Here is a 144,179-nt window from a genome sequence, read left to right as displayed (position 1 = left end):
ATCATTCACTGATGAAGTTAGGACTCTGCACATGGACTGTATTGCAGAATTGAGATCTAAGAAGTTTTAGTAAATCCTTAGTTTCCACTAATGTCATCGAAGGCATGTCATTTAGTGGGGAAGGATTTGTTGGGTCCTGTATAAACCCTGTCTACCAGACATTGTTCTGAGATTTTCAGAAGACTTTTTTTCATCTGTCCATCTCCTCCAGCAGCTTGGAATCATCCACAAAATTTATTTTAAAAGTTATTCTAATGGTTGTTCTTTGGATGTAGATTCGATGCACATTCTTGCTTAGCTCGTAAGAATTCATTTTTTTTAGAGGAAAATGCTTATTTCATTCAGAAGTTTGTGTCTGAAAATTGCACTAAGGCTCACATCTTTGACTGGAAAAACCTCATAGCACTTTGTCTCTCTGATCACATTCTTTTTTTCCTTTTATTGAATCAGAAGGTCTTGGAAATGCTGTTTTCCAAAAATACCCAGAATTTTGGGATGCTGAGTGGTTTTTAAATCATTGTATTTAATTGCTTTGTGTGAGGTCCTTATTAAACAATGCTTCTCTGAACTGGTCTCATCATTTGGACATTAAAATCGTTCAAGGAGACCCTTTAGGATTGATGAGCCTCCCTTCACTAACAGTTCCAAAACATGAGAAGTTAATAGCTATTATAATAAAATCAGTTATCTAGTTCTCTTTGGTGTCAGATCTTTGACATATCCTTTTTTTTTTCTTCATGTTCGAAATTTTTTAGAGATATAGATATTACTTGAGCAGAAATAAATAATTGATACATATTTTTGCACTTTAAGGTTGCTTTTCTCAAAAATTATTGACCACACAGTAGAATCCATTACATCTTAAGGCAATAATTCATATATCCACACTTAAAGCTCTGGGCCTGCGTAAAACCCATGTGGCCTTACTGGACTGCATTTTATTCTTAATTATACCCATGCTAAATTAGAGCAAGTCTGTTTAAGTGAGCTGAGAATAGAATCTGAATTTCTGTCGTCTATATTTGGGAAGTTTCCTCATTAATTTTTTTCCTTTTCCTTAATGTCAGGGTTCCTTCCCCCTCCCCCCCAACACATTTAAGAAATGATTGCTTATTTGTTTTTCAGGATTGTTCATTGGAACAATGATTGTCAAAGTGTCACTTTGCAACTTGGATTACTATTAATCTGTTGGCAATTCTGGTTTTTTGTTTGTTTGTTCTTGTTGTTGGGTGTGACATTGCCTAATAATGAAGGATAATGCTGCTGCCAGCCAGAAACATAAGGACACTTCTTTGGCCAAAATAGATCTTTTCCCTTTCCATTCAGAAAAGTGATGCAAAGATTATTTTTCCAGGTCACTAGTAAGGTCATCTCTTCATTTTCCTGCCTTCATGGCTTCCTGGTTTATACAGCAGCAAAAATAAAATAATTTGTCTGTGCTTTAAAGAGCACACATGACCTAGCTCCACCCACCTTGCTGCTTCTGTCTCCTTCACTACTGTGAGATCATCTACCCCTGCTAATCAGCCAAGTTTGCTAGACTTCATCATTTGACTGTTCTCTTTTTCTAAAATACCTTATGAAAAACCTCTGTGTTTAAACTGCTATCATGTTAGGAAGGTGATTGTCAAAACTGCCTAGATTTGTTTCTTTGGTTCCTTAAAATCCCTTTGTATGTTATTATTTTCTCTCATCTATGCTTAGAAGATAAGGGGATGTTGCTGAAGCAAAGTCTGGTCCCTGGCTAGATCAATTAGTAAGTAATAACAACTCCAGCAGAAGCAAGGAGTTGAATAACATAATACAGAGAAAATGTAGTAAAACCTACTCATTTTATTTAAAAATAGGTCCTTTTCCAGTGTATTCTTTGATTTCTCTATTAACAATTGTAGAGGAAAATAACTGAAGTCTCCATTTTCTTAAGCCGTTTTCTCATACTGGCTGGTTACCACTGTATTCCATGCTGACTGTTTATATAATGTATCCTCAAGAACAGTTGCTCACATCATTACATCACTTGTAATTGCTTAGCCTTCCGTTTAGTTTTAGCAAAGCTTCCAAGAGACTGCAGAGAAGCAATGCCAAGGAATTTCAGAAGAGGCAAGCTGAAATGCATCAGGTTCTGATCTGGCTAATCTGAGCACCAAACTGAATGGACAAATAATTTAACAAGGGATGAAGGATGTCTAGCTCAAGGTGGAATCAGTCCAGTAAGAAATGAAGTCCAGCAGATCCAAACAAAAGATGAAAGACTTCCTAAAGGTAACAAAGCTCAAATGGATCAAGCCAAAAAAAATATGCAGGTCCTCAAATAAGAGATGATGGAGCTACCTCACAAAGTCTGGCAAGAAGGGAACTGTGTGATTCTTTTGAAGAAGTGAAAGGTGCCCCTGATAAGTAGAGCAGAAGGGAAGAGAGTCAGCAGAGGTCCTGCGTTCATAATGAACTACTGTAGCAGGCAGCTGTACTTGAAACTGTGTGGGGACTCATCAACAATGATATTGGGATGAGAAATGTTAATTACAACTGAACAGCCTCCTGGTTTGGCAGAAATCCCAGGACAAAGTGGTGGCACTTGGGCTACAGATGCAATATTTTATACAATCCCTGCTGTTAAAAACGCTAGAGTTTCCTCATTTTCATATATTGGTTACAGAGGAAGTGAAAACAGATTTTGTTTCTTTCAGATAGTGTTCAGATGTTTTTATAGTGATTACAGTAGCAGGCTGATGGTCAAAAGTGTGGTTTTTTTCCTCTCTGGAGCTTAGAAAATTTAGCTGCTCTTTAATTGTACTACCAAGGTTAAAGTCAATTCAGTGATTATCATACTGGGACCATGGTAGATAAAAATTACTTCTGTAATTTATTGGAGAAAATTCGTTACTGTACAGAATTTGTACGTAGCTTGTAAAGGAAATTATGCTCTGAGCAAGCAAGTTACACGCCAGTAGTCCTGAGATACAGAGCCACATCTAGCCTGAGGAGTATGCTCAGAGTTCCCATGGAGACTTGATGACTTGCGAGGGGGACAGGCTGCCACCATGGTTTCAGTGGCTCCATGAATTGCATCACATTTTGTACAGGACATGCTACAACATTTCCCTTGTTGAATTTGAAGGTACTTGGCAAAGTGCTTGTAGAAACATGAGGAGGGTAGGAAGTACCTGTCCTCTGTGAAGTTCATCAAGACTTAAAAAACTTCCAGGTTCCCCACTGGGATATAACAAGACTTTGAGAACTGGGGAGACATATTTTCTAAAATTGCCAGAATCCCTGGGAACTGCACATGCAGAATGGTGACTTTGGTGAATTTAAACCACAGATGTTTTGCTTCATTGTTTTGTGGCTGGGTTTTTATTTATTTATTTATTTATTTATTTATTTATTTTTAAATTTATACCTGTGTTCCCTCTCTTATCAAGGGGCATACCCTAACTCATTCTCAACCTCTACCTCATTTTCTCAGTATGTTCTGTTTCTAAAGATAAAAATTCCTGATTGTCGTGGTTTAAGACTAACCAGCTGGCTCCAAAAGCACCACACAGCTGCTTGCTCACCCCTACCCCATCCACCCTGAGGGATGAGGAGGAGGAAAGGCAACCAAAAAGGCTCCAGGGTCGAGACAAAGGACAGGGAGGGCTCACTCACTGGTTATGATCACAGGCAAAAGACAGACTCACCTTAGGGATAACAACATACATTTAATACAAACAATCACCACCATCAAGGATAATGAGAAATACATCCAGGTCTTAAACAAAACACACCTTCCCCCCACCCTTCCCATTTTCCCGGGCTCAGCTCTGCTCACTCTTCCCCCCAGCAGCTCAGGGGGCAGGGAATGGGGGTCACAGTCTGTCCAGCACAAGATGTCTCTGCTGCTCCTTCCTCCTCAGGGAGAGGGGCCCTCGCAGCCCTCCCTTGTCCCACCGCGGGGTCCCTCTCACACAAACAGCCCTTCACCTACTGCTCCAACGGGAGTCCTTCCCGCGGGGCCGCAGCTCCACAGAACCGCCCCAGCGTGGGTCCCTCCCGGGGCTGCCGCCCTCCCACCGACGGGCGGCTCCAGCGCGGGCTGCCTCGGAGTCACGGCTGCTTCGGGCCCGGTCCCTGCTCCTCCGGCCTGGGGCCCTCCGCGGGCTGCAGGCCAACCTCTGGGCCACCGCTGATCTCCAGGGGCTGCAGGGGCTCAGCCGCCACCCCACCATGGGCCGCAGGGGAACCTCTGCTCCGGCACACCTCCCCCTCTCCTTCCTCACTGACCTGGGTGTCTCTCTCCCATCCTTCTTCACTCACCAACACAAACAGAACAAAACCACAGCAATCAACCACTTCTTTCACTCTTAACTAGTTATTTGCAGAGGTGCCATTGGTCTTGCCTGGCCCAGAGGCAGGTCCGAAATTGGAGCTGAGGGAGCTTCTCAAAGCCTCTTCCAGGAGCCACCTCCGTAGCCCCTTCCCCCACTATCAAAACTATGCCAAAACCCAGCCAGACGCCAAACCACCACAGTGTTTAAAATCAAGAACTTGCTTGAGTATGGTGATATGGAGCTATGCAGTTAATAATTAGCACTAGCAGTCTGGGTCAGGCATGTGTTTCTCTTTCCTCATCCCTCAGGAAGGCTTTCCTTCAAGTATTACATTAACCTACCTGCTTTTTCATTAAAAACTCATTGTACTTAAAAGCTTGTCTTCAAATTTCTCTTAAATAATCAAGGAATGCAACACCATTTGAGCTATTCCACTCTATATAGAATAAAATTAAACATTTATTAAAGCAGAAGAGAGACTGATGACCTTAACTGAATGGCTGGGCAATTAGCTTGTTGGGGGAGACCAGGTTCAAATGACTTCATAATTTATTAATGTGGGCATCACTCAGTGTATTGGAACAATATAAATTGAAGCACTGAGTTAACTAAAACTCTAAGAACATCATTTTTATGTCACTAGAGCTCTATGCCAACAGATCTGATGGGAGACAAATACTTCCAGGATTGGAAAAAGACACTTCAGTTGAACAAAGTTGCCCCATAACTTCATCTTTTCCTAAACCTGTACGAGGATAAATGTAGCAGAATAGAAACATAGCAGAAAAGTAAGACAATAGAGGTTTTAAGACAAACAGTGGGAGATAGCAAAAGCGAAGAATATATGTATAGTAAAACAAAATACTCAATAGGACAAAGACTTGAGTTAGCAATTTATTTACAATGAGGTTAATTTAAATGTAATGTCATCAGTATCACATCAGCTATGGAAATTAGTGTGGTATTTTAACTGTCCACATTTATTCTGAATTTTATATTTTGCAGAATTCTTCATTCACTTTTAGGAAATACTTCCCTGCTCTCCAAGTCCAGTTTCCAAACTGGTTCCCTTATAATTCTCTTTCCTGTCTTCCATATTAACTTTTCTATGCCAACAACCATGATCAGCAAACAACGCCATAGCAAAGGAAAAAAACATCCCTAAGGCAAATACTGCAGAGTCTCTTTTTGGTCTGTGAAACAGCATTACAGCCAGTTCTCAGATCATTCCCAGCTTACCAGCTGGCTGACTGGCACAGAGCAACTGGGTTGGGCTCAGCTGTTGCAGAGCTTGCCAGTAAATTTGTTGCTGTATTAGTGGAGTTGTTGGCTAGGGTTTAAAAGGTGGAGGACAATAAAAGGGCAAGAATGAGGTGGAGAACAATGAGTATCAGCCAGGTGGTTGTAATGGTGCTAGCCAGGAGTAACAGTTCATGAACACTGGTTGATACTAGTTATTACATTGCTGTTGCTCCTATAAATCATTTTATGGTGGAAACCTCTCAGCCATGGGCCTTGCTTTACAGTGTAAGTGCCTTACATTGCAAACGATGAATAGCTGTCTTTGTCAATAAGAACCATTAGAGAATCTAAGCAGAAAAGTTTATCATATTAGGAGCCACGGATGAAAGATTGCTGTGAGGATTTGCGTGTACATAATTTTTGTCCTATGTAAACTCTATAGTTTCTATGGTACTTTTCTACTCAAACATTATGGAGTTACACAAGTCAGCTTATAAAAGCCAAGAAAGTTCTATATAAACATAAGAACTACATTTAAATGATGTGATCAGAATAATCATGATGATGCCATTCGCAGCTGGAGCAATTAAGTATTATTTTTAGAGGGCTTAAGAGGGAGTGTGGTGGAAGATATTAAAATATTTTTCATATTGTGCTTATTTGAGCATAACTTTCATACTTGACTTGGCTAAAAAAACCTGTCAGTCCCCTTTTGTAGCAAATTAACTGACCTCTGTCAGGATGACCCTTAAACATGCTGATCAGGACAGTTTATTTTTTGTCCCATTCCAGGCCATGAGGAGGGCACACATAGCCACAGGATCAAATCCAATTTCACATTATGCCTAATTTTAGGCATTAGTCCCAAGGCCTTCAAAAGCACCAGTCTCTCTTCATGGTTTCACACAGAGGCTGTAGGCACTCACTTAAGGACATCTTATTCACTAAGTCGCTCTAAAACTGGATGAAAATTAGCTACCAAAGTTAGATGCAACGTGACCTGTGCTGTTCCATACGAGCTATCACATCTACTACAGATACTTTTCAAATTATATAAAAGCACAACTAAGTGGGAATTTAGATCATGAAGATTATATTTTGATTGTTTCCTCAGGTTAAAATGTCAAGCAGATTGGAACTACTTAATTTTAAATGAGATTGAGATTATAAAATAAATGTGATAGAAGTTAGATGAAACTTTGTGGATGCTGGACAAGCCTATAATTCACAACAGGTTTAAGATGAGGCTTAAACAGTGTATTGCCTTTTATCTGAAATAACAGGATCCCCTAACCAAAAACACTGACCAAGTGGAAGACTAAAGTAGAAATGGGTACTAGAAATTTACTGGGTGTCTCTTGATGGAAGTGTGTCCTAGGAACATACAAAAAACCTTCAAAAACAGAGAAAAAGAAGCAGCCATAAGACAACAAGCAGAGGTAAGAAACATACTTTTAAGATGTGGGAGAATTCTATGCAGAATGAAACTTGAAACTTTGGGTAAAGAAATAGCCTTTTATGTTTAACTGTAATGGTGTCTAAGAAAACAGAATTTTGAGTGCATTCTTTGTAAATAAAGAGGACTGTATCAAAGATGTATCAGACTACATCACCAAATTACTCCTTGGTGTTGAAAAGTTTTGAAAGACTCATGTACTGGCTAACTGCCAATGTCAAAAGAAGCTAAAGTGTCATGATTGTTCCATCCCACTTATTAAACAGCTCATATTAAAAAACAAAACAAAAACCACCAAAGCAGAAAAACATTAAGACACCTTGACAAGGCTTTACGTGTACTTCAGAGCTTGAGTTCAGTTTCTCAGCCTGCCTTGTATTCCTAAGAAAATACCTAGAATTTGTTTCTATTTTGATATCCAATTAAGATTCAATTGAAAAAATATATATCTCTCTAACCCCAGCTTTGAACTAAGCCAGAATTCTGCTTTAAAACTCTTAGCCTTTATTTTATTTCAGGCACTTTGGGTAAGAGAATGTGCTTTGTGACAAGATGTGCTAAAACATGGACTGTTTCTGGGATAGACATGATAACTTCGAAACAGAAGAAGAGTAACTGGGATGAATGCTACTGAGGCCCTTTTGAAAACTTCATGGATAAATTCAGAGAAAAGATGGATAAATTCTATTATTTGTATTCTAAATTTTGAACAAAGTGATTCTATGAATGTCTACACAGATGTCCATATTTAGAAACACAAAGAGTGACTTTGTAATTAAAACCAAACCAGTTATACTGTCTCTGGGGATGCTCTGGAGCTGTGATAAAACTGATTCATATGAGTGACAAACCCACACATATGATAGGCAATTTCTTCTGACACCTCTATCAGCACCAGAGCAGCCACTGAATAAAGAAACGAAGCTGTCAGAGATGGACAGATTGCAGGAACGTGTGGTGTTCCAATTTCACCCACCAAGCCACATATGCAATGTTTTCAGGAAAAAAAAAAAAAAAAAAAAAAAGAGTCACATATATTATATAAAGTGTAGTGTTAAATCTTTTTAACAAAAACGAGGACTAGAGTCATCCAGACTAAAAGTCAGGGAAAAGAGACCATTTAGCTTATAAATAGGGTGTTAGTAAAGTTTTGTATTGCTAGGATAAGAAGTTCAGCTACGATCTCAACCATCTCCTAAAGATCTCTGTTTCTACATGGAATAGAGAGGGAACGTAAAATGACTAGGTTACTAAAATGTTAAAAATGTATAGTTAAATTAGCTAATTAAGGCCTGGGTGCCAGAAGAAAGTAGACAGGTGTATCCATCTGAAAGGGGAGACAGTCTATCTATAAACCGGGGAGGTAGGGGGAGAGGTGGAGGAAGGGGAATCACAACTATTCATTTTCTACCCTTGCAGAATACAAAGGAAAAGGGTGCATACTTAGATAATTCAGTGAGAACTGGTGAAAAAGTCTCCCTGGCCCAAAACAGAGGGCAAATGAAAAGGATACAGCATCATTCTAGACAAGAGAGGGAAAGCTGCAGTGCAGAAGAGAGTTTGGGAGTACTGTGAAAAGCCTGTTTCACAAAATATAGGAAATAATTCTGAAAGTATCCAAAGTATCACAAGGATACATTCAAACTATTCTTAGGTGAAAATTGCTTTACCCTGTTTTCAGCATCAGAATACAGGCAGACTTGGCTGTAATTACACTGTAGCCATGCTTTTACTGTTTTTAAAAATAATTTTAATACAAAGTTATATGATTTCAATCAAGTTCTAGGATCCGTTGAGTGGTACTTCAAACCAAGCCATCTTTCTTTCCCAAGATACAAATATGTTCTTCACAGGGACAAGATAGCACAGGACTACATTTCCCTGGACTCAGGGCTGTAAGGAACATACACTTCATTGCAACATCTGAACAGCATAAGTGCCAGACGCTGTCAGCCATTCACCAAGGGTGAAGAGATGGTTAGCGGGGAAATAACAGAACAAGTTATTTTTCAAAACCTGTTCTAGTAATCTGACACAGATCATTGTAAGAGTTCTCAATTATTAACGGCCAGAATTCCTGGAAGAAAGTTTCATTTAGTGCTTTTCTCCTCTGTGCTGTGGTTGTTTCTTCTTCTCTCAGAAACTGACAATAGAATCTCTCCACTCCAACCAGAAACATTGAGAAAGGGATTTTAATACAAAATTACTGTACATAAAAGAGCTGTACTAATTGCATAATTCTATAGGCTGAAACAAGATGTCATATGCATAAAACTAATGGTCAGAGATATTCTGTAACTTCCCTAGTCTAACATAATTTTAATATTTCTTGGGGAAAATATTTTTTATGAATATATATATTGTTAATATGATAGGCACAGTAGTTTTCTTCTGCAGCAATATGTGTAAAACAGGATTTCTACAGGGAAAGGTCTGTCTGCAATTTAAAGCCAGTGCAGTACAATCTTTGTGCATAGCATTGCTGTTCAGAAAACTGATATTGTATTCCCAGAGCTGGTGTCTAATCACTGGTTGATCTTTGAATACAAATTTGTACAAAGAAAATTATCACCACGCAGTAGTTACGTATTAATATATATGCACTTGATTTTACTATCAACGTTTATGTTTTGAATCATGTTAATCCAAACTGTGTGATTCCAATCAAATACTATAACCCTTCATTCTGTAGTTAAACAACGTTTGAGATTAAACCATAGGTTTTTTTACAACATGTAGAATATTTTCTTATTAGTGACTGCAGTACCCTCATCTGTTAAATGGGGAAGATGCTGGTACATAAATTTGTAAAGTGCTCCGAGTTCTACGTAGAGATCACTACTAATGATTACTATAAATCCAGCTCTGATAAGTATAGCATTAGGAAAGTATCTTCCTCTGTTCACTGTGACTTCACACTATGATAACTATGGATGCATGTACTAGGCACAGAATGATATGTATGATAACTGAGATACTTTTTATTTTTTGTCCTCTGTATAAACATAGAAAATCTTAGAATACTGCATTATCATCACATCTATTGCAAACTCGGTATTTAGTGTACCACGAGGAACAAAGGAGAAATGCAGTGACTTACACTGGCTTAAAATTCATCTTTATAATGTACTTTATTAGCACATAGCTTTAAAATATACAGCCTTAATATTTTATGCTGTGTTAGTGCTTAGCATTATTTTCAAGCTACAGCCTCTCCCTATCCCTTTACATAAAACTTGACAAGTGTTGTAGTTGGTAAAGTTGGAATGTTTCTTAAATTACTTAATTTTAGTTAATTTCTGCATGACACTTAGATATAAAATGCTAAAAAATTATACAATTAATGACTAGGTGTTTTATTAACTTGCTTAACAACCAAGCCCTGAATTGAGAAACCGTTAAAAAAACCTCTTGTCTTTGATTCAATGCAATGCCAAGTCTCTCCATTTACAGCTTTGTTCATATTCTACTATGGCGTGGCAATAATGACGTCTGAACTTGATCATTGTGTTTCCCATGCAAGTTAAATGAATAGCTGTTTCAGCTATTCTCTTGAGACCAGAATCCCTCACCTGGGACACTTGATCATGAAATGCCTGACAAAAGTACACCTTACAGGGATACTTCTGCTTTGAAGCCAGAGTGCTTAGCTTAATTCAGAGTCCTATTACTCTAGCCACTCTAAGCATTGTGTAACTAGGCACATGGGAGACTCACTGATAATTTGGCACAGCAAATGGAAAAATGACAGTATTTCAATGGCAAGCTGAAAATAAGCTGGAAGATCAGAGTTTTCTAAAAAATACCCCTTTAGAAATGTTGTTTGAAGTGCGATCCAGTTTAATCACTTTATATCACTAACGTGTTATGTAAATCAAATTACTCCCTTATAAAGCCATTTCTCTAAAAAAAGTTAATGTCTTTTATGATGAAGAACATCATAAAACTTGCAGGTCCTTGTCCAGAGCCAACACATTTTCAGTCACATGGATTTCAGGCCCCTTTAACTTACTCAGAATATATTTATGCTGCATAATAGTCACTGGCTTGAATAAGGTTTTGAGAACATGGTAGATGTCTGTACTTAATGAATGCTGTTTAGGAAAACTTTTTAGATACTATTAAAAAAGGCAAGGTTATTTTAGTCTACCAGGTTGCACGTCTAGAAAAGTATACTCTGCAGATGCATAAAGGCACATAAATCCAAACATACAATCTCCAAAGCAACTACTTTAGCAGTCATTGAGTCCCGGACACTTCCCCGCCTGGCCCAAAAGTTTCTCATGCCAATAGGCCTGGAAAGCTGAACTCTCTCTTCCACCTAACCTGCAAAGGAACCAGAAAAAGAGGTAGAAATCTTTCCATGGTGACATGTTCAGATACAAATTCAAACATTCCTACCAGAGAGGTTTCATGCCTTAGAACAGTATAGTTGGAGGTGCTTTTTCCCTGTAAAAAGGAATGAGAATAATTCCCTGTAAAAGGAATTCACCACTTGTTTGTACAGCATCTTTATGCAGAGCTTTTGCCCTGAATGTGTGAGACCCCTCAGTTCAAAGGCATCCAAACTCAACTCTAGAAAGCAACATAATTGCAAGGCTGAAGGGTATTTGACAGAGAATCATAGAATATCTCAAGTTGGAAGAGATCCATAACAATCAGAGTCCAACTCCCTGCTCCTCACAGCACTAACACTAAACCATATGGCTAAATGCATCATCCAGATGCACCTTGAACTCTGATAGGCTTGGTGCCATGACCACTTCCCTGGCATGCCTGTTCCAGTGACCAACCACCATCAATGACCTCTCTCCTATTGCTTAGGCTGGGTCTCTGTACACTAGACTGTTTCCTGGGATCAGGAGGAGAGCTAGAAGGAAAGAGAGAGGTGCTCTTAGACATTTAGCCTGTACCCAGGGCTAAACTGTAACAGTTGCTCCGTCACTTGATGAACCTTCACCAGCCAGGAATGGGAATCAGGAAAAAAGAGAGCAGACCCATGGGTAGAAGTGCAACAGATTTATTGAAAACACCACCAATACCAACAGAGATATACTTAGCCAAATGAACATCCAGTCGTCACAATTGATTGGAGAGCAGTCCTCAGGAGAAGCCAGAGGAGGAGCCACAGGAGGAACCCCACAGTAACTCCCTCTCCTCAGTAAACCTTTCCCCTTTATATTGAGCATGAGCTAACTCAGGTCAGCTGCCCTGGCTGACTTGAACCTGCCTAGCATGCCTGGCCTATGATTGTATCCCAGCCAAAATAGGACAGTACTATAACTTGGTAGTGAGAACTCTCACTGGAGCTGGCTATGACAAAACACTAAACCAGATTATGGATCTGTGCCATGGTTTGAGCCTACCCAGCCAGCAACAAAAGCACTCCGCAGCCGCTCACTCACCCTTAGCCTGTCCCCTGAGGGATGGGGAGGAGATAATAAAACCAAGAGGCTTGAGGGTTGAGACAAAGGACAGGGAGGGCGCACTCACCAGTTACGGTCAGGGCAGAAGACAGACTTGACTTGGGGATAGCAACATCAATCTAATGAACAACCATCATCATCAAGGATAATGAGAGATACAACAAAACTTTCCCCCAACACCCCTCCCATCTTCCCAGGCTCAGCTCTGCTCCCTTTTCCCCCCCAGCAGCGCAGGGGGCAGGGAATGGGAGTTACAGTCCATCCGACACAAGGTGTCTCCGCTGCTCCTTCCCTCTCAAGGAGAGGGGCCCTCGCAGCCCTCCCCTGCCCCACGGCGGGGTCCCTCTCCCGGCAGACAGCCCTCCACCCACTGCCCCAACAGGAGTCCTTCCCGCGGGGCCGCAGCTCCCCAGAACCGCCCCAGCGCGGGTCCCTCCCGGGGCTGCCGCCCTCCCACCGACGGGCGGCTCCAGCGCGGGCTGCCTCGGAGTCGCGGCTGCTTCGGGCCCGGTCCCTGCTCCTCCGGCCCGGGGCCCTCCGCGGGCTGCAGGCCAACCTCTGGGCCACCGCTGATCTCCAGAGGCTGCAGGGGCTCAGCCGCCACCCCACTGTGGGCCGCAGGGGAACCTCTGCTCCGGCACACCTCCCCCTCTCCTTCCTCACTGACCTGGGTGTCTCTCTCCCATCCTTCTTCACTCACCAACACAAACAAAACAAAACCACAGCTATCAACCACTTCTTTCACTCTTAACTAGTTATTTGCAGAGGTGCCATTGGTCTTGCCTGGCCCAGAGGTGGGTCCGAAATTGGAGCTGAGGGAGCTTCTCAAAGCCTCTTCCAGGAGCCACCTCCGTAGCCCCTTCCCCCACTATGAAAACTGTGCCAAAACCCTGCCAGACACCAAACCACCACAATCTGATATTTATCAAAGCTGGTTGAGACTGGTCACCATTGGTGGAGTCTAGTGACAAACATAAAGATCATATATCTCTTGCTTCTCTAGAAACCAAGCTAAATCCTACAAAATAAGTTGTACATATAATCAATTTGGGATGTATTTCTTTAAGCTAGCTTTGTAGGTTCAATTAGACATTTTCACTAGATGCTATCTGAGAAGCAAGACTGAAAAAAATCTATCCTGCACTGGAGTGCCAAATTTGAGTAGTTCATCATATGTTAATGTACTCTACACTTTGTTTACAATCCTTTTATCAACATTTAATCTGCTATTAGATTCTTTCCTTAGAAGTTATCTTTTTTATGTTGTTTGCTCAATTCTAGGCTACCTAGATGATACAAAATTCCTTCTATTGTTAGCATTAATGGGTTTTGTTCTTACAGGTGTCAACTTGTTTATTTCTTCAGTTTTGATAACTTATTCCAATAGATATCTTAAATTATTTATGCTTGTTCCTTGTCATGCAAAGCAGTTTTCCATTAAAAACCTAACGTTTACTTGTATCTCCAACATATGAGTGAACAGATATTAATACATCGAAAACTCATGAAAAAAATTACAGACCAATATATTATTATTATTATATTGTTTGCCAAACCTGGATTTTAAAAGGCATATGTTTCTGTTTGCTTTGCAGCTAAGTTAAGAAAAGGATCAACAGATTACACAAAGCTGATGGTAAAGGGAATGTAATGCCCGTTGTTATCATGAGTCCCAGTGGAAAGAAAATTCTCTTGGTATATAATGGACAACAGAAAGGGACTACAGTTGTAAAGCCATATGCTGCATAAAGAACATGAATATCTTGGAAGCATACTTTCAAAGATGTCAAGTTTTTTACCAAAAGTCTGTAAGACATTGGCTATGAAATAAAAATATCTACAACTGAATATCTCAATAATCTTGATTTATAGATTAATAATGGAGAAACACCCTCAAAGAAATGATTTATTGCCATACCAACTGCATTATAAAAAAAAAGGAACTGATTTTTCTAGACTTTATCTGAAAGAAGACCAACCTTCAGCCATAAACATGCATGATCAGCCTCATAACCTTCTATGTACAATGAAATTATTTGCTTTGTAGATGAGGAAAGAGCAGTGGATATTGCATAACTAGACTTCACTGAGACCTTTGACACTGTCTCCCATAAGGTTCTCATAGAGAAGCTGATAAAGTATGGGCTGGTTGAGGTGGATGGAAAACTGGCTCAACCTCTGGGCCTAGAGGGTGGTGACCAGCAGTGCAAAGTCTAGTTGGAGGCCACAAACTAGCAGTGTATGCCAGCAGTCAATACCACACCCAATACTGTTTTACATCTTCATTAATGATCTGGATGATGAAGCGGAGCGTACCCTTAGCATGTTTGCTGATGACACAAAAACTGGGAGGAGTGGCTGATATGCCAGAAATTTGTGCTGCCATTCAGAGAGACCTTGACAGGCTGGAGAAATGGCCTGACAGGAACCTCATCAAGTTCAACAAGAGGAAGTACAAAGTCCTGCACCTGGGAAGAAATAACCCTGTGCATCAGTATATGTCAGGGGCTGACCAGCTGGAAAGCAGCTTTGCAGAATAGGACCTCGGGGTCCTAGTGGACACCAAGCTGAACATAAGCCAGCACCTGTGCCCTTGCTGCAAAGAAAGCTATTGTATCCTGGGCTGCATCAGGCAAAGTGTCGCCAGCAGGTCAAGTGAGGTGATCCTTCCGCTCTACTCAGCACTGGTGAGGCCACACCTGGAGTACTGTGTCTGGTTCTGTGCACTTCAGTACAAGAGAGACATGGACATACTGGAGAGACTCCAACAAAGGGCACATGGATGATTAAGAGATCGGATAATCTCTCCTACAAGGAAAGGCTCAGAGACCTGGAACTGTTCAGCCTGGAGAGGAGAAGGGTCAGGAAGGATCTCATCAATGTATATAAATGCCTGAAGGGAAGGTGCAAAGATGATAGAGCCAGGCTCTTTCCAGTGCTGTCCAGTGACCAGACAAGAGGCACAAACTGAAACACAGGAAGTTCCATTTGAAGGAAAAACTTTTTCACTGTGAGAGTGATGGAGCACTGGAACAGGCTGCCCAGAGAGGTTGTGGAGTCTCCTTCTCTGGAGACATTCAAAATTCACCTGGACGTGTTCTTGTGTGACCTACTCTAGGTGGTCCTGCTCTGGCAGGGGGGTTGGACTAGATGATCTTTCGAGGTCCCTTCCAACCCCTAACATTCTGTGATTCTGTGATTCTGTGAACACTTGAAACTATTTTTCACTGTGAGAGTGATCGAGCACTGGCACAGATTGCCCAGAGAGGTGCCCAGATATTTTTTAAATCGAAATAGAGTATCAGGAGGGTCAGTTCCTATAGGAAAAAGGAAAGAGGGCAAATGATGGTTTAAAATCGACTGTATGCATGGTCTTAGCCCACTAATCCAGAAAGGTTTAAAACTTAGTGTATAGGTTCTTTGTAGTCTCATCTATAAGCTGAGTGGTATAATATCAGAGAGAATAAAAAGCCTTTTGGCTTAATTGTATAAATCAATTAATAGACACTGTTCACAGTCTTTGGCTAGTAATTCAGTGTGTACTTAACTAGAAATCACAATATGCTTTTCAGGAAAATTGCCTTGAAAAATACAGCAGCCCTTCTGATGATCTCAAGTAACAGCAAAAGTATTCCTCCCACCTGAACCTGGTATATTCATAGGAGATTGTAAAGATGCAAAATCTCCAGCTGACTGGTCGTTGCTTATTTGTAAGCCTGATTTGGTTTAGATGGGTCAGAGCCCTGGCCAGCCCTAAGAATAGACAAAGTGGGCAGCTGCACAGAGTGGGTGGAAAGCCAGGTATCAAGTGCTCTCCTTCTCTTTCCATTGCTTCTCTTTCTGATGTTACCACACAGAGAGGCTGGGATGTGCATCCATCCCTAGATGTGTACCATGTGTACCCACCTACCACTGCAGAGGTGGGTTTTTAGTCCAGTCTGGTGGGAACAGAAAGTCTAGCACTACAGGGGACTTTTTTGTCACCCCATCCATTTTCTTACTCAGCCCTGGCTCTAGGCTTAGTATCTGCACCAGGTTCCTCTCCTTTATTTTCTCAGCATCCTGGTAGGCAAGGAGGTTACACTAGGGCACTAAATGAGAACCAAATACTTACCTAAAGGGGGTGTTTGGAGATAACTATCCATGAGGAAATGAAAAGGGCTGAAAGTCCTGATACCTAGGTGAATGTGGGGAAAGGAAGGAATGACAGGTAATGGGCTATATGAGAGGAACGAAATCACAAATCCTTCACTAAGCTTAGCCATTCTTCTCCTGCTCCACTATTCCCATTGCTGGAACTTTCTCACTCCTTTTCTTTTGTCAAGTCACCTCTGGATGCCACCCTGCCATCACCACCAAACTTCTTTATGATATGAAGAAGACTTCTAATGCCTACATTTTCCCATTCTCCTGAGAAATCTAAATTTGCCTGTGATCATTTTTGGCATAGAGAAGTTTAATTTGCTAATGATGGCTTTGGCGAGATCTAACCATACTTTTCCTAAAGGAATCAAATTGCACTAGGCAGAATAAATGCTGAAAATCCCATATGCGTTATACATACAGCTGATGAGATTCACAATATTGGCAATCTAGAAGGTGTCTAGTTTTCTAGGCTCACTTTATCAACTGGAGAAAGATATACCTCCAGAGTTTGATTCAGCCCATTGGTGTGACAAGTAGCTGAAAGATCCGCACACCGTGCTGCTCATCCCTTCTCTCAAGGCCAAACTGTGCTCATTTGGTCATTGTAGGTTTGCCCTGAGAATAGGAAGGGTCTTCTGGCCCAGTTCCCCGTTGCCTGTTGTCTTAGGTGATTGTCCTTAATCTGATTCAGATTTTTTGTGTGGATCACTGAAGCTGTAAATCGTTGCACAAAAGTAAAAAAAAAAAACAAACAAAACAGGCAAGGGAGTCCTAGGAATGAGTGAAGGACCAATTATTTGTTAGTTAACATCAGTGGAGAATAACTGGCAAATATGGTTTGGTTTGTTTGCATTTTCCACCCTTTTGTGCTGAAAGGACCAAAGTCTGCAAATACCTATTCATGTGTTCAGCTTTAAGAGTACAAACAGTATGGTGAGGCATCTCATACTATGTTTACTGCTTTCTTACTACACTTTGGTGTATTTGGGAGGAAAAAACCAAAATTACCAAACATAGATACAAGTTGATATACTGAATCACAATTCAGGCAGCGATTTTTAAGCAATTATTAGAATATACAAATAAAAAAGCTGTTGTACCGTAGCTTATTGTGCACCCACTCCAGTGATTTCAGATGTAAAGCAGAGCAAAATTTTACTCAGTGTTGCCCAGTAGCATTTTTACCCTTGTTAAAGAACTTCCTTATTATTCTCCCAGTAACAGATTAAAATAGCTCGTTTTGGCACACCCAGAAAGAATACAGGTTTCAGCTAGTGTGTGTTACGTGTCTTTGCATTTAAAAGCACAGAAAGGGGATTTTTCAGACCTCACAACTGACTGGCCTCATTTGCTTTCACTGTCATATGTATGAAAGAGGACTGAGTCTGCTGGGAGCAATCAAGTTGTGTCAGTGAGAGCCCTGCTCAAACCCACAATTCAGAAGAACATAAAACAATACCTTAAGGTGGCTGCATTAGTCAGTGTGGCTTGTAGTGTCTGCTTGTCCATTTTCAATGTTCTTCATTGAAATGGCATTTACTGTATTCGGTTGTGAAGGAAGACCAATAACGTTGTGCTTCTCTTGAGTTTTAGAGCGGACCCTCATTCTTACTAGCATAGTCAACAGTCACACTGTTGTAACTGTAACCAGCCCTTTTTATTACTCCCTGACACTAAACTCATGTTTAACTTACTATGCAGGGATGTAAAATATGTCTCCACAAGTCAATGGTGGTATCATAAATACTCTATTATGGGACATTAATGAAAGGGACTGCCAAGGTACCCATCATACTAGCAGAGGGCCCATAAAAAGCTAATACATCAAATAATCTTAACAGCCCATCTACAATAAGCAATGTATAAAAATGTGGTCTTTGTCAGATATATTGCTCTGGGTTCTCTTAGTCCTGGAGTTTGCTGACACATATAACAAAAATAGCCAGTATAATGACCTTATCAAGTGTTACCAACCTCTGTTTATATACTACAAGCCCCTGCATGCACAGTACAAATTGTAGGCATCATAAAGGCACATCTGTTAGCTGAGTAATGCCACCTACCATATGCTCCATTAAAAGATATATAGAGGGAGAAGTTAGCAGTGGGTGTTGCTAAAACAGACCGGAGAGACTGTGAGTCCCTGGAAACCTGGGGAAACATGCTGCAGAAACACCAGCCTCCAGCAGTTCAAGGACGGCTTACATATATTTCCAAGCATGAGCCATGGTTTCTAAACATAGTAGCCACTTTTAATGTCTTCTATAAAAAAGAGGATTTTCTGGGGCCATTATTTATTTTTCTACATGCAGGTCTAAACAGTGGATGTTTACCATACGCATACCAAGAACAGAGAATCTGTACCTCATAATGCGAAAGTTCTTATTCTATGAGAAGCAGGTTTCTCCAGACCACGAAAAACTCTTTGAGAGTGTGTAACTTCAGGAAAGTTGAATATGGCTTTTAACATGGCACAATTTTACAGTGCAGCTGTAACAACTGGGTGAATTGTAGAGGATAATTGCATTGCACAATGTGAAACCACATTGATAACATGATGTAATCTTTTCGAGAACATGAGGGATCTTCTTGATTAATTTAATTTCAAAATCTAGAACACATTATTTTAAATAGAAATCCATATCTATCCAGAATCTAATGATGTGAATTTTCCTACTAATTGTATACAGAGACTACAGAATCACAGAATGTTAGGGGTTGGAAGGGACCTTGAAAGATCATCTAGTCCAATCCCCCTGCCAGAGCAGGACCACCTAGAGTAGGTCACACAGGAATGCATCCAGGCGAGTTTTGAATGTCTCCAGAGAAGGAGACTCCACAAACTCCCCGGGCAGCCTGTTCCAGTGCTCTGTCACCCTCACAGTGAAAAAGTTTTTCCTTATGTTAATGTAGAACCTCCTATGCTCCAGCTTGCACCTGTTGCCCCTTGTCCTATAACTGGCCATCACTGAGAAGAGCCCAGCTCCATCCTCCCGACACTCGCCCTTTATGTATTTATAAACATTAATGAGGTCACCCCTCAGTCTCCTCTTCTCCAAGCTAAAGAGACCCAGCTCCCTCAGCCTTTCATCATAAGGGAGATGTTTCACCCCCTTGATCATCTTTGTGGCTCTGCGCTGGACTCTTTCAAGCAGTTCCCTGTCCTTCTTGAACTCAGGGGCCCGGACCTGGACACATCATTCCAGATGCAGTCTCACCAGGGCAGAGTAGAGGGGGAGGAGAACCTCTCTCGACATACTGACCACACCCCTTCTAATACACCTCAGGATGCCATTGGCCTTCTTGACCATGAAGGCACATTGCTGGCTCATGGTCATCCTGCTGTCCACCGGGACCCCCAGGTCCCTTTCCCCTACGCTACTCTCTAACAGCTCAGTCCCCAACCTGGACTGGTACATGGGGTTGTTCTTTCACAGATGCAAGACTCTACACTTGCCCTTGTTGTATTTCTGTAAATTTCTCCCCGCCTAGCTCTCCAGCCTGTCCAGGTCCCTCTGAATGGCAGCACAGCCTTCTGGTGTGTCAGCCACTCCTCCCTGTTTTGAGTCATCAGCAAAGCTGCTGACAGGGCACTCTGTTCCTTCATCTAGGTCATTGATGAATATATTGGATAGTCCTGGTCCCAGTGCTGACCCCTGAGGGATTCCACTAGATACAGGCCTCTCCAAGATTCCTTAGCTGTAACACGTTCCTCCTGTCTGAGACTTGACTAAGATGTTCTGCTATGTAGAAAAAGACCTCTCTCATTTTTTCTTAATCCTGAGTGAAGCACTATATCCTTTACAGCAGAAGAATCTATTTTGCCTTTCATCACAATTGTTCACTGGTCTCAAAATGAAAAGAGGAGCAGTACTGACTAATATGTTAAAATATTGCCAGGCTGAACAATATACATTTTCTAATTCATCAAGATGCAGACTAGAATAAGCATTCACATTTAGGAGGTGGGAACAGACTTCTTCTTTCAGGAAAAAGACAGTCTTTGGAAAGTAAGCCTACAACTTTCTAGAAAGAGCATAAGCTGAAATACTGCTTTTGTGTTTCTCTATATTCAGTAAAAACACAGTTTAAGAAATGTACTGTGTTGCTCAAACTTTTAAGCTGGTTCTGTTACCATTGAAAATGACCCAACTTTCACAAAACACAAGCCATGCTGTTTCTAATGTTTAAAAAAGATGCTAGGGAACTTTTATACTTATTCTAGTTGCTCTACTTTCAAGATTTCAGATTTTTAATGTCTATTTTACATTTTTTCTTGAATTTAAAATGTTTCCTGATTTCAAGGAGTGGAAACAGCTATAAACTTACACTTTTTGTGCTTTCTGCATTTTTTAGTCATAATGATGAAAAAACACCAATCCCTTTAAGCTATCATGATTCCCCCCTATCTAATTTTTTGATTAAGACACCAAATATATCAGTTAATAAAAGAGTAAGCCGTGGATGTATTCTAACTGAAGTTCATTCCATAAATTGAGAATGTTGGGAAAGATTGTGCTTACATACGTGTGATGTGGCATGTAACTCCAACTTGTGGCAAAGACTGGGGGCTAACATAGCATCATTGCCAAGGACACAAGAGAAATAAATTTGCCAGATAGTTATTCCAAAGCACAAAGTGGTTTTCAACCAGTATTTATGATGTGCTCATATCTGACGCACGTACCTATAAGAAGAAAGCAAACTAATGAGTGAATCATCAACTTGCTCAACCTCCATAAAGACAAAAACTTCAGACCAAGTAACAGTCCAGTTTTGAGGATTAAGGATAATTTCTTTTTTTTCTTGTATTTACTGTACCTATCTTTGCCATAGACACTAAGATCCTGCTTCTGCTCTCATTTACATATTGGGCTGACTAAAAGATATTAGTATCTGAAGCTGATCAAAACAATATAGGTAATATCAAATTTAGGGTTTTAAGGTCAGTTATGCTCTTATGACTAGTTGGTATATTGTCAAAACCAATTCTTATCAACATTAGCATTCGCATTAATTTCATGTGGACATTTGAAGAGTTTCACAGTTATCCAAAAGTCATGTGAAGAATTGCCTTGTTTTGTTTGCCTTGAATTTGCTACCTTCTATCTTCAATTAATACTCCTACAGTTGGCAGAAAACAATAGCAAACAGTCAAGATTTAGTCACCTTTTCTGTTACGTATGATAAAGAAAAGGTGTACTACTTCCTCCCTTAGTTATTTTTTTCCCATGATGAAGTCTCCTAGCTACATAGACTCTTTTGGCTCTTCCTTTCTTAGTAATTAAATGCTTTTTGAAAACATCAAGGACTGTTTGAGCAAGAACTGGTGGGTTTTCTGCCTTTTTTGACCACTGCTGAGCACTGAATGGAGGTTTTCGTTGAATAATTATTACAATTCCAGGGTCTCAGTCCTGAATACCAAAGAGTCTGTTACTATATATGTAAAGTTCAGGTAAGTTTTTTTTTTTCCCCTACATATGTTGTTTTACATTTATGTACATTGATTTTCATCCTTTTAACACTCATTTGCTAAGTGTCATGCAACATGCTTCTGCAAGTTTTCAGTGTAATTGTTCTGTCTTTATTTCTTTAAATAATTTAGCACCGTCAGCAAACTTGTCTCCTGACTATTCACCCTAGCTTCAAGACACTTCAATGCCTATGAACGTGTCGAATGAGATGGTCCCAGCGCAGATCTCTGAGAAACTCTTCTGTTGATTTTCCTCTACTGTGAAAACTGTTATTTACTCCTGTCCTCTGTTTTCTACCCTCCCAATAGTTTTGAGTCATGATTTAGCTTCACAAGACCCATGTTGATTCTTCCTCTATCTCTTGTATGTACCCACTACCCTGGCAACACAGGACCTTTCACATTGTTAAAGCTTTTCAGGTGCTGTCTCCAGGGGGGACTCTGACTTTGCAATGTGCAGGCCAAAACAGGATAAAGTGACTCTCCTTGGTTGTCATGCTTTATTAACCAAATCATGTCTTCCCTTTGGCTGTCCTTGAGCTACCTGTGGAAGAACAGCCCTTTCATGTTCAGTCTTATGAAGAAGGCATGCAAGCCCAGTCAGAAGCCAAACGGATAGCTTTATGCTGCTATTGGGGGATTCTTTCTTCAGAAGCTATCATCGGTTTTTGCCTTGACAGTGCTTTTAAGGAAAGGAGGAGGAAGGAGGAGGGAAGTGATTGTGCCCCTGTACTCGGCACTGGTGAGCCCACACCTTGAATACCATGTGCAGTTTTGGGCCCTTCATTACAAGGACATTGAGGTGCTGGAGCGTGTCCAGAGAAGGGCAATGAAGATGGTGAAGGGCCTGGAGAACAGGTCTTATGAGGAGTGGCTGAGGGAACTGGGGTTGTTTAGCCTGGAGAGGAGGAGGCTGAGGGGAGACATTATGGCTCTCTACAACTACCTGAAAGGAGGTCTCTTCTCCCAAGTAGCAAACAATAGGACAAGAGGAAACGTCACCAAGTTGCGCTGGGGGGTGGGGTGGTGGTGGTGGTGGTGTTAGATTGGACATTAGGAAAAAGTTCTTCACTGAAAGAGTGGTCAAACATTGGAACAGGCAGCCCAGGGAAGTGGTAGAGTCACCATCCCTGGAGATGTTCAAAAACTGTGTAGATGTGGCACTTCGGGACATGTTTTAGTGGGCATGGCGGTGTTAGGTTGACAGTTGGACTTGATGGTCTTAGAGGTCTCTTTCAACCTAATGATTCTATGATTCTATAGTGTAAAACAAACATGAAGATCCAGAAATGTGTGACATTAAGTAAAGGTATTTTGTTCTTTTTCAGCTACATTTAATTGTGTTGTAATATTTATATAGGCCGTACACTAGAATTAACTAGTAATTATTCATGCTCTGTATAATGATATTAAGCATGTTCAACTTAAGGTGATCACTTCTCCTCTTACCTTCCTTTCAGCCATGGAAAATAGTAAAGAATGAGCAAAATTAGTTGAGACACCTCTGAATGTCAAGAAAACCCCATATGTTACTACTTTACTCTGCAAGCAGAATTTTTCAGCCTCAGAAATATGTCAAGTGCAGGCCTTTGGTGCACAGGTTGAACATCAATGTGTAAAACACCCTCAAAGGATGTTAACTGTTTTAACTATTGTTCTCACTAGCTGGGGTCTCCTGAACTCACTAACTTTGCTAGGTAACTTCTGTGACTAAATAAATTGTCCTTAAAGAAGGCAGTTAGGTCTTCTCTGCATATGCCTGGAAAAGAAACAGGGATGAAAGAGGATAATCTAAGCATGCTTACAGTCCATTTAAAGATTATAGGATTACATCCTCCAGGCTGTATATTTTATCACAGTTCTGCTATATGTCTCCACAGTTTAGCTACTAATAACAAAAAAAAATAGTAAGCATTGTAACTTTTTTACTGTGAGATTTATTTGATACTTGGTATTTGGTGTTCTTGGTCTCCTAAATCTTAGAAGTTTGAGAACAGCACTATTATTTATGAAAGTACTGGTGTTTAGTGCATCTTTGGTTCTTTAAATTCAAGTTCTGGTGGATTTTTTTTCTGGTCACCTGAAAAAAAACCCCAACAGACCAAAACATCAAAACACTACCACAAAAAACAAAACCAAAACATTACCACTAAATCTTGAAAAATTCAGAAAGGTAGTAATGCAAGTTGTATGAGACCTTTCACCCCATCCTTCCACACACATTTCTGCATCTCTGTTTCTAGCATAGGTTAGTACTACAAAAAGTTCAATATCCTCTGCTGGCTGTTCAGCCTTTTAGAGTGACCAAGCAGGTTATAACATATGATACAGTTGATAACTGTTGCTTATATGAAGTTCATGACATCATCCACAATCATTATTTGAAGCACCTATGCAGAGGCATGCCGGCAGATACACAGCACGTTTTTATTCCAAAAGGGGACATGTATATGCAGCAATGTTACCTGCTCTTAGACATGCAGGAAAAATAGCTAATGAATCAAGTTTGCCACGGCAGGTGACCATCTGGTTCCAACTTTTGCATTACTAAAATAATACTCAAGAATCACAGTGGAATCATGAGAAAAGGAAGCCATAGCTAGCAAGATTTCTTAAATTTCAAATAAAAAGATGTATTAAGGAGGACAGAACTAGCAATCAAATAAAAATACTCTTTCCCCAGAAAGAAAAGGACTGGAAAGAGGATAATGGCACAATTTGCTTATAGAATGATTTGAACAAGAAAGCTTACACTGCAGCCATGGGTAGACTAAAGGTGAAACAGCTGACACCTGAGCTCCTGTACCCTGAGAGCAAGTTTTTGTTTAAGCAGGACCTGACAAATCATAGGTAACAAGTGTATTGCCAGAGTGATCTGTATAGAAATCTTGTTTGCTAACAATAGAACTGTTATGACCCGAAACAAAAATTACCCCTGCAGCATGTGCTTCATGTTACAAGGGAAGTTAGATTTAGTAAAGTAAAAATATTCAAAAATATTCCTTTTGCTCCCTCCTGCCCAGCAAGGTGCAGTTGGGGCAAGTACAGAGCAGGAAGGGGCCATGGCATTCCCTTTGCTGATGGCAGTTGTCCTAACAGTCATTACCAGTTTCCCACAACTGATTTCCTAGCTCATTTCTGCTATGATTTAAGCCTGTAAGCTACGTCAAGGCCAAGACACCCTGGCCTAAAGCCTGACAGAAGACCTAGTTACAAGAGCTCGCAATATTTTTGAGAGCAAGTCTGTGCTAGGCCTGCAGTGCTGCAAGATCATGTATGAGTTTCTCACAGCTCCAGAATTGTTCTTTTATGATGACAGGGTTTATCAGAAGCAAAATTTCCACTTTTGCTTCTAGTGATGCGTTTGTGAGAGTCGAGCACTTGTTCCCTCCTCCTCCTCATCCTGTGAGCAGGCCACCACATCAGCCAGCCTCCCTGCAATTTTCCCCTCCAGCTTTCCAGGTACATGGTAGGGGAGGCAGTCGGTGCTGCAGCAGGATGAGGGGGTTCACAGTGCCCCAAACAAGGAGGCACTACTGCAGCTCTGTTCTTGGCGAGGTCTGTCCTGGCAGTGGGGAGGTGGGGAGGTTGAGGAGGTTGAGGAGGAGGAGAGGCTGGCTGCCCAACCGCATGGCCCTGTGGTGACCAGCAGCACATAGCAACTGGCAGAGTGCCATCTGCAAAGTTCATGGCAGGGTGAGAGGCCTGGATGGGGAGCCTGAGGCGCAGGGACAAAGCCCCCTTGTTTGGCCGGTGGGTGGGTTTCTGGGAGCCGCTGCCTGTGTGTGGGTGCAGGGGCTGCTGGGCAGCTGCCTTCTCCCACTGGCCGGTGCAGGGCTGCGGAGGGGGGATGCATTGGGGTGTTTCTGGGGGTGCTGCTGCACCCCGGCTTGCCCTGCTGCAGCTATCAGCAATTCTGTTAGGGGAAACAGCACTCGCCTGGCCGGGAGCTCTCCTGGGAATGGACATGGCTCTCTGCACAGCGCTGGACCCACTTTTTAGCCCTACCCCCCAAATCTAATGGCAACAGTTCAGGAGGTGGTCCAGGCCAGCAGCCATTCCCCGTCAAGAACTTTTAGGCCACTGGAGGGTGAAAGAGTTCAGTAATACAGATGCGCATCTCTCTGAAGCCTTTGCCAGGGACAGGGCATGTTTGTATTGGTGAAGAGGTAGCTTTTCTCTCAGTGGGACTGGTGAAGGTGCTGTGCTGCCCTCTGGCCTTTGCTGATGTCTTCAGTAGCTGTCTGAGTGATGATGAAAGGAAATGCTTGTTTCTCACCTTCAGCTACAACTCCAGGAAGATGCTGGTCTCCTGCAGATGCTGTACTGAATTTTCCAGCTCTGTGTGGCTATCCCAGAAACTGTGAAGCATCTCATGGTGCACTAGACACCTTTACTTAAGCAGCAGAATCCAACTCTTAAGGGCAAGCCTAAGAATTGTTTTAAAATGGTCTGCCCATCTGAACAGTCATATGGGAAATGGTAATGACCAGTGTGTGCTCATTCAGTAACAGCAGCAAAATCTAATTAAGTAGCTCTTTTGTTTTAGTTTGGCTTAACTAAAACAAGCAAATAAGCTTTCTATCACACAAACCCAGCAGTTTGCTGTCATGCTCATAATCCTTTTAGTCCAGAAGAGACAAAACAAATAACAGATATCAGATTCCTTTTCAGAAAATCAATTTAAATTCTTAAGCATGCCTTTTATCAGTAAGCTCTTTAATTTATATCTGTATTCATAAACTGTACTCATCAATTATATATGTTTCATCATACTAGGTATACTAGTGCATGGTTCAGTTACATCACTCACATCACTAGCTGTGTTCTAGTACTACCAGATATGCAATATTTTCCTACATTAACTCCACAAATGTGTAAAATACAGTTGGACTTATTAATATCTAAAGTTGGTTGGTGGAAAACTGTCCTTAATTGCTTCGACTGGAAACATTTAAGTAGAACATAAAATTCACTACAGGCTAATTTCTCTTATTTCTCCTTTTATGGAACCATGTAACCTTTTCACATTGAGGTAGGCTATTTTATACTTATTTTACTTTTCTGTCCAATGTCCAAACACAATTACGTCTATTAAAGACTCTAACAAACATCTAGTGTTTTTCCAAAGCCCTAATTGATTTTTATTTCCATTATTGCTGCAAATACAACACATAGCTTTGTGCAGTCAACATTTCTTTTTATTCCAATGGGCTACTGGTACTTTAATGTATTTCTTATTACGTCCTAATGGCTATAAACACACCTAACTTGGACACAAGGGTACCGGGAGACACCTTGTGCTGGCAAGGGGAGAATTCCTGGAGATGGGTATGGACATCCATATGTCAGAAGATGATCAGCCCCTCCTCTTCCTCTGTATGCTGCAAAATACTGATTATGTTTCTCTCCAGTAAAGTCACAAAAGATCTGCCATAGGGTGAACTCAAACAATCAAGGACATTTCTAGAATCCAGAAATCTATAGGCAATTTAATAAAGGCTAGTCATTTCAAAAGGCCCTGAGAGAAGAAAATTTCATAGTCTTATTCTCACAAACTTTGCACTAAGCTGATACACTACTTCTAATATACTCGGGCTAGGGCTATGTCTCATCTCATTAATGCTAGTTCAGGTGTTTCTATGATACACAGTGTTACGCTGTGTAGATGAGCTGCTACCACCTTCTGCATTCCAAAGCAATCAGAAGTTACATTTACAGAACCTGTACATGGGTAGTAGTAGCATTACCTCTTTCGTTTAGATGGGGAAACAGAGGGGAAGAATGATTCAAAGTACACAGCAAGTAAGAAGTCGTGTCTGGGTACAGCTGCCCCTCTCTACCATTTTCTTTTCAATCTTCTTTAATCAGGCAAAGAAACAATAACAGTGTAATCATGATAGTCAGATTGAACATATCCATGTTGAATTTATATGGACAAGTTATTCAGTTTTTAAAAATCCTCTCCTTTTGAAATCATACGAGAAGTCCCAACATGGATAGCAATGTCTTTCCCACCAGCATTCTTATCCTTTAAATCTTTTCTAATTATTTTAAGAGCAGGCATTGTGAAACAGATGAAGAACTAGAATATAACATTCAGTCTACCTTTAATGATTCTGTGCCAGCTAACCTCTAATTAAAAGTGAATTGCACCTTTAATAAAGATCATGTTAAAAGGATAGGAAAAAAGGCTGTGTGAGAAAGAATAGTACAGTGAGAGTTAAGTCACTGAAGTCTGTGGGAATTTCCCTACTGTCTGCTTGCCTGCCTTTTTTTTGATCTGCAGCTTTGCCTAGCCATTACTTAGGAATTTTCACCTCATCTCTAACCACAAGTACATTTCATCTAATGTCTGTCATTGGTACCAATATTTCAGACAAGAATGCAAGAAACGCATCTGCAGGCACACATGGGATAATCTGTGTCTCTAATAGTTAGAGATGGGTGTAGGCTCTGCAGCAACAAATGAATATCCTTTCCATAATTTTTGTCATCATTAGATAAGATTACTCTGAAAATCATTGACAGCAGAGAAACAACAAATCCTTTTTGCATCATTTTCATTCCAGAAACTTAAGGTGACCACATTTTCTACATTTCAAAACAAACTTTGTGGGGGAAAAAAACTTATCATCTTTGTTTCTCTCCTTCTTAATCTTGTTGAATGGTCTTTGTTCTTGTTTTTTGTTAAAGACTGAACATGTTATTGTTTTGTACACTTTTATTTTTTTTCTTACTCATCTCTTTTCTAAGCCACAAAAGGAACTTAACATATATCCATTTTATTAACAAAACAATTTCTACTTTCAGTTACTTGTAAGTAAAAAAGAAGTATAAAAATATTTAAATGCAGATTTTGATTCTATTGATGATTGGTTTTAGATTTTATCTGTTCCAGAATACTCCTTTTACCTGAGAAAAGTCTTACATTAGATTCTAATAATATTGGTACATGTGGGAAGATAATCCTCACTAAAGATGATTGTGGTGTTAAGGAAGCATATGGTGTGCAATATGTTAGAAACGTCTTGATGATGGAAGAACATAAATTGTGAAAGATACAAGAAACTGTAAAATACCGACGTTCTGTTTTCAGTAAATATCTGTTATCTTCAAGATTTGGAATCTGAGGTAGCCTTTTAAAAAAGTAATCAGCTAAATAAGAATGTTTAGACCTGTGGCCACTGGAAACACAGTCAGCTCCACGTTTCCCTTCAGGCAGGTCCTTGAGCTGCAGATTACCTACTGCACTAGAACAGAGGAACCTGTGCTAAACACATGCAAGTCCAAGAGAGCCTATTAACTGAGACTTTGTAACACAGGAACACTATATTTACTGCTTGCAGTACAAAACAAGCTGGAAGCTGTTCAGCTGCTTGGTGTTTTGGTTTGGGTTTTTTTTGGGGGGGGTTGTTTGTTTTCCTGTGGTACAGACCAAGCATATGGCCTCTGCTGCACAAGCCCTGTGTCTCCTTACAACATTCCCGGAACAGGACCACTTGGCTGCATAGCGCTGAAAGGTGAGAACTATTCACAGCCCCTTTGGGCCTAATACACCTCTGCCAGAAAAGAGGAGTTTCCACAAATGAAGAACCAGGTGTCTCTATATATTACACAGGTTCTAGGAAGCCTTACGGAGTCATGGATGCACAAACACTTGAAACCGGTGCAACAACAGTTCTGACACTCAAATGGCTCCTTATGCATTTAGCTTGAGTCTGATAGGACCTGCAGTAAGCTATTGCTAATAAACTTCACTGGATTGAAGACAATTGTGGGTACAGATGCTATAGACTACAACATTGCCCAATTTATAACTAATCTGTTTCAGGCACGTTTCTCTGTTAGTCAGTTTGACTGTATTGTGACGTGGCTTTCACAACATCCCATTGGAGTATAAACAAAGGACTGTCAAAGTAAGGAAGCATGGCTATATAGAGAGGAAGCCATGAGAAGGAAGAAAAACTCTGGATTATTTTTAGGACTCTAGCCTTTTTGGTTTAAAATCAGTAAGCAAACTGATTATGATAAATAAAAAGGTCTTGGCTTTATAGCCTGTAACAACATGTGTAATAATTCCTAGTCTTGTGTATGAAAAAGTGAACTGTAAGCCCATAAGCCAAGGTGGAAGTCATGTAATGAACGTGCTTAAGATCATGGGTCTGCTTCTATCACCAGCTCTTGTCTCCTTGCTGAGCTGAGCATTGGATTGGAGACTTCCAATGCTGAACATGAACTGAAAGGCTGGAAGTCCTCATCCCTGTTTTTCAGGCAGTTGTCCCTTCTACCTGGTCTTTATGTAAGCTTGGACTACTCTCTGTGCTTGAGTGGTAGAAGCAATCTTGGCTAGGGAATGGGCCCATGCTCAAGTTTAGGACCAAGATGCTTGGTCACAGTGCTCAATATGTTAGTCAAAGCGGAGCACACCCTTCCAGTCATGCCCTGGTGATCCTGCACCCTGAAGGTGGAATCCAGAAGCCACTAGAGTTTTTCTCTTTTCAAGGTGTGACAGGCCTTGGTTTAGACTGGGAAGAGACTTTGCACACAGTAGGAAGAAACCACACATCTTCTGTGGAGAGTAAGTACCGAAAAGGTGCTTCATATTGCTGGGTTAACCCCTAAACAGACATAGCAGGACAGCTAGGATGTGAATGAAGAAGTAATAGAAAAATTGCCTAGGTCAGAAAATGTGCCAGGAAATGGGTCAGAAAGATGCAGTTGAGAACTGAGAGGGCAACCATATTGCTGGAATATGGTGGGATACACCTGTGCTCTGCCACCTCCTTGGGCCTGGTGCTTCTCCCTCACTCTGTGACAGAATGACAATGAATGAGCAAGCTCTGTCTGCAACACTGTACGCAGTTCGGGTTTTGTTCAGCTCAACACCCTTTTCACAAAAGCAATGTTAGCCTAAGACCATGTTCTCAATCAAAATGCAATAGACTTTTAAGAATCAAATACAAAGATTCTGTGTCCCTACTCTTTGCAAATGGGTGACATGCCTCAGTACTTTGCTAAAATCTGTCAAACTTACTTTTTTTTTTTTTTTTTTTTTTAACAGCATTGCAGCATTATGACTAGATAGTGTATGGTTTTGAGATTCAGGAAAATACTCAATGACACACCTCCCAGAGTCTTCCTGTGAAAAATAATTGAAACTGGCTTGGCTATAAACATTTTAAATTGAAAAAAAGTCTGGGTGATGGTGGACAAAGGACAATGGTGGACAAAGCACAATGGCAAACAGAAATTCATTACACAGAAGGAGCTGTCCAGTGAGATCTCTGGGGATTAGTGTTTCATCTGGCTCCTACTAGCATCTCCATTAGTAGTGCAAAAGAGAGAATAATGAAGATGTTAATGATGTTTGCATATGGTAATTCCTATATAGATAAAGATATTTGAAATATATAGTGAACTGAAAGACTAATGAAAGATCTAGAGAGGTGACAGGTAAGGCATTAATAGAGTCAGAAAGAAATAGTGAAATCCTTTCACACATTGCCTGAGGAATCTGTCAGCATGAGAGAAAGTGGAATTCCTTTGTAATCAAAACTCAGCTTTTAGTGGAAGGTTTAGAGTCCAAATAAAATAATCTGCAAAGACAATTTGTCTTTTGCAGGGATTATTAGGTAGCAAAGATAAGAAAAAGGGAAATATCACACTAATTTAACATCTGCTTTTAATAACTTTTCTTTTCTTCCCCTAAAGAAATGGATTTGTTCAGGGCTTAAGATGTTGATAAACATTGACTACTAGATATCTAGAAATTTGGCCTGATAGCTGTATTGAGCAAAATTAAAGATTGTATGTAGTAACATTGTTATACTTCCAAAAGGAAAATGGGAATATTGTTATGAAAACGTAACTACAAGGCAACAAAGGTGGGAGTACAAAGTTACTCTGGAACAAGCATGATATAACCCTTGAATATATTGCTGCTACTTCTATCACTATATTTTCATATTCACAAGCAGTATCACATGTTGAGGCTAAGCGCACTAGTGAAGACAGGGGCTTTAGATGATCTGTTGGTGGTGGTCTATGGAACAAGATCTCTACAATAGCATCAGATGCTTCCTTATTTAAGCTAGTGCTTTCATTATTATTGCTACCAGTAAGGCTGAAATGCTGGAGGCAACAGCTGGAGCAACAGCAGAATTTCCAAGCACAGAAAAAAGCCCTTGCTCATGGTGTTCTTAGATAAGCCACCTGGACATTCTGTCCTTCACTGAGTCATTCAGTTGCAGTGCAAGCACAAGACATGTAGTACAAAAACATAGCATGCCTAGATCAGCAGGTATGCTGGTACCCAAAACCACAGCAAATAAACTCACACTATTTCTGTTGACACTAATGTAGTGCATCCCTTGAAATGAACTGTCACAGTCATTCTTGATGAGGATGTCATGCATGAAATGCAAATTATAAACTAGTTCCAAACAGCAAAACTGTAAACCCATGCATTGCAACAGAAGGAAACAATATTGACGAAATTGCTCTCATTGAGTTTATTCTAACATTTTCCATCTAACAGTTCAAATTAGTCAAGGAAGTTATATTTAATTTAATTTTATGGTTGTTTTCTTTTTGAAATCAGTGCTGAATAATATAACTCTTGACTAAGTTCCTTATTCATAGATGTGTAGTTGAATGCTCCCATTGAGCAAACAGTTTACGAATGTGAAGGAAAATATTTGTGTACTGTATGTCAATATTTTAGCGGTAGCAGATTTTTGCTTTGGGTGAACAGTACATAAAATACTCTGGAAGTCTGTTCAGTCCAGTAAAGGTTTTTTGTGTCTTCTTTAATAGTGTTTAAAATGCATGATTAAAAAACTTTTTCACTTTGCATTGTTTACACTGTAATGGAGTTATGGTATAAAAATCTCCACAATAATGGAAGTGGTATCACTTCATTATTAGTTACACTCGATCGATGGTATGTGCTGTAAAGAAAAGGAAAACTGAAGGCAATTGTGTAACACTGCAGCAGTTATTTGGGTGTCCACAGAGATGCAACTGACAGAGTAAAATAAGCTGCTTCAGTATTATCTTGGTTCAAAATCAGAAGGTTTAATCTGAAATGTTGTCACTTCCCCTCTTTTCTCAAGCAGTAATTCCGTCAGAAAAGTTTGAAAGGAAGTGATAATAAGCTACCAGAAAGAGAGGCTGGAATTCCTGAAGGTGGCTAGCAGGTGAGTACTGGGAAAGGGGCTGGGAATCCCAGGCTGGTGTTTCTCTATGCATCATTCTCATAGAAACTTTCCCTTCCTCACTCCAATATTTGCTGTAAGGTAAAGAGAGATGATACTGTGGAGAAATATTAAATCATTTTGTGTTGAGAGTGGTAATGTGCCACAGGGCTTGTGTATTTCTACTGACAGTCTCAGGTTTGCTCTGTGTACTCATTTTTCACTTTATTTATTGATCTCATGGCTGGACTAAGACAAATCAAGACACTTATACATGCCTGTTATGTCAATTCCACATTGCCATGACCTCTTCTCCTGATTAATGTAGCAGTAAGGAGCCTTCCCTTCCCCATATTTTCTGAGGACGCAGGACACAGGGATATCCATGTCCGTCTATACCAGAAAGCTCATTCTGGCTCTCTTTGTTTCTCCTTTTCTTTTTTTTTTCAGCAGCTCCTTTGTGTATACTATGAAGATGTAGTGAGCTACTTTACACCCTCTCCCTGCACAGCGCGGTGAGACAAGTAGTCAGGAGTTGGTAATTTCGCCATGCAATGTCAGCCCCAGGCATCAGGACAAAATTACAACTTAATTTCTTACACCTTTTCCCAGAACCTTTGGGCTTAAAGGAGCTGTAGAAACATACTTTGCAGTCTATTCACTACACAACAGAAATGAATCCACTGAACATCAGCAATATAAAGAAACATTTCATGCAGGAGGATCTGCATCCAGAACAGTAAGATTTGGTCAACTTCTTGTAGTTGATAATGTTTAAAGCAGTCTCAGTCGGAAATGACACTTTCCTATTACTGGAGCTCCTCGCAGAGCAGCACAATGCAAAACAGCTCTCACTGTTGGTCTCATATGCCTACCCAAGTTTCAAGGGAACACTAAAACCAGCAGGAAGTTCTTGGTGCACTCTTCATTCAAATACATAGTAGGCAAAGCAGGGGGTGTTACTAATGGCCTACATCTCCCAGAGAAGAAATTGGTTCCCTCTCTCCGATTACCTTTTGCTTGTGTTTGGTAGCCCTCTCTCATGCAGCAGTCCAGTGTACAGGCTTTAGAGGAGAGGTCACTTGCTCTCACTGGTTCTGACATCTCTCCTTACTGCTGGCTGACAAAGACAGCTGAAGACAGGCTGTGAAGGGAGGAGCTGATCTCAGGGATCCAGACGCAAAACGGCAAAGCAAACCGTTAGGAGAAGGTGTCTCCTCTGGTTTGCCTGGGAAAAAAAAAAAATCCTGTCTTCATACCAGTTTCCTAACAGAGCATTAGGAGCTCACTGCATTTCAGAGGGCAACAACTAACACCCCAGCATTGGCTTGGAGGTGCTGACCATCATGTGCTGGTTATGGGACATGGGGTTATTCCCAGGAGGGCACGTCAATGTTAGCATTTTGCAGTGGGAAGTTCTACACCACTTCAGTTGTTCCAGACCTGAAGGGCAGGAAGACCCTACTGGTTGGTGTCAGTGTCTCTCCTCCAGAACAGGGCACAGATGTAAAGAGTGCTGACCTCAGCCAGCAGGGATATTCTGTGATTTACATTTATACAGAACCTTTTAAAAGTCCCAAAATCTAAATGAATATTAAACAACCTCCTGAAGTTCTACTTCTGCTTCAGCTTTTTAAACAAAGTTTTATTTAAAAAAAAAAAAAAATGCTATGGTGTTGTACAAAAATATGTGGTATTTTACAAAAGCAAAACAAAGTACTGGTATTCAGCCAGCTGTTCCAATAATATTATCTTCAGCAAAATGTGTAGCGTCTTCCTTTGGTTTTACACTTAGTTGCTGCTTGAATAAAATTAATTAATTGGGTCTTCTAATTGACAATGAAAATAATGTATCTTTCGTTGTAAAGGGTAGGGGGGAAATAATCCTTTCCAAAATTTAGAGGAAAAGGTCTTATATTGGATTTACAAAAAATTCCAGCTGCGAGAGGCTGAGACTATATAGCCCAAAGCCAGAGCCTGTCATTGTATGATATGTGAGCACAACAAAGACTCCAGCTGGCTGCTATCAGGGCTAATAGAGGCATTTTGGCTCATCTACCTGGTAGAGCATTTGTCAGGATGTCACTTGTCTGTCCTTACCTTTAAGCCTGTTGGGTCTTTTATTTCTCAATGTCTTAATTTTATTATGCTGAATTAGACCAAATGTCTATCTATATCGAATGCCCTAAAATCGACAGGATGCTTGTTAAGATCTATGAAGAACTAAGTTGGAGATAGTGGAAGAAGCAGCATTTTTTCTCTCTCTTACATGCATTCTCCCAACACCTGGGGGATATTAAGATTCAGAAGTACGAGACGTTATATGGTTTCTATTAGCAGGTGGCAGTGAGATGGAAACTTGATGTTAGTGGGTGTGCAGCATGTCTCTGATGACTCACTAATGTTCTAAACTATTATGTCAGCTTTCAGATTTAGTTTGTGAACATCTCTGCTAAGAAAAGCACTCCATCTTAAAACACTTTAAAAAAATCTATTTTTAATCATATGCATAGCTACAAAAGGCATTGTTGTTTAGTCTTGTTAGGTAAATAGCTATTTGCATTTCTTTTCCTGAGACGTATTCACAAATGTAGTCAGATTTACAATGATGACACCAACAGATTAACATTAGCTATCAGGATCATCATAATGTTATGTAAGTACTTACTTCTCTGCTACGTGTTTATGCGTGATTGAGCTATACCAGTTCAGAACCAATGATATTAGTGCCGTCTGTGCTGGAGATTGAGATGCTCCGTCACCTTTAAACTTCCTTGATTTTGATGATGAGATGGCCTTACAACTGACTTAAAGCATGCCAAGAGTTGTTCTAATTACAAATGATTAAAGCACTGCACACATGATTGCGTATGTCCTCTTGCCCTACTCTATCTATCTTGTGAATACCAGAAGAGGATCACTTCATTAAAGAAAAAAAACCAAGTAATTTCATTAGAGTGTTTATCCATATCTTTTCAGCACTACCACGAGTGGGGCTAAAGCTAGGGAAGAGAATCCATAGGGAATAGGCTGTCTATACTTTAAGTACAATCATCTTTAAATTCTGCTGCTAATAGACCTTGCACCACAGCTGCTTACATAGGACATAAAATAAACAGACATTTGCAAAGGGAATTGGATGGTCCCGCTCCAGATATGGTGAGGAAAAAAACAAAATAAAATACAAAGGGAACCTGTATGAATAGGTGAATGCATGAATGAATAGGAGTGACAGGTAAGAATATAATGGGATAACACAGGAGCTGTCTTCTTAATGAGAACAGCTCCCAAGACAGCCTATTCTCTCAACTTTCTCAATTACTTTCAGAATAAGTATCTTCTTGTAAACAGATAACTGCAGGAATCAGTATTACATGTTTGTATTCTTCCTGGGTTTTAAAGTAACTGCAGTTGTTCACATGACACTGATCTGAAGAGCTTCCTTTTAAAATGTCACCAGTAAGCAGGGAATCGCTGAATGAATCAGACTTTTTTCCTAGGGTACAAAAGTTGAGATATCCCTCATAGATTGCTAAATGCTGGCAAATTAGGGAATACATCTCAGCTAATTATCTGTCATAGAGGAAGTTCAATGAAGCAAGAAAGTGAGATCTTGAAGGTACTGAAAGAAGATGAGGATTGCTATGAGAATAGTTATCAAAGAAATCAAGACAGTCCAGTGTGGAAGTCATACAGTTTTAGCTATTATCTAATTATATAGTTCTCTCTAGAAACCTACATCATCACGGGCAGAAAGAGGTCATGATAATTTTGTGTGGAAACATTAAGCACTGTAACCCCAACACATTTGCCCCACCAGGATTCTTCATTTTAGGAACATACAGTGTAAAACTCTTCGCCTCATCTAGTTATGTAAACTCCTTTCATAGCCAATAGAGAGAAGCAAGCACTTCTAGGGCATGGTCTTTCTCCTCTGTGTCAGAGGTCCTCATTAGGATAGCATGGACTGTGCTGAGCCTCCACTGACTGTAGTCACCGCAAACTATAAAGGGAACTAAGAGAACCATCTCAGATACGGACCCCTAGGCTGCAGTCCTCCAAAGTCAGGTAAGACAAATCCCACAGTTTGAATTTGGAAAGAGATAAAGGATGATAAGGGAAAATAGCAATGAGGAAGGTGTTAGAGGAAGTATGATTCCCAGGCGATGTACTTCAGACACTAGCTCATAGATTTTTTACCTTTCAGTTCCAGAACAATCGAAATTCTTGAGGTGGGGAGAAGAGTAGCTTAACAGCTGTTTTGATCAAAAGGCAGACTTTAAAATGGAAGGAAGGTAAGGAAAGTCAAAGAGGTTGTGGAAATAGGAAAGAATTCATACATTTCTTGAAAAGACAGTGTCACCTATATCAATGCTCTACAACTGCACAGCTGAAATAATCAGAGGTATTGTGTTGGAGAACTTTAGTGTCATCAGTGTTTATAGATCATTGAAAAATTCTGTAAAATTTAACTCTTGTGTCTTACATCACATCTGAATGATGAACAACTGGTTGTTATCTTGAATCCCTCTAAATTTAATTAAATGTTGATTGTATAAATCTTAGCATGCTTGTAGTAGGTAACTTTAAGGATACAGAACAACCTCATTTAGACATAATGATACAGGTAAGATTGCTTAGGAGAAATATATCATTATAGGAAAGCTAAGGGCAAGATTATGACACATGAAAACTGATAGCAGGCTAATCACAGCACGACAGGATTTTTGTCATGCTTCACTGGAGGGACAGACACATTGTGGTTGTCTTTTGCAGACAAGTGTTTGCAATGACCTGTCCTTTTAGGTCAAATAAAAAACAAAAGCAAAGCAAATGGCCTAACCTATGGCTCTTGTCTCCAAGTACCTTTAAGAGAGCAAAGAAAAGACAGAAAATCCTTTGAACACCTCTTCTCATTTTGGAAGATATGACTTTTAGGGTCCAGCTTTCTGAACTCTCGATTTGTCCTGCAGGAACGTGAACACCTTCTTGGGCACTTTTGTCGTGATAGCACATGACCTCTTTGTAAACTAAATTCCTGATCTCTGCTATAGCACTTTGATAATAGTAATCTGTAGATAGTAAAATCACAGTCCTTATGTTCCTGTCTGTCGTGGGTTGAGGCTGAGCTGGCCACTAGTGAATAACAGATGCTCTCTATCAACTGAGGGATCTACAGAGAAATGAAGTCCAACATCAGGGTGTTCTCACATGTGGTTCCCCACACTACTCCTTGAGAGCGTGAAGCTTAGATTCGGATCAATATTCAACTCCAATGGCACCATTCTGTAGAATATTACAACAAAAGCTGTGTGTAGAAAACAGGTGAGATGTAAGGCAGTGAATAAAGCAATACTGTGAATTGAGTCAATTTAATCACTCTGAATATGTATTACGTGAGTTTTTAAGATGATGTGCTTTGTCAGTTAAGTCTTTTCCACAGTCAAAATGGAAAAGTTATTTTTGGCTAAAAATGTTAGCTAATTGCATGAGGATTAGTAGAAGCTAAGGGAAATTTCACATTGCCATTTGTTTATTTCTAGGCCAATGAAACATAACAATGACTTGTGTTGTTTATTTAAGAAGGGTTTCCTGGCCATGTGATTGTCTCTGGTATGAAACAGGGGAATGCTTTCCTCTCTTCTCTAACCCAACACCCTCACAAACCTCCTTGGTTTTGTGCTTAAGTCTTAAATTTCTTCTTTGATTAGACTCAGAACCATGATAATTCTGCAGAATACTGCAGGGCTCATGTAATTATTTTTAAAGGGGTAGAATTCTGAAGTGTTCAACCTGGTAGCTGCATTGACAGCTCTTTTAGAGTTGGCTGAGGCTTTGTGTTCTGTTGTTACTTTGCACAAGAGTCAGCTCTGATCTATATTGATCTGCTAGGATGCCAAATTAATCCTGCAAGAAAACTTCGATCAAATTAACATTTTTTTTTTATTTTTTTTTTTTTGGAATTGCAGTCCAGTTAACAGTAAAGCAATTTGTAATAAAGGGAGAAGAAAAGTGTACATGTTTTGGGTTGGTTTTAAGGGCCTTATTAAAAATAATGTCTAAGATTCTGTACAATCCCCTTACCTAAAAAGCAAATAATTGCTTTGTGAAACAGTGTGAGAAGTGAAAAGGTGAACGATTGTGTAGCTTTGGTGAGTTCAACAAAAAAGCCAATGCGCATGGACTGAATACAAAACATAACTGGAGATGCACATAGTCCTAGTATAAAGGGAGAGATTTCTTTCCACAACCTGCCCGTTCGGCAAGCACTGAACCTAGAGGGTAGGTTTTGCTGACCCACTTTGGCTAGTGTTGTCTTTAATTGGTTGGAGGGCAGATTTTGCAGACAGAAACAACCAAGGTCTGAAATAGTTATGAGCTTGGCAAACACCATGGAACAAGCAATGCTACAGCAGGAACTTAAGCTGCTAGTTTCTGGTAGTAGTGTTTCATATATATATCAGTTACATCGTTACACATCTATGATGGAGCTCCATCTGTTTGCACTTTTGTTTTGCCCTTATTTAAAATTATTAAAAAATACGACTTTGGCATCTCAGATAGCGCTACCTACAAGGAAGACACCTCAGCAGACTAAACATCCCTCAAGGATGCTGGAATATCCTGTTTCTGTCTGTTTTAACAGTTGAAATCTTGCCTTGGCATAGCAACCACATGAAACCAGTGCACCTCCTAAATCACTCAAAGACCTCCAAGGCAGAAACAGCTTCAGCATGAATACGAGAAGAGGTCTCTGCAGCTGTGTGGCTGCACCTGCTTTATGTAATGTGACCTGAAGAGGATGCACTGAATTTTCTAGTGCTAAGGACCACTCCTCCAGGTTCCTTCCATGCTGGCATGCATCTCTTCTGTAACCCTTTCCTCTTACCAATTCACACCTGGCAGAATAAAACACAAACTCACTAAAATGCATGTAAGTCTGTGTGCTTTGATTATGCTTCCAAATATAAGCCACATTAATGTCTAAGGCAGAGCATTAGTTTCCTAGCTGCTGTAAATGGGAGTCGTTTCTCAGTGTTTTAGTAGAGATTTATTGATTTACACTGGTTGTGGATCTGGCTCAACGCATCTACCTGTTACAGTGCTAACAATATTTCATGATAAAAACTTTGGCTGGCAGGAGATGATGAAATCCACAGGATTTATATTGGACTCTTCTGTTTCAAAATGAATTGCAGAAGCTGAGTGTCTTGTGATTCACATCCTAATCCTGAGAGTTCTCTCTGTCATTACAAGGCTCCCAATGCATAACATTTTGTGAAGCTAGTGCTTTTCACAGGGAAGAGTCTACCTTTTCTCTATAATGTTGTCTTAAAATATTAAACTCACTTTTCATCTCTGCAGCACAGAGACAAAAAATCAAGACTGTTAAGCAGCCTTTGTTGCGCCAGTCTCTGCAGTGTCTAAGCTCCATCTAATTTTGCCTGGATTTGAAAGAATGTCTGGGAACAAAGACCTTCATGTTGGCTTTGGTAACTCTCTTGTACAAGCAGCTTGCTTTGGACACATGTCAAAAAGTGAAACCCTGTAGCAGCAACTTTAACACTGAATGTGGCTGCTCTTTTAGGAGCTGTTGGGAAGAATTCTGGGCTCTGAGGGTTTAATCCTGCAACGTTATGAGTATCTCTCCATGTGGCTGAGTGCCATCCTTTCACATAGCATCCAGTGAGAACAGAGGGTGCTGATACTTCCAAGAGATGTAAATACCTTGGAGGATTGGGCTCTAATCCTTAGTCAAGACAAATCACCAAAGGAATTTAATGTGAGTTTGGCCTGAGCAAAGCCATGGGGTGGAGTAGGAACATATTAATCTAGCTGCAATTTAATAAATAGAAGGCCTCAGGCCAGAATTTTCTGGTTTGTTCTTCTTTGTGCTTCTCAGGCATCACAGAACAGATTTTAAAATCAAGGACCAATTTTCAGCTCTCCTGTTTCCCACTCTATGGTATTGTGCAAAGAGTCGTGTCTAGAAAAATATCTATGCCACTCACTTTTCTGAGAGCACTAGACAGCTAATATTGGGGTTGTCAGTGAGAATCCTTTGGTGCAGAATGATGTCTGAGTATCAAGAGTATACCACAATTATTTTGTGAGATTGAAAGAAGGTGACAGGGATAGTTTTGAAAATTTTGAAGGGGATAAAATGTTCATCTACCTGACTTGCAGAAAAGACTGGGATGTGGTCAAGTCACGAGCAGCATACTCTGGTAGTTACGCTGGGTTTCAGGGTTGAAGAGTGGATGACATATGAATTTTATTAACTTTGAAATACATGTAGAATAAAAGCTGAGGTTGTTATTTTCTACTTGTTGTTTTCTGCTTTGTGGGCTGGCACTGCATTGCAGACTGAAACATCTGGTGTTTGCTTTGTGTCCTGTATGGGGGAAAGAAAGAAAGCAGAGGCAGAGTATTAGTATAATCCAGGGGTGTTGTTCAGAGGATTGGAAGATGTTTCCCAGTCCTTTCTCTCCAATCTCTGCAGAAGTACCTATTAACACCAGCTCAGGACAGATCTTAATAGCCATGAGCAGCAGTATCCAGGCCCAAAAGAAGCCCTTCCAGAAGTATGGAAATCATAGACCTCAATTTCACGTAATCCTCCCTAATTCATGGATCCTCAAAAAGTATTAGGAATAAGGTTTTGGTGTCTTAGTGGATGCATAAGAACGAGTATCCCTCCATGAAGGTGACAGGAAATCTACATGCAATGGATAATGCAGACTTCAGTTCACAATGTGACCCAGAAGCCATAGGTTGGTCATTTTTCAGGATGATAAACCAGTTTAGTTTTTAGAAGGCCCAACAGCCGAGGCTGCTGAGCATGCAGGGAGACAGTGCTGGTGCAGGCCGAGGTCAAGAATACCAGAGCAGGACAGCTCGATGTGACCTATTTCAGACTGTATGGTTGCATAGTTGACTCATGCCTTATCTGAGCAATTCTGTGTTCCCTACACAGTGTGTGACTGGCCTTACACACTGCACATGCAACATAGGCTTGTTGTGGGCCATTTCTCTGTCCAGAAAGGTACAGCCCTCCAAGGAGCTCTGTGTTCTGTCTCTCCAAATTCTTAAGACCGCCTGGCATCTTGCCTCATATGGAAATCTAAGAGGGACAGTTTCCTAATTTCATTTTCTCTTCCAAATTTCACCAGTTTCTTTATTTATGCCTCTGATTCTTCTCAAAACTAAAAATTAAAAAGGCACATGTATGTTGAGAGATTAAAACATGTTTTAATAAACATTATGGAAATCACTTTTGGTTGGGAATTTGATCAATAATAATTATTACGGAAATACAAACAAAAAATTGACTTAGTACAGTGTCAAGATAGTCTTCTGGAGCAGTTCAGGGTTACCCTGCCCCCAGTCATTTTCTTCTCACAGCTCTTCTGATCCACCCATCTCACTTGTGTCCTTATGTACACAGTGGGCTAGCAGAATATCTAAAGGTTGCTTAGGAGAGATGAATTATTGCTACAAAAAAATGTCTTGGCTCAAAAGATTACAACGTCCTGGGAATCACTTATTCAGAAGAAACTGACAGCTGTTAAATGACAGTCTGTGATTTTTGGTGTTTACAATTTTGAATTTATAAAAGCGTACAAAAATGTTATCCGTATTATCCACCATCATTTTAACTTTAAAGAACAGAATACTTTTCAAATTACAAACGTGTGAGCAGTAAGATCTTGTTAAAGAACATCTCTTCTATCAATTTTAAATGGCAGAATAAGTTTCTTAAATTTTAGATTTTAAACAAAAACAAAAAAGGAAAAGTTTACCCAGACATTTCTTTCATTTTCTTTCAGCTTGCACCAAAATTGTGACTGAATCATAGATCCATGAATGCACAAATTTGCAATTAAAAGATTGAAACTGCTTTGCATACAGTTGCTATAAAAGACTAGCTTGAGTGTAGATGTTGAACAAGGGTCATCAAGGTTAAGATTCAAGAAAAGTCACTTTAGACATGTAGAAGTTCACCATTTAGGACTCAATTAAGTTGCACACACACAGATATCTATTGCCATCTGAGTCGTCCTAGAGTGTCCAGACATGGATGGGCTGGCAGATATGGCACTATCTAAAACAGACCCACACTATTGTATGTGGCAGATGGAGAACAGGTACAATACTTCAGCTGAGGACGTCTCAAATGGCACTTGATGCCCATGTATGGGTAAGCGAATTGAGCCCTTGCAAAATTACACTTTAGTCCCAATTTCTAAAATGTACACCGAAGAACTGTGATAGGGGAGAGGACTGGAGCAATTAATTTTGTTAGTCACTATTGTTACTGATTTTCTTGTTGCTGGTTACCAATGCACTGCAGCTACCCAAATAGTAGATGGGATTCATATCCTGAGCTGCCTAAATAAAAGTGAGGAAGCATGAAATAGATGCCTAAGTCAAGACATCAGAGTCATTGGAGAGGTATTCAGTTGCTTAAGTGTAGACATTAAGTTTCATTTTGGATTCCATAGGATATCCTGCATAGCCTGTAGGCGTCCCAGGTTTGCCAAGATACCTGCATGAGGCTAGCAGGTTCGACACATTACTGACAACCGACCTGCACCTTTCTGAAGTGACATCTGAAAATTTGGCACAGTACTCCAAGGTGCCTAAAGTGACTTTTGATGTTCTATTTTGTCACCTGTATCCCAGCTATCAAACCCAGCTTCCAACTGCTCCTTCAGAAAGACAGAAAGTCTTCAGAAAGTCTTCCCTGTCATATCTGCCAGCCTTGCAAGTATGTCTTGAACACTAACGTTGCACCAGATGGCTATGTTTGAGCAACTGAAACAAACTACAGATATTTGCTGACTCTAATGGGAACTTAAACAACTAAATCGTGTGTAAACACATACACTGAGATGCCTAACATGTTTAGACCTATTTGAGAAGTCTTAAGGTATTTGAGACCGTGCTCAGAATTAGTAGGTACGACACATGACCCATGAAAGAGCAATCTTCTGCAGAGGCAGCTGGGGAGCAGAAGGACACTAAGGCATCAACTATTGTGTTTGGTTGAATTCAGCCCTGAATGCACACTCTATGAGTAAACAACAGATAAGTTACCTGTATAGTGACCAATTTTAGCTGGAATTTTGCTCTTTGTAGCTGATCTGGCAACAGTATTGCAACTGTTACTGTGCGTGCATCATTTCAAAAAGCTAAAAAGGCAGAGTAAACAGAAGTCCTGGGCTCCTCCAAAGAAGTCTGCTGGAGTACTAGGAAAGAGAGAGCCCTCAGGCACAGATTTGTTAAAATCTGAAGTGCACCAGATGTTGTGGTTATGTCTTTTCATTATAGGTGTCTGTTTGTCCCATTTAGTCAAATCAAGACCTTTCTTACATTGGGTGACAAGTACCTTTGCTAGGAAGGGAGTTAAAACACTGCCATGTAGCTTTTTTTTCAAACATAGAGAATCAGAGTCAGTACTAAAGAGCAGGTCATTCAGAGTTGCATCAGACTGAAGCCATTTTGTGTTCTGGGAAACGATAGTGAAAGAAAATGTCAGAGAATCTTGATATTGCATAAAGGAAGGTGACTATATGTTACCATACTTTGGTTCATGAGAGATAGTGGTGACAAGTCTACACATTTGTCTAAGTGAGAGATACGGGTTTATTTTTTTGGTGGTTTTTTTTTTTTTTGCTGTCATGGATTTGACATTAATGATATAAAATAGCCAGATTCTGAGCAATCAGCATGTTGACTTGGCAGGAACATTCATCATGCAGAAACTGGCTGTCTTAAAGTGTCCATAGGTACAATGTTGATTGGGAGGCACAACAGTCCTGGACAGGTAAATCTCACCTACACAGTTCTGTGCTGTGGTGGTTTGGTGTCTGGCGGAGTTTTGGTGCGGTTTCAGTAGTAGTGGAGGGGGCCACAGAGGTGGCTCCTCTAAGAGGCTTCAACAAGCTCCCCTGGCTCCAATTTTGGACCCACCTCTGGCCAAGGCCAGACCAATGGCGCCTCTGCAAATAACTATTTAAGAATGAAAGAAATGTTGTATTGCAGTCTCTTTGTTCTGTTTGTGTTGGTGAGCGAAGAAGGATGGGAGAGAGACAACCCTGTGGACACCCAGGCCAGTGAGGAAGAAGAGGGGGAGCTGTGCCGGAGCAGAGGTTCCCCTGCGGCCCACGGTGGGGTGGCGGCTGAGCCCCTGCAGCCCCTGGAGATCAGCGGTGGCCCAGAGGTTGGCCTGCAGCCCGCGGAGGGCCCCAGGCCGGAGGAGCAGGGACCGGGCCCGAAGCAGCCGTGACTCCGAGGCAGCCCGCGCTGGAGCCGCCCGTCGGTGGGAGGGCGGCAGCCCCGGGAGGGACCCGCGCTGGGGGGTTCTGGGGAGCTGCGGCCCCGCGGGAAGGACTCCCGTTGGAGCAGTGGGTGGAGGGCTGCCTGCTGGGAGAGGGGCCCCGCGGTGGGACAGGGGAGGGCTGCGAGGGCCCCTCTCCCTGAGGAGGAAGGAGCAGCGGAGACACCTTGTGCCGGACGGACTGTGACCCCCATTCCCTGCCCCCTGCGCTGCTGGGGGGGAAGAGGGAGCAGAGCTGAGCCCGGGAAGACCCGAGGAGTGTGTGTGTGGGGAGGGGGTGTTGTTTTTAAGACCTGGTTGTGTTTCTTGTTACCCTTGATGGTGGTGGTTGTTTTGTATATGTTATCCCCAAGCTGAGTCTGTCTTTTGCCCGTGACCATAACTGGTGAGTGAGCCCTCCCTGTCCTTTGTCTCGACCCTCAAGCCCTTTTGGTTGCATTTTCTCCTCTCCACCCCTCAGGGGATGGGGTAGAGGTGAGTGAGTGGCTGCATGGTACTTTTGGAGCCAGATGAGTAGGCTCAAACCACGACATCTGCCTACACAAGAAATGACCTTACATCAGAGTTTGTTGAGTCTTGCTTTATATGTGGGCTACCAAATCAGTCTGTGTAGGCACAGAAGGCTGGCCATGTCAAGGATTAGTGGCCATGGCAGATCAATAGCATAGCACATGCACCACAAACATGACAACTGTAACATCTCCTGCAGTGCTCCTATTGTATATGTGCAATTTATCAGCAGCTGTTTAAGCACTATTTTTTTCCCAGTAGTCCAGGGATCCTGGGGAAGCAGCTGGCAGCTGCAAAATTATGGTCAAAGAGTCCCACATATTTTTCTTCTACCTAATTGTATAGGTGTGGTTCATGAATGGGATATGAATGATTCCTGGGATATGAATGATTCCTGGGACATGAACTCAACAACCTTACCGATTTACAAACAACAAATATTTTATCTGTTTACCTACTACATGCATCTTAATATATCTGTAGCATATAAAAAAGCAAGTGAAAGCTAGATACACCCCCTGTAGTGCGTCATGAGCTCTTCCTCAAAATTAGGCTTGCTAGATATAGATATATGCATAACAAGTCATAGGAAGATGTAGATACGGTCTTTAAAAAATATGCAGCCTTTTGTATCCAAATAGTAACATTATCAAATAGAACAGTTATATAATTTAGGTTCAATATCTAAACTGATACAAATTGGTGGGAACAGAAAGTCTATTTTGATTAACTAAAACTAATTAACAGTAAACCAGTTCAGCTTCCTTGTGGTAGAATTCATCATGGACCCTAGCATAGTCTGCTGTAATATCCTTGTCATTTTTTATTTAGCATTGACAAAAATTTTGGTCTTGTATTAATTTGTAATGGTTTCTACTCTTCCATGTGCATGTAAAAATCTGTATTTTTCTATTCAATTTCCCTACACAATAATATTTGAGTGCCCTGCATGTTGTTTGCCTTTGGCATTGTACTGAAATCTATCCCTCTCAGCACTGTTTTGCATCTATAGCAGTTACACCTGACTGTCTACAGTGTTCCAGATCCATCAGATTGATAGGAGCCTGAGGCAGAGCAAAAAGGCCCTGGATACATTGACTAGGCAGCAGAAGCAAATCACAAACAAGCTGCCTTTCCCTTTCCCTAACTGTTTCTAGTTCTTTGTAACACAACAGCTGTGTACAGCATGGTAGATTTGAATAGGACATGACATATATAGGAGCAAACAGTTCTAATAAAAGTGCAGAGCTCTTGCAGCTTGAAATCAAATTTAAGGTTCCAGCCTGTATAACTTAGGTAATTAACCCGAATCTATATATCAGGCCGCATGTGAAATGATCCTGCTAAAAGAAGGGTAGTATTCCAGCTAAACATCACCTAGTCCATGCTAATCATCTAGATTCCTTCTGTTCTCCAAGCATGAAGGGACGGGGTAAGGAAAGCCAAAACCTGACCTGAATCTGCTGAGGGACCTCAAGGGCAAAAAGTCAGCAAAAGGAAGCGCAGTGCAAATGTGGGACTGCTGCTGAATGACGCAGGGAATTTGGTGACAAAGGACATGGAAAAGGCTGAGGCAGCCAATGCCACCTTCACCTCAGTCTTTACTGTTAACACTGACCTCCAGGAATCCCTGGCCCCTGAGACCAGAGCCAAAGTCTGGAGCAAGGAAGACTTACCCTCGGTGGAGGAGGATCAGGATAGGGAACACATAAATTAATTAGACATACACAAGTGACTTCATGGGAAGCACCCACAAGGGCTAAGGGAGCTGACGTCATTGTGAGACCAGTCTCTATTATTTTCAAAAGATCATGGTGATCAGGAGGGCTTCTTGAGGACTGGAAGAAAGTAGTCACTCCTATTCCTTGCCCTAGAAGAGCAAGAAGGAGAATCTGGGGAAGTACAGGCTGGCCAGTCTTACCATGATCCCTGGGAAAGTGATGAAGCAACAAATCCTGGAAACTATTTCCAGGCACATGAAGACAGGAAGGTGATTGGGAGTAGTCAGCATGGATTTATGAAAGTGAAATCATGCTTGACTAACACGGTTGCCTTCTGTTATGAGATGACTGGCTTGGTGGATGAGGGGTGAGCAGTAGGTATTGTTTATCCTGACTTTTGTAAGGCTTTCAAGATCACCTCCTATAACATCCTTGTACACAAACTGATGAAGTACAGGCTAGATAAATGGGCAGTGATGTTGACCAAAAACTAGACACATTGCTGCGTGCAAACGTTTGTGATCAGCAGCACAAATTCCAGCTTGACGCCAGTCACTAGTGGAATACCCTGGGTCAATACTGCGTCCAGTACTATTTAACATCTTCATTAATGACCTAGGTGATAGGATAGAACGGACCTTCAGGAATTTTACAGACAATACGAGACTGATAGGAGTAGCTGATACGCCAGGTGGTTGTGCTGTCATTCAAAGGGGCTTTGACAAGCTGGAGAAAGGGGCTGACAGAAATCTCATGCAGTTCAAGAAAGGGAAGAGTGAAGTCCTACACCTGGGGAGGAATAATTCCGTGAACCAGTACATGCTGGGAGACTGACCAGCTAGAATGCAGCTTTGCAGTAAAAGATCTGGGGTTCCGGTGCTGATTAACTGGGACAAATACCAGCAATGGGCCCTCATGGCAGAGGGCCAAGAGAGAGTGTCTTGGAGGATATTAGAAAGAGCATCACCAGCAGTTCAAGGCAGATGATCCTTCCCCTTTACTCAGCCCTGGTGAGACCACATCCTCAGTGATGGATCCAGTTCTGGGCTCCCCGGTACAAGAGAGACATGGAGACGCTGGAGAAAGATCAGCAAAGGGACATAAAGATGATTAAGGGATTGGAGCACTTGAAGAGAGGCTGAAAGAGCTGGCATTGTTTAGCCTAGAAAAGAGAAGGCTCAGGGGTAAATCTTCAATGTATATAAGTATCTGAAGGAGGGGTTTAAAGAAGATGCAGCCAGACTCTTCTCAGTGGTATCCAGTGATAGGAGAGGAGGCAATGGGCACAAATTGAAATATAAGAAATTATGTTTAAACTGAACAGAAAGCTTCTGTGCTATAAGGATGATCAAACACTGGAACAAATTGCCTAGGGAACTGTGGAGCCTCCATCCTTGCAGATATCCAAAGCCTGACTGGACATGATCCTGGGAAACTTGCCGTAACTGACCCTGCTTTGAGCATGGCGTTTGCACTAGGTGATCTCCAGAGGCACCTTCAAAGCTCAGCTATTGTGTGAATCTGTGATTCCATATTAAGTGTGAAAAGACACCTCCAAAAAAGTATACACCTCAGCCTACAAGGTAGGATGAATTGCTCTTTGGAGGTGCTTGTCTTTCTCCATAAACTATGGCAAACAGCTTAAATAGGTGTGTTTTATTTTCAGATACAGACACTGGAATTCAGTCATCTACACTGTTAAGTATTAATATGTGGGCTAAGTATCTGGGTTTAAAGAGTTTTAAAGTCCTCCTCCTCTAGCTAATCTGTCCCTTTCTTAGAGAGCATGAAATTATAGTAACATATGACACCTGAGGAGAGACTGAGCTCTGTGTTCAGACAACTATATGACTACAATAAGGTTTTAGCTCCCTGTATAGTGAGTGGAGACCTAGGGCTCAATTTGTTTAAGTAAACAGAAACCATTTGATTCCCTATGGTGTCTCTCCTAATCTACAGTGGACACTTGGGAAAGGCAAGGGTCTCTTGTAGGCCAGCCCCATGAAGATGTGGATGTCTTAGGTAATCTGGGGCACCTCAGACAGCAGTAAATGCTTGTCTAGCTGCCTGAATCAAGCTTTAGATCTCCACTGATTATGACAGAGCTTAGACACCTACATCACATGAAGGGAGGGATTCAGTCACCTAAACACAACCACTCACTGCCATTTGAAATACCATAGGATCTCTCAGTGACCTAGTCTCTAGCTGCTGTTCCAAAAGGGTACAGGTTTCCCACAGGTCCTGTGTCTCACCTGCAATGCCCATGCAGTTTTCCTGATTAGCCTAAGTCATCTTAAATAGCAGTAGCTATTTAACTCTGGAGCTGGATCCAGATTTTAAAGTCCTGTAGATGGTTACCGTCTTTAGATAGTTAAACTTAAGACAGATAAATTTAGATTTAAGTGCATATATTCACTGCTTATTTAATATAGATAGACAAGTAACTAGGGGCTTCTAAAGACCTGAAGTGCTTTCTTCCTAAATGTAGATCTCTAAAGCACCTAGTTCTCTCCAGTGACCAGACTGTGAATGTAGGCATCAGTTTTCGGTAGGGGCTTAAATTAAACGACTACCTTAAAGTTCACTGGATTCTCCTCCTAGTTATGCACACATATTCACGTAGGAGCAATTGAGATGCTCTAGGGTATACCATCTGGCATCCAGGTCTTATTCCAGAATGGCACTTCTGTATTTCTGTATCCGATGTTGTGGCTGCCAGCCCCATCTGAACGCCCCAGGTATCCTAGAGCATTTCAAATGGCACTAAATGGCATTTAGGCAACTGAATTGACTCCCTACTGTTCTTTTGGTGCTTAATCACAGAGAGATTAAAAAACTACCAGTTTAATCAGAGGCTCATAAACAAAATAAAAGGCAGTTTAATGTATATAAATGAATGTAACAAAGTATTACCTTCTAGACATACAGCAATTGAAGGCATAAGGTGGTTGCTGGAACTGTATAATGGGATGCTGATGTCCTCTTCTCAATAGATTTTTAGCATGTACCTATGAAAATGCCACAGATGCATACATACCTCTAAGTATACATAATGTTAGCATAAATCACCCCCTTTTTTCATCAATCCAAAAATAACACTGAAGTCTCATTTCAACATGAAGGCTGAGAAAGAAGACAGGCAAATGACTCCCACTGTTGTAATGAGCTATAATTGCGTGCACGCTTAAAGTATTTCCCAGTACGGCATACTGAAAACGTTCCTCCAGGGGGTCTATCTCTGAACCGAAATATGCTAAGAAATTAAAAGCCAAAGGTAAAACATCTCTCAATCCTGCCTGGCTATAACAAGAATCTCTAAGTATTACAACATTTTATGTAACTTGCTGCAAATGAGGCAATATCTTAATGTAGCAGAGGTAGAAAAGTGGAAAAAGTGGAAAAAGGGTAGAGTTGTAGCCCTAAATCGTAATTTTTGTGCTTTTGTTGGACCTACTGGAACATTGCTGTTGGGACAAGGGAATAAAGAGTAGTAGGTTAAAATGTTAGATCCCATAAAGCAATGCCATTTTGAAATGCAATTGTACTAACACTTAGATATTTCAAAGTCTGCAACTTTCAATGAGGCTATCAATGACAGTTTTGACCAATAAGGAGTGCAATCGAAAGTGATATTTTTAAGGACAGAGCTGGGAAAGGAAGCAACAAACATTTATGGAGGTATTCTGGTAAAGTATTGTAGAGCAGAATTCCCTTACATGACAATACATATGGCTCTTTAAACGGTCTTCTAATTTCACAAATTCCCTAATAGTTATAGGCTTTGCATAAAATGGTGAAACAGTAATTTAATGTAGATGGTTTGGACTAGTTGCAAAGCACCTGAAGTGTAAATAAACCCTAAAACCAACCAAACAGGTGCACAACTAAATAAACAAACAAAAAACCCCAGTTCTGATCTCTCCAGTGGGTGGCTGAAGAGAAGTGCTAAATAAGTTCATAGATACTATTTAATCTATCTATTGCATCTCAATGTCCTTTGCTAAGCCTGTGTCTCTTAGGGCAACATAGCCTGTATGAGGGACTACTGCTGTGCAACTGGAATAATCCCATACCATTCAATATGGAAGAGACAAATATGTACGTAACCCTCTGGGAAAGCTCTTCTTTAGTTTCTGGATTAGGGACAAAAGGCCTCTGCAATCCTCAGTGACCAGAAAAGTTTGAAATCTCAATCAACCTCTTTTCTGCTCACTGTCTCTCACTGTGACATTTTTCTCCTCTCTTTGGATGGTCCCTTTTTCAATGCTGTAAGTCGCAGCAGTTTCCAGCTGCTGGCTCTTGCCCAACTGACTAGCAATCAGGAAGCAACCTGTTCACTTTCTTACAGTTTGAGGAGATCTCTGAGGAGTGAGACACAGACATTTTTCCTGCTAGTTTGATTAGCCATCTCCAGGGAAGAAAGCCAGCTTCATTATCAAAGGTAATTCCAAGAAGAAAAACCTACATCTTTGCAGTGTTTAGTGAGTCCCAGAATCCTTGTCGAACTTCTGCAGGCTAGAAATTACAGTGCCTGGCTCCACTGAATACATCTGAAACTGTTTAATGGAGATTTAAGGAGGATATTTTAGAACTCCCTCCATCAGTTTGAAGAGAAACCGATCCATTAATTCTCAGCTGTTCTTCTACTAGTGAAAATACAGGGAATAATCTTAGTTCCACTTCATTTATAATTTAAATGATTATTTGACTGTTTAAATAAACCTTTATTTTATTTTTGAAAAGGCTTTATTGTCAAGTTAATTGACACTTTAGAATCTGCTGCAAATCCCAGGAAAAAGGCTATAAAATAAATGGTTTATTAAAATTTAAATAAACCTTACTTCATAGGAAATTCAACCAGACCATATATGTCAGGGGAAAAATTCAAATCTGAGTGGTTTCAGGCATGAAATAGGGATGGAGCTCTCTAGCCCATCCACAAGGTTTGGCAGGTCTAGAAAGACCATTTACAAAAATCCAGGAACCTACAGAACTCTGTTGCTGAAATACAGCTATCTGCAGCTGTTCAGGCACCTGGAAAGTTTGTGGGTTTTGTGGCCAGACCTTCATATCAAAATTTCCTTTTAACAGGAACACAGACATATTGAGTGTAGACCACAGCTTAGGTCAATAGACAGCAAGTGATGCCAAACTTTGTAGTTTGCCTTGTTCTAGTCTGAACAGCTCATCCCAGCCTCCTGTCTGCACAGTTCTTGCCTCCTGTTGTTTCTGTTACAGGCATATAACAGTATATAAAGACCTAGGAATGTGAAAGGGGATATTCCAGTTGATGCAGGAGCTACAAGCTTTTCTGTCTGCAGTTTTTTTCTGGTTTTTGTCACCCTCTAGCCTGGAACAAGATTAGGAATGCATGGACTAGGGAAAGGGGGCACGAATGGAAGTAGGGAAGTCTGTAGCACCTAGGCTGGAGATTTCAAGGTTTCAAGAAAGAAGAAGCTTGAGGGAGTAGCAGGGAAATCATCCCAGGGAAGGAAAGGAAAGGAGACTAGAAGAAAAGAAAGAGAAAAGGGTGCTGCTGCAGCAAATGTAAGTCAAAAACTACATCATGAGATGTCTATGACTTTACCATTGGCATGGTTCCCTACACAATACCCACTCGAGGCTCACACAACTATGACGTACTCATATCATTTAACAAAAAGCCATGCTCCCTATTTTGTTCACACAGAAGGTGAAACACACCAAGATGTTCACACTGACTCTGCTGATCATGCTTACAATATTGTGATATCTCACACTCATGTAGAGGAAGCTGCAAAATATAACAACAGTCTTACAGCTGTAAGGCACATGGATTTCGTGTTTACACACCCCAAAATTGAGAAGCGCAATTCCTGTCAAGCCATGGAAACTTTGTCTCACCAAGTCTTGTGAGAGTTCTTCAATAATTCCCAGGGAGTCCCACCTTTTACAAATCAAATTTAAACCTCATGTCCCAGTCTGTTCTGTTCCAGGACTGAAAAATACCATTGCTTTTCTTCTCATCTTGCCCCTCCTCCGCCCTTGGTTATTGAGTTAATTAGTCACCAATATCTGTCCTATGTAATTACTAGAAGGGACCTCATTTGGTTCAAAGCTTCTTTCCCTAAGGCATCTGTGTAAAGAAATATACACTCCTGTACACCTTGGATATTAAAAGGAACGTTGCTAATGATTGTGTAGTTCTTGAGCATAACTCCCCAAGAAGTAACTGGGAACTCAGTATAGAAACTGCAGCATGTGGGCTTTAGTTCCTTTTCACAGGTGATATTTTCATTTTAGCTGTCCTTCTTTAAACTTACCTGTCTTTTCAGTACCTAAATATAGTGTGAACTACAGCTGCAAGGGAACTGTTAATGGTGATTAAGTAACTGATAGGTCTGAGGAGTACGAAAGATGCAGAGAAAAATTATCTAGAGCCTTCATTTCCCCACAATTCTTGCTTTAGACAATGGTCAGAAACGTGTGTTTTCCTAGATGCTGAGAGCTATAGTCTGTGTTGCTCTAGATTAAAGCATGGCTCTGCTATCCTGTGGAGAAAGTACAGACTTTTGGCTAAGACAGTAGAAAGCAGTCCAATTGGTATTTTCTTAAAAAGCACAAGATACACAAATATTAGGATCATGTGGCTAAATGATTTCTGGGTATTGCCACACTGCAATTAATAACATTTGATTTACATGTATAGGCATGATCTGAGAATGAAAACATCTGTTTTCATAAATGGAGACTGTTTTCTTTTATTAAGCTATAGTAACAACCCAGTATAACTCCAATATTTCAAAACTCATGATGTAACCTCTGAGAGATAATAAAGGCAAGGTGTTGTTAATTTCTTGTAATGAATTACATCATCTTATTTCTGAAAACCTCGACATAAACAGGATATACTCCTTGCCTACCCCTTTTTCTGACTTATCTGAAAAGATTTTGCTGCCAGCAAAAAAATCAGACTGCCTCAGTTTTACATACTTCAGCATATACACCTCCTGCTTAGCACATTAAGAATATGAAGTAGACTTCAGGAACAACCTAATGACACATACATTTTCCAGGTGAAGTCTACAAAAAGGAGTAATCATGCTACCTCTAAGCATACACAACTACATCCAGGTTTTTCAAAAGTGACTGGCAGACTAGCATATTTTTAAAAGAATTGATTTTCAATAAAATGCTGAGTAACCATCCTTCTATGAACAAATCTTTTTAGGGAATTTGAAGTTAAATGGCCAAGAACTGTTTTTGGTTTTGGTTGGTTTTTTTTTTTTTTTTTTTTTTTTAAATTCTTCTAGACAATAGAGGAGATTAATTACACCTTTTCAAAGCAGTGATTTAATCCAGTGATGTTATGATTTGGATGAGACCTACATGTTGCTCACTAAAATAATTTGGCTACTGAATGCAGACTGCAACTCCCAGACACTTCATTGGATCAAAACGTGTTCCTCTTCCATTCCTCGATTGTTCTGAGAAAGAAGGCATATGCAGTAGATCACATGTACTCATATAGTTGGACATAAAACCACCTTTTCACAGAATCACAAAATGGTTGAGGTTGGAAGGTCATGTGGAGGTCATCTGGCCCAACCTCCCCTGCTGGTGAGGTTTTGCCACTTTCTTTCCCATAAGGGCTTCACTACTATTTCTGTTCCATACAAATACTGTGGACTTCATGAACAGTAAACCTCAAGCTACCAGGCAGGCACTGTCAGGCATATTGTGGATGGGACACTGTGCGTAGTCATTCACCTGTATGTGAACATTTGCACCAGTCATGAGTCAGACAAGCAAAACATAGCGTGGCCTCTGGTACCACTAGAACAAAATATGGGTGCGACTTCATTCAGTTGTTAAGGGTGTGCACTTGTGTTCAGTCCATTAAATTTAAGGGCTGAAGTAAGAACACAGTGCCTTGTGCTTATTTACTGCTTAAGACAGCTTTGACCTATGTGTCAGTGTGAGGCATATGCACTTAGAGTAGGCAGAAAAGTTAACAATTAAGGCATCAATTTGTCAAAGTAGAATACAGGACTTCCTTGCTTCCCCTTAAAATAAGATAAAAGTCTTCCTCCTCTAGCTCAATCCAGCCAAGACTCTGTTCCACTTACTCCCCAGTCCTTCATACCCATTGTTTGAGAAACCAAACCACTTCCTTGGTGTCCATCTGTTTAACACATCTGTCTCACTTTGTCTGGCTAAATTCCTTGAGGCGCTCTTGTGGTGCTCCACAGAGAGAAGAAATAAGTTTTTATATTAGACAATACCCTGCAAATAAGTGAAATTGAGGGGGGGGGAAAGTAAAAAGGATCCTTATGAGACATTAAATCATTGGAATTTTAATCTTCAAATAAAAGGACTCTTTTTTGGTGTTTTCTTTTACCCTAAGTGCAAACACTAGTAATAATGAAAAATACGGTAACCCTTCCGTCTCTGTAAATCAGATGGTCATTTTCAGAGCTATGGAATTGAGATAAACATTTATCTACAACATATGGAATTATTCTCTGCTATGTATTCCCAGGCTTTTTTTCATTTTTAAGTAAGTCATTCAGATAACAATGTTTCTACTACTGCTCCCAAGGAATCTTTCTTGGAGTATTTCAGATCTGCATGTTATCCATGTATCAGTTTGCTTTGTTTGGTTTTCAATATTTATGTCTGATTGTACCAATCTGAATTATTTCTCTGAATTATTTCTTTAGCTTTAATTTCTTTCATTTACACCAATAATATACCAGGACTAAATACACCAAAAGCCAAACCCACAATTGAGGTAGGACCTCAGCTGTCGGTGTATTTAAAGTATATGCGATCATAATTGGATAAACGCTGCCACGACAAAACACGATGGGGTTAACAGTGAGCAGCTAGTTCCCCAGCTGTATCTCAGTGACTGACTCACAACAGCTGGGATAAAAGGTTGCAGACCAGGCACAGGGGGGTGACTGCAAGAGAGGTTAGAACTTACCTCAACAAGACTTTAGCTACGGTTTGGCAGACAAGTGTTTTGAGAATAGTCTGAGAAAAGCCATAGGTATGCTGGCTGGGAAAAGGCTGAAGAATATCAGGTTTTCTTAAGGCTCCTGTTGTGAGTCACTGAAGGATATCTCATGTGGGCAGCAGGCCAGGAAGCTAGGGTCTTTGCAGGCTGAATATCCTTTACTTCTGGAGTAGGCTTGGGGCTATTAAACTATTTGAGTTCTGCCTGTGTTCTTCTGGGGCTTCTTGTAAAATAAAGTGGTGCTTAAAAAAAGAAAGTATGAGACAGAGGAAAGATTTTAAGTAATTCTAGCAAGCTACATAGGGTATCGTATCACTAGAGAGTAGCAAGTGAAGGGTCTGTATTCAAGGCAAATGAGGTGATCCGGGCATCTGGCTTATGAATCTGACCTAAATAGGAAGGAATAAAAGACATCTAAGCAAACAGAATAATGCTAAGCATGTGTTCACCAAAGATGGATGTGGCAAATTGAGATGACTTGGAAAAAAATAATGGATTTTTTTATAGACAGAAGAAATACAGAGCCTCTATGTGACTTCAGCAAAGCAGTTGATACGGAGATTGATGAAACAATTGAAAGTTGGATAAAGTGTGCTTCAAGGAGAAACCAAAATAGCTGTACTGACAGGAAATCGTTAGTGTTCTGTGAGGTTCATCTTATTTACTATAGTAATTTAATGGTCTTGGCATCCAAAGTTATACTGATGTTACAAGGGGAGGAGACAACACTAACATGAAAGAGGAGCGGCGTATTGTACAAGAAGAGTTAGACTGGAGTATGAGAAATGGGATATTTTTCTGTGTGTTCCAAGTGCAAGGCTACAGCTGAGGGAATCTGCACTGCTGAGGAAATTGGAAGAGAAGCCAGTGGGAGCTCAACACCACGAAACTGGAGTAGAGAGAGGATTCATTGTATAATGTCAGGGTGGCTGAGATACACCAGTGGAAAAGGTATACAGTTCTGGAGAGATCCTCCTAGTAAAAAAAGCACAGAAATATTCCTTCTGTATAGAAGATATTAATTAGACCTCATCTTGAATACCGTCTACAGTTCTGATTGCCCAACTTCAGGAGAAATTAAACCAGTAAAGGGGTTACTAGGATGACTGTGGAAGTGTAAAGAAATCTTATGAGAGGAGAGTAAAAAAGATATGTTTAGTCTAGCAAAGCAAGACTGATTTGAGAAGGGAAGTGATTGATCTCCATAAATACATCAGGGAGGTTAAAGAACTATTTAAGATGAAGTACAGTGCTGGCACAAGAGCAAATGGATATAAAGTAGCCTTGAATAAATTCAGACTGGAATTAAACAGAAGTTTAAACCATCAGAGGAAAGAGCTTCTGAAACTGAATTTCTATAGGAGTACTGGGAGTTAAATTTAATTGATTTTAAAATGAAACCGGTTCATTGCAAGACAAGATCATACCACATAATGCTTATGATTGCTTGCGACTGCGTTCCCTTGATAACCAAGAAGATGTGTTGCAGTATCACAAGCTCCCTAAGATTCCCTGGTGTTTAACTGCATTCCCACATTGTGGTTCTGCCATGCCAATAATTCTGATGGGGGAAAGAGGGAGCAGGGAGAAACAGTTATCACCAGCACAGGCTTCTATTATTACCAGCATCCAAACCTCAGTGTCAATAAGTAGCAGCTGATTCTCTTTGGGGGGGGGGGGGAAGTCTCGAAATAGTTGGTCATTATCCAGGTTTTGCCAGCATGTGCCAGAACTCTAATTTTAATGATTGACGTACCCATAGCAATGGCATTTCCTGATGCTGATCAGTTATTTTGAATCACACTCAGTTCAGGCCAAGTTAAAGTAAACACTGATAAAAATAATATAAAAACCTTGTAAAATCTCAAAAAGGTGACACAGTCACAAAAGATTCTTCACATCTGCCTTATAGTAGAAATATCAAATACTTGGCTCCAAATTTTTCCTGCTCTCTACAGTGAGAACTACCCAGCTGACACACCTTTAGAAGTTCTGGGTGGAAGTTCCAGCCCTCTGGGAAACTGTGTTTTCAGTTTTCACTTGTGGAACATCAAATTTCTTTCGTGCAGCTGACCCATGTTTAGGGCAGGGCTCATGAGTTCAAATTCAAAAAGTTTTCTCTCTATCGCACTCTGTCTTTTCAGTGACTTTTCTTAGGGGCTTCAGTGAAAGGAGATTTTTACTTTCACGTCACTGAAAACATCATGTTCACGGTCTGTACCCCTTTGGTTCTGAAAATACCAAATGTCCTTTAGAATAACTAAGCACCGTTATCTGCCTGCATGGTAAACCCTAACTGCTTGGGAGATGGCTAAGTTAAAAGTCAACTGTTAACCTATGGTATGATACAATGATGTTTACTACCACAGGAGAATACGTTCGTGCTTCAGCCACATCATACACAGAACACTGCTTTTCACATAAACACGTTCATTGCCAACCATTGCTTATAAAAGCAACTGAATTAAGATTAGTACCTGCAGGTCACTGCTGGTTTTGATCAAGATGGTACAATGGTGACAACCCCCTTTGAGCTAATAGTGGATTTGGGTTGAACTTACCCCAAAACCTGCCCCTGGGAGTTTTCATGAAAATCAATTAAACTGTTATACATACCTCTTTCATATTTTTAAGTTACGAATAGATGTTAAAGATGTATTTGAATATGACAGTCTTGTCATATAGATACGAATAGCTATTTAAGATATTATTTGTTCGAATAAAACTTCTTATAAACTGTGACTCTACAGACATAGAGCAAACATTTTTTATTTCACTGCAGAAAAGGTAAACCATCCTTGGACTGTGTACTGGTTTGTCAAGGTTTGAGGCTGGGCCGGCCACTAACGAATGACAGACGCTCTCTACTAACCCCTCTCCCCTCCCAAAAGGGAAAAGGAGAGAGAACAAGGGAGAGAGACTTTACGGTTTGGAAAAGAAAACTAAAACAGCTTTAATGGAACAATAACAACAAAAGAAAAGATAAATAATAAGAATAAGGAAAAAAAAATGAAATATATACAATATGTACAGATATATACAAAACCAATACCGAACCAAACTCCCTCCACCCTGATGACAATACGTCACCACCACACCGCAGGGCTGGCACTGGGGCAGTCCCGGGCTGGACTCGGCAGCAGACAGGGATGGGATACAGGAGCTGGACTCAGGCACTGGATTCAGGGATGCACGGATCAGTCCTCCTCAGATGTCGGCCATCGAAGAAGAGAGGAAGAGACGAAGAGAGCGAGACCCTCGTGATCTCTCAGCTTTATACTGAATATGACGTATATGGGATGGAGTACTCTGTTGGTCAGGTTTGGGTCACCTGTCCAGTTCGCTCCTCCCTGTAGGTGCGACTCTTTTCACTCCTGGCACCCCAACATGGAGTACAAGATTTAGCAGTGACCTTGGTCGCCATAAGAACAAGTATAAGCAAGGGCCTCTCTGCATACCATTCCTTAGTACGAACTATAAACACCAGGCCTTATCACTGCTAGAAGCAGTCACTGTCTGGAAAAACAGGCTGCTGTTTCAGAAAATGCTGTTAGTTAGAGGAGACTTAACTGAAAAGTTAAAAGCACTAAAACAGAATTAGTTCTGATTTAGCCCAAACCAGGACATGGTTTAATGCTACTTTTTCTAATCTAAAAATGTAACAATATTCAAAACTGCAAAGAACTGTAGCTCTAACAATCAGCTACAACTCCTACTGCAAACATAAATTTAGGAAAAGCACTATTTTCAGGGCACAGAAAACTAGAAAATTAAAGAGGCAATTTGATTTTGTGCTATTTGTAGTCAACTTATGGTCTGAAGAGTCCAGCTGGAGACACATTGTGTCATCCATCCATCCATCTATCTGTCCATCAGCTACTTTCAAAAGGCTTCACTCCAGAGAAGCCTGGTTCCATTTTGTATTTGTTTCACTTTCAAATTTAACTTCTTTGACTGTTGATAAAGCACGAAAATGCACTGATCTACAGTTCTTATAAGCCTTTTGAAATAAGCACAGCTACAGGGTTCATAAATCAAGAATGCACTTGGACATCTTCCTCATCACGGTACATATGAATTTCTTGTACCCTGCGTCATGAATGTCTGGAATTCATAGTACACCTTATTGCTGACAGAAGAGTGTGATTTTTCAAGCTTCCCATGCTGTTTGCAGCACTTACCAATGGTCAGGCCTGTACATATTACAGGCCTGACCTTGTCTGTAGCTGCAGACAAAGGAGAAAATTGTGCTACAACTACCTGCTCCCACATACTTTGTGGAAAATAAGTGTTCAAGCTGCAGTGTAGCACAGCCCTGTCCTACTAGCAAAATGTGTTTCTGGTATTGGAAGTAGGGTAACTAAGGCAGACCCTTCCCAAAGGGGTGTGCTCCTGCTCCAGTTGTCTCGGGGACTCAGAACAAGGTCTTGTAAAACTACTCTATGTATATGCTATCCTGAATTCCTCAGCATGGTATATACTAAGATAGTGGCACTAAACTACTGGGCAAACAGTGTCCCTATAGAGGCTGGGGTTAGCATGAGTACTGTACAATTCATATTCGCCTTTGTGGTTTGTCTTCCTGGTAAATCACAGACTTAGTTTTTTTCTTAGCTATTTCTTCCTCCTCATAACACACTTCCTTCTGAACTCTTTGGGATCATTAACAATGTAGATTGATGCAGACAGCCTACATTGCAAATGGAAAAGGCTGATTAAGTTATCATGCGCTGCTTCTGTTAAGCAAAGATTATCCTCTTGAGCTATTCTAGAGCACTTTGTAATAACATAGTTTTAAATAGATATGGGCCCAAGTGATAAAATTCAGATGAGGATCCAAAGCTTTTCTTCCTGAAGTTTGTAGCACTCAGATCCAGGTTTTCTTCAGGATCACATTAAGGCAATCAAGGACACTCATCACACCAGGATATGAGGGCCTCACCCTGTGTCTTTTTATAGAACTGTGCCCTTGTCTGAAAAGGATCCCTTCTCTGCTACTAGGGGGAAAAATGTAGAATGGTGATGGGAGAAAGAAAAGACCTCAGGAAGAAATGTTGAGTCTACTTCCTACTAGTGGTGCCCCAAAAAAATTCCACCATTTAATCTGGAAATATAAATGTTATTTTTAAACCACATATGAATATTTATTGTTACATATTCCACATGACTTTTTGTGTACTTACTCTGTTTTATTTGGGACACTATTCAGGTTGTTCTCATTCACTAATTCTAAACCCTCCCAGCCTGAATGTCTCAAACTAGTAAAAACCTGTAAAGGTTCTTAAAAATAAAAATACGTTGTCACAACAGAAATTCTTCCTAGTATAAGTAAAATGTATTCCTTTCATAAACAAAATTGCTGTGGAAGGAAAAAATTATAGAATATTAACAGAATAAAGAGACATGCTAAACAGCATTGTTAATTAGTTTGCTTAGTCATACTTGTGTATCTTTGGTAATAGTTAATCATATTACATTATTGTAAAACCGTAGCTGTGTTTGTAATGTCATTATAGATTTTTATTTCAGAAGAGAGCTTCATGTCTTTCAATAGCCTAATGCAAAATAATTTCTAATTAATAATTCCTTTGGAATAATTATAATTAGCAATATGAATGTGGGGAAACTAATGAATTAGGAAGAAAATTTACATTTTGTGTTTGGATCTGTACGCTAGAATGATTTACTGGTTTTTCTACTCACTCTGGCAATGGCTATAATTGAATTATGACAACTTCAAGAAATGCTCCCTTTCCACCTCACTGATTCTATTTTTCCTGCAGCTGTCATTGCATTTACTCTCAGAGATTCAGTTAAAAAATAGCTGCAAGAGGTTATGAGAGAAAGGGAGTTAGTTGTTTCACCTTCTGCAATGGAGCCTATACTGAAGAGCTAACTTCAGTGGTCTGCTATCTGCAAGATACACTGTGAGCTGCTTGTAATAAGCATTGTCTCTCTGCCCCTTCTTCCTACTACATTTTGATGTTGTGACCTGTGCAGTCCAGTATTTAATTCATTGAACTATGTTTCCCCAAAAGACCTGAAGGACAGACAGAGAGAATCTCATCATCCACTTCAAGGGTCTCGTTCTCAGCACTGGGATACAGAGGACGAGCTCTTTTTCAAAGCCACCATCCTGGGACAACTTGGCCTCCCTCTGCCATTACTTTCCATGCCCTCAGGTGTGTCTTAAAAATTACTTCACAGAAATATAATACTATGACCCTGAAGACTTCGCACCTTTCTTTTAAGACATGCAAGCTTTTGCTTTGAATCTTATTGAAATTGCTGTTGTAGGATGATGGTCATACCTATGCAATGGCTTGGCTACAAACTGGATGTATCTTAATTCAGGTACATTCACACAAGCAAAAAATTTGGTCAGTCCTGAAGAACTGTTTTAGGGAATGCACAGGCACTCCTTAAAACTAGTACTCTCCAAACAGAAACAGAAAGAATAGTCAGGATGTGAATCCTGGGCAGATATATGATCATCCTTTGTTTCTGTGAACGGCAGACAGGCTGCTAGCTGCTACCATGCCGCTTTTAGAACCAGCGCTTGAACATAGTAAAATTTCGCATTACCTCAATGCATGTTCTGCTAAATGCGGAAATTGTTTTTTGCAGTATCTCTGATTTTTTAATAATGTGTGTGTATGTAATGTCTTCTACCTTGAGAAGTCTGCAGTTTACTGTGGAGACGGAAAAGCCAATGAAAGTGGCACTATAATATCACCTGTCATTTGGAAAGACCAAATACTAAATAAGATGTAAGTTTTGGGTGTCAATATTGCTGTGCTTGGTCTTACAATTAGTATGCAATTGCTGAAAGGCAAAAATAATGATGTCATCCATGTGACGTGACCAGCATTAGGAGTACAAAAAGCATCCAAACACATTACGATCTCTAATGCCAGCTATGAAGAACACTACAAAGTCTCAGTAAAACAGTAACTCCACCCTTTTAAACAACTGAATTACTCCTATGTGACAATGACGACTCTCAGGTACCATGTCAGCTGGTCTTAACTGACTGGTTTTAATCTTAGCCAAGATGCTCTCTGAGTGGTGCTCAGTGCAGGATGGCAGAAGATGTAGGACAGGGCAAGGGGAAGCCAAGGGTACTCAGTGTGATTATGGTTGACATCTCGTTCCTGAGGCTGCAAGCTCATTTGACCCTTTAGGCTGCCTCAGAGTTGCTCTGTGTGGCACCTAGATGCCCATGTCTGCAAGGAATCATTCAGCACACTGCTAGATTGTCTTAAAAGGGCCAGAGCAGTTTCCAGGACCCCTGAATTTAAAGTGAGTTTAAAGATCATTAGCATTTTTTATAGCATATTTGAGAATACCTAATGCATTTTACTTTCTGACTGCTGAAATATCCTATGTTGGTGTCAACGGATTTAAAGAAATTCGTCTTGTGGTTTGTTTCACTGTTTTTAAAACAGTGTTTCCTTTCAGTAGGACTACTCTCATCTTTAAATGTATTATTTCTGCTGAGACATCAGTTTAGATTAGAGTTGGCTTCCTAGCCGAAGGCTCTGAAAAAGCAGTCTGGACTTCCATCAAGGCTGTGATCAGATGTTGTTCTGTCCTACCAGTTACCTTACAGTGTGTCTTTTTGTATTTATCAGAAGGTTCTAAATCCCAAAGAACATGGTTTTCATATATATCTCCTCAGTAAATGCAGAAATAACATAAGCCTAAAGTGTGTTCACTTTGGCCATCCTGTTGTTTCCAAACCAGTTTTAGAATAGAAAACAGTAGTAATACTGAATTGCATTACTCATTTGTCTTCTCTTGCCCATATCCCTCACCTATCTACTCTGACTCTGACACAAAACAGACAATTAAACCCTTTTTTAATGCCTGAGGATTCCATATTTCCCCCACTTTTTAAAATCAGACTAATGTCTGCTACTGTCTTGTCAATGTGGTAGATTTCTTCTCTGATCCTTAGAGTGGGACTGATGGACATTCACCTTGGAAAATCTGGGAGACAGTACTGGGCCTAACCAGCAGGTCTGGGGAGGCAGAAGCTGTAGGGTGCCCTATCTGGAGGAAACTATGCGTTGTCCTGTGGTTATAGCTGGGTCCAGCCAGCTCTAACACCGACCAGAGTAAGCACCTTATCATGACTCAAAGCTGAAGCCAGGCAGGGGAGCCACTGGTGCTCTGGCTCACATGTGTTTAGGAAAGAGCGGCAGCTGCCAGGGGCAGGATGCGTACGGGGAGATATGTGAAGAAATGTGTTTTGGAAATGGAAGGAGAAACAGAAGGAATGTGTGGAAGGGGCCATGTGATGACACAGCTGGAGATGCACTCTTGAAAGAAGGTCACTTACACCAGGACAGGGGCATCTCTCAGGATCTGAACCTGTGGGCTATCTGTGACAGACGTCAGGGACTGCAGCCCATGGAGGAAGCCTGGACAGGGTGTGGTGTTTTGGTGTCTGGTGGTGTTTTGGCATGGTTTTGGTAGTGGCAGAGGGAGCTACAGAGGTGGCTCCTGTAAGAGGCTTCGAGAAGCTCCCCTGGCTCCAATTTCGGACCCGCCTCAGAGCAAGGCCAGATCAATGGCGCCTCTGCAAATAACTATTTAAGAGTGAAAGAAGCAGTTGATTGCGTCTCTTTGTTCTGTTCGTGTTGGTGAGCGAAAGGGGATGAGAGAGACACAGCCCTGCGGACACCCAGGTCAGTGAGGAAGAAGAGGGGGAGGTGTGCCGGAGCAGAGGTTCCCCTGCGGCCCATGGTGGGGTGGCGGCTGAGCCCCTGCAGCCCCTGGAGATCAGCGGTGGCCCAGAGGTTGGCCTGCAGCCCGCGGAGGGCCCCGGGCCGGAGGAGCAGGGACCGGGCCCGAAGCAGCCGTGACTCCGAGGCAGCCCGCGCTGGAGCCGCCCGTCGGTGGGAGGGCGGCAGCCCCGGGAGGGACCCGCGCTGGGGGGTTCTGGGGAGCTGCGGCCCCGCGGGAAGGACTCGCGTTGGAGCAGTGGGTGGAGGGCTGTCTGCCGGGAGAGGGACCCCGCGGTGGGGCAGGGGAGGGCTGCGAGGGCCCCTCTCCCTGAGGAGGAAGGAGCAGCGGAGACACCTTGTGCCGGACGGACTGTGACCCCCATTCCCTGCCCCCTGCGCTGCTGGGGGGGAAGAGGGAGCAGAGCTGAGCCCGGGAAGACCCGAGGAGTGTGTGTGTGGGGAGGGGGTGTTGTTTTTAAGACCTGGTTGTGTTTCTTGTTACCCTTGATGGTGGTGGTTGTTTTGTATTAAATGTGTGTTGTTATCCCCAAGTTGAGTCTGTCTTTTGCCCGTGACCATAACTGGTGAGTGAGCCCTCCCTGTCCCCTGTCTGGACTCTCAAGCCGTTTTGGTTGCATTTTCTCCTCCCCATCCCTCAGGGGATGGGGTAGGGGTGAGCGAGCAGCTGCGGGGGGGCTTTTGGAGCCAAATGAGTAGGCTCAAACCATGACAGAGGGCTTCATTTTGGACTGAATAAAATAAGTCTTTCATAAGCAAGTGGAATCATTCCAAATACTTCTTGGTCTCTGTATTGTTCTGTGTGGTTTAGGTGGGACACCCTGAAGATGACATTCTGAAAAAAGGTAGGAGGAAAAAAATATTAAACCAATTAATAGACAAGCAAGAATAGTTTCTCACTACAGTGGCTTAATTTTTTTCTTCTCTCAGAACTCTGAGTTTATAGGCATAGTAGTCGCAGAGAAGACATTTAGTTTCTAGTCTCATGAGGCCTTGCATAAACACTACCCACTCAGGAAAGTGTCCAGGTCTTAAAAATTACGTGAGATCAGTAGCATATGTTAAGCTGCAAACGAGCATCTCAGAGCTGAGTGTTTTCCACCTCAAAATTTACCTATGTGGGAGCTTTTGAAAATGTACTCATTATTTAAGGGAATTAATAAGGCAATCTGGTTGTTACATTCCTGAGAACCCAGCTTTTCTGCTATAACTTTTACAGCTCTCAAATTTCAAGTGTTTTGGTAGTGGTATTTTCTAAAAACGAAAGTAAATGTCTGAGTAGACATTTCTTCAGACTCTTTCCAATATATTGTACCTCAGATACATTATAATGCAGTGTGCCATATCCCATAATGTTTCACAGTAATTCAATAACAGCGAAATTAACTTCATGACTGAAGTACTTAAAGCCCCTGTGGTCTCATCTACCACATTTTCAGAAACTAAAAAGACTGTCACAAGTTTACATTGTATTTTGAGGTCTGTTTATTGAAATCTAGCTGTTATAAATAAATCCCTAATTGGAATTGTTTTTTCTTCTCCCAGAAGATTTAGTAATAGATCCAGGTATTTTTAGAAGCAAAGAATATTCAAATGTGTTTTAGTCTCCTGTTATAAAGCACAAGTACTCCTCACATGATTATGCACCTTCTGCAATGTCAACTTTCTTTTTCTTGGCAGCTTCAATATATTGCCATGAAACAGATTTTATAAATAGCTGTTTTTAAAAAAACTACACCCCCCTTCCCCCAATTTCTTCTGGGTTTTTCTCCCTCATTTCTTCTTGAAAATGCAGGTTTAAACTCAGATTTCAAGACACCTGGGAGCTGATTTGTGCTGACCAGACAGAATTTTAGGTGCTTAGATAAGAAAGAGAACTTTATAAAGTCATACAAATAACAATTAAAAAAAAAAAAAAAAGTAGTTGGTATCCAGTTCTGTGCTTTTCTAATGTCCTCAAGAGATGACATAAAAATATTAGTGAAGTGGAGTGCATTTTTAAATGATGCTTAACTAACCAAAGGAGCTTACTGCTGTTGAATGTAAATAAAGTAAAAAACCTTAGTATGATTTCTAAAAAGCATTAGCTACTTATTTGACTAAACAGGCTACTCGGGTTCACTCTGAGAAGAAAGAACTGCACAGCTGGTGTAATAGCATTGAATTTGGTTTGGTTTGCTTACTTAATTGGTTGGGGTTTTGGGGGTGTCTCTGCATAGGAGCCTTGTTAAGACTTTATACAGAAGTTAAGACTGAAATTTTTATTTGTTTATCTGAGTAAACAAGTTGAAAACAAATAATGGTAGCAGTAAAAGGTGGAACAGTATGAGATCAGCTTCTGTTTAGCAAAAATGAAGGTACTCTTTGTGGGCAATAACTAGCATATGTTCTCTCTCCACTGTAATGAAAGGTTTTAATGTGATTATAGCTTTTTTGAACAGACACACTGTACTGGGTGCAGATGCCCAGGCACTGGCAGTGGTGGCTGCAGGGCAACCTCTGTGAGGAGAGGCCAGGGCTGCCCTGAGCTGGACACAGCCAGTTCCAGCCTGCTCCAACCGCCCCACCGCAGGGCATGGCTGAGCCCTCAGCCATGGTGGGAAAATGTGATTAAGAAATGGCAATAAACTCCACACAGGAAGTGAGGATTGAGGGGAAAAAAGTGTGAGGAACAACCCTGCAAACACCAAGGGAGGGAAGAAGAGGGGAGGAGGTGCTCCAGGTGCCAGAGCAGAGATTCCTCTGCAGCCCACGGAGGAGATCACACTGGAGCAGATATTACCCTGCAGTCCGTGGAGAAGGCCATGCCGGAGCAGATATCCACACTGCAGCAAGTGCATATGCCCTGAAGGAACTGCAGCACATGGAGAGGACTCACACTGGTGCAGAGGATAAGTGTGTGGAGGAAGGATCAGCAAAGAGGAGCTGTTACAGTCTGACTTTCCCCTTTCCCCATCCCCCTGTGCTGCTTGGAGGGAGGCAGAGGAGTCTGAAGAACTGATGTTGAGCCTGGGAAAGCAGGGAGGAAAGGTGATGTATTAATTCGTCTTTGTTTCTCACTACACAAATCTATTTTAATTGGAAATAAATTAAATTAATTTTCCCCAAGTCAAGTCTGTTTTGCCCATGATAGTAATTGGTAAGCGATCTCCTGGTCTTTATCTTGACCCACAAGCTTTCTCATCCTATTTTCTCCCCCTGTCCTGCTGAGGAGGGGCATCCCCCTGTCCTGCTAAGGAGCAACTGGGTGGATGTTTGGTAGCCAGCCAAGGCCAAACTACTCATGCATGCAATTATTTGTTTAGAGGATCAGTTGCTCCTTTGGAATTTAAAAAGAGTTTGTATTCCACAGTCCAGGCTTGCAAGATGTCAGTATTTGGTTGTGATGCTCTACCTGAACTCCCTAAATAGAAATGCTCAAATTTTCACTGAGAAGGCATACACAGTAGCTTGGATTGGCTTTCCAACTGCTGTAGAAGCTTATTGTTTTAGAATATGAAGCCAAGTTCAGAGTCAGTGTAAGTGGATGATGATGCCAACTTGGTCTATGAAAATTCTCTTTCAAAGGTCTTGGTGTATCTTTAAAATGGTAATAAGCTGATGATCTAATACAACAGCGTTTGATAAAAGTGCTGGAAGACTGTCTTAGGGAAATAAGAAGGTGATACTTCAGCATTTGCAATATTTTCTGTATTTCTGTAATATACACTTCCTATGAAGTGGTGAGTAGTATTACTTAATCTAAGTCAATTAGCCAAATGGTCTGTATTTCCTATTTTTTACATTCATTTCCCATCAGGGACACAATTTGCTTATCCTCATTATTCCTCATCCTGTACATTTAGTTTCTGCAGAATTTTAATTCTCTTTTACCTCTATTACCTCAGGCAGTGAGCTGAACTCTGCATTGAGGGAAACTTGCACAGGAAGAATGTTGCTGTTAGCAAGACCTGAAAAATCAACCTTCTACTCAAAAAATACAGTGAAAATATGACTTCCGCATTCACAGTCTTCATGAAAGAAAATTATTGAGCTGTTCCTCCAGTCACAGCCTATAAATGGAGCTATAGAGAGGAAGTGAAAATGGTAAAGAACATGATGAGATCTCAACATATATTCTGGTTCAGGGACTATAGCCAAATCTCTCATGTGTTTTACTTCTGTGGGACTTATGCTTAAATTAAGAATATTCTGGTTTTTATGTTAACATTTCCTTTAGTCAAGGCCTAAGGAACAGGGCAGAAAAATGAGACAGTGTCAGAGTGAGCTACTATCTTTCTAGCTTATGTGGTTGCCATAGGAAGGGTGGATTATCAATCCAAAAGCTAATTGGGAGAGTGAAGGGCCAAAGTGAGTGAAGAAAGAGCAGCAGACAAAGCTATAAAAAGACCATCTTTATAGGAAAGCAAGGTAGATGACAACAAAGGCTGACAAAGGGAAATGGCTTCTGTTCACAGACCAGCTAGTCTTGAGGACCTCTTGATAGCTCACAAAGACCTACTATTTGCTTGGTGCTTTTAAAAGTAATCCAGTGGTAAATTAGTACTGCACAATGAACTAGCTGCAGTCAGGCATTCTGCTATGGGCACAACCTGTTGCTTTCAGCATGTTAATTTACTGGACACTACCTGTGAAACTCACTCTGGTATTAAAGGGAAAGAAGGGGTAACAGGTGAAGCTGTGTATTTACTGGTTGATAACTGATTTTAAAATGTCTCTTCACTTCAGCAGATGTCTTATATTATTTCAAAATGCCACATATTAATATAATTTCTTAAATAACAAGTGTTTATTAGCAATTAACAAACATGACATTTTTTAAAGTGTCAAAAACTTGTTTAAACAAGTACTTTACATTGTGTTTCTTGAAGCATGCCAAATGGAGATGGTTAGGACAAGAAATAGGAAAAAAAAAACCAGAGTCCTTTAGCCCCAGTATTTGCTCTTAACTGCACAAGCTACAAAAAATGTATGGCGAGTGCTCCCACGAGGTCTCAGCTACGGGGATACAGGATAAAAACCTCCTTGGTGGAAGAGGGAATTAAAACTAGGGTGGGATTCGGCTCACTCTAACTTCCATGTCTATGTTTGGACCAGGTATCCACACAGCTATTATCGTGAGTGGATATCAAAGGCTCGATACAGTAGCCTACCCCTTGGCATCATTTGGATACGATCTGAGATTCTATGGGTATGTCCTCTGGCTTTCAGCTGTCCCCTCAGACGGGCAAGACTGTCCATAGGCCTTGTGTCATATCTGCTAGCCTCTAGGTGCTAGTTTTATTATGGCATCTTAAATGGCATTAAGTTGCCTGTGTGTAGGAAATTGAACTGAGGTCCTAGTCAATACAGTCAGTTAAGTCTAAAGGTGTCCTAAAGATGGCTACTTCAGGACAGCATGAATAACTTTTTACTCTGCTAACTATAATGGGATCTTAGCAATTTTTCAATATAAATACCTGTAATATAGCTAAAGTCAGAGGAGCTGAATCCCAACCTGGGTATCTCGTGTTTGAGAGAGTGTCTCCGCACTTCTGACTAGCTCTTGAAGACAAACTTTTACTACTCTATCATATGTCAAGGCTGACTAGTGGTGTTCCCAGACTAGTTCTCCAGGATTCAGCTGTCATGTGCAATGCTTTATTTGCAGAGCCTCATGGAGTGGCTATGGCTGTCCACACTTAGCTGTGACTAAAGTGCTTTTGGAACATCCAGGGAGAAATTTAAGTTCTTGGAGAGATTATTATCAAAAGGTCGGGTGCTGTGACATTTCATATGTCACCAGACTGAAGAAAAACATATTTTTTTAAGCAATTGCTTACACTTCCATGTCAAAACCATGTTTACATTATGCTTTAGGTGACAATTGTCTCTTGTGAATCTGGAACTTACATACACAAGCTTTATTGTCACTGGTTGCAGAATGGTGAGAGAGCATCACTGTTCAGGAGGGATAGGCAGGGCAGGTGAGGTGGAGGAGTAGCACTGTATGTGAGGTTTGACTTCACAGCCCTTACAATTAGGTTGAGGTGTGATTGAGAGCCTGTGGATGAGGATTAGGGGGATGGAAAACAAAGATGATTTTGTTGTGAGTGTCTACTATCAATCTCCCAGACAGTATGATGGCATCAATGATTTATTCTATGGGCAATTAGGAGAAATCTCTGGATTGGTAGCACTTTTCCTTATGGGAGATTTCAGTTTCCCACATGTCAGCTGGGAATACCATACTGTCACTGATGGGACAAGTAAGGCTTGGAAATTCCTGAAGTTTGTGAAGATAATTTCTTTTCACAAGTATTCAGTAAGCCAACTAGGAAAGGGTGCCCTACTAGACCTGCTAGTTGTGAATTAAAAAAAGGACTCATGGGAGATATGAAGGTAGGAGGCTGTCTTGGACACAGTGATCACAAAGAAATTGAGTTTAAAGTTTTTGGTATAGTGAAAAAAAAGGTTGGCATAATTGCTACCCTTGATATGAAGAAAACAACCTTTAAGCTACACAGGGAGTTACTCAGCAGTGACCCCTCGGAATCTGCTTTTGAGGACTTACGGTCCATGAGAGCTGGTCAGTTTCAAAGAACCACCTTTTAAAAGCACAGGAGCAGGCAATACCATTGTGTTGAAAGTCAAGCAAGCAGGAGAGAAGACCAGCTTGGCCAAACAGGGAACTCCTCTTGGAACTCTGGCAGAAACAGAAATGGTATGATCTCTAGAAGTGAGGTCAAGCTTCACTGGAAGACTACAGAGCTGTGGTTCATATATGGAGGGAGAAATCACAAAAGACCAAAGCTCGAATAGAGTTGAAACTGACCAGTGTTCTGTAAGACAGAAAGAAAAGGCTTTTTGAAGTATGCTAATAGCAAGAGGAGGTCTAAGGAAAGTATTGGACCAATACTTGATGAAGATGACAAATGGGGATGGAGAAAAGACAGGCATTTAATGCTTTTTTTTTTGCCTCAGTCTTCAGTATTAATGATTGACCTTGGGCTGCCTGCTCCTGTGAGTCAGAAGACCATGGTTGTAGGAGCAATGACTTTCCATTTGTAGACACTGAAATTGTAAGGGAGCAATTGTATCAGTTAAATGTTCATAAGTCCATGGGGCCTGATGGGATTCATCCCAGAGTCCTGAAAGAGTGTGGTGGTTTGTTGTGTGACTGGGTTTTGGCAAGAGGTTTTGAGAAGTTCCCCCAGCTCCAAGTTCAGACCTGCCTCTGGCCAAGGCCAGAACAATCTGTGAATAACTCTATTTAAGAGTGCAAGAACCTGTTGATTGAGTTCTTTGTTCATGTTTCTTTGTTGGTGAGTGGAGGAGAGAAGGGGGATGTGAGAGAAACAGCCCTGTGGACACCCAGGTCAGTGAGGAAGGAGAGGGGGAGGTGTGCCGGAGCAGAGGTTCCCCTGTGGCCCGCGGTGGGGTGGCGGCTGAGCCCCTGCAGCCCCTGGAGATCAGCGGTGGCCCAGAGGTTGGCCTGCAGCCCGCGGAGGGCCCCAGGCCGGAGGAGCAGGGACCGGGCCCAGAGCAGCCATGACTCCAAGGCAGCCTGCGCTGGAGCCGCCCGTCGGTGGGAGGGCGGCAGCCCCGGGAGGGACCCGCGCTGGGGCGGTTCTGGGGAGCTGCGGCCCCGCGGGAAGGACTCCCGTTGGGGCAGTGGGTGGAGGGCTGTCTGCCGGGAGAGGGACCCCACGGTGGGGCAGGGGAGGGCTGTGAGGGCCCCTCTCCCAGAGGAGGAAGGAGCAGCAGAGACACCTTGTGCTGGACGGACTGTGACCCCCATTCCCTGCCCCCTGCGCTGCTGGGGGGGAAGAGGGAGCAGAGCTGAGCCCAGTAAGAAGGGAGGGGTGGGGGGTGGGGCGGTGGGAAGGTGTGTTGTATTTAAGACCTGGTTGTGTTTCTGATTATCCTTGATGGTGGTGGTTGTTTTTATTAAATGTGTGTTCTTATCCCCAAGTTGAATCTGTCTTTTGCTCGTGACCATAACTGGTGAGTAAGCCCTCCCTGTCCTTTGTCTTGACCCTTAAGCCTTTTTGGTTGTATTTTCTCCTCCCCATCCCTCAGGGGATGGGGTAGGGGTGAGCGAGTGGCTGTGTGGTACTTTGTTGCTGGCTGAGTGGGCTTAAACCATGACAAAGATTTAGCAGATGTCACGGCAGGACCTCTCTTAATCACCTACCAAAGGTCTTGGAAGTCTGGGGAGGTCCCTGCGGACTGGAAGCTAGCTAATGTTATTCTAGTTTATCAGAAGGTCATGAGGGAAGACCCAGAAAATGACAGACCTCCTAGTCTAACCTCAGTTTCTGTAAAAGTTATGGAGAAGATCATCCTGGGTGCTACCATTTCAAGGACAATGCAATCATCAGGCACTGTCAATGTGAGCTCATGAAGGAAAAGTCCTACTGAACTAGTTTAATATCCTTCTATATAAGGTCACAGGCCTAGTGGATGATAGAAAAGCATGGGATGTAGTTGTTCTAGACTTTAGTAAGGCTTTTGATACTATTCCTCACAGTAGCCTTCTGGACAAGTTGTCCAGCTGTTATGATTAGCAGGTACACAGTGCACTGGGTGAAGCACTGGCTGAATAGCAGGGCTCAAAGGCTTATAGTGAATGGGGCTACCTCTGCCTGGCAGACAGTCACCAGCAGTGTTCCTCAGGGCTCAATTCTAGGGCCAGTTCTGCTCAATATTTTTATCAGTGATCTGGATGCAGGAGTTGAATATACCATTAGTAAGTTTGCTAATGATACTAAACTGGGAGGTGCTGTTGACTCTCTTGAGGGACAAGAGACCCTGCAGAGGGATCAGGATTGTTTCAGTCTAGGTATTAAGAAACATTTCTTTACCCAGAGAGTGGCTGAACACTGGAACAGGCTTCCTATCCTGTTCAGTGGTGGTGGTTGATGCCTCATGCCTATCAGTGCTTAAGAGGTGTTCGGACAATGCCCGTAATAACATGCTTTAACTTTTGGTCAGCCCTGAAGTAGTCAGGCAAGTTGGACTAGATGGTTGTTGTAGGTCCCTTCCAGCTGAACTCTTCTATGGTATTCAGCCTTGATCCTACAGCTGCAAAAGCTGAGGTCATACTTAAACCATACATTCCCCTACATATACCTACATACAATTATCAGAGTTACCCAAAGTAGATTTGTCTTCTTAAACGGCACCTGGGACCTTACTCCTTTCAAGGTCTTGGCTTGCTCAGAAGGGCAGCTGTCAATGAAACAGGCTACTAGGGAACAGAGAACCTATATAGAGACAGGCCCTGATCATCCTTTGATCTCTACCTTCCCATTGGCCTTGAGCTCAGCTGTTGAGTGACGAAAAGGTCCAAGGTGATTTTTGTGTGGGTCCTAACTGTGATGTTGCCTTTCTCTTGCAGCATAAAGTGGTGATGCTTTGCTTTGAAGCACAATACATGCCAAGAAATGGATAGGAAGGAGGAGTCGAAAAAAACAGGTTAAGTGGTGCCCAGAAACCCTTGTAAAATGCCAGTGGAAGATACAAAGGTGAAATATGTGTGTGCTCCTCTATCTCACTTTTCAGCCATCCAATATGTCCTTCTTCAGACACCTATCTTTGCAAATATACATTGCATGAGGAGGAGGCATTGCAGTCCTGGAAACTCTTTCCTAGCCCTACCCCTAGAGGGCTTACAGGCAGTAGTGCTCTTTCTCTTTCCTTCTCGTTCTCTCTCTCTTTCTTTTTTGCCTCTTTTCCTCTCTCTCTTCCTCCCTCTCTCCCTTTCCTTCTTTTCTTTCCACACAAAAATCAAGCCAGTCTCACACAACAGTTTAGGGCTCAGTTTTAACTTCTCCTTACTCCACAGATTTGGTGGCAAAAAGACAACAGTCTGGCTCAAGCAGGCAAAAGGATGTCTTTCTTTTCTATGCCAATCCTGCCTCCCAAAAAGAGTGGGAAGTGGGCAGGATGTGTCTGCAACCCCCTGGGCTGCACTATTCTGCTCTGCTCCACTTCTTGGAGTTTCCCTGCTCCCCATCCTTGAGATGATGGGATTCTGCAGACAGCTGCTTGCTTAAGCAGGCAGCTATGCAGCTGCTGTTTCTATTGCAGCTGCAGAGCCAAACTCCTCTCCAGTTTTCCATGGGAGTGACAACACTGCTTTCTACTTGGACATGGTTTAAAGAAGAATAAAGTTGGTGTTAAAAAGATGGAGTTAAGCAAACCCTGTCTCTGACGCTGTCACCAGGGTGCATCATCCTTCTCACTGTCCCATAACAACAGCCTTTCCACTTGGACCACTGCTTTGGCTGGACGAAACATGCCCTTCTCACCCTCATGGCAGTGGCACCAGGAGACCTGCAAAAAGAGGGTGGGACCCACTGCAGATGGCACTGGTATGGGCACGAAGCATCCCAGGACACATCCACACATACTGGTGACCAAGAGCAGCTTGGCAAAGCTGCCGGAAAGCAGCGTGGCAGAAAGGGTCCTGGGGTCCTGGTGGAGACCAAGTTGATCAGGAGCCAGCAAGGTGCCCTTGCACAAAGGAGGTGAGTGGTACCCTGGGCAAAGCCTTGCCCACAGCTGGAGGGAGGTGTCCCTTCCCCTCTCCTCAGCGCTGATGAGGCCATGCCTGCAAGTGCTGTGCCCACCTCTGGGCTCCCCAGTACGAGAGAGACATGGGCATAGTGGGGAGAGACACCCGTGCCCCTCCCCCACCCCCCCAGGGCGACCATTGGGCTATGTTGACCCAGTGCTGGCTCAGCAATGGCCCCAGTGCCTGCAGGGATGGTGCTGGGCCAGCACGGAGTGGGACTGGGGAGAGCTGAGCTCTTGCCCAGCAGCACTGTCTGGCACTAGGACAAACTTGGCAGCTTTTTTTTTGGGCCATCTGGGCACTATCCTGAGCCCCACCAGGCTTCTCCTGGACTTGGCGGGATGGGCCAGGTGAACTGCTGCTGTGGCTCCAGGTAGGCTCCCCCCATGGCTCGGGGACACACTGGCACAGCCAGGCCCCGCAGCAGCCACCTTGCCCACCCCTGCTCTGCTCTGCAGGGACAACCCTGACCCCAAGCAGCAGTTCAGGCCTGTCCCGGCATCACCTGAGCCGCTGCTCCACCAGTGCATGAAGGTGACCCGGGGCCGTGTGATGAGGAAGAGGGACCTCCTCCTCTTCAGTGACGCCTTGGCCATCGCCAAGCCCACGTAAGACTCACAGACCCCAGCTGCCTTTCCTCCCAAGCCCTGGCCCTGGCACCAGGGCAGGGACGACCAAGGAGCAGACTGAGGACCCTGGCACCCTGGTGCTGGATGCACCCATGGCCTCATCTGTGGCAAGCGTATGCCAGAGGGGAGCTACCGGGCTTGGCCACCTCCAGGTCACTCATTGCCATTCCTCTCTGCAGACGCGGCAGTGCCCTGCACCTGCAGCTCTGCCTGGCCCTGTGCCAAGGGGCGGCCAGGGAGGATGCTGAGGAGGAGGAAGCCAAGGACACCAACTTCCTTGTCCTCGTCTGGCCCTGCGGCTCCTGCTTTGTCACCTTCTGGTGAGTCTTGGTGCCACATCCCATGGCAGGGCTGGTAGTACTGCTGTCTTGCCCCACAGGGCTCTGTCCTGCCTCTGTGGCTGTCCCCACAGGGCAGGGCTGTGCCAGCACCCACCTCTGCCTGTAGGCTGGGGAGCAGTGGGCACTCAGGCTGTTTCTCCTCTCTGCAGCTCCCAGCCTGTGAAGGAGCTCTGGGTTAGTGCACTTTGTGGGTAAGCCCTGCTTGGCAGTGCAGTTGGGGAGGACCATGCTCACATCATGGGGGGATGCTCTTAAGCGTAGCCATTCAATGTGAAAACACCACTCCTGAGCTTGGGAGAGGTGACCCCATGCCTGCAGGCAGCTCTTGAGCAGGCAGAGCTGGTGGAGTGGCTTTGCCCATCTTTGTCTAGCCCTGTCCTCATCACTGCCACTGCTCTCCACTCAACTGCCGGGCAGTACCTGGCTGCTTCAGGGCAGCTTGGCAGTGCTGCCTGGGTTGGCAGGGAGCGAAAAGGCAGCTTGGGTCTCACACAGCTCTTTCTCTGCCCCTCCCTCATGCACAGGCCACCAGAAGGAGTGGAGGGAGCTCGGGTGACCCAGCTGCCCTCCATCAAGCTGCTGCTGAAGGAGCTGAGCAGCTGCAATGCCGTGAGTGTCCCTCCTGTCTCTACTCTGCCCACAGAGTCTGCTCCAGCCCAGCATCAGATGCATCACTTCTCACCTTCTGCTCTTTTCCCCTTGCCCAGGTGATGACACTGCCAGCAGCCTGGAGAGGCTGGTCAAGGGCCATGCAGAGATGAGGATCACTCAGGGTGCAATCTCAGTCATCCCCAACTCTCACACATGGCCAGGGGATGATGAAGCTTACAGGGGGTCCTTTCTGCTGCAGGGCTGCTCAGTGAGCACAGCACATTTCTTGCAGGCTGGCTCAGAGCAGCGGCCGCCTCCCATCCAGCAGCCAAGGCAGATGTGGCCACACAGCTGGTGAGTCTGGAGAAGATGGGGGCAGGACAGCCCTTCTCTCCTTCTCTCACAGGCGGACACTCGTGCTGCACTGGGGCCGTTGCTGCCTTTCCTGCAGGGCACGACTCTCCCCACTGCTCTGCAGCAGGACAGTACTGAGCCCCCAGGGCCCCTAGTTCAAAAACAACACCTCTCCCATGTGCTCAGCAGTAGGAAGGACACCACTAAGAGGCTCCAGGAGCACTTGCCTGACAGTTCCCATGCAAGGATTTTGCTCTGCTTTCCTTGGCACAGGTGGGACATGCAGGAGGAGATGAGGGCTGCCCTGGCCCTTTACATGGCAAGGGACCTCGGCCGCTGCAGAGGCATCTGTCCTGTTGGGCTCTGGCAGCACGGGGGCTCTCTTTGGCCGGTCCCTGGCACGGTGCCCCAGCCCATCCGGGTAAGCAACCCTGGCCAGGGATTCCCCATCCCACTGGCTCCTCCAGAGAGGTGGTGTCCCCAGCAGAGGGACCCCAGGTGGGGCTGGAGGACAAAGCCAGCTCCTCCCCACACCACCCACCTCAGCCACCCCTCTGTCCCACTCCAGTGAGAACTGTGGAGCTGTCCACATTCGCTCCTGCCCCTGAGGAAGGTTCACCTGCCCCAGGGCCTGTCTGCAGCCAAGAAATTGGCCTTCTCTGTCCCCTGCAGGACCTTCTGGCTCTCCTGCACGAGCATGGGCCATCCATGAAGGGGATCTTCCAGCTGGCAGCCAGCGAGCGTGCCTCCCGTGAGCTCAGGGAGGCCTTCAACAGTGGGCAGAAGGTTCATCTCGAAAGCCAGCCTGCACACCTGCTGGCTGTCATCTTGAAGGTGAACTCTGCTGACCTGGAGCCCAGCAGCTCCAGGCTCTGTCAGCGCTGGTGGGCACCTGCGGGAGCAGGAGCCAAATCCCAGCCGCCTGCTTGTGAGCCAGAGTGCCAGGGATGCTGCCTTTGCTCCTGGTAGCAGTGGTCAAAGCCTCACCCGGATACCTTGGCATTGCAGGACTTCCTTTTCAGGATGCCCTCTGAGTTCCTTGAGCTAGAGATCTACAAGGAGTGGATGAGGACCTTGCAGAAGACCAGCAGTCAGGAGAGGCTGGTAGAGCTGAGAAAGTGTGGCGAGCAGCCTGCCTGCTCCACAGGGACTGGCAGAGGCCAAGACTTGCTGCAAAGCAGGGTCTCCTTGGAAAAGCCATGTTTTCTGCTGACCAACTTCTGCTGCTGTGGGGTGGGGTTTTGGGGGAAAGTGGCACAGAAAAGCATTTCTCTCCTTGGACCACTTTCTGCTGGCATTTGGGGTTGCTCCATGAAGGGCCTCTTGCCAAAGGGGCCGGGAGGGAGGTGGCTGTATCTCAGCGAAGACAGTCCCTGTGCTGTAGACCAGGTATGGCCAGGGAGCCGTCCCTCAAGTGGGCTTGGGTGAGATCAGCCTGGGAGAGCTGTGTTGACAATGTCTACTTTATTAACGTTGTGTTCCTGCTCCCTCAGGGTCACCAGCAAGTTGCCCACGGCCAATCTCCTACTGCTCAAGGACTTGCTGGCCCTGCTGCAAAACATCAGCAGGAATGTGGCCACCAGCAGGATGACTGCTGGCAACCTGATCACCTGTGTGGCGCGAAACCTCCTAAACCCAGCCGAGGAGCACATCCTCCCCTTGCATGTCCTGGTGCAGGAGACAGGGAAGGTACGCTGTGTTCACCAGCCAGCTACAGCCTTCCGGGCCCACTCGAGCTTTGCTCTTTAGAAGTACCTGGCTGCCTCCTCTCTTCAGCAAATGCTCATGGGGAAGCCGCTGGGAAAAGCAGCTCCACAGCTGCAGCTTTCTGTACAGAAGTGAGGGTCAGGTGTAGGAAAGGTTGTTTCACCCATTTTCAGCCACCTAGGTGGAAACCAATGGTTTGCTGCGTGCATGACGCAGCTGGTGGAGTTCCTCATTGACCACCATGGGGAGCTCTTCCAGGAGGAGGTGGCTGGGCTTGCTAGTGCATCCGCGGAGGAGTTGACAGCACTGGGGACAGAAGCAGAAACCACAGAGGTACGTGACGTCCACAGAGAGCATGATAACAAAAGCTTCCCGCCTCAGAGGGTGGCGCCGCTGCCGCAGGGACAAGCAAGGTCATCCACCAGCCTGCAGCTCTGCAAAAGCACAGAGTAAGGCTGATGCAGGTCGGCCACTGCACTTTGTGCAGTGATCCGGACAGAACTGGCTCAGCTGGGCTGAGCACACCCATCCAAGGGATCTGCTTTGCAGAGCTAAGGTAGCAACTGGGCAGGTAGGTCCTTGCCACCTGTTAACTTCCACATTTCTATTGCAGGTGCATCCAGTCTCTCTGGAATGCAAACACCTGCAGAGCTCCTCCGGGAAAAGCAGGTAACGTGAGCTAGCTTTAAGAGGAGATTTGATTCATGTTTATTGTGGCTTTACCTGTCTAACAATACTATTGAACTGAAAGGTTGCCAGGCTCTTCACAGGAAGAGGAAAAACCGATCCCACAGAAAGGGAAAACCAAGCTGCGAAGAGAAGAGTGATGGCCAACCAGGTAAGAAAAGGCAGAAGCTGAACACAAAGATCTCAGGAATGGTCAACCGAGAAAACCCAGGCAGGGGGAGATGGACAAGGAGCCCAGGTGTGTAGCAGTCTCTGGTCTCCGTCTTTCAAAGCTCTGAACATTGCTCTGGCTGTAGGAAATCTTTTCAAGGTGCATAGAGATGTCCCCAGAGAGGATGCATGCACCTGCCTTTGGGAGAACATGTATGGCAGGAGAAACATACCACTCCAGTGTTGGCAGTTTTCATTTTGCACTTGTTAGTGGATGTTACAGCAGGACTCCTCTCAATCATCTACCAAATGGGAATCTGGGGAGCTCCACCTCACTGACTCGAAGCTCTCCAGCATTGTTCCTATTTACAAGAAGGATGTGAGGGAAGACATGGGAAACTACAGACATGTTAGTCTGACCTCAGTACTTTGAAAAACTAAGGATAAGATCATACTGTGTACTATTGAAATGCTTTTAACATGAAATTTAACTAAAACAAATGCCAGATTCTGCACTTGGGACAAGGTAATGCCAAACACAAGTATTCATTGGGAGAGGAGTGGCTGGAGACCAACCCTGCAGAAAGGGATCTGGGGGTGCTGGTTGGTGGTAAGCTCAATGTGAGCCAGCAGTATGCCCTGGCAGCCAAGAGGGCAAACTGCATCCTGGGGTGCATTAAAGACGGTATAACCAGCCAGTCAAAAGAGATGATTATCCTGCTGTATTTAGTGTTGGTGCAGCCTCACCTGGAATACTGGGTGCAGCTCTGGGCCGCACAGTATTAAGGTACTTGAGAGCGTCCAGAGGGCAACAAAGCTGGTGAAGGGACTGGAAGGCATGTCCTGTGAGGAGCAGCTAAGGACTTTGGGCCTCTCTAGTTTGGAGAAAAGAGGCTGAGGGGTGACTTCATTGCTCTCTACAGCTTCCTGAGGAGGCGAAGTGGAGAGGGAGGTGCTGAGCTCTTCTCCCTGCTGTCCAGTGACGGACATGTGGGAGCACTTGAATGCTATGTCAGGGAACGTTCAGACTAGATATAAGGAATTGTTTCTTTACTGAAAGTGTGAGCATTAAGCAATGGAACAGGCTTCCTAGAGAGGTAGTCAAAGCCCCAATGTTGTCAGAGTTTACGAGGCATTTGAACAATGCTCTTAATAATGTGCTTTGACTTCTGATCAGCCCTGAAGTGATCAGGCAGTTGGACTAGATGATTGTTGTAGGTCCCTTTCAACTGAAATACTCCCCCTTCTCCCTTCTCCCTTCCCCCTTCCCCCTTCCCCCTTCCCCCTTCCCCCTTCCCCCTTCCCCCTTCCCCCTTCCCCCTTCCCTTCCCTTCCTCTCACCTCTCTTCTCACTGGATTCATGAACAAGCTATCACTGCCACACTAGAACACACTGAGGCAATATCCCAAATAATACATATATATTAATATTCTGATGGACTGGAGAAAGCAATGATGACAGCAATCACAGTAGATGCAGTTAGGTCTGAGAGTGACTTTAACTGCACTTTGAATCAACTGAATTAGAATCAACCGAACAGGACACTTCATTGGATGAGTACCCCTAACACTTTGGACATCTTGCCTGAGAAATCAACTGTGCTGACTACATTGGAGAAGGGTTAGAAAGCTCTTTAATCTTCTCAAATGGAAAAAACCCAAACTGTCTGGATTCATTAACACAGTTTTTATAATTGAAAGCAAAAAGGAAGTATGACACCAGTTGCCACAAGATGTCACAAAAATACCAGTCGTTTCTATCCTGTGGGCATCTTTGGTACCACTGGTTACCAGTACAAGTTGGGCAATGTGTCAGTCTGGTCTGTGAAGAAAGCAAAACAAAATTTCTGACTTGTTTTTCTCACTGTCAGTGCCATTACAAATGTATTAAACGTCCTTTCAATGTATTTCATTTAATTTCATTCCAAAGACAACACTTCAGGATAAATGTTCCTCAGTGGAGGATGCTGTTGTCACAGGCTTTGGGGAAAAGCCCACACTAGATGCCAAAATCTCTCCTTTTTAGAGAGTCTACAATCCAGAGATTTGAGCATAAAGAACGTTTTTTTATCATGTTGATTTGTGTGAACAATTCCGTATTTTCATTCTGGATTGACATCAATGTGGGAAGAACATCTAGTCCCCATGTTTTGTTTTGTTTCTTCTCTTCAGGAGTAAATAACAATATTTTCCAAGTATGTTATTAGCATTTACGTAATTCTGTGAAGAAGAAAATGGGCTAGGGAGAAGATAAGCCACTTGTTCAAGGTTATAGAGAATGTAAGGGGAAACTGTGGAGTTAGACCCAGACTTCCTGATTCCCTTTCTCCCTCCCTATTAGAAACCCTGTAGATGTATGTGTAGTTTCCTGTTTTCCTCAGGGTTCCCTGTTGGAGTTTTGTCTCTGATAATAGCAGACTGCTAACTTTCAGGGATTATGAAGAATATTGGAACACAGTAAACATCACAGGAAGAGAAAATGCAGCTCTTCCCAAACAGCTTGCCCTGCCTAGCTTTATCTTAAGCCTCTCTTTCTTTTTCCCAGCATTCCTGTGCTGCCCAGTGTTTGGAAACCATTTCAGTGTAAACTTTGGCATAGTGTTGAGGAATCTACGGCACTATTATGCGTGCTAATAGGGAGGATTGTTGCTGTTTACCTCCTGTATCCAATGCATTCCCATTCCAAGTAGGATACTATTGCATTTCTTGCATGACATTTTTGCCACGAAAGAATTTTCGATGGGTTTAATTTTGCAATAAAACCATCTGCAAGCTTCTTCCAACAAACTAGTCAACAGAGAAAGACAAACTTGATTATGAGTCACTGCTAAAGATGTTAGGGACGAAAGAAAGGAATAGAAATAATGTTCTCTATGTGGAGTCTGCCCATTTGCATTGTATGCGGCCTGGCTGACTATACATCTGCACTGAACGCTTTCACACTGTGCTTCCAAAAAGATTCTATAGGTTAAATTAAACAGATGACCAGTTGGTCCTCTGTATAATGACTTGCAGAATAATCCTACTGGTATGAATCAGTTCATCATTTCCTTATAGCTGTCTTTTAGGGGAAAAATGTCATAGTGTCACCATTTTTGTAAGCACAAACATATGTATCAAACTCTGTATGTAAAAGAAAAAAAATCAAACAACAGTGATACTAGAAACCATGTTCAGTCTTGAGCCTCTGTCCTGGATGTGCCAAAAACCACAGAGATGGCTGTCATCCACAGTAAATGACTCATTCTCTTTTTCTGTTTTGGAACTCTGAAAGCAGCAGATAGTGCCTTCATATGCGCTCATCCACTGCATTCTTTTTCTCAGCAGCATGCTTTAGTGACTTATGCTGAGGCTGGTAATGTTGAGGGTGGGAGGCAGATGTTCACTGCCAGTGTTTGGAATCTGAGTTGAGGTATTTGAACAAAGCTGTTTAGCTTTGACTGTAAGTGCTCTGTGTTTCTGTTCTTTGTTCTTTTTCTACATTCAGAAATTTCCTTACCCAAGCTTACTGTTCAAATGGATGCTCCTGCCATGAAATAAAATTGCTAGAATATTCAGAGAAATGGTGATGACAGGGGGAAAGCAGCTACAGTGAATTTTGGTCCCCACAATATGTGTCTAGCCAAGTGCACTATTTTTGTTTAATAAGCCTATTTCAGAAGGCATAACATGAAAAATTAAAATGAAGACTTCCTGAACACACTTGGAAACACCTGGAAGGAGCTGTACCTACACAAGAAACAATGACGAACGATTATTTGGGCCCCTGTTCTCATTCTGTCATAGCTACCATTGATGTTAATGGAAGCAAGGTGACTGTGAATTTTGGCCTGACTGTGAATTTTAGTCCTTCCCTACGAGTCCAAACTTAGACATCCAGCCCTCTCTCACACTCTCTCTCTGCAGCTGCCACTGAAGTATAAAGAAGGCTTTTGAATGCAGAGGTAGTTTTGTGGTCAGTTTTGGGTGTTGGAATGGCTCTTGACATTAAGGAAATCTTTGGCATATTATTAAAACTTCACCATCATCAGTAAGAAATTGTTTCTGTGATTTGTACACACTTGTTCGTTTCTGTTGCTATTCTTTCCTTTGCTTTACTCATGATCAGTTTTACCCTCCATGATTATTGCAGCTGTAACTAGGCCTGGCACTTTAAGCCTGGATTTATACAGCAGTTGAGTCAAAAGCCCTTGTTTTCACTGAAGCCTCCCCAAACTTCCACAGTCTAAAGGATTAGGATGATAATACCAATCCCTGACAGCCAGCTATAAGGAATCCTGCAGAGGAGTACTATGAATTGGTATTGGATTTCACATCAAAGCACAAGCTGCTTGCTCTCCTCTCACCCTTGTCTCTAATTCCTGTATTTTTATTCCCCTGTCTTTCTCAAAGCAGGTTGGAGACGTTACTGAAGAAATGTCTCATATTGGACTCAATTCTTGTACACCTTAACAACTCATCAGACTATTCCTCTGAGGAAAAAACATTCTGTCAAGGGAAAACCTACTGCACCTTCACGTTGTCACCCCTTTTACTCAGCCTGATGGTCTAGAGGAGCTTCAGAGAAACAAGATCACAACTCATTCTTTTTCCAGAACATTCACCAGCACGATATAAAGTCTAATGGAAAATATGTGCCAGGACTGTCAAAATAACTGAACAAAGGACACTTGAAGGGTTTTAATGCATTTTTTTCACATACCAATTTACAACTTTCCAAAATTTACAATGGGTTTTTCAGCCAATAGGGCCAATTAGTGAGTCTGTACTGTCAGTAGCTGTCTACGGAATGGAGGTTAATATGATGTAATGTTGGGCTGTCACTCATAAACTAGTTGAAGGATAATCTAACTGTTCATGACATCAGGTGGACTTTGGAGGAGTGATATCCTTGAATTAACTCATTTTTACCCGTTTTCTTCTATGGTGTGATAGGGCTGCTGTGGTGGTTTCTTCAAAAGGTTTTCAGAATTTGTATCATCAGAGGCATTTTGACTGTAGTAGACAGCCGTTGTGCTGTCAGTTAGAGACTGAACAGAAGCTGCATTTCTCCAAGATGTTTCACTTTTCCTTTTAAACAGTATGTAAAGACACAGCCTGTAGGAAGCTGAGATACTTTCTGCCCAAAATCTTAGAATCAATTTAATGTTAACAAGTTACTGTACTGACAAGTATTGGTAGAGATGACCTAAGATATCTTGTGTACATCCTGTCAAAAGCAGTCATTATATATTCTGACTGTCTTTGAATACTTATTTCTCCTTTGACATGAAAAATACTTTAGAGCCACATATCACTTTTGAGCTGCAGACCAAGTGGCTTGTGACCCAGCAAGCTGGGAGAAGCAGTGCTGCTGTATCCATGCTCACCACCATTGGCGAGAATTGAGCCAACCACACTACATGAGTCTCTGCAAACACACCTTTTCCCAAGCTGTCATCCAGCTGCAACTGGTTTATTCTAAACCCCGGTGTGCTGTCACTACCAAGAGCACAACATCCATTCAAAGGGCTCCTGCGACTGCAATTTCACCATTACCCAGTAACACATGCTGTAAAAGGCACGTATTCATTTGCAAGAATTTCCTGTAAGTACGTAGGTAGTAAAATGGACTGCATTCATTTGAAGGTATTTTCTCCACGTTGGAGAAAACTGATAGCAAACACTAAAATTATTTCCATACTGCATTAGCATACAAGCATGTGGACGGGGCCTATATCACTATTGAAATGCTGGTCCTTTGTGCCTATGTTACTCTATCAGAAAGAATGTGTATATGTAGCCTCATCACACAGGCAAGCTGTCAGTTTTTCCCTGTTTGACTGGACAGGTATTCTGGAATGATGACACACCTATTCCATGTTAACTATATGGCGGTATCACTCTAGCCTGACAGCACTCAAGAGCAATTTGCTTTGAGCCCTCTAAAATCCAACAGCAATAAAAATCATAAAAACTGAAGTCCTGAAGAGCCTCCAAGGTAAACTGAGACAGGGTTTCACAGAAGATAAGAACAAGTGAAAGGAAGCACTGAACAGTCTGTAATGCAGTTTACATATATATGAGTTACACAGAAAAACCTTGTATTACGTTGGCAGTTTTGTCGTATAAATAGGTATGTAATATAGAGATACATGTTTTATTATAGAATGAAAAGATGTCATATAAAAGGCTGTCTATGTGAAAAAGTTAATTTCTTCATATTATCATAGATTATTAAACTATGTTGGTTTCTATGTTCAACGTGTCAGAGTAACTGGAGGAAAGTTGTGCTTCGCCTTCTTGTACCTTGGAGCACAGCCATTCAGGCCTCTATGGGGAAAGATACGGAAGCTCTAGGTGGACCTGATACAAAAGGCAGTGGCAGAGGATTACCAAGCTATTAGAGGCACCTTCAGGAGTTTGTTAGAGAGAGCACAAAAGTTCTGCATGGAGGCTCAGCTGTCAGTGATACTCCATTGCTGCCTGAGTTCACTCATTCAAGGGAACGCACGCCTTCCTTGCTGGCTGGCTTTCTTTCCTTCTCTCGATCTTTCTGTTTTAAAAAAGTATGTATATACCACAGCAGAGGTAACACTTTCCTTAAGCAAGGCTGAGATTATAGCTGATAACTAATGCAACTAATTATCCATATGGTTCCCAACATGAGCCGTAATCCAGGGCTGTTTCCTCCCGAGTCATGGAATGGGGTTCATATCCCCTGGCTTTACCAAAAAATTAGTTGTTCACATCTAAGGCTGTCATCTAGATTCTCTTTGTGATCAATGGTGAAAGACAGTCACATCAAGGGCAATCCAACTTTCCTATACTACTCTTCTAGGATGAGATGAAACATCCTTTGAAGGTACCAGTCTACCTTCAGTGTCTGTATAGAGAGAATTTGTCTGGCTCCGTATTCAAGCTAGACTCAAAGTGGTTAAAGATAAGTGACACAAAACCATAATGTTAGTCATCCGCCTACCAGATCACACAAAAGTGTTTGTGGAAGCTATTTGTATGACAAGATTTTCAATACATGTTCTGAAAGGTGAGTTTGGTTTTTTGAGTTTAAGAAAAAACATCTGATACGAATTAAACAATCCCACCATTAGACCAATGCAGATGCCTTTAATTTAATTTAGAAAACTAGTATGCTTCTTATCCTCTTAGGATTGAAGCCGTTAAAAGTGGAGCATTTAGTTACATTTCCAACTGGAATGGAGGAGTGTAACCTAAAATGTCAGAAGAGTAGAAGGGTAACATTTGGAGGAAGATATACTCTGTATTGCATTATTGGTGTGTAGCTCTCAAGACATCCAACTGCAAGGCAGTCACACATGTATGCTGTGGGAGATTTTGAGTACTGGAAGAGTCAGGACTGTTGAACTTTATGTTTGTCTCAAACTTTGTATCTCAGTGGTTTTGAGGGGGAGGTGGAGACTCAAGTCACCATAGTAACAGCACACTGCTCGTGGTCAGTGTGTGAAAGCAGCATGCCGCTGTTGGATTGGATCCCACCACTTGACCACAGCCAATCACCATCAGATTGGCCTGCGACTACGGTATAAAAGGGACTCTTGGCAGCCTCTTGGGTGCCTGCTTGGACTGGACCACCATGCAACAAAGAAGACGACCCGGCTGGAACAGCAGGACACCACAGATCCCCGGTGGTGATGATTGCCGTGCACTCTTTCTCTCTCTCTCTCTCTCTCTCTCTTCCTCTCTTTCTAAATAAACCTTTGTAGTGGTATTGACAATATATGGCCTCGTTTGTGCCTTAATCTCTCGGCGGGTATTCGAATCAGCAGTCCCAGTAAGAGTTTACCTCTTCCAGACTGCAACAAGTACATATATTCTTTTATGTTTTTATTATAGATGAGATGATTTTAGTTATGCCACTTTGTGGTTCTTTACTCCATGTTCAGCCCTTTATGTCTAATAAAGCCTAACAGTCAAAGAAGGTAAATGTGCAGCCTACTAGCCGGGCCTCCCAGCTGAGCAGGGCTCTCAGTCTGCTTTGTCCCTCTAACCTGCTGCTCACAGGAGGTTTGGAGGACACAACCCTTATGCGTATGGGTCGAGAGACCCCATGCGAGTACTTTGAAAAAACTCACTGTCTGCTTCTTCAGGCAATTCGTTCCTGCTTTGGCTTACCTTCTGGAGGAAAAAGAGGCTTTCATTGACTACAGAGATAGCCTGGTGGTCCTTACTTAAACTTAGCTACTGTGAGTGCCCTCCTTTACGTGTCTTCTTGTGGTGCAAGGAACGTGTTTACCCAGAGGCAGCTGTGGGTAGAGTCTTGTTCTGCGTAAGTGTAGACGTGTGCCTAAGAGGCAAACTGAAATAATTAAGGTTTAAAACCATCATTTTATGGCCGCTGCTGTGAAGTAATTCCATTTCTGGCACAGTCTAATGCTTTAATCTGTATTAGCATTGGTCTTCAGAGCAACGTATACAGTATGGACTAGGGAGCATAAATGCCAGAAAGATCATGAGTGTGACAGGGCAATTTTAAATTAATAAACATCTATTTTTATATGGGAATAACAATGCATAAGCAATCAGAGTAACAGCCAAAGGAATGCAGGGAAAAGATAAGCATTTTTGTCACCCTCGAACTGGGAATTTATTTATTAATATATGTTATAAAAATTTCTACTTTAAACATTTCCTTGTACTGGTTAATGATGCAACCTTTTTGGAGGTAACCAATGAAAAGTGGAAATGTGTAAAGGGTAGAATGGCTTTTGCATTATTCATACCAAGCTTTTTGCACATCTGCAGCGTAACTGAAAGGATGGAGTACACAAAAACTGTCATTTGCCCTTTAGCACCCAGAGTACCTTATCCCACAGGAGTCCTTCACTCTATGAAAGAAAAGTAGAGGAAAACAGAAAGGATCAGAGGAAAGGCTCACTGAGGTCTTGCTGAAGACCAGGATCAATAAATCTTTAGTACAAACCTCAAGAACCTTGTAGAAACTTCAAAGCCCAAAGGAGCATTGCTTTACTTCATGTTCACGCACAGCCTCTCATTGGTATGATTCAGTCAATACATCAATTACTAAGGTAAACTAGGATGGCCTTCATATAGCACTAGCTGTTGTTCCATGATTGTTCTACCTGGTCTGTGTTGCATTGGTACCCTGTGCCTTTCTCATATAGCAGACCTTCCTCCACTCTTTTTGGCGTATATGCAGTTGGTCTGTTCCAAGGGGCTGCCCATGTGCTCCTGATATCATAAAAACTTCTGAAATGAAGCAGCAGAAATGCAAGATGGGCAGTGTTACAGATTGAAGCTGGTCCTTAGCTGGCATACTTGAGCATTGTTTCACCAAAACCACCTGGCAACTATTAGTTCTGCTCCCTACCTAGTGCCTTGCCACAGCGGGAAGCTTATTTCCTTGATTTTTGAGTATTTCACTATATTCTGCCAGTGGAGGGTTTGGATTTCCTTGAAAAGTTGTATCTCTTCTAATTAACAACTTGCAACTAATCACATTTCAAGATTCCTGTTTCCTTTTGATTTCTCTTTTTGTTTGTCTAAAAACCAACCAAGTGGTAACCAAGTCCAGAGGAACAGGATACAGAACTGAAACCATGCTATTGTCCTGCAATCTCAGCCAGGCAGAGAGTAAAGCTACTTGTAGACGTCAATTCCTTTACTTTCATGACTCAAGTATAATTTCTAAAATTGAAATAAAAACTCCTGCCTCTTGCTTAACATTTCCAGCATTCAGATTCTGTTTTGCTTTACTAGCCCACTCAGTGGAAGCATATGTAAGCACGGGTACTCTCAGCAACTACCATTCGTTACCATAACCTTCTGACAGTAGACACAGGATACTTGTGGTCTTCAAACTCTGAGTTTCTTAACAGGCCAGCAACTTCAGGGAGAACTAGGATGCGAAAGCATCAGTAAGATGATTGCAAAGTTCAGTGCTGCAGAGCAATGGAGGTGTTGCGGACAACAGAACAAGAAGTACAAATGAGTGCAGGGGGAGGATGCAGGGCATGGACTCTGCCTTCCTCAGTCTGACTGGGACATGGGCTGAACTTCCAGCTCCAGGAGACATGGGAATACATCTGGATCTCTCTCTGGTTTTTCAAAAAATCTCCATTATGTTCCTTATGGCTACTGGGGAATGCTTTGAAAATGGGACTTAAGATTGATGGGTGTTAACCATAGTCCACAAAAATCATAGTTTTGACAGCTAAAATTATTTCTGCTCATTTTAACTCTGCTAAATGTTCATCTAAGGAAACTCAGGATTGCCACCTCAGGCTGCAGTCTGGTCTGTTACTCCTACATCATTAAAGCTTCACTAAAGTTGTAGTGTTTAACAGATTCTGCTCTCTTAATTTCTGGCCAGGTTTCTGAAAAGAGTTTCCTTTCCTTAGAAACTCCCACACAGAGTCAAGGAAAGCATATTGAGAGGTAGGAACATTTCTTATTCCAAAAGAAAAAAAAAAAAGATCCTATAGTCAGTGTAGCAGAAAGCTGTTACATGTAATGCATGCTCACTTCGCTGTCAACTCAAGGATGGAGAGCACCATGATTTGCTTAGTGCCCCAGATATATTAATCTAAATCTGGCTTTTTTCATGCCATATATTGAGACTTTTTGCTCTGGTAAGTTTTATGAAGCTTTGAATTATACCCTGTACCATAAACACTGCATTTTGAGCTTTCAAAATGAAGTGGCAATAACTATGAGTATTTTTGTGTCCATTTAATGAGGACAAAAAGTCTTACTTGTTGTTAGTAGCACTTTATGAGTAGCACATTGACCTCGGTCTTTCTTGGTGGATCAGTCAGTTTAATAGAACTTCTCAAGTTGACCTAGTTTGAAGATGAGCCCCTAGGGGTGGGACCCATTGGACTTAATTTTAGAAGTCTAGCTGCTCAGTGTCAAAGTCTGAACTAGTTACCCTAAGCTTCCTAGCAGAGAAATAGGTACCTCCAAAGGATGATTCATTTGGCCTATTTTAGGATGAAATGAATCACTACCTAGAGGTACCTGTTTTTTTCTGTTTTATTATAAAGGGAGTCTGCAATGATGAGCTTTAGACCTAAATGTCAGATTCTGAATGCTTAAAATAGGAAGTTAAACCCTGTCTTGGATATCATCATGATCAGTGAAATATAGAAGCTTAGAGAGAATGGAAGTGATAAAGTAATAAACTTTTTTCTTTTTTATTAACAAATAATGGAAACACCTTATGTTTAAAAACCCTTTAAGGTAAACTTGATCCCTTTTTAAAAAAGACTGATTTTCAGTGGCTTTGCTTTGTTAATGCGACTTACCAATCTCTGCTCCAACAGGGCCATTAACAAGTCACTTTTTTACCAATTCTTTTTTGCATGAAGATGATTACGTTTCTTAAACATTTTAGAGAGTTTATGGTGCTTACCTAAATATATCCAGCCATAAATTTCTGCTCAGGGAATTAAAGTACTAATTTGACATTCTGCAAAACTGATGTGGCAGAAACTTCCAGATATGAGTAACCAAAACACTTCTGGGGAGCTGATGTTAGAGGGAATAGATCAGTCACTGATATATGAAAAAGTTTTACTAATCAAAGGTGGGTTTAGATCCTTTGCTCTCTGCTGGATGTTTCCACCCCCTTACCTGCTGTAAATGCTAATAAACTGTTCATGTCATCAAGCTTCACAGTGTAAAATTTTCTTGTGGGTAGAGAGAGAGGGATGATCAATTCTTTCCAGCTTTCTTTTGCAGACTGATTTTTTGGCTGTACTAACATGGCAAAATCAACATGAGCATTTAAATGTCCAACTCCATCCTATAAAGGTTAGAATGTCTCCTCGTTTCCTGGGTTTATCAAATAGCTATCAGGGATCAGATACCAAAAAGTAAGATGGTGTATTGGTGCAGCTTTCAGCAATATTTGGATTCTGAATGAAAAATCACTGAAATCAATGGAAGATGATACAGCAACGAGCTATCTACTATAGCATTTAACTCATGTTCTGTATCCCCATTCTGTAAAGCAAGAACTAGAGTTTTATAAATACTACCACCATTTATAGAATCATAGAATCATTAAGGTTGGAGAGACCTTCAAGATCACCAAGTCCAACCATCAACCCAACACCACCACACCCACCAAACCATGTCCCGAAGTGCCACATCAAGATGGTTTTTGAACACCTCCAAGGATGGTGACTCCACTATCTCCCTGGGCAGACTGTTCCAATGCTGACCACTATTTTTTTTTGCTTTTATTTATTTTGATCATTTGATACATTGCTTCCAAAGGTTTTATATACAAAGTAAATTAGCTGAGCATCTTTTAGCTCCCTCTTTTCTCCAATTAAAGTAACTTCAGGCATCTCATTCGTTTTCTATACTTATAATACCCTGTTATTGACTGATGAGAAAGAGGTAAAGCTCACAGCAGCCTGCTGCCCACAGACTAACTGCTAGTGATTCACACATGATGTTTTAAGAAATTCTTCTTTATACAAATGTAGTTTCTGAAGTTGATCCTTCAGATAGTAAGGATTTATACCTTTGCCAAAGGATGCCAGCTTTTTTGTGCTATTCCCTCTCACCACATGACTCCATTCAGCTAGGATCATTGAGAAAGATAGCAGAGCACTAGCGAGAATTTTGTTACAGTATTTTTGTACGCACTCTTATTCTTCTTTCAATGTCTTATAGTACATTATTCAACTACATTTCAGTGCCTTACAGTAGAGTAGTAAAGAAATAAAGGAGTAAAATAATTTTAATGCCTTCTTCCATATGCACAGTCATTTTCTAGCCCTTTAGCAGAGAACTAAATTATCAATGAAATGGATTAATTAACATTTGTGCACTGTTCTGAAGAGTCAAAACACCCTTTCAAGATACAGGTATTGTTAATAAAGGATGTGAATATTTGCAATACTATGGTGATCCCCTGAGTTAAAGACAATGCAGAAAATTACTTGACCTGATAGACAAAAATCTGGACCTGAATGAAAAAATATCAGAAGGTACTCACCTAGGACAGGTATTTTGCTGTTCACAGTGTTGCAGGCTAAGCATACGTGTTTATTTTTTCACAAGAGTTAAACTAAATTAAGTAGTTGATTCCAGTTATAACCAGTTAGGATTTTCCTCTAGTCCCAGAGTGATATCTGATTGTCTATGACGGCCAAACACAAATAGTTTCATTTTCCCCCCCACCCCCCTCATTCCCTAGAGAAATGTTTGCCACTTGCCAGTTGATTACCTCTCATGGTTTTTTTGCACTTAGAATGGCTCTGTATCTTGGTAATAGTGCCTCACACCTGAACTGTTGAACCTCAGCTTACAGGGAGTTACAAACATGCCAGCTTGACACAATCATTAAGTAACCACACTTTCAGACTCTCAGAAAAGCAGAAATATAGCTTAGTCATAGAATAAAGCCATGCCAGTGGATTACATTTCTACAGGACATGCAAGCCTGAAGGATGGTCTTGTTATACTTTCTCTGTGCCTCATTCCTGCACTGGGGGCATCTGTCTATAATTTTCGGAATTCATCCTGGCCATCATGAAATAATTGATTGTCTTCATACAGAGGTGGCAAGAATTCCTTTTTTTTCCTTTTTTTAACAAGCCTAATATGATTTAAACAAAATGTCTTCAGTGTACTTGTGGATGGAAAGAATTTGTAAAATATTTTTTTTAGATTCTTGCAGCAGGAATCCAGAGACATCTGGTTTCCTAGAAGAGTCATTTATTGTGTGACACAATCTGGGAAAAATAATTCAGTGGAAATTGAAGTATTATGTATTTGTCCACTACTCCCTCCCTTGACGAAAGATTCACACGGAATTTAATAGATGATATGTTCCCAGCGATCATATTTTATTTAATAATTTTTATCATCACATTTTGATATTTCAAGAGAAAAAACTTGAATAAACCACAACTCTCCATTGCATTTCTAGAAAGCGAGCGGTCATTACTACACACCTTTACTGCACGTTTTTAGTATCCCACTAGTTTCAACAGTCTAATGCACAGCTGGTTGAACCATTCTGTAAGGGCTGCCTGATCAGTCCCAAAGATGACACAAAAAGGAAGAAGCAGGAACGCCAAGATCAATGCAGTGAGTTCCCAAGTGACACAACTGTTCTTCAACGTATCCTATGGCTTTTCTAAGCACTTTCCTTGCTCACTGGTACATTGACAGTATCTGAAATGTATTTGCACCTCTCCCCCACACAAAGCACCATCAGTCCCTACCAGCAGTCAGGTGGCTACCACTGTATATTGCTTTGTGCTAGGTACAGTGTAAGTGAATCCTTAAACAAGCTTCCTAAAGCAGCCACACTTTCCCTTTGTCTAGCTCTGGCTACCCATATAGCGTCTGCTTCCTCGCCCCTCCTTAGAGAGTAACGATGATGGTAGGGTGACTATGGGGGTGGGGAAGGGGATGTCGGTTTTCATAAGCAGCCTTTTAGCTCCAGTTACTGGGGGGTGCTCTTTCAGCTTGATAGCAGAAGGAAAAGCCCTGTTGCATTGTCTAACTCTGACAGAGATAGCTGTGGTGGCAGAGGATGTAAGTAGCTATTTTTGTCTTAGAATTGATCCAGCTGCAGTAGCTGTGATGTGACACACCGACTCCTCATCCAGCTGCCCCATCCCTCCTCTCCTCATTTAGGCACTGAAGGGTTAGTTACAGTTGTCAGCTATATCTTCCTCCTTTCCCCTTTCCCCTGCCGCCTCCCTTTAATTCAGTAGGCAGCTCAGCCGAGGTTCATCCTCCATGGTGTCACCTGCTGCACGCCGATAGTGACAGGAGCAGATACTACCGCAGGCAGTGACATCCCTCTGTGTCAGGCAGAATCTCCTAATCAGTGCACACAGCCCTGTGCAGTGCAGCCATCTAATTGTTTACCTTCCAATTTTTCCTGCCCTAGGGAGACAGTGCTCCGAAGAACAGCCCATCAATTGGAGCCCTCAAGACCTGGAAACTTGCCATACACATCCAACCTGACTGCTGGTCCAGGGGCTGAGGCACAGTTGCTGAGAGAAGCAGGTTCTACATGTCTGAGCTCTTAATCTCTCTTCCCTTCATTCACTAGTTTGTGGTTATTCTTTGACATTGCACTCCTAAAGTGCAGCGCTTAAGCCGGAATGGCTGACATTAAGAATAGCAACAACAATACTCAGCAATAATCCTTTGCATTTCTAGAGTGTTTTCCACCTATGGAGTTCAAATGCCTTCAGGAAAATTGGTATTGTCAGTATCCTTATTGTACAGATCAGATAGTTGCAAACCGGAAGGAAGGAAGGAAGGAAGGAAGGAAGGAAGGAAGGAAGGAAGGAAGGAAGGAAGGAAGGAAGGAAGGAAGGAAGGAAGGAAGGAAGGAAGGAAGGAAGGAAGGAAGGAAGGAAGGAAGGAAGGAAGGAAGGAAGGAAGGAAGGAAGGAAGGAAGGAAGGAAGGAAGGAAGGAAGGAAGGAAGGAAGGAAGGAAGGAAGGAAGGAAGGAAGGAAGGAAGGAAGGAAGGAAGGAAGGAAGGAAGGAAGGAAGGAAGGAAGGAAGGAAGGAAGGAAGGAAGGAAGGAAGGAAGGAAGGAAGGAAGGAAGGAAGGAAGGAAGGAAGGAAGGAAGGAAGGAAGGAAGGAAGGAAGGAAGGAAGGAAGGAAGGAAGGAAGGAAGGAAGGAAGGAAGGAAGGAAGGAAGGAAGGAAGGAAGGAAGGAAGGAAGGAAGGAAGGAAGGAAGGAAGGAAGGAAGGAAGGAAGGAAGGAAGGAAGGAAGGAAGGAAGGAAGGAAGGAAGGAAGGAAGGAAGGAAGGAAGGAAGGAAGGAAGGAAGGAAGGAAGGAAGGAAGGAAGGAAGGAAGGAAGGAAGGAAGGAAGGAAGGAAGGAAGGAAGGAAGGAAGGAAGGAAGGAAGGAAGGAAGGAAGGAAGGAAGGAAGGAAGGAAGGAAGGAAGGAAGGAAGGAGGGAAGGAAGGAGGGAAGGAAGGAAGGAAGGAAGGATGAAGCTCAGTCTTGTCATTAGGGCTTCAGTCCCAGGCAAAAGAAGTGGAATGATGTCGAATGCAGCAAATCAAGTTTTAAAATAAAGTAATGCAATTGATGTTGATCCACACATATTGATGGTAAAAAATCATTGTCAAACTAACCTGATACATACTTTTTTATGAACTTTGGCTGATGAAGGTAATTATATTTCCATTGGATTCTGTGAGGCACTTGATTTGATGGTATACAACATTATAACTAAAAATGAAAACAATAGAAAATCAGCACAGTGAATGTTAGATTGAGCAAATGCTAGGTAATTGATCGTTCAAAACATGTGAGAATTTATCACTAAGCAAGTGTCATACACAACGTCCTGCATGGATCTGTTCTTGGGCTTTATGGTGCTTTTTGTCAGTACAGCAATTTTATCAGTGTTCTGAAATGAACATTACCTCCTACTGATTACGCCTGTAGCTGATCTGAAGATTAGTGGAGCAGCTAATAATGAAAGAGATGGATAGGTGAGATTGGGCTGTCTTGACTTACTGGTAAATTAGGTGCAAGTAAAATCATTCTATTTTTAATAGATGTGGCTATGATAAGATACATGTAGGAAGACAGAAGGTAGACCACAATTATCAGATTGTACAGGATAATATGTAGCTACCATGTAGGGATATGGAGGTAAAGATTAAGTTGAATATTCAGGTATGGACTGCCCAGTGGCCTGAAGGAATACACATGAGGAAAGGGACTCAAATAAGAATACAGTCCAAGGCTCAGTGGCGGTTCGTAGAAAATCTGAAGATGATCTGCAGTTATTTCACAAGCATATTTAAGAACTCATACACCCACAGCACATTCCCAAACACAGATGGAAGTGAGAAAATCAATAAAATGAGGAAATGAGGAAAAGTCAATAGCAAACGCACATTCAAAGCTTAGTTTAAATTATAGGTTTTGTGAATAAGAACCCATAGAAGTCCTGGAGATTTTTTTTTCACCAGAAATCTTTGGCAGTCGCTTGGTTGAAATGGGTTGAAACACTCTAGTTAATATCTCTTTGGTTCTTTTATCACTGCTGTTGGAATATTGAGGCTACTTCACTTGTAAGTTCCTCAGAAAGACTGATGAGAAATCAAAAAAGAATAACATAAGGATTGGAAAAAATGCCTTATAATGAAAGACGCAAGGGCCTTAGTCAATTTAACTTACTGAAGGACACCAAGTCATGATTTGATCAGTCTATAAGTTACCAGTTGAAATTTTGATCAACCAGGGCTGTCAATAAAACTGTCTAAAACCCAGTAATGGGACATTTAGCTTGTATAAATTCAGACTAGACAGGAGATAAACTTAGTTAATGGTGCAAGGCAAACAATGCCTGGAACACATTACCAAGGGTTATGGGTAAATTTCCCAACTATGGAGATTTTTTAATCAATATATGATGGTTTTCTAAAACTCATACTCCCTAGCTAATCTTTGACTTTGTGGTGGTTTCGTGTCTGGTGGGGTTTTGGTAGTGGCGGAGGGAGCTACAGATGTGGCTCCTGTAAGAGGCTTCGAGAAGCTCCCCTGACTCCAATTCCAGACTCCAGGTCATCAAGGCCAGAAGAGTCAGTGCCTCTATGAATAAATATTTAAGAGTGAAAGAAGCTGTTAAATGAGTTCTTTGATCCTGTTTCTTTGTTGGTGAGCGGAGGAGAGGAGGGGGCTGTGAGAGAAACAGCCCTGCGGACACCCAGATCAGTGAGGAAGGAGAGGGGGAGGTGTGCCGGAGCAGAGGGTCCCCTGCGGCCCATGGTGGGGTGGCGGCTGAGCCCCTGCAGCCCCTGGAGATCAGTGGTGGCCCAGAGGTTGGCCTGCAGCCCGCGGAGGGCCCCGGGCCGGAGGAGCAGGGACCGGGCCCGAAGCAGCCGTGACTCCGAGGCAGCCCGCGCTGGAGCCGCCCGTCGGTGGGAGGGCGGCAGCCCCGGGAGGGACCCGCGCTGGGGGGTTCTGGGGAGCTGCGGCCCCGCGGGAAGGACTCCCGTTGGAGCAGTGGGTGGAGGGCTGTCTGCCGGGAGAGGGACCCCGCCGTGGGGCAGGGGAGGGCTGCGAGGGCCCCTCTCCCTGAGGAGGAAGGAGCAGCAGAGACACCTTGTGCCGGACGGACTGTGACCCCCATTCCCTGCCCCCTGCGCTGCTGGGGGGGAAGAGGGAGCAGAGCTGAGCCCGGGAAGACCGGAGGGGTGTGGGGGGGAGGTGTGCTGGTTTTAAGACCTGGTTGTATTTCTCATTCTCCTTGATGGTGGTGGTTGTTTGTATTAAATGTATGTTGTTATCCCCAAGTTGAGTCTTTTTTTTTTGCCTGTGACCATAACCGGTGATTGAGCCCTCCCTGTCCTTTGTCTCAGTCCTGGAGCCTTTTGGTTGTATTTTCTCCACCCCATCCCTCAGGACCGATGGGCAGGGGTGAGGGAGCGGCTGTGGGGTGCTTTGTTATCGGATGGGTGGGCTCCAACCACTACCGACTGTTAGATCTGAAATGGGAGTCAGTTTGATGGAAATCCTATGAACTGAGTATTAAAGGAATACCCTCTGTGATGAAATTTAAAAACCACAAAAGCTGACTAGGCCTTTGTTGAGCAAGTGATTTCTCCACCTGAGTGAACGTAAGCGAAGGAACGTGTTTCCAAGAGACACATCCAAACCCACAATAGGACAGGCAGAGCTGGAATTCAGAACTGCAGTGTCTTATCCTTCATCCACTGTATCTCAGCTATACTGTTACTGTCAGTGTTTCCTTACTTAACAGCCTAAATCAGCCCCATTGCAAATATCATCGCCAACTACTGCATTGGGAACTGAGCTGGGTATTGAAGCAACAAAAAGCAACTCCCATTTATGCCACATTTCTTCTTTTCTAATAAATGTTGTGTCTCTTTATTACACCCAGAATTTCAAACACCTGTCTCTCTAAGCCTTCTTAAGACTCTACCAAACTATGTATAAAAATAATAACCTCATAAAGCAAACACAAGATGAAGAAGTAGTAAAGAATTACAAAAAGGAATGTTATACAAAGTTAAACTAATCCCCTGAGCAGAAGAGGACTTCATTTTTCAAAAGTATGTCTGACTATGCTAAAGAATTTGCAGTTTTAAATCCCTTCATGGCAGTCACTTTGCCAACAGACAATAAAGCTGCAATTTAAAACTGCATTCATCTTCTGCAAAAGGCAGCAGAGAGCTATCAGTGTGTTTTTAACACCATCCTTTTTCTTGTAGTACCAGCTACTCCATTGGGGCGGGGTGGGGGGAGTGCCATTAAAGCTTTCAATTATCAGGATGTGGCCAATAAACCTTTTTTCCGCCTTCCTATCCCATCACATCTTGTCTTTTTCCCTGGTCTCTGAGGTCACACCTGCATATTTGTTCATCCTTGTCTTATCGCTTGAGCTGTAGTAATGCACCTAGATGTCTTTCAGACCTAACATGGCTCTCCCCAGACCATGTCCCAACGTGATCAGAGGGATCCCTATCTGTCCACGGAATAGATGTATCTCAGTTCAGTTTGTTTATGCCTTATCTTTTTAGATGCTAAAGTCTCTGAAGAAAGGGCTTATCTTGTGTATGAGCAAAAAGCTCCTTGTATCTCACATCATATGTCCTATCAGAAACTTGTAAATGTCCTTCAATCACCTGAATGTTACAACAGGGATGTGTTTAAAAAGGAGGGGAGAAAAAAGAAAAAAATAGTAGACCAGGGAAGTATTGCAGAGGAAATATTCAAGATAGGAAAAAAGATCTTTGACTAGGTGCCATTAAGGTTAAGGAGCATACATGTTCTTCCCTGTGGTGCCTTACATGTGACTGAGGCGTAGGACTGTCACATTTGGATTAAATGAGTCATTTAAGGATTAAGAAGTCTGTCTGTCTACATTCTACGGTTGTCTTTATCCCAACTGCTGAGTGCCTTACAGGCTGTAACATATTTATCCTCAGAATAGCTCTGTCGGTTAGGTCTCCAGCCACTCTTTTTTGGGTTTTTTTTTGTTTGTTTTTTTTTTTCATGGCCAAATTGAATCTCTCATAGAGTTAAAAAAATAGCTTGAAGATAAAGCAGAGCTCCTTTGACCTTTCAGTAATTGGTACTTTCTCCCTGTTACTCACTCTACTCTCTATCCTTTTCCACAGGCCCTTGATCTGAAGCACAAGGAAGAGGCCGTCTTGTCTGGGACAGGAAAAATCCTGCTTCACTGATCTGAATTTTAGGATCACACAAAAAATAACAACCAAGGTGATTCATCACAGCTCAAGATGTCTGATTCTCTTAAGCCTCTTGGAGGTGGTGTACAAGCAAGGCAGCATTACTAGTTCCTTAATGACAAGCCTCTCTAAGGTGTGATTTTTAAATTTGCTGGAAAAGAAGCAAGAGCAACAAAACCAGTGTTTTCCTAATGTAATTGTTATTGGATGATACTCAAGCCTGTTTTCCTCCGTGTATCACTGTTTTCCCCTCATGTACACACTGAGGACATGTAAAGGAACAGTCGGTTGGAAAACTACAGAAAAAAAAAAAAAAGACTACTTAATGTTTCTGCCTTATATTAGAAGAGTGTTGCACAGTGATGCATCTTAGTATGAGTGAGGAAAAGGCATGAGCACGTGTTAAATGCTTAGTATCATGATTAAGTTCTCAGAAACCAAACTACTCAAATTCCTTAAGTGCCCTGGTTTTTCAGAGTATGAGTTCCCAGCCATTTCTGTGTAGTAGTGCGTTTGGAGAGGTCGCACTTGGTAGCCCCTGAGATAGGCTAAGTCATTAGTTCATTAAGAAAACACAGGCAATGATGGTGACTGTGTTTCCTTTGGGTGTTTATAGTAAATTAGACAAGTAAAGTGGAGTCCTAGAGATGGCAAAAAAGATAAAAAGACAATTTAAATTATTTTGATTATCAAGCCATGAAGGGGTTATGCTTGCACCTGTTGCTTGGCAGAAAGGAAGATGTTCTGTTTCTTTAGTTAACAGAGGCTTTTACATTTTTGTATGTTAGTACATTTGTTCCTTTAAAGGTAATTTAACAAAGTAATTTTGATCTTTTTTCCATGCATAAGAAAAAAAAAAAAACCTGAGGGTTTACAAATTTTCTTCTTTAGCATGATCTTTTACTGACGCCTTCTTACTGTTAAACTTTATTAGTAGGTTGAAGACTCAGGGGGCTCATCTATACAGCTTATACAGATAGACCTGAACTTCTATTTGTGCCAACTGCAAAAGTAGAAACATGGGGACAGTTATGGCAGACAGCATCTACTGTGTCTTGTTATGCATTCCCATGACTGTATTCATGGATGAATAACCCCTGCAGAGACACAGAGATAAGCAATTGGGATGATCTGGGCCAGGCTATCCAACTAAATTTCATCCAGAGGTGAGATTAATGGTGGCATGACACTGTAGATGTGACACTTATCTGGGCAAGCAACTTCACAATGTACATTGTTTGCCATTATACACATCTATGTCCAGTGCAGTCCCAAAAGCCTAGCATCTGAAAAATGGATATAGACATAGTGGGATGGCATAGCCTGTTTTCAGTCAGATTGTTTAAACCCCTTGTATGTATATTCCATTTACTAACAATTTCATTGAAATATAAAACAGGCATTCAGAAGGAAATACATGACTCACACATTGCTGTTCTAGGTTTTTTTTCATTCTTTCCAAAGAGAAGATAACACATCCGTATCTCAATAGCTGTCTAAACTCAAAAGAAGGCTGCAAATCCTTGTTAGGAAAGAAAAAAGGCAGAAATGTAACTTCTTTTTTTGCCTCTGTTACATGGCTTCTGTGCTACATGTACTTGTTAGACATAGTCAGACAAAGTACACCTCCTGACATAGGATATGATAGGAATTTTGCAAGCAGCTATGCTAAACTTCTGGGAGCCAGTAGTTTACAGCTAAAATTGCACCGAGGTGGGGTGGGTTTGCTTTTCAGCTCATAGAGGTTCTGTTCTTTGTCACATTCCATATCCAAATAAATCTAGAAAATCAAAATAAAGTTGTGAAGTTTTGCCTGGTTTCCAATTCAAACAGCAAATCTCTGCATTTTGCTTGAAACCTTAGGTTATATTGACACAGAAGGCTTATGAACTTGAGCTGTATCTCAAGCTTGCAAAGTAGCCACAGAGGAGAAATGAGTGGTATCTGGTAAGGATTTTCATTAGAACTGTTTAACGTACTTCCAGTTACATCATGTGCTACAAAACTGGTGAGAAAGGCTGAACGCACAGCAATAGCAAACAAGCATGCAAATTTCTACACAAGCAATACTTGCCAAGAAAATCAAAAATCTCCTAAAGTATAGGTGTATGCTTTACTGCAGTTTTATAAAGCTGTCCTATGTTGTTCTTAATAAGTAAAAACATTCTGGAGAATAAGATCCTTGCTTGAGTGTTAATAATTTAATATCAGAAGACTATGTTTGTGATTTCTGAGGCTGAAAAAGCGTTTTGCTTTTTAACAGGCAAGTTAGCTACTACAGGGAAATATTGCTTTTTCCCCAGAGCAGCCTCTGGGCAAGGCCCTAAATGACCAAATAACATGTTTTATCTTTGCTTTAGTATTTATATAGCTTCATCATACTCTTATCTGAAAAGCTGATTGATCTTTACAACTCTCTGAGCTGGGAAAATAGTATTTGTTCAGATATATACAGGGAGATGAGACATAGATGCACTAGAGATCTGAAAAAGAAATTCACTGTCACAGTCCCATGTACTACATAGTCTATAATATTGGTACCTGGGAGTGCCGAATGACTAGCTTTACACTGGGGGGCCTGAGGAGAACCACAGATATCAGATGGGCTAACCAAAACGTTCATCATGCATCCACCAGATGTAAGGACTTACAGACACTAAATGTGGCCCCTAGGACAATGCTGAGGAGAAAAAGGTATATAAACCCCCTAACTACCCAGGATTTTAAAATTGTAGTTACACCTGTAGGGACATCGCTTGCATTTTTTTTTTCAATTGGCATAGTCCTCCTCTAATTCGGAATATCCAGATGCTTGAATCTGAGTTTTGTTCATCTCCCCGTGTGAATGTCCCGCTTACCAGGCTTCAGACCATGCAGAGAAGAACTTAAGATATAATAGAATAGTGGCAGTAAAGATTAGAAAGCAATTGGCTTGCCATGGTGAAGTTCCAAGCCTTCTTCAAATGTTACTTCTTTAGAGTAGGGAGCAAAATTCAATTCTGTGCACATTCATCTGAAAACTTAGGTATTTCTGCACATAGGATGAAAGAGAAATACAAGGACCAGTTTTGTAGAACTTTGCGAACTGCAGTGCTGAATAAAATCATGGAAATCTTAATCCTAGTGATGTTCTTAAGGTCATGGAAATCTAAATCAAAACAGGAACTTAAGTCATGCCTCCAAAAATTGAGGCTAGCACCATAATGGTGACCATATATTACAGGTTTTCAGCTTAATCTTGCATGTGCCTATGCACATGTTTGGCCCTATATACCATCTTAGTTACATATCTTCTTACACATGATTCCAGTATTGTTGAGTTGATGACTTTGGAATACGTTTAGGAACAAGGCCATTAATATGTGTAAGTATTAACAGGATTGGGCTGAGACTGTCCAAATAAAAGCCTAACTAATATTCTAAACCGGACAGATGGATATGATAGACTTTTGGCAGGCTTTCACATTTCCCCCTCAAACAGGTCACAATTGCTTATAAAACAGGGTTTTACTGCAGCATTCACTTATATGATTTATTTTTCTTGTGCTTAGACTTTGTATCTCATTTGCTCCATTTCCTGTTGGTATTTTCTTCCTTCTATTTATCCCAAATTTGTTTATATATGTCCTTATTTTCCTTTACACAAATAAATGTAAATGTTCTCTCCCAAATACTTATGTTTTCCCATGAACAGTTTATGCTTTTTTTTCTTCTATTAAACTATTCAGATAAAAATTATTAGGAAGGTATTAAATTTTAGCTGATCTGATTGCATTCTGTCATGGAGATTGCATTCTGTCATCCTACATTATGTTGAATATTGTGACCAAAGAGTCCTGACAGGAGGTAAAGTCAAAATGTGTAATATTTACTACATACTTACATTACAAATCTGGGAAGGAATATTAGACAGAGGAGATAAAAACAGGTCACAGACAGATTTGTTCTTGTTCCAAATTTTTTTTTTTTTTTCATATAAAGGATGATGGTATGGAGCCTTTTCTTTGTTATGATTGCCTCTTTATGATTGTGGATCTGGGGTGATCTCAATCACGCCCTCCGCTCCTTCACACTATACCAATGTAAGAACTGGTCCAGCCGGGAAGCTTTGTGCCAATGCAGCTAGGAATTATTTGTATCTTATCTTCTCTCCTTCAGCTCACCTGAAAAAATCCTGCAGAATTTGCAGGAAATCATCATGATTTTGTTGAACCATCCAGCTGTAAGTCATTATTCTTTTTGCAGACAACTCCACTGATTTTCTACAGGAAATAATGGTTTCACCATTCTGACTTTGGTAGTACTTTTCTAAGAATGGGTAGAGATACCAGACATGATTTTGTCTATGGTGATCAGCAGTAGCAGAATAACTCAAAGCCTTTAAGGAAGCATTTTAAAACCATGATTTACTAGAGTAGGTTTGAGTACAGAATTGGTACTGCTGCCCTCAGTCTCAACCAATGTCAATAAAAGGCCTCCCATTAATCTCACTGGGAAATGGATCAGGCCCTACATGCCTTCCTATGCTCTTGGAAAAGCTCTTTTCTGAAACAGTGATTCCTGCCTTTAAGATGAGACAAAACAGAGGGAAGGGATGTCAAGGTATTTTCCCCCATTTCAGAATTTGCAGTAAACCAAGCCCCTGCAAGTTTTGCTTCAATGCAAATGCTTTTCTGTAGACCTAATATATTGAAAACACCCATGCGAGCAACTTTACTTCATGTCGTTAATTTTGAATGTTAGCCTTTAAAAAATTACCTGGAAAAGTTGCTACCATCTGCATCTGGTTCTGCATTAAAGTAAAGAAAGTGAGACTGACCCATGGAAGCAGCTGTAGTTTTTGACAGTATTGTTTTCCATTAAAAAAACCATTTCCACATCACTTCCATACTTTAAGCCAGATGGCTTAGTTTCTTGCCTCTGTTCTTAAAGACATATCTGTGTTTTCAAAACACATATGTATACCCAAAAAGATCTATTTTCTCCAACACATGAGAATTCATTTAAATTGCTGCAGAAATCTACTTCTATTTGTCCATGTAGCAGAATAACACATCTGTAAAAGGTGTCAAGGAAAGTCTGGCTGCTCCAAGTGGCTGTTTAATAGATTAAAAAATTAACTTTCCTTGTAGCTTGTGTCAAATTGGAGACTATTAGTAGTTTTCTGAAATTAATTCAGTAGGCGCAGTACAGTGAAGTATAAATAGCAGAAAAAACAGCCATAGCAGCATAAGTGGAATTATCTAACACACTTGGTTCTCTTCAGAGAACTCTGTGGGTATAGATATGTGCTGGTGACCCCAGTTCCTTTGTATTGGTGACCCGAGAAAACAACAGGATGCTGTGGGAACCGTATTGTACCTCTTCTGAGGAGAAACAGCACCAGTTTTCAAGACTGTCTTTATTACACAGCAAAACAGAACAATAGATGAAGTACTAACCCCACAGTACTGCGATGTGAATAACCAATTTTTCAATTTTCTGGCAGTTCTGAATTTGTTTTAGGTTGGCCTATAAAGTAATTTGGCATACAGGGTATTCAGCCAGCAAAAAGCAAAAGGAGAAACAATTTCAGCACTGAATGACGCATTCCTTCAAAAGAGTTGCTATTTCTTTGCATAGGCTAAATAAATTTTAAAATTAAATTTGAATATTAGAAATATTTTTAATTTGGAAAATTTTAAAGCAGAATGTCTTGGGTTTTCTCAGACTCTGTAAGATTTTGAAACAATTGGTTTATACCTTGTTTGTCCATCAAAATATAGAAAAATAATGAGATTTTACTGGGGGAATAAAAATGGATCTTATTATACCATCCACATAGTCATCAAGCAGCTTTAGTTAGAGGACCATATTTTCATCAGAACTGATCACATAAGTGTCCCCCTCAAAACAGCTGTGTCTGCATGATTTGCAATGTATCCAGTGTCCTTTTCAACTTCCCGTTTGCTCAGCATCCCTGTAGTAACTACAAGAATTGCCAACAGCAGAGTAGGCTGGGTCCCCAGTGCAGGCTGCCTTTATACATCTGGGATCTTCTCATCTGAATAAATGAATGGAAAGAAGAAGGAATCAGCGTCAAGTGATCTTCCAGCTTTGCATGATTCACTAAGAGAACGAGATATTCCCACTGCAAATGGCTCAAAGGCTGTATATGGGGAATTGTGCTCTTTCCAGCTTTGTAGTGTTAAACACAGAAAAGTAGCTTTACGGTTCAGCTTACTTGGTAATCCTTTCTTAATTATGGGAATATATATGAATCTAAAATGAAAGCCTATGCTCTTTTAACTTCCCATTTTTCTGTGTACACATTCCTCTTTAGCCAAAGCAACACCAAGAGTGGGATACATCTCACCTGATCTTACAAGAGTGAAAAATAGGAACCTAATTCAAAGCTAGTCTCTGTTGGCTTCCTTTATAATTAATAGAAAGACATAGGTACCTTCACAGAAGGACTCATTTCAGATGAATTGCTCTGATGCCTACATTAGGACAAGATGAATAGCCTTCTGAAGGTGCCTATCTTTTTCCATTGATTGAAAAAGGACCCTAGTGTGACTTAGATGCCTGACGTAAGTGAGATTAATCCTACCTTGAACCTAAAGGGACAATATGGTTTGGTTTCTATAAATGTACATAGACTTCAACGAGACTAAGGCAATTTCCATTACAGATCAATAATTTCCTATACTACGTATTTTCTGAAGAACACGTTGATAAACATTTGCTTAAGGTATTTCTTAGTAGCTATTATATATAAGAAAATAAGAGAGCAGGACTTTCCTCTTTCCCACCCTGTCCTCAACCAGATGCCTTTGAGTATCTGCGTTTACACTTTGCTTCACTGACTGCGCCAATTACCAGTATGTAGAAAAGCAGTGCTGAACTTCAACGGGGGTAGGATCATCCAAAAAGAATGTCCCTAACTTCTATAAAAGGAAAAAAGATTACCTTATTAATACACTTCTGTAGTCAGACTAGGAAGCCAGGGTGAACAAATCAATGCCACTTTTGAAAGGCTGTGCATGTATCCTGACCTGGGAAGTGTCTAACAATGGGTGCAATTATCTTTTCTGTGATGGCATATTGTTAGTTTTCACTTTAATTGTCACACCAGTCACTTGACAAAGATTTATTTGATGTCTAATACTACAGGCCAAGGTCTGGAAATACTTGTGAATTAGAAAGAATTGTACCTTTCCAGGGAAAAGGACTGCTGGATTTCTATGCCAAGGTTTAATTACACATAGATTTACAGTGTACTGCTACTTCTAAGAGACCATGAAGCAGCTAAACGTGTGTTTCTGAGTGGGAACGGCAAACAAAGAATGAATCACTGAGCTGTCTTTTTTTCAGAGACAGTGGAGAGGGGAATCAATGTATACGTACTGCCAGAAAAACCTAAAAAAATGCAAACTGATAATTATACTGTACACAGATTGGCATTTTTTGATAGTCACAATGTTTGTACTAGCAAAATTTAAATGCAGTGGTGTTGGTGCAGTCAAGCTCTTCCTCATTGTTCCAGCCTCTCCCAGCAGTTGGGGTCAGCAGTAAGGACATGGAGCACATGAAGTATGGTTGGCCACAGCAAGGCCCAGATGCTAAGCTAGGGATGATGTCTTTTCAGTAGCTGCATCTGGCTCGTTGGCAGGCTCTACAGGCTGATCTGCTGGCAGGCCTGGATTTGCCTCTGGGTCTGTCATCTGTCATGTTGTTACGCTGCTGATGGGCTGTCTCTGCTGCCTTGCCCTCCCAGACTGCATTTGCCTTTCAGCCACTTTTACTGCTGAGGATTATGCTGCTGTTGCAACGTTTAAGGACAAGGGGATGGCAGTACATTGCTAAGATGTGTAGTTCAGAGTGCAAGATCAGGACAGCATTCTGAGTCAGAAATATGCTTGGCACATGCTCCTTGATGCATGTTTTAAAAAACAGCCCTGCAGATTTGGTATTCACTTGCAGCCTATTTGTTAGGCTTTTCTGCTAGTTAGTAATTCAGGGCTCCGATGACTCATGCACCTTTGTTTTTAATTATGACACTTTCATTTCAGCATATACCTGATGATGACATATACAATTGTTGATTAGCAAAGCAGAAGCCTTAATGAGCACGGGGTAGCTTAGCGAACTGGCTGTAAAATAAATATGAAATGTATCACAGATTTCTCAATTCTCTGCTGCATGGCACATAATAACTTGAAGAAAACAGTTAAAATAAAATATTAATGGGCTAGCAGAACTGGGAAAACAGCTCACTGTTAACATGCCCAGTAGTCAGAGAAAATTACAGGTTTCATTGTGTATGCTGCACCATCTGCCTACACAGAAAGCCTAAGCCGCAGGCTCTCCCGAGGGAAATAGCTGTGGATAAGTTATTCAATTAGAACAGCATTATTGCCCAGCTACCTTGGAGAATTGGGTTGATGATGTTGTGATTATCCTGCTCTACATTCCTTCATGTCCCAGACAGGCTGCATTGCTTTGCAACTTCCTTAAGTGTTCACTCAACTGTACAGTAGGTGAGCAATTGAAACAGGGAATATCAGGGATGCCTGAAAGAAAATCAATTTTGAATGAACTTTCTCTGCTTAGCCACAGCCTACATATTCTGAGTCATATTGTATTTTTGTGGACTTCGCTGTAGTAAGTGACAGAACTGGCAGTGGGAGGAAAGAGAATTTCATTGTGTGCATTTAACCTGTGGCTGGGCACCAGAATTCATATGGTAGGTACAAAACAGTGCAATGATCCTTCAGGTGTGACATTCTTATTAGGGACACAGAAGCTTTCAAAGACTACAGAAAGACATGTTTTGAGAAATTGCTTTGGCTTTTTGTCAGCAAAGTTCCAAAATGTGGGGTTTTTTCTTCTTTGAAACTTTTTTTTTTGCAAAACAGAACAAATCAGGGTCTCATCCCAATCTTGCAAACCCATTTTTTGCTGGCCTCCTGCTGAAGTTAATGATATCTAAGAAACACCATCATATTCTAAAAATAGAACTCAGTCTCACTATGCTACCTGCATAGGAACACAGAGAAACCTGCTTTTTAATTATTTTTTTAAATAAACAATACTGCACCTTAATGTTTTTATTTATTTTTTAAAAATAAAAGTATAAATCCCCACCCTTTTTTATCACCTAGTCTTGCTTTAGTTGTTCCTACTTCACTGTCATCAACAGTGGGATTTTAAGACACTGAGGACTTGCTGTATCATTTATTTTGAAGTCTTGTATCACACAGGCTGTAGAATTTTTAATATCATTAAATGAAATGGTGCCCCTTTGAACTAAGCAGCAAAGTTTATGGTTTTCCAGTCAAAAAAATCTTTCATATTTTCAATTGTTTCTATGGTCAAAATTGTAGTCATATTTCCTTCCTGGTATGTCATGCACCAATCTAGTCTGGAAAATCTAACAGAGAGTGTTACAAGGGAAATTCTTGGGAGAGGCACATTTTTTAACTGTGTGTGCTTTAATCAGAGCTGAGCTCTCCTGGAAAGGTGACTTATGCCTGCTCTGAGTTCACATCACTATCAGTAATCTTTTCCTCCTTCTTCAAGCCTGGATGTCTTGTTAAACAAAGATGAACATCACCCACAAGTTCCACATGAGGGAGGCATTTGCGAGGTGACAAATGAGGTCATTGGCTTTGCAGCTGAAGAGTCCTCAGATGACTTCAGAAAGGTCCAGTTTCTGAAAACAGCAGTGATGCCACATGACTGATAACACCAGGTCAGTTCATTTCCTCGTCATTTATTTTTCATTGTATATTATGGGTGCAGGTGGACAGCAGGGAGACAGCCTGCCTGTTCACTTTGTCCTTGGTGTGGTGCCTTGCTCAGGGAGAGAGGAAACATGGTCAGCCATCCCAAATGCCTGGAGCAAGGCAGGCCCCCGAAGGAAGGAGAGGGAGGAGTCTGAGGCTGTGGGAGCTCTTGTGCTTCAAGAAAATTTGGATCACAATAGTGACTTCTTGTGCAAAATGCTTTGAAGTGACAGGATGAAAAACAATGTCCAGGAATGAAGTAATACTATTTATTAATGTCTGCTTGCACCAACTGTTTTGAATCCTTTTCTGCAAATCCTCTTCATGCTGCATCTTACATGACTTATCTAGCAGACCCCATCCTCCCTTTTGTCTGAACAGCTGGTACCTCCAGAGGGCATCTGCTGACAGGGTGACTTGTATCTCTACATCTGTGTGACTTTTAGACAGTGGGGCAGAGGCTTTATGATTGCAGGGCACCAACACATAAAGCATGAATATTGATGAAGGGCTGCTGAGCCACGTGTGCTCATGCTGCTAATGATAAATATGATAATAATAGTAGTCCCTACACCCAGCAAGAAAATCTAGTTTCCTCTATGTGCGGCCTCACCGAGTGCCTCTGGAAAAAGACAGAACTCATCTATCAGCTCTTTGCAGGGCCATAAAATATATTGACTTTTTAACTTCCACTCCATGGAACCACATTTTTTGCATGTAGACTATGACACGGAGATTAATATGGGACTCCTGGGATATGCAAACCTCTTACTGAAGGGAGTGCCATTTTCCTTTTATACTACCAGTGGAGAAAATAGTGCCAGGTGAACCCATCTGCTCACCTGCTGATGAATGTGAGGCTGCTAGCTGGGTCTTCATTCAGACCTTTCATGTCCATTTTTTTGGTATTGCTACTTGGCACTGTAATTTGAAACTGTGAGATATCTGTAATAGTATATTGTACTAGATAGCCTAGTTGTGAGACTGTTCTACAGCCTTTAAAGTAGTGATATTTTGTATCAATTTGGAGAGTCAATTTGTAAGAAAGGTTCCAAAAAATGTGTATTTTCTTAAAAAGTTTTTATCGGGTAGGTACATTTTCACCTTATTCTTGTGCCACATCATTGCTGCCTAAGAGAACAAGAACTATACCTGTTGCATAACTTGAGCAAATTGCTGGTGGGCTGTTGGGAGTTTTACCTTGGGGGTTTGTCATGGGAGTTGTGTCCCTGAGCTCAGCAAGGCTGTGCTTTGTCCATAGTGTCTTCATTCCTGGTGAGGTTTATCTTCTTTCTCCTGTTTCCTTAGATATGCACTTACAATTCAATAACCTCATTAAATGACATTTTAAAAATATTTATTGAAGTAACTATAGGGTCATACTACTTAGATATAGATAAAGTTACTATGCGTTTAAATAATAGCAGTGAGAGAACCGGGTACTGTGCCTTTATATCTACATCATCAAGAAGTTCAGCAATGAGACAATAAGAAGTGAAACAGTCACAGCAGTGGCATTTGACTTGTCTTTCCACACACTCCAAGAAGCTCACAATTAAACACACTTCATAAGCCATCAGCTTTTACTTGTGGTTCACTATTAGCATTGTTGCAGTTACAGGTGATCTATTTTAAAAAGTGAGATTGTGTTGCTCTACTTTTTTAAACTTCATTCTTCCTTGTAGGAGAGACAAAACTGCAGTCCTGCTTCCACACCATGGTCCTGCTTCTACACCATGGTCTGCTAGTTTCCAAAATCACAAAGGCAGGCCATGATCTGTTTAGGTGGAGCATATATGAGCTGCCCTTAAGACGTGGCTCACTGCCTGAGCAGAGAAACCTGGAAGTGCAGCCCTGGGTCTGGCCAGAGGCTGTGGCTGGAGCACAAGGAGCTCTGCACAGCATTCCTGTTTGCACAGTGTGTGTTAGTGTGATACTACATCATTTGGACACAGCTGGACCTTCCTGGACAAGCTATCTGTGAACTGGTCACTGGTGTTTCCTCATGCTGCCTGTGAAACCTGTAAGATGAGTGCACACACAAGCACCCTGATCTGCCTGCTCTACCACTTGCTCTTGAGGCCATCCCTCCCTCCCAGCTGAGGGGATGCTGTCCACTCACAAGGAGTAGGCCACTTAAGTGACTCAAAATACAACCTGGCCCTAAGAGGTGGAGCTTGCATCTTTAAAGCTGGTGGAAATTTTTCAGCTGACTTGGCTGGGGACAGGATCCAACCTTCTGGGAGTGTCACCTGACTCTGTTGCCTCCTGTAGATGGCCTCTAAGAAGTTTGGGACCTTCCTTGGCTCAGAAACGTGTAAGATGAATCGGGTCAGGAAGACACCTCATTGAAAGCTGTGGGTTTTAATTTCAGTTTGCTCAATATTTGTTTAAGTTTCAAGTACTGAGTGTGAGAATTTATTATCTTTACTGTCTAAAGAAGACCTTAGGGACTCAGCAAGAGATCATAATAAGGGCACAAAAAAAAAAATGAAGCTTGAACTATGAATCTTGGGTCCAGTGAGGTAAAGAAATGGAAAAATGCTTGGTTATAGAGATGTGTAATTGTTCTGTTCTGCTCCAGCTTCCTGCAGCTGGGCATGAAAACCTCTGAACTTCTCCATTAGCCTGGCTATATGGACTTCTTGAAGAGACCTGACCCTAGGAGGACTTATAGAAAGAAAATTATATTCATAGTAAAGATACCCTACATAGCAGTGACAAACAGTTGTTTCTACTGATGGCAGAATTTTTCTATGGCAGAGTCAGTCAAACCAAGCTAATCTGCTTGCATGGTTCTGATCTTGCCAGTGCTGGAGTGAGCTGTGTCAAAAAGCTGGGGCAAGCTGCCTGAATTTGAGGAAAAAGTAAGGCTGGAAAAGTCCTTAACAGATCTGTGTCTGACCTCCTCTTCTCGAGCAACTCCAGTTATAAATGAAGGTGCAGGTAGGTAATACTCAGGCTATCATTTGTTGCGCTCCTACATTTGTTCAAACTGACAAGAAGGATGACTAAGCTCCTGAAATTTAAATTATTAAGTCTTTATTTGAACATATATGCCGATTTTTTTCATCAGATTCTTTGCTGTGCTGAGAGTTCTGGTAGACAAGTGGACCATGACCCAGCAATGAGCCCTTGTGGCCAAGAAAGCCAATGGTATCCTGGGGTGCATTAAGAAGAGTGTGGTCAGCAGGTCGAGGGAGGTTGTCCTCCCCCCTCTACTCTGCCCTGGTGAGGCCACATCTGGAGTACTGTGTCCAGTTCTGGGTTCCCCTGTTCAAGAGAGACAGGGAACTACTGGAGAGAGTCCAGTGAAGGGCTACTAAGATGATGAGGGGACTGGAGCATCTCCCCTACAAGGAAGGGCTGAGAGACCTGAGGCTCTTTAGCCTGGAGAAGAGCAGACTGACAGGGGACCTTATCAACTCTCATAAATACCTAAAGGGTGAGAATCAAGAGGATGCGGCCAGGTTTTTTTCAGTGGTGTCCAGTGACAGGACAAGAGGCAATGGGCACAAACTGGAGCACAGGAAGTTCCACCTGAACATGAGGAAAAACTTTACATTAAGGGTGGAAGAGCATTGGAACAGGCTGCCCAGGGAGGCTATGGAGTCTCTTTCCCTGGAGATATTCCTATCTGGATGCAGTCTTGTGCGACCTGCTGTAGGTGAACCTGCTTTAGCAGGGGGGTTGAACTAGATGATCTCCAGAGGTCCTTTCCAGCCCCTACCAGTCTGTGATTCTGTGATTTCCAGAGTAGGATATTTTTTTTTTTTTTTTTTAAATTCCAGACTAAACTTGAGAGATTTGGGGGTGTTTTTGTAGATCCACTTCCTGAAAAATTGCTTTGCACTTGAGGTTCAGTTAAAAAAACCCTGTATCAGCTAGTCTAGAAGGACCACTGTTCGACCAAGGACATATTATTACCTAGGTCACTGCAACCACTTATTAATGATACAGTCAAAAAGACATCTCCAAAATGACTGAAACAATCCTTCACGGACTATGGGAGGAAGCTAGATGTCCCTACTGGACAATACCTTCAGCAGTCTGTCATCTGGGAAGTGTATTTATTATTCTAACAGGAGCAGGCAAAGGAGTATTGAGTGCAAAGCAAATGGTACTTCTCCAAAGTATCTCTTCATATATAATTGTTTTAAAATTCTATTTTAAAACGTTCTCTTCATCTAAGTGATGTGCTTGGAGAGATTCCAAGGCTGTCTAATGTTAGGAGAGAACAACAATTTTTTTGTACACATCTGCCTTTGAGAATTTTAGAATAATGGATATTTGTGTTGTTTCATTTTTGTACATGCTTTCCCCTCAGGGAGAGTTCTGTATCTAGAAGCACATGTTAATTTAACCCTTGAGTAGAGCTGCAACAAAAATGGTTTGCCCCTGTGGGAAACTGGTGGTGTTGGTGAAGAAACAAGCTGTCAAAGATGGAGAGTATACTGTTGTTTCTGTCACCTACTTATTTGAGTTGTAAGCATCAGTGCATATATGTATTTACAGACAGGAGTAGGTCTTAACATAAAACCTTTACTATTGTGCGAGTCAGATAAGGAGGATATTGGAGAAACTGATGTCAACATTTCCACAGAAATGTGAGTTCACCTTGTCACAAATGTCAGAAGTATTCAGTTTTTTAAAGATCCTCCATTTTTAAATAGACTCTAATACTGCCACAAAAGGAAGAAAAAGAGAATGCCAGAAGACTACTGAGAAATTAAGTGGATTTTCTAGGAAAAAGTACTGAAAGGTTAGTTCAAAGGGTGAGAAGAAAAAAAAAAAAATCAGAACACATAATATTTCTTAATTTTTAATGCAGGCTTACTCAGCATGGCAGAGAAAGGATAAGATTTGGCCAATGAAAAATCTATTCTCTCAACACTTCCTATTAGTTAAATGTCTTCCTATTAGCTGTCAGGAACACAGCTAATTGTGCCAGCAATGGGAACCTGCACTTAAAGAATAAGCCCTTGATCTTTAAATGCTAGCTAGATGAATAGGGAGAGAGAGAGAACTAATGGTAGATACTCTTTTCATGGTTGTTTTTGCTGTAACATTTTTGACGTGAGGGATAGTTTACAAAGCAATAAGAAGGAAGGTATCTGCCAGCCTTGAGCCCAATTCATAGTTCTTGCCGATGTCCAGCTGACCCCATAGAAGCCAAGAACTGCCCCAGGTGATGCTCCTTCAGGATAAGGACAGGCTAATCCCTGAAAAAAAGAGATGCCTGTTCTTGGACAAGATAGTGAAAGAAAGACTGTTGAGAGACCTCTAAAACATTCCTATAAATCAGGCATCATTTGTGGCATTGAAGACCATGTCATTTGTGCTGTAGAGCTGGATAGATGATGTTGGGGAACTCATTAAAATGCATCCAGTTACCAGCTGGAAAGGTGAATGTACACAGGACATGTACTTTCATTTGAAAGCCCAGGTTCACTAAGCCTTTGTTTTGGAAAAATCCCTGCCCCACCTCCCACCCCCACCCCTACCCCTCCCCCCCCCCCCCCCCAAATCTACAACATTCCTTACAGTCAGAAAGGGACAACTGGAAGATGCAACAAATATAGCATGTTCAATGTCCAACTTTGCTCTGGCTTCTACCTCAGACAGACATGATCCAAGTGGGTGTGCAATAGCACCATTCGATCAAAAGGTTAGCAATGTGGTAAGTGTAACCAGATCTGGCATGCACAACTGTCTTAAAACCTCAAGAGAGCGTCTCCGAAAACCATCCACACAAAGCAGGTGGTAATTTCTTTACACACATTTCTAAACCCATTTCAGCTCACAATTCCAAAACCATTCTCTCGTCCTTTCTTAATGTGGTCAAATTACCAGCACTTGGATGTCTCTACATCCTTGCTATCCTATCAGTGTCTTTCTGTGCAAAGCTTTTCTACCAAAGGGTTCACATTTCCAAGCAGCTCTCCATGTTCCTTTCTTAAGTGATGACATGAGCCAGTGCTTAAAGAATCACCTACTCCTTAGGCTCCATACATAATTTTGAATACTCAGAAAATAACCTTTCTAGAGGGAAACAACAGGTTACGAAAACCAACACCAGCTCTGAGTTTTGAGCTTTTTCTTAATCAGGCATTCTATGAGCTAGCAATGTAAACAAAACGTTTTGCAATGAAATTGAGACACTTGGAGCAGAAAGCAGGACTGCATCTGTATATGATAAAACACTTCACACCTGGGCAGAAAGAGTGAATGACAACAAATGAACTGCACTTGTTTTTCACACCATAGGTCATTTGTTCTGCTTGTAAATGAGAAATAGTTATTGTCTGTATCTCACAAATGAGACTGTTCCCATTCTGAGTCACCTCAAAAGTTTATTGTTGTTATTCCAAGAATTTAGTGTCAGTATGAAGATACAGCATATCTATTTTAAATATTCAAGTAATATTTTCTTTTAGTATGCCAAGAGAAACAAGGAAAAGAGGGTGATACTCAGCATCTGAATCTGAGTTTGTAGCAGTGACAAGAAATATATTTTAATATCCACACTAGTCAATTCATCTAAGCTAATTTATAAGGAGATTATAGGACCTGCAATTGATAGGATCATATTTTCTTAATCAACTCTGAAGTTTTCTGTCATACAAGCTTTGTACTTTTCTTCATAAAATCTACTGTAGCAGTTTTTGTGGTGGTCACTAAGAATAAAAACTGTAAGGGGAGGTTATGGAGTGGGAAAATATATGTGACTGTCAGTTCTTAAAGCTAGCAAGCAGAAGTCGAGTTTGCACTTAGTTTGTGGATTTATTGTTTTGAGAGCAAAAGCTCACCTGTGGAACACAGCCTCTGATTAATTACATGCTAATAAAACACTTTCCAGAATATTTAGATGTTATTTTGGTGCTATTTGAAACTGTATCTGTTTTTCAATTTTAGTGCCTACCGACTCACCTTAATATCTAAAGAACTGTTCAAATCGCCTTCCACAGGACAGAACTGGAAGGCTAGACTTATTAACATCAATGGGGAAAGTTTCATAGACTTTAATAAGATGAGCAAGTCATCCCTATGGAGTCCCTTACCAATTTTTGCCTTGGCTGATTTCTGGTCCTTTCTAACCAAAGGTGTGCTCCCACTGCTACATGTAGGGCTTCTGCACGTGACTAAGGGCCACATATACACTCAGAGAGAGAGAGGATATTAAACAGATTTGGGGAAATTAATTCAAATTGTGCCTACACATCTTGGATCTCTAAGGTGAAGATTAGCAAGAATGAAGGCTAAGGTCCAAATTCCCAATGAAACACACACATACACAGATCATGATATTTGTAAATTTAGCATCTTGCATTTAACAAAAAATAAAATACAAGAACATTGAGTGTACAAGCACACACATTTTGTTATAAGGTTTCTTAAAAATATTTGTTGGTAAATAAAACAAATAATCATATCTATAGTCAGTCTTTCATTAATTTAGTAACTCTCGGTTCTATCAAATAGAGGCTATTTCCCCAGCAGTTCCTCTGACACAGGGATCCTCCAGAATCTGGAAGATGATCCAATTAGTGGTGATTCTGCCCCTCTACTCTGCCCTGGTTTGACCTCACCTGGAGTACTGGGTCCAGCTCTGGAGCCCCCAACACAAGAAGGATGTGGACCTGTTGGAGTGTGTCCAGAGAAGGGCCACAAAAATGATCAGAGGGCTGGAGCACCTCTCCTACAAAGACAGGCTGAGAGAGTTGCCGTTGTTCAGCCTGGAGAAGAGGAGACTCCAGGGGGACCTTATAGTGACCTTCCATACCTGAAAGGGGCCTATAAGAAGGCAGGGGAAGAACTGTTCACAAGGGTTTGTAGCGATAGAACGAGGGGTAATGGTTTTAAGCTAGAAAAGGGCAGATTTAGGAAATTAGGAAAGGTATATTAGGAAAAAGTTCTTTAACATGAGGGTGGTGGATCACTGGAACAGAGAGGTAGTGGAAGCCCCATCCCTGGAGACATTAAAGGTCAGGCTTGATGGGGCTCTGAGCAACCTGACCTAGTTAGAGATGTCCCTGCTTATTATAGGGGGTTGGACTAGATGACCTTTAGAGGTCCCTTCCAACCCAATACATTCTATGATTCTATGAATTACAGTTTAAAGAAATTTACAGCAAGGAGGACTGACTGAAGGTAGGAGTCTTGGGGGCGGAGTGGAGGTGGTGGCAGGGAAGGGGTACTTTCTCATATGAGTAAGGTGAGGATGATAATACTTGTCCTTAATTTTTGTGTCGAGTTGAGTCAAGGTCCCTAGTGTCAGGTTTGGACCTGCTTTCTTTCCTTTATTCTTCTACTTCTCCCTCTCTCTTTTGCTATGTGCAGACCCCATATTTATATGAAAAAAACTTACATTGGTTCTTTTTAGACCTACACATGTTAACAAGAAGGGGATCTTAAAAGCCCTGTTTGAGGCAGTACTGGCAGACAATGAAAGGTTGCTGTCAGAGGAGAGGTAGATGACTCCTTCTGCTGGGAAGAAAAGGGAGATTACAGGGAGCCTTTACCTTGGAAACACCACACAGAGCAAGATCATCAAGAGCTAACAGGTCTTCCTAGCTCTCTCCATGTACTGGGACTTGTCGACATAACCAGGGGAGTGTATTATCATGCTGTGACCATGCCTGAAAGGAGAATTGCATTCCCATGCCATGCCTGTCACAAATGTTGGAATCCCTGAGCTGTCACAGGAGTGTCCAATTGATAAGAAAGCATTTGACATCAACTGACTGCTGATCAAGGCTATGTATTCTCATTTATTGCTAACAGGTCCTGCCTGACACCCTTTAGGCATGGCTGGGCAAATCTTAAACCTTGCAACTTTGGATCTTCAGACCTTCTGCTTCAGCCAGCATGGCTGTGAGTCACTGGATTGCCCGGACAGAAGCTGGGAGCTCTGCATTACAGCCCTCATGGTGTAAGAACTTTTGGTCTGAGCAGCGGGCCGAAACTTGAGGTCTTGTAATTTGCTTCTATAAAAGAAAGAGATTGATGATGGAGTTAAGATTTCCTTGATGAAATTCTAAGTCTATAAATTGTTTCCTTGACTACAAGAGAAATCAAACAATTATTTCTTTACTCCCAAGTCCAAACCTATTTCAGCCAAACACACAACTGAAAACTATTCTTTCTTGCTTTTCACTCTGCATTTTCTCCATCTAGCTACCATTACATCTGATGATTTCTTTTTGGCTTCTTGGTGTTTTTTTCTGTAGTATTTCCTGTGCAAAGCTCTTCTATCAATGCCTTTCACTCTCCTGAGCAATTTTAGTGTTGTATGTACCAGTGTTGGCAGCAGAAGACCCAGTTGTTTAAGCTGCATGGATCCATAAGGAATTTCTTACAGCTGCTCTTAAAGAATGATGACAGTTGTATGTTCCTCTTTTGTTAAAACTCAATCCATCCCATAGCAGTACATTTGCATAGGGCTAATGGTTTGCATACACTTACTGTGGCAGGTGTCTCACCAATGGGGAAAGAACCAAGAGAGCAGAAGTCTGGTTATACTTCTGTTTCCTCTTCTCCCTCTTTTTTATTTTTTTAATAGTAATAATGGCATTTAAAATAACAACGAAGCAGCACAGGCCTTAGCCAGCTCTTCTGTCCCATACTACGCTGTTTTAATTAATTTAATCCAGGACTTCCCTATGATCCTATTGTTCATGCAGGGAGAACGATCGCTTCTATAAACAGTGGGACTGATCAGCTTTGCTGATCAAACTATTAAAAGGTAGTTTCTTAACATTAACTTTTCTTAACAAGATTAATATCTTACAGCTGCCCACAACCTGTAACAATACTCTCATCGCCTACCGTGCCCATCACAGCTTTGTGCATTTCCACTGTTCTGCTTCAGTACACCAGCTAGCTTGCCCAAAATTTCAGCTTGGTTTGCTTTCTTACCACACAGCTGGAAAAGCAAACAGCTTTGCTGGTAAAGGTGGCTTGTACATAATTATGGTACTTACTACTGTACCATTATAGGGAAGCTTCTCACCCTGATGATTTTGTGCATCAGTGCTGAAATGACCATAATCTTTGGCCTTCATCGTTCAAAGCACAAACTTCCATCTAACAGAATTTTAGATAATATTGAAATAAACTTGCTTGAGATTGTTCTAGTAAATGGTTAAGAACAAGCTTGGAAGTTTCTGTTTGTAAAGGCAAACGAAGGAAGGGCGTAGCACACTTACTGGTATGTTTCAGTCATACCAGGAGCATGGCAAATAGACAGAAATTAATTGATTCACGGAGAGGAAAAGAGCTCCGGATCCAGAAAGGCTCAAAACCTTCTTCATAAAGACTAGAGGTTATGACTTCACTGAGAAGCACTCTGAACACAAGAATACGAGATTTTGAAAAATCTGGTACTCCTTTCACTTTAGATGAAGGTAAACGCTTTGCGGGCTGAAACTGAAAACATCACAATTTTCTTTGAAGGAGAATGCTCTCCTCTCACACTTTAGCTAGGTTCCTTGGTCATTTCAAAGCAATCACAAAGCTGGGCCTACTTTAATGTGACAATATGAAAATAAAAAATAAGTACTAGAATATTCTTATACTTGAGTATATATTCTGTTTTCAGCTTAGATCATTATGCAGCAGCAAGAAATGGTTGAGGCCTGTCCAATTGCCTCATTCCAGAAGATTGTGACTCAGTAACATTACCATTACCTCCAGAGATTTCATTGCCATAAGGTAACAAGAATCTGTCACAGAGCCTTGCTTGCTAAATAACATCAAGCTCTGCTCTGAGGATCCTGTTACCCTAATTGAAAACTATGAAAACTACAGGCTGATCTTGATTGTGCCAGCACAGGTCTGTAGCCATTTCATCGACCACCCTGAGGATCAGACTCCCTAGCTTATTTGTCTACAGGGCAACAACAGTGGTTCTACTTACATTATTTTTTTTTTTTTTAAATATCAGTGCAACTGCAGCTACTGCAATTGCACGGATAGCAATGAGCCATGTACAGTGCAATAGCCACTTACGAGAAGCTTAAAAAGTCAAGAATAATTCTCTGGATTTGAATTAGCTTGTGCCCTAGTAACAATAATTGACTTTGACCACTTTTCTGAAACATGGCATAAATTCAGCAAATCATTTGCTTTGTTTTCATTTGTCTTCTGTTCTTCAATTAAGAGGAGTTAATCTTGCTATTGAAAGTCATGATTACAACTACACATTCCATCTCTTCAGGAATCCAAACACACAGAAATATCTCAGTATTAGAAAAATACACATCTGGAAAACTACATTGGCTCTCTTACACTACTACTGTTCCTTAGATGGGGTGAAAAAAAAAATACAGCATCTTCTCATCTCATAATACTATAGTTCCACAGGAACTGAAGGATTCCCTAAAACCAGATGCTGTTTTAGTTCTACTGCTGGCAATTTGACATGCTAAGAAGGCTAATGGCATAAAAGAGCAAGTTCTACATATTGAAGTCATATTGGTACAGGTGCCTTCTCATAGTCAGAGACCCCTACAGTGTGCAACATGCAGGGGCTGCCAGGATAATGAATGAAAATTAAGTATTCTTATCACCCCACAATGAACAGGGTAGGGTTCGTTGACCAAAGAGATACCTGCAACGTAGATACCTACATCTGAACTCCCATTACAAACCCAGTGAAGAAACAGTACTTCAAGAGCATAATTCATCTCACTCTGAAACAGAGAAATGAAATAGATGAGATTAACTGAGTTCTAAAAGTGCTTATTTATTTCCATTGAAGTGGGTTACTAGGATAACAAGCTCAGATGTAGGCACTCAAAATTAGAGGATAAATTTCTCATCCTTGGGACTGAGTCTCTGGCAACCCTAATGTCCATCCAATGGGAGATGGAAAAGAAGTAATGAGACTTAAGTTGCAGTAAGGCAGATTTAGGTGAGACATTATGATATCTGCCAGTAGGCATTTCAGTAATTTGTTTGGAGAGGACATGGAACCTCCAGCAGTGGAAGATTTTAAGAACATAACTACTTATTGCAAATACAACTGTTTCTGTTTTGGGGCAACAAAATAGCTCTCAGGGTCTCCAGGTGACCTCTCAAGGTCATTTCCAGCCTTCTTGGTGATTACAACTAGAATGAGGAGGAGAAATACAATTAAATTCTCTAAATAACACTGCAAAACAGCAAAGTTCAAGGCACTTTTGTGTAGATTGCTTCCTGTTGGTCGGTAACATGGAAACCTTGGTCATATGTGTATCGTCACACTATGCTTCCCCCATTATGTTCTACAATGTTCCACTACTCAACAAATCTCAATACTAGATTCCTTTGCAATCTCCAGAAAACTCTTTGTTAGCTGGCTTTCATTTTCATAATGGCATTCTGCCTTTTATTTAATATTAATTGTAAGTGCTTTGGCAACTTTATGCTCAACACCCTTCTGTAATCTCCCACAAGTCTAAAACAACCCAGAGAAAATAAACATTTTCGAATGCATGTAAGATGTGTTCTTCTTTTCCCACAGCTTATTCATGATCTTTATGCAAATTTTGCTAAATGTGCAGAGTACTTTACAATGGAACACATACGTTTAAACTGGTAAATCAATAACAAATTCAGGAAGGGGGTGGAGGGGGAGCTGCATTCTTTTCCACTGAAAATGTGACAAAGCAAATGTGTAACTGTTGGTGAGGTAGGAAAACAAACCGAAGAACTACAAATCCTTCATCTCTTCACTCATTTCTGCCTTTTTTCAATTCTTTCCAAGTCCTTGTCAGAGGATCAGGGAAGCCAGAGGAGCCTCTTGATGAGCCCAAGCAGCTATTATATGTTGGAAGTGATGACTAAACAACCCTAAGGTGCACAGCTATGGTTGGGGAAATTTTTGTTATCGTTCTAAGAATTTGCCATGGGGAAGATAACCATGGATTCTTAAAGTATACCAGATGGGACCACGGCTCTTACTTTTTCAAGAAAAGTATTTAGAAGCACTCTGAAAGTAAGTATGATAGCCTGCAGATTAGTGCTAACAAGAATTTTATGTGAATTAAAACTATTTACTACTAACAGGGAGAACACAGATGGAAATTCAATAAGTTTTTAGAACCATGCCCAACAGTTTTTAGAAACGTTCTATAAAATGTGATTTTAACCTTGTGAGTTTTTCTTCTTTAATATATTGCTTATGCAAAGACCCGGAATAGTGGTTCAGGCACTGAGTGGAGGGGTAAGGGATTCGTCTCAGCTGCCCTTACATTGGGTCTACAACCAAGATTCTCACTTTCAAGCCTCTCAATCTCATTCTCTACAGTCAATGGAGAGAAGCAGGCATTTACACAAATCATAATGATTTGTTTGATGCTTCTTTGAAGTGCTCTGAGGTGAATTGGTCTCTATATGCACCTACTTCTCTCCACTGTCCATGAGGAGAGTCCAGACAGCTAGGCAGACGTAAATGCCTAAGTCTGGAGAAAAGCCTCACCCCATAGTACTTTCTGTGCTGTAACAGGTGGAGCTGAAAGAATTAATTTAACTGCCAGTTCCTCCTCCAGCTTCTCTGTCAAGTGTGTTGTGCGTGGTGTTCGGCAAATAGGCTCTAGAAATAGTATGAAAGTTATGAATTTTCTTAAGTCAAGGCACTACCAACAAGCAGTAATCATTCCTGACCAAAAGTTATGGAGGCAGGCAGCAAACCAACACAGCACTTAAGCACGTGCTCAACTTTAAATATGCAATTAGCAGTAGTGACAAGTTAAGCACGTGCTTAAGTGCTCTGCTGGATCTAAGCCCTCTTTTTTCAACCAACTTCCACCTTCCTCTTTGCCAATAGAGCTCTGATGGGAATGAATTACTCAGTTGGGATGTTCTACAAAGGAAAAGCATGTCTTCTGTGACTGAAACAAAGCTACCCTTTGGGTTTTAATAACAAGCCTTATTTTTAAAATAATAGGAGGAAAAAAAAGATCAGGGAAAATTTCCCTCTCAGATCTGTTCTGTAAAGGCATGAGTTAATATTTTTATTAAAGTAAGCCATGTTTCTTTTGTTCCTTCCCCCTTAACTTGTAAAATCTAAAGTAGTTTTACAAGGAAAATCTACAGTTCTATTTGGCATGCAGAATGCTAGAGAAAAGTGCTAAATTGGCAATGAAGGGAAATATTTGTACTTGTCAACTTTCCTGACTGAATAACAGAATTTAAAGTAAGAAGTCATAAAAAACTGTTCCAATAAAGAAATCACCTGACAAAAAGGTTTCGTCTAAAGTAAAGCTGATTTCTGATGGACACAACCCACCCAAACATTTTTGTATATAGATTTAATTTTTCTTGCTAGATTTTTAGTAATGTTTCTTTCTTTTCTTCTATTTTTAGTTATACACATTACATTTGATCTAAGGTTGCACCATGCAGTGTTCAAATTGACGTTTTACATGCACAAGTACAGGAAATCAATATTTAATGTTCCTACAGTAACTGAAAGTGATATTTGTGATATGTCTCCAAACTCTGAGCTCAGTTTTTAAATTATTTACCTCAATCTGTTGACAGTTAAGAGATCAGTCAGTTGCTGAAGACACTCTTGGCTTAATCTAAAATACCAATGATATCAAAGCTCTCCCATCGCAATTCTAAAATTTCTGCAAGGCCTAGATGTGAAAGAACACAGGCAATAACTGGAAGGCACTTATCTCACCTGAAAATCCACCTGCACTTGCCATTGCTTCTATCCCTCATAAAACAACAAAAAAAATAGTGGAACTTAAAGTTTTGCCACATGCCTAAAAGTTACCTCAGACAATTCTAAACAGGGAAGGACATCAAGGAGGCTGCATGCTATTTCCAGAATTAAAGGGATTGCGAGGAAAATGCTCCATGAGCAGCCATTTTTCTTTTTGTAACTTAGAGTGTTCAGTTTCAGCCCAATTGCCGACTACAGCTGTGTCACAGCATAAGATAACATCCTCATGCATGTAAAAAACCAAGTTAGCACTTGTATAAGAACTTTAAGATAATTTCCTGACTTGTATAACAAAAAAACCCATCATCCACTATAGCGCAAACTCAATGTTTCATAGACAGGAAAACTATGCAGCATTGAAATTATTAGCAGAATGCACACTAAGGAATTCATTGCCTGCCCTGATAACTATAGGCAGCTACAGCTTTATCAGAGACAACTTTCTGCATAGGCCTGGAGTCCCTCGGTGTGATGTGTAGGATTTGATTCCCATGGCTGTATGGAGCTCTGGCAACTCTGCAAGGAGTCTGGACTTCCACTTGAGTTCAGGATACCAAAGGACTCAGATCATAAAGGTAAATGCATTGTATTCATTTTTACAAAGGGCACTGTCCAACCCCTCCTTCCCCTTAAATTTATATCTTTCTATAGCATTCATCCATTTCAGTGAGATTTTTTAAAAATACATTGAAACAACCCCATACAGTCTCCTTCTGTTGACTCATTTGTGCTAGGGCAGCTACTATTGCTTTTTTTGACTCTTTCCTCCTGAGGAATTTGTGAAATAAGATCCAGATGTTAAGTTCAAGTACTTTCCTTTCTTCTCTTTATAGAATGAGACTTTGGTTCGAAGGGCTCTTCGTCTGTGGTCGTCTCCATAGTACTGCCTTACTTGTAATTTCTTCTCATTCAAATTCATGTTGTTCTCGGGATGTGCCAGATATATAATACCATCTTTATTCCATTGATTCAAAATGTATCATCAACCTGATTCAGAGGACGCCTAATCTTTCTCAAAGTAACCGGGAAGAACCAGGGACTGTTTGTTTTCTCTGCTCCCTACTGCTCCCAAACACCATTTAAATGATCAACTTGCATATGTAATAAAATAGTAAGTAAATTCCTTTTAAATAAAAATTATTCACCTTAATGCTTTGTTACTGAATGATGCATTATCTTCAATTTCGAAAAGAGGTAATTGTCACAATATACTGTTAAATAAATGACAGGTTTAAAGTATACATTTAAAAGGTGTTCATTATGGACCACATTTTGAAAAAAACACTACTTTTTTAGGTACCTCCTGTTTTAGGAAACTACTGTTTGGACCCTATCAAGTATTACAGTGTCCATTCACTTAAGAGAAATGTGGCTGCTCAGATCCAACGCCTGCTCTGACTGATGGGGAGGATATTCAAAGAGGAAGGCTTTGAAATATCCTGGAAGTAGGATTTTTAGTCTGCTAAGGGAAGACCTTAAAAGGTAAGAGATTTTCCCACAGCACTGACACAACAAACATACTTATTCCCTACAAAGCACTGGATTTTGGAAAAGGATGGAATGGGAATAAATGGAGTACTTATAGCATTTTGCAGATACTTTCGGGAAAAAAATACAGTAAAATCATTAATATTTGAATGTACTATATTTTTGCCAAAAGTTATCTTCATTATGACTTGAAACATGGATTATTTCACCTTTTTGCTGATGAAAATTTGGGTAAAAGCTATAATTTTCTGATGCTGAAGGAAAAAAGTTACCATCCACCACTTTAAATGATGTGGTTTATTTGGTGAAATTTATTCTTCATATTTCCAAGGTACTTCAATAAGTCAGTGCTGTGTAAATTAGTATCACACATCTGCCTCAGAATGATCTTTACGACTATGTCTGAAGTCTTTTGATCTATGCTCCTAAAGCAGCTATGTTTCCTTGTATTTGAAGAAAATTCTTGGGCCTCTCTTGGAACCAACTATTAACTTCCAATTTAGAGAACTAGCCATCAAAATTCAGAAATTTCACTGCCAGAGTTACTCTTCCTATACTATTAAAAGGAACCATAGGTATATCATATATGCTGTGAGGAACAAGCAGCATAGAGTAGTGTTAATAATTGCTGTAATGTAATTTTCCTTAATCTGAGTTATTATTGTCCTACTCTTTATCTTGTCACCTGTCAGATGGAAAAAAGACTTTTCTCACCTCATACAAGAGCTAGCAAAAATGATGGGTCTTACACACTCTTAGTTTTCCCCATTGCAAAGATTCTGTAAGTTCCAATTGCACAGCACTGTACTGAGACCTCAGGAAAGGGACCTGGCTGCTCAGGATCCCTGTGTTTCCTGAATGATGGGAACCTGAAAACCTCTACAAAGAACAGCCAAGACAGTTATTAGGCCCATGTGTTTATCTCATGACTTTTTGTAGCTGTCTCAAGGGGCAGTGCTGCATAAATCCCTGACAGGAGACCAAGTTAGGGGGCTACAGATTACAAGAAGTATTTATTATACCACCTTTTACTATTCAAATTGTTATTATTAATAGAATCAGGAATGAGCTATATGGTCTGCTATTGATGCCAGTGGGTGCTACTGGCCCTGAGCAGATGTGTCAGGCTCTTGGTTTCCTGAGTTCATCAGTTCTTCTGGATTCAACAGGACCATCAGTCTCTGGAGCTTCAGTTTTTGGGAGATTTTAAAATTCTACCTCTCAGCACATGCTTTTTTCTGTGCTTTAGCCTGCTGTTTTCTGAACTCTTTCTCCATGCACACCAGTAGTTACCTATACAGCCCATTCATGCAAACTCACACTAAAGGGGCCTTTACCTCTAGCTCACCTGGTAAGTGAAGATAGCAATGTGAGTTGAATCTTACAGTACAAGAAATGAGAAATTAATAAGAAATTAACATATTTTTTCCTGTTTGCTCTTAGGTTAAAAAAAATCTCATTGCAAAATCCTTTTTCTTCATCACTTGGCCTACAGCATTTGCTACCCCCATTTTTCTTGTAACACTTAAAATCTAAGTATTTTTTGTAGTTTGATTTTTCAAAGTTACTTGCAGATGTCAGAGGGGATACTTGCTTAAGTGATAATTGTTCATCTGAGCAGCATTTACAGGATTGGGTACTATGTTTTGAAGTGCATACTATGAAATATACGGATACACAAAATAGGCACATTAATGTACAATCAAGTTGTAATTGTGCAACCTTAACACTGTGTTAATATAGGTTTCTTACATTTAGTGTGCAATATGTTTGAGAAAACATATGGCACATAATCCTCTCCAAATGGTTTTAGAAATGAAAAGGTGTCCTCTATGAGCCTCTACCACTGGGGAAGGGAATGTTTTCTCATAACTCTGGATGCTGGAACCCCATGATGAGTAGATTTGCATAACAATTAACCTCTAAAAATAATTTATAACCTCCCAGATGAGAAATCAGCTTCAGGGTGGTTAAAAGGGGAGACATTCTTTATTAATGTGACTGTTTGTATAAAGGAGGCATCCAAGCAGCATAGGCAGTCCCTCAGAATGGGATATAATACTTCCTACGCATTATAGAGAGTACAAGCTGATGTTTTCTTTCCATTCTCTCTGCAGAAGCACTAGTACCGAGAGAGAGAGAGAGAGAAAGAACCTTCATTTATTAGCAGAAACTCATATAGCCTAACAAAGTGTTTAAAAGATTAAACACTCCATTGTTTTTGTACTCATGAAAAGTGCAAGAATTCCCTTATTCCTTACAGCTCTCATGCCATGCTGACGGAGGAGAAGTTCTGTTTTCACTTCCTGTCTCCCTGGCTCTGAGGTGTGGACAAGGAAAAGTCAAGGCCAGGGAGAAGCCACGAACAGGAGAGTTTGTAATTTAGATGTGCTTGTGGTTTCGCACAAATAGGGCTAGTCCTGGGATAACACATTGCATCTGAAGTTAAAAACTTCTCTCCCACAGAAGGAAACTAATTTATTCAGTGAAATTTGTTCCATCTTGTACTCTACCATAGGGCTTTTCCTCACACCTTTCTCTTTGTTACTCAAAAGGCAAGATCCAATGTACATCAAAGCCAACTGCCTTTCAGCTTTATTGGAGTATGTGCTCACTTAATCGTTATGATAGACATTGATAGAGTTCACACTGCTTTGCAAAGCATGCCCCAAACATCTCACACACTAATGAAACTATTCTATACAAAGATACTCCCACTGCTATTTCCCTCTGGTGTGACCATCTATCTCCATTACCCAGCTTGGTGTGAGAAGACATAGCTCTGTTTTCAGTGTCTTGATGTTCGTCTCCTCTCAAACACCTTCCCAGAGAATCCTCCAAGTAGAAACAGCAAATGGAGCTTCTTCTTGAAGTACAAATGTACATCGCAAAACAAATGTTGGCTTTATTTTCAGTTTTCTGCACATTGCGAAATTTTTGGCCTTGGCAGTAGAGAGGTTGAGTAATAATAGTAAAAGATAATAATAAAAAACGCTGGCAAATCAGTTGCCCATTATTTTCGGCCTCAATATTAGGAAATACTGGAAATCTCACAAGAAAGCCTGCCATGAGATTTCATTCCCCAGTTTTGCGATCCCAAATGGTTCAGATAAGCTTTGACCAATCAGCCAATACGTGGCTTGCTTAGCTAGGTTAAACCATTCATGATGTTGAGGTTTATCCATTGAGCAGGATGTGAGTAACGGGAAGGGGTTCATCTAGCATTCTGACTGCTCAGCTGGTCTGCATGCTGCTCTCAGGAAAGGGCTTACTGGGGTCCCCAAGTGCTTACTATTTCTCAGAAGTGTTTTGTAATATTTTGAGAACATATTCAGTTTGGTATTTATGCCCTTAATATATATTGTGTATATATATTATGTATACATAAATATGCATAAATTTGGCCTTATTTTTGGAATTGTGGCCATTCTTAGTGCCAGTTAATGGTTTTGGTGGTAGCTCAAAACATAGAATCATATAGAATAGTCTGGTCTGGAAGGGACCTTTAAAGATCACCTGGTCCAACCCCCCTGCCATAGGCAGGGACACCTTCCACTAGACCAGGTTGCTCAAAGCCCCATCCAACCTGGCCTTGAACATTTCCAGGGAGGGGACAGCCACAGCTTCTCTGGGAAACCTGTTCCAACATCTCACCACCCTTATCATAAAAAATTTCTTCCTTATGTCCAATCTAAATCTAATCTCTTTCTGTTTAAAACTGTTCCCCCTTGTACTGTCACTACAGGCTTTGGTAAAAAGTCTCCCTCTGCCTTACTTACAATCCCCTTTTATATATTGAAAGGTTGCAATCAGGTCTCCCTGGCACCTTCTCTTCTCCAGGCTGAACAACCCAAGCTCTCTGGGGCTGTTTACTGGATTTCAACATCTGAAATCCAGTGCCATGGTCTATAAAGGTATCTTTATGATTCTTCTCATTGGGAAGATATTTGACAAAATCAGATAACTTTTTAGCTAGAGAAAATTAGTTCTGAATCAAATGACAACCAAATCAGTATGATTCAAGACACCCTTGTTTTGGTCTTATAATACAGGTAAGTCCTCAGCATTTCAGCTGCTGGAGAACAAGAAAACACAAAGGTATTTTCCAGCCCATGCTTCACTTTTATCTTGTGACTCAACCTTGTAAATCAGACTAAGTCATATTTTATTTAGGTGAATAACATAGTCCCAAGACTGCTCCTTCCTGTCACGGGACAAGAAAAGCCCTGTCCATTACATTCTAATTCACCACTTTGTTCCCTGCTGATTTGACTGCTTTCTTGAAATTCTTACTGGACTTACTTTCATTTAGGATGAGGAAGAAATAAATCACTGCATGTTTTCTCACTGCTTCAAACATCACCATAATTCTATTTGCATTGCTATGAAGCTTTGTCACTGAAAGATAGTGCACTAACCCAAGGCCTGTATCAGGACACCTTTCTTCTATCCAGGTGACTGAAAGAAACCTTTTTTGACCATCAGTTCCATCTTTGCCTTCTCATTAACTGTTGCAATACTTAAACTGAAGTACACTAAGTTCATCACTTTCGCTGTTTGGGAGATATCTGTCTGGGTGGCAAAGGCCTGGAGAAATTTCTGCTCCTTGGCATAACAACATGGAGAAAGTAAACCACTGAAGAATCACATGGATAGATTTTGTATCTCCCTCCGCTTACACACAGTGGGTGGTACTGGGTTTCAGAGGTAGCTTCCCCAAATCAGAGTAATCTAATCGCTCAGGTTTTATGAGGGAGAGATGGATGTTGTTATTTCCAGTGAATATATGGCAACATATTGAAACCTTTTGAAATATCTCAGAGACACTGACAAATAATTTCCCATCTCTGAGGGAACTGTCCAAAGGTGACAGCCTGAGAACAAGACAGTGGAAGGCCAGGCTTCTTCTTGGCTACATAGCTAGATCTCCTACCAAATGACCTCCCACCTAGCACTTCTAGAGTGTAAACCTCCCATCCAGAGTCACGGAATGCAGCACTGGCTTCGCATCATCCAGAGTTTGTAAGTGTTCATAGGTAGAATTTGTGTTTGGATTAAACCATTTTTGTCAGAAGTGCCATTTTGGCTTATGCTGTTTTAAAGATGGAAAAGCCAGACAGAAAGTATACTTGATATTAATTAGGCCAGTGACAAACAGTTACTTCTGTTTTCCTATTAGGCATTCATTATGCTGTTCTCTATCTCAGTGACTCAATCTCTTTTGCTAATGGTTGAATCCTCATTGATACTGCCTGTGAAGTCTTGGCCCCACTGCAATGACCAAGAGTTTTGCCATTGCTTTGATTGTTGCCAAGGTATTATCTATTGAGTGTCAGGGCAAAGATGTTGTTGTTCTTACTTATCTTTACAGTGACCTAGCTGAACTTCTTCTCATTTTAACAGAGTTCCTCAACACTTCTATAGCACCTAGTGTATTAGATTTCTGGTTTCCTTCCACAAAATATGAAGTACTATTTCTAATTGCACGAATAAGTTTTTCAATTTGAAGAAATGAAAATTGTACTGAAATGAGTGGAAACAGAAATTTTGAATGGATAATGATACAGTTGAGATGAAGGGAAGTCTGACTGGGAGACCAGAACAGGAGATTGCAGAGTACATTGTTCACCCCCTCCTTTTCAGGTTCTAAGCACATTCTTAGTACTATAGATAACTGAAGACAATGAAAATAATTAAATCTCATACTTCAAGGCTTAACCATTTGTCATCAGACATCAAAATGGATCTCCCATCTGCATCGCTACACAACTGGGGGGGGGTTGTTCTCTGTTATAGCAGGGATTGGACCTGGATGAAGGCAAGAATATTGGACCAGAGCCCTGCTATAACACTCCTAGGTGCCTGGCAAATGATTTGGTCAGTGTAGCCTAAGACTCATCATTGGTTCTGAATAAGGAAGGGATCTTGTACCAGCTTGGGACCTTGATGGTGTTTGTAGCCTAGACATGGTTAGCCATAAGGTTTATCCAGGTATACTTTAACTCATCAGTTCTTTACATTTCAAAGGCCTAGGATGTCAGTGGTGATCTAGTCTCCATACATGGTGCATAGTTGAAGTTTCTCAGAAGACTGAAGTATAACCTGAAACCAGTAGGTTTATTTCATGAAATCTGAGTGAGCCTTGATACATTTCAGTGTGAAAGAGATCATCATAATCATCCAGCAATCTCCATTAACCTTCCTTTCTAACACATGTATGAGACAAGCATTATGCTTTCCTCTCATTCCTTCCACCAAATTTTCTGAAGCAACAACCACTATATTTTAAAAACAACCTCTGCTCCACATTCTGAAAGTCTGTTTAAAACATGAAACTGTTTTTGGGATTTTGGAGGGATTGAATAATGCCAGGTATAATTCGAAAGACTCATAACTTCAGGCTGATCACAAAAGGGCACTCTCCAGTCCTTTTAATCTTTTTCTCCTAATGTGTCTAATTAATTTAAAAGATTAATTCCTTCCTTTACACAGCCTCAGTTATTTAAGAAAATTGTTGCTTCTACAACCCTATATTCCATTTATTCTCCCCTCTCCCCACTTCCCCAGTGCCCTTTAGGTCTTACTGGACTCTCAGTGCAAGAAAGGAAGGAGAGAAAAATGATTAATTAAAAGAAAAAGAGATAATGAAAATTAATTCAAGACTGGTAATACAATAACATCTCTCATCACAATACCTATTAAAATCTAGTTCAGTGCATCTACTATAATTTTTAACCACAGCATACTTGAGTTGCAGGTTACTTCGAATTTGGCATGCAGACTGCTGCTTTGCTTAATCCAGGAAGAAGTGTGGAATACATAAAAAGAAACAAGCTGAGGACAAAACGGAGAGTTTTCTTGTGGGAAGCAAGCACTTCTTTAGAGCATGTCTTATAAAACGTAAGAAAAAAAATGAGTTGTGCCATCCTGATGGCTTCTTAGCATTGAAAAATTGACTGTACTGTCTACTTGAAACATTGTATAGATATATGCTTGATGCACATGACAACACTTCAAATATTTATCAGACCATCCTGGCCACAGGATTAGACTTGTCTGCCAGAGCAAATAATATGAGAAAAGAGGGATCAGGAAGTTTTGTTTATACTCTCACTAACTGCAATATAAGTTAAGATTCTCAGCAACCATGATTTTAGCATCTCTCTTACCAGCAAGAGCATCCATCCAGTGCAGAACAACTGTGAGCTCAATTGTCCTACAAACAGGGTAACAGTGTTCTACCTTGTGACACAGTAAAACACAGACCAGATCTGTATTTGAGCTCTAATTTTCAGGTCAGCAGAGTCTGTGAGCACTGCAGACAAGATTAAAACCTCTTGTATACTATGTGCCATTGTAATAGCACTATCAAAGGAAGTATCAACTCTAAGCCAGCTATGCAATATTGCATTAAACACACAAAGGCCCAGAAATTGTTATAATGAGGTTTGCATCTTGGTTTCTATCGCTATACTGATTGTGATTGTTAATAGCTATCTGAAATAATTGATTTTAAGAAGAACATTTCTATGCTTCTCCTCAAGAGTGTTGTTAGAGAGGTTTCAGGTCAGCCACCCTGGAAGGGAAACCATAAACTTTGCTCAAGCTCTCGAAATGAAATGTTTGTGTTAACTCAGCTAATAAACAGCTGAAGTGAGAGTCTTTAAACCGGTCTTCCTTTTGAGCGTGTACGGAAGGAAGAATAACGACACACACTTGAAGAAATGTAGCTCAGGAGACTTGAAATCGTGTGCATTTAGTGTTGATGATCTCATTTGGATCACTGGGCAGCCATTAAACTAGCTGGATACCGTCAGTTCAGGGCCTCTTGATGTGATGGGAAGATTGTCACTAAAGACAGATTCAAAAGCCTGAGCAATTTCTGGGGAATCCTCCCCAGGCAGAGGTGACTGGAAGAACATTTTGGAAATGAAGGCGTCCCTCATATATGAGCGCAATTTTCTCTGCAGCAGGAAAGGTGAGGATGCCCAGGTGAGAGCAGACACCAGAGCATGAGGCAGACTTGTCACCTCAGTCCCTGCTCAGGGGTCTTTGCCGCAGCCAGTGAATCCATAGCTGGACAAAGCAGGGTGCTCCCATTTTTGCCTCGCTATGAGATGGGTGCCAGGGCTGATGCATCTCTGCTGGCATACACAAAAACACAGTGCGTGGCTTTCCAACCGTACTACTCTGAGATCATCATCGGACCTCCTCCGGCCTCCCGCAGAGCTGGATGTGTGCAGCTGCACTAGAAAGCCTCTGACAGCTGCTGGGGAGAGCCAGTGCCCTCCCCTTCATCCTTTCCCAGAGCCCCTAGGAAAACAGCAAGATCTGGCCCTGGCTAGCACTGGCTGCCTTGTCTGCTGGATTGAACCGGAGAGTAGGAAATGAGAATTTGGGTAAACTGTGAGCTTGTAAGTAGCAATACCTCCCTTCTCCATCACATCCTTCCATGGAGGTTTCAAAGGTAAGCATGTATAATACTGTCTCATGCAGCAGTACTGTTATCATACACAGCTGAAGTACTGAGCCAAAGGAAAAATTACATACTGTTACTCAATATTTATAGGAAGATTTATACATGTAAAGCAGCTAGATGGCAGCTGTTGAGATGGAGCTGGGAAAATGTGCTCTAGCTTAAATTTGGATCTTTAGCTTAATACTCCGCAGCTATGTAGTAGACCTCCCAGCTTCCTCTTTTCCCAAATAATGGTCCAAATATCTACCCAAACTCCACGTTATTTACTGTTATTTAGTAGAAGGGATCAGCAATCTGCTATTGAAAAGAAGAAATCACAGTTCTTCAGTGGTTTTTGCAGGGGACTTGGTAGGTTTTCAGGGCTTTACTCCTAATACTCTTTCACACAGGGAGGAGCAAGAACAAGTAGATAATGAAAAGAAAGTCAGCAAGCACCTGGCTGCAGCTGGACCAGAGTTTTCTGAAGACAAAACTCAGCCAACCCTATTTCAAATCAGAGACTTCTCCAGCAAAAACTGTTGCCAGTACTGCTGGCATAAAATAAATTGTGCTGTGTTTAATGTCAGGGATATGTTGTTCACACATTTTACTGCTGAAAACTTTGCATTTTTGGAAGCTCCATAAAATCATAAAGATTAAGGAGAATGCTTTACATTTCACAAAGCTCTGCTCTGTTGGAACATCTAGACTGCTAAGTGGGATTTGTCTCACTAACCTCCTTTTTATGTGAGAGAGTATACAAATCGCGGTGTGCATTTCACTTGATGCAGAGCTTTTTGATGTATTGTTCCACAGAACAGTATGGAAATTAAAATCCTTTGGCATAAAAGGTATCATCCCTAGTATTCAGAGTTTTCCTGTTCCTCTAACTGCTTGAAGATAAATGCTACTGGTGGATAAAGAGGAAGCTGGGTATTTATGAGAGCGCAGAAGAAATTTTTCTGCCACTGCACTTATCTTAAAGACCATGTTTCCCACTACTAGTGATGTAATAGAAGTCTGATTGCCTTAGGGCCTAAAATTGTTGTAGTTACCTTACAGCAAAGACAGGATAAGGTCTCAAACAGCTAACGAGTGCATCTGCATGAAAATTGACAGTCTCCACTAAATTCTTACTGGGCAAAAAACTCTGACTTCAAAATCATTAAGTCCATTCATGCTATGAATAATTTTGATCTCTTATGGCGTAATGAGTAGCAAGCCCTGCTTCACTGTGGGAAAACTACCACAGTTTTGTTTCAGGTGCAAGTTCCTACTGTGGTGACAATAAAATCAGATTTTAAGTACTGCAGCTTCAGAAACAATGGAGGGTGGGAAGGAAGTAACTCTGAACTACTAGCACAATGGTGCAAGGCTTTCACAAATTTGGGACCACAGAAGCATTGTATAAGTGAAGCAGCACTGAAGAGTGTACAAGGGGATTTTAAGCTGACTTTAACTAATCTTCGTTTGGAACCTGCATTTGGAAAGGATGTTTTTTTAATGTTTCATTGATTGATTATACCACAAAAAATTAAAAGATCTGATACAACAATTCAATCCTAAATTGTTCCAGCAGCCCTATAATAAGGGTGTAGGCTCAAAACAGTGATGTAGCAGTAGCTGGATTCTGTATATACCTTTTAACTGCAGGAAGCATCCTTATTTCTCAGCCTCTTTTGAAAGATTTCAACTTTCTGTTTCCTGCCTGTATTATACTGTCTTCTGGAGCATAGTTTAAAATTTAATGCATTAATAAATGCCATCAATAAAAATACCCAGGTAATTCACATTAGGTGCCATGAATAATTATAAAATCAATCATCAAAATGATCTTCCCTAAAATTATGCATTTTTCCTTTTCATTGCATCATTAATTTGAGGTCTAATCCTGTATACTTTGGCCTTCCAATGCTCCTGTTATTGTCAAGCAGAGCCTCATTAAATTCAGATGTTTTGCCCTGATAGTTCAAATTCCAGCTTCAGAGACTAATTTTTTACTTCCTCAGACTTCCTTTCTGTCTCTTAAGAAGGTCTGAGGAAACCTAGTTTGCCTCATCTAGCACAAAAAAATCTTGCAGACTTTTTATCTACAGAAAAGCCACTTGCTTATTCTGGAAAATACATATTGTGTCTTCACAAGCAGCTATGGGATGACAGGGAGTGGGTGTGTCTGTCTTTTTTCACCAGTATTGCCTTCTGCTGTTAGCAGATGTACATGGTGAAATGATGACCTTCTGTGCAGATGAAAATTCTTTGAAATAGGTGACTATTTTTCGGACCCTTCCTTGCCACATTGCTGCAGACACATGAGTCTGTTCAAGGATCTTCACATTCAGTAAGGATCAACACAGTAGGTGTCGTGGAAATTTTGAATTCCCAGTAACCTCCTCACGTAAAATGACCAGCTTTTGACCTTTCCTCAGGGGGAAGGGAATGGAATAGATGAAGAAAATCCTTCATTTTATGCAGAGCACTTTCCCTACCTGACAGAGTGGAAACTTGGTACCATCCCAGGTTTCTCCTGGCAGTTCCAGTAAATAGACATATGGGCCCCATTGACCACTACATTAAAGGATCAATGGGGCCCACAGTTCTCACTCACTGATTAACTATTTTCTCTGCCCCTAAGTTGCCCTCTGTGTTGTATCAAGCCATCCATTGCTTTAAAGCTGAGGTACTGGCAAGTCAACGATACGCCATATAAGTTCATTATTTAGGTAAAGATGGGTGGTTTTTTATTTTTGTCAACAAGAACTTCCTATGAGTTCTTCTTAATTATGATATAGGTGGATCAGAGGGCTTTAAACCTCCATCACAATTGAGTGCTTATGTTGCTCTCACTCATCCTGCCTCTGAAGCACTATTAGCAGTGTTACCCTTCCTTACAAATAACTCATATAATGTTTTGTTCACCACTCCACAGGGAAACACCAGCAGCTTTTTCGACTTGCTTTATATTCCAGATGACTTCGTCTAACTTGAGAGCTGCACTGCAGTCTTCACATGTAAGCATCCATGCCAGAAAAGCAGAAGAGTGTCTCAAAGAAACGCAGAAAAAAAGCATGCTAGTCCCTGCACTGTTACACTGAATACCTGCGTGACTTTATGTGGCATTTGCGTTATCATAGAAATCCTTGCTCCTATTGATAAAAATCTTCCTGGTCAACAATGGTGAATTAAAATGTAAGCCTATACAAGAATAACCGTGTTGCTTTTTATACAGAAAAAATCCAACAAAAAATCTATTCTTCATTTGCTTATGGGTTGGACTCATAAATAATGTGAGTTTAGTCATTGATTTAAGAGAGAAGTATTTCTCCCTATTAATATAAAAATGTCATTTTACAGGTTTTGATATATGATGGTTGGTATATTCCAGCAAGAAAGATTGAGGCCATATTTCTTTAGTGGTTTTCTAGCTATGATTTCAATGATTGAACTGATTTTGAATCCCTCTTTCTGGCACATATGCTAGTTTTTTGGACTTCTCATGGTGGTTCTGCACCTGTATGTCTCAAGAATAAGACTGTTTGTAATAACATTCATATCTTCCAGAATTCAAGAAATATGCAATTTTTTTTGTCATGTTGACATCATCATAAAAATAGTTTCTAGTCACCCTTGTTCTGTGTTACAGAAGTATTAATTCTTCAACACTGAGGCTGATTTTACCAGCTTACTGTGCCACATTAAGTGTTTTTCTCTTGGTTGCTCAGCCTGACTTGTGTATGGCCAGATTCACTGCTTTTACCTGCCCCTCATTTTGCCTGGACATTTATAAATGTTAATCACAACAGTCCTGTGCTATGTATCCTCCATGACTAAATGAAGAAATACACCTGGCAGAGCTGTCAGACTGCCACACTCACAAATCTATTCTATGAAAAATTAGACCATAAAATACACCTGCATTTTTTTGAATCCTTCCAGGACACCACATAGGTAGTCAGACATCTTCACAATTGCGGCCAATGTAAGATCCTGTATGGATATATTCCCTGTTTTAGTTATCTTCTCTAATTTTCTTCAGCTGCTTCTCTTGTCATTGCAATAAAATGAACATCAGTATGTTTTCCTTCTTTATTTCTCTTCAGTAATACCTGGGTTAATTTTACTAAACAGTTCTCCTGATACCTTAAAAATATACTCTGCAAAATTCAAGGTCCTCCTCCCCACATACATACCATCAACACAATATATTGTCCAGAAGTTTTTACACTTGTTTTTTTTACAACTGAAGCATGTTTTCTCCTACATTCAGAGGGTAAAAACCCTTTTTGTAACTTACCATTTTTTAAAAACCAGCAATTTAAAATCATTCTGGGCTGAAGATGATGCCTTTTCCTGTGTTTCCTATCTACATTATTATCTGCATTCTCCTGCTAATGCTAAATCATAAAAGAAGGAGTTTCAAAGAGGTACCAGGCAACATCCCTGGTAGAAATTCCTCTGTCAAGACAACGCCAGGCCGATGTTTTTATCACTACAACTCAATTTCCTCAATTTTGAGGCAAGACTGTAAGGCTGATAAACTCCTAAATTGTTGTACTGCAGGTAGGAATTTCCATGCTACGGAATATTTCTGTTCCTCCCCATCTGAAAATTACAAAAATGAGAGATAAAAGGAGATCAAAATCACCTTTTGATTCCTTGTGCCTAATGTTTTTGATAGATGAAAAAATGTCATCTTTCCATCTTGGCCCATTTCTTACTTGTAGAATAGGCCAGGAAATGAAGAATATTACGCAAGGCTTATGATTCCTGGCTTTCTCTATTGGCAGCGCTTTCTTGTCAGTTGCCATTTATGTCAGAGTCTGATCCCATAGTATTGTCCCAGTGGGGGACAGGCTGGTACCAGCTGAAAAGAGTCCTGATTGTAGCTCTGGGAAACATCAAATCCAGGCTGCCTTTGAAGTACAGAAGCCAGTTCTTTGAATCAAGTTGAGAACAAGGTTAAACCTTCACCAGTCTAAAGGTGCATATTGACAAAAAGGTAATGAATGTACACCAGCTGCCTCACTGCAAAATCCCAGGGGTAACAGAGGCTTCCAGCTTCCATTACAGCATAATGAGCTACAGGAAGGCTCATAGCATTGACCTCAGCTAGACCTGCCATGTGAAAGGTTTCTAGGCCTTGCCTGTGCTAGTGTTTTGCATGACGGTAACCAGATCGTTAGCTGCTGCTTTAAAAACCTCTGGAAGTAGGAAAAAACACTCTAAAAATCTGCTGGAAGATACTCTCTGTCCCTGCAAAAGCCTGGTTTCTGCAGAACACTGTACCACTGCGTGTGGCTGCATTTCTTTTGTAGCATGTTCATAGTTCTTTCTTCTTTTAGTAAGACTGGTCTTTCCTCCCTCTGGTCTTCAGTTGGGTATCCATGCAACTGACATAGACAATATTAGTCTTTATCCTATACCTGGTATCTGTATCCCATCTGCTTCTCAGATCTGAAGAGACTTTTCTGTGGGGAAAATAGCATGGTAGGGAAATGATATCCATATTTAACGCATGGAAGGATAGCTTCATGTGTTGTGTTTCCAGACTTCATATAAATAGACAAAAGAGCAACTTAAGCACTTAGTTTTTCCGGTAGGATTATTTATCTTCATCATCTTCTTTTGTTGTGGATGCCCTTTTTGTGTGTGTGTATGTGTATGCATAAACATGCGCACCCATATACACATGAATATGTGTCAACCTGATATTTTAGACTAATTTTGAGGGGACCAGGATGTGTTTCTAAAGGAGACCCCACAACTGCTCTCCTCAGGAAGCTGAAACATTTTCCTTCTTTCAGTGTACTGTCATGTGTACTACTACATAACCATTCACTACTGAATTCACTACTGCTGTTCCTGAAGGTATTTCTACAATGTAGAGATACCTTTAGTTCAAAAGTTACTCAGGGATAGTTCTTGAACCTCAAATTCACGAGACAAGCTCTTAGCAGATTCTCTTCTCATGTAATTCACGTAACTCATACAGCACAGGAGATATAATAGCCACCTGTGCTCTTCTGCATTTTCAAGTAGGTGCTTAACCCTACGAAAAAAACACATCCTCCTTTTTTTTCTACTTTGCCATTTTTTTTTCTGACATTCCTTAAGAACTCTTTATCCAAATCAAAGAAAGAAAAAAATGAGTAAACAATAAGCTCTCCCTGTGTTATAACCCACCACACCCAGGTCCTTCTTTTGCAAAATAAGAACTTGAAGAGACTGTTCCATTCTTTATTAACATGAAACAAACCCATCAAATATTTTAAGGCATTTCAGCTAATTTTATTGGCAAACTCCAAATTCTGAACATATTTTTACCAAGATTTCCTCCTGAGCTGACAGCCTGCACTCGTTTTCTCTCCCTCCTTCCCTCGACTCCCCACGTTACCTCCCCTGGAGAGGCTGAATGCCGCTGATTGTGCAAATTCAAGCCCATCAGCAATTGTCATCTCTCATGGAATTTAGCCTTTGACATTCAGCTTCCACTTCCCACTTGGAGGCAGAAGTTTTATCTTTGCAAAACACAGAAGTTGTTTCCTTGGAAAAAGCAAGAAACATGTTCTCCTGCAGGGAAAAAAAGACTCACTTCACCATGGAGACCTTAGGGAGAAAATCCCTACATTATATTTAATTCATGTATTTTTTGATGGGGAAACTTTTCTCTCTTTTTTTTTTTTTTTCTGATTTGCTGATAAATTGAATGGCCAACGTCAGTATTTTGTCTAGTTTTCCTTGCCCCAGTATCCAAACATTCAAGCCTTAAATAGTGACCTTGCCTTTGAAACCCAAATTACAGCCAGCCACTTTTGCAAAAAAAAAAAATCATTGTTTAGCATGTACTTGACGATATTATCTCACAATAGTAGCTTCTCTCTTGTCTTTAATAACAGCCAGTTCTGTACATAAACACTTTAAAAACATTACTAAAAGAAGACAGAAAGTTGCAAGGACTTTTCGTTCTTTTTTTATCTGACATGAGGAATTCTCAGGTAGGGGCAAGTCTGTCCTCATTTACACCTGCCTCATTGAAATCAGTGGGGTTGAGCTAATGCAGCTGATTACAGAGTTTGGCTCATAACCTGGCTCCTGTTAACTCACAACACTACCTCCCACAGGTGAAACAACATGAGATCTGCTGTCTGCAGTGCTCCATTATTAGGAATAGTAGCATACCCATTACTTCTCTGCAGATCACGAGGTCCACTGCTTAGCCGGACAAGGAACACAGATCTTAAGACACCAAAACTAGCAGAAATCTTCTTCCTCCATGTAAATGTGATTGTTTGGTGATACTATCTACTAATGGATATGGGTACATGAATTTTGGACCTCCTTTGCAATTTTTATTTTACTCAGCGAACAGCAGGATACAATTATATCATAAATCTGTGTTAACAGGTTAGCTTTGTTACACTTCATCTTCTGTATTGAATGAAATTATTTTGCCTTCTAATCTGTAGTTTCTTTATAAGACTTACTATTTGTTGGGATTAATGCATCAAGGGTATATTTGTGCCATATTTTTAATATTATACACTTATCTATGAACATGTAACAGGACTTCTTTTAGTGTGCACTCACAGCCAGGCACTTCCTGGACTGTCACACAATCTGGATAAAATTTTGTTTCAGATCCCAATACAAAAAGTCAACTATCTCCTCCACATCCAGAGAAAAATGCTAAATTCTCAATATCTCTCTTTCTTGTCACTGTGTTGGAGAGTAGAAGTATAAAGTGGAAAGTGGTCTATTAATGTGAGATCATTTGTTCTTCTGATGCCAGTCTGGGTAAAGTATGACAGCATTAGGTTTGTGTTGTGCCACTGGACTCTTAAAACCATAACTACTGCTAACTTTAAAGGCTAGCGGAGAGGCTGAAAGTATGCCCAGCTTTAGATTGCCTTTAGCTTCATTATCATTCTTATATTAGCATTACTAAGGATTGCTTAGCACATTGAATTCAAATAATGCAGTATACCTGATGCTTAGACATTTGTAGCCTGGTTTTCTAATAAAATAAGGCTTATGCATTCCATGCAGAGAGAGACTGTAAGTTCCTGTAGTCCTGAACCGCAGGTTTCTGACTCTTGAACCTGTGAGATACCTCTACGTGTTGTGGTTATAGGGAGCTGGGCAAGAGAGTGAGCTCAGTCCTTCTTCCCCCAGCCTCAGCTGGGTCTTGTGCACACTGGAGAAGGCATCCATGAGGCACAAAGCCATGGCAAACCAAACCTCATTAGTTCTACTGTCACTAAACTACCTGTGATTTTGTGCATACCCCATGGACCGGAAAAACAAACCTTTCCAGAGTTTAGTTCTCTCTTCAGTCTTTGCCCTGTTACCTGTGGTTGTCTGGCACAATTGCACACTGTAACAGAAGAGTTCAGTGGAGGCAAGTCATAGGAATGCCATGTTCTCCTCTAGGGTTTTTTACCACCCTGCTTTTTTTTTTTTTTTTTTTTTTTCCCCAGAGTTTAACTCAGTCATACTGGTTATCCAAACTGCCTTGCAGTTTTTCTTGGAAAATCACAACCGTAATTGCCATGCTGTGCACACCTTTATGATCGCTGTGTTCTTGAGCACAATTTGAAAGATAGATTACAGAGACACTAAGCATTTTTTATGCTTACAACTCAAAGTGGCACTAATAAATAACCATAAAATAGTAATCTCCCATCTGTAATTTTTCATGGCAGATCCTTATGAAATCATTATGTAATTAATTTCTTTATCAGCCATGTGAAAGTCCAGGTAGGGAAACTGGATTATGAAATATAAGAGCAGCTAAAATTGTAACAAACCAAATCTTTCAGAGATACAGGCATGAATTTTTTTACTCCTATAGTTTTCATGCTGTTCTGCCATTATAGATGAGTTCTCCGTCATGACGTCAAACTTCAAGCACTGCAAAAGCTCTGTGACAGAATACATTAGCAA

The sequence above is a fragment of the Leptosomus discolor genome, chromosome 1, assembly GCF_034619465.1.
Source record: "Leptosomus discolor isolate bLepDis1 chromosome 1, bLepDis1.hap2, whole genome shotgun sequence".
In the NCBI taxonomy this organism is placed as follows: domain Eukaryota; kingdom Metazoa; phylum Chordata; class Aves; order Leptosomiformes; family Leptosomidae; genus Leptosomus; species Leptosomus discolor.
This window is presented reverse-complemented; position numbering follows the sequence as displayed.